Source organism: Nuphar pumila, chromosome 7, assembly GCF_984573655.1.
Source record: "Nuphar pumila chromosome 7, dmNupPumi1.hap1.1, whole genome shotgun sequence".
Classification (NCBI taxonomy): domain Eukaryota; kingdom Viridiplantae; phylum Streptophyta; class Magnoliopsida; order Nymphaeales; family Nymphaeaceae; genus Nuphar; species Nuphar pumila.
The window spans coordinates 21,812,986-21,957,164 of record NC_143255.1 but is presented as its reverse complement, the minus strand read 5'-3'; the positions used below and the strand labels follow the sequence as shown (position 1 = coordinate 21,957,164).

The 144,179-nt window shown below is 36.8% G+C and overlaps 1 protein-coding gene and 1 pseudogene across 1 annotated transcript; both read left to right on the top strand.

The window, feature by feature from the left end:
• The first annotated feature begins 7,085 nt into the window (after nt 1-7,085).
• LOC149831487 (F-box protein At5g46170 pseudogene) lies at nt 7,086-7,667 on the top strand (annotated as a pseudogene).
• Nucleotides 7,668-81,663: 73,996 nt separating this feature from the next.
• LOC149831486 (uncharacterized) lies at nt 81,664-140,156 on the top strand. The gene is made up of 10 exons (XM_090013916.1): nt 81,664-81,794; nt 81,939-82,389; nt 84,932-85,166; nt 85,452-85,621; nt 104,953-105,095; nt 105,244-105,421; nt 106,081-106,660; nt 126,363-126,475; nt 139,002-139,245; nt 139,767-140,156. Exons 2-10 carry the CDS (start codon nt 82,205-82,207, stop codon nt 139,992-139,994), a joined length of 2,076 nt encoding a protein of 691 aa, XP_089870042.1. The 5' UTR covers nt 81,664-81,794; nt 81,939-82,204; the 3' UTR covers nt 139,995-140,156.
• The last annotated feature ends 4,023 nt before the right edge of the window (nt 140,157-144,179 follow it).

The window sequence follows — 144,179 nt, the reverse complement described above, 5'->3', positions numbered from 1 at the left end:
ATCAATAAATCGCCCATAGTATTCTTCACCTCTATCGGATCTAACAATTTTGATTATTCTCCCTATTTTTTTTTCTACCTCTTTCTTAAAGTCTTTAAAAACTTGATAGACCTCAGATTTCTTAAATAGGAGATACAAATACATAAACCGAGAATAATCGTCAATAAAGGTGACAAAATACTTTTAGCCCATAAAACAAGAGGCAAATGGTCTACATACATCGGTATGAATGATTTTCAATAATTTATCACTTCTTTTGGCATTTTTCTTATATGTATTTGTCTGCTTAGCCTTGATGCAGTCCAAACACTGTTCATTATTTATTAAATCTAAGGATCCAAAGATCTCTTCTTTCACAAGCCGTTGGACTCTCTCTTTTGAGATGTGTCCTAAACGACGGTGCCAGAGAATATAGGATTGATCATCTATCAGGTTACGTTTATTGCCAATTACTTGATTGGTATTAAGGGTTTCTTGATATGGATTTGGGTTTCCAGACGATATAATCCATCACACAATAATGCAGAACCAATCAGGACATTGTCTTTATTGATATATAATTTGGACTGTTCAAACTTCATACAATATTCAAATTTATCAAGCCTTGATACAAAAATAAGGTTCCTGCTATATGATGAATCATAAAAGGTATCTACCAAATCCAAAATGAAATCACTATCTAATACTATTCTGCAGGTCCCAACAGCCTTCACATGAGACTGCATCTTATTTCCGGAGAAGATGTTGCTTTCATGACTTGTTGGTTCCCTCTGGTTCAGAAATGCCTATAGAGAATTGGCATTATGCACAATGGCACCTGAGTCAATCCAGCAACTATTAATTGAAACATCTATCAAATTACATTCATGAGAAATAAATGACAAGTTACCTTTCTTGCTCAACCAGAGTTGATACTTTACGCACTTTGCCTTTTTATGTCCATTCTTTTTGCAAAAGAAACACTTTATTGCATGAACATCAGACTTAGCAGATGCTTGGTTGGGCTGAGAGGCTGATCTTTTCTTGGGCTTCTTCTTAAAACATTTCTTTTTCGATTCACTCTTCGGCTGAACTTTATGAGAAGCCATATGTGCACTATGCACCTTCTAACCCTTTAACCTCTCCTCTTCTTCAACACACTTGGATAAGAGATTATTAAAAGTTCATTCGTCATTATGTGTGTTGTAGGAGATTTTAAAGGGACCGTACTCAGCTGGCAATGATGCCATAATGAGGTGGACAAGGAAGGAGTCTGAGATAATCTGCTTCATGTCATTAAGTTGCGTTGTTATGTTTCTCATCTCTAGTATGTGTTGTTGGATGTTTTCCCCATTCATGTATCTCATAGATGTTAACTTAGACATAAGGGTACTAGCCCTAGCCTTGTTGGAACTCACGAACTGTGTCTCTATAGCAGCCAGAAAATCCTTTACATTCTTACATGTGAGAATGGCATTCCTTATGTTCTTATCTACACTAGATTGCAACAAAAGTAGACTAAGGCGGTTAGAACGCTCCCACTTCTCAAAGTCAGATTTCTGTTTCGGAGTGGTAGTAGGTGTTAGTTCAGCAGGTTCCTCTTTTCTAAGAGCTAGGTCTAAATCCATATACCCTAAAGTAAATAAAATTATTCTTTTCCATTCTGAGAAGTTAGAACCATCGAAGAAAGAGATACTAGATGAGCCAAAAACTGTATTAGGCACTACATAGACAAAAGATAATATTATTGCATATAATGAGACATGTAAAAGGAAAGATAAATATATGAATAAGGCCCCTAATTATTTACTCTTTCCTAAGCAAGTGTTGGGGGTCATTATGATCCCACTTTGGTGGGTACTCATAATACGCAAATGCACTTCACCTCTCACTATTTGATAAAACTGAAGGAACATGTACCCAGAGACAATCGATACGGTACCTTTGGGTACTACACATCTCATGTGCTGAGAGACACTTCCTTCATTTTATCCTACTAGCCTCTAAACATAATAATACCATCTTTGCATGGCATATTATTTCTATAAGGCCAATACAATTTCAATGTTAAAAATTTTTAACTAGACATTTGCAAAAATATACATCAATTCACTTTGGTGAAAACAGATACATACAAATACAAATTTCATGTTAATCCCTATATCAACATTGATGTGAACGCTTAAACAATCATGCATACTAAAAATGATACTACACATATCTTTATGCATTCAAAATGTGTATACATATGCATGAAACAAGCATAATATCCATAGAAGCATATATATAAGCATTAAAACCGACTCCAAAATATAATGAATCAGTAATATAACTAAATATGCTTTAAAATACCTCATAAATATAATATGCATGCTCTAAAACATGTATGTCAGCCCTATAACCCAAGAACCAATCCAAAAACATGATGAACAGTCTCAGAAATAAATGTATCAGTTCAAAATTTGATAAATCATAAAAGAAACACCCTCAGAACAGTCTAAAAAAAAGTAGTTATGCCAAGTGAAAGAACCAACTTTAAAACCCCAGTAACTGGTTTAAATTCACTTAAAACTAGTCCTGGAATGCTCTGTATTGGTCTCCGAAGCCATATCGATCGATATGATTCGTTCTGGGTCTTTCTGTCTGTTCCAGAATAGACTGTTTTGTTCAGACATAAACGTATATGTTCTAGGACAGTTGTTCAAAATGTTCTGTCTGTTCCAAAACACTATGTTCTGGGACAGTTGCACAGGGTGTCTGGGACAGAAGTTCCTGATGTCTGTAACGTTCTATCTGTTCCAAAAAAACATATTTGGGATAGATATACCCGGTATGTATGGACTTCAGATCTATGGATCCTGAAACAAGTCGACCCGGGTCCAGACCCAAACCTGTTACTGTAGCACCGCCTTATGTTTCGGATTCGGGCTGAAACGAGTATTTTGGATCGGGTCCAGACCTGATCCGATTATCATTTTCAGATCCAGGGAAAATCAGATATTTTGGATCGGGTCCAGACCCGATACGGTTCTTGAATATAAAACATCGTTATGATGTTTTTTAGAAAGAAAAACCCTAGCCGCCTCAAGCTTCTTCTCTCTCATCATTCTGAAGCATCCGATGAGGCGGCCGGTGGCTCTGTCAAAAACGATGGCGACGCCCGGTGGGATAGATGGCGGCGGAGCCTGCCGACCTCTACCATGCCCTCAAAACCTGATCCCCCAGCCCAGATCCCTCTCTGCCATCCGACGCGGTGCGAAGTGTAGGTCCGACCAGAACCGACCTCCTTCCCTGCTTCGGTCACCACACGATAACAGAGGCAAAAGTCGGTAGATAAAAAGAACGACAAAAAACACCCTCTGTAAGTAAAATTTTCTTTAATTTATAGAGGGGTTTTTCCGGCAACACAATCGGCAAAACCGATGCCGTCTCTGTTATCCGGAAGGATTTGGGTTTCACCCAAAATGAGTCCCACATCATTTCCGGCAAAACCCCTTTTGAACAGAGGTTTCGCCAGCGACCGGTGGGAAAGATCTGATCCTGGCAAAAATGTCAAAAAGGAAACAGTGACCTGACATGTGTCATGTCAGTCACAAAGGACTCGCCCAGACCCGACACGAGGCGTGTCGGTCACAAGAACTCGACACGAGTCATGTCAGTCACAGGGACTCGCTCAGACCCAACATGGGTCAGAATCCAAGATTTGGGCTGTAACAGTCCACAATCTTGACCCGATTCAGTTTCCAACTGGATCTGAAACGAGTCAAGTCTGATATAGTTTCCATAACCGAAATGAACTGTATCAGACTAGTTCAGATTATTAGAATAGAAAAAAATGATTCTGTTTCAAAACAGAATTAATTTTTTGGGTTTTCACGTTGCTTTTGTTTATCAAAGCAACAGAAACAACGAGATATACGCAGTGACCAAGTTTCAAAAAAACTAAGACTCATCTCTGCTCCCATCTCTATTTTGCCTTATACAAAGATGGGTGAACAAACCCAGAGGACCAACGTAGAACCTAACGGCTCTGATACCAATTGATGGACATCAGGAGTTCTGATAAAAGCAATATCTTGGATAATCTATCACAGGTGAAAAAATAAACCTCGGCTAACAAAAACAAGGATACATGCATTCTGTACAAAAACTGGAAATATAGAGAAATAGAAACATGTACCTTGTGTCCCTGCCATTGATTGATGATGGAGCTTGGGCATCTGGAGTAGAGCAGAAGAGCCTTCTCCTCTAGCTTTTCTCTACCTTAGGTGAGTCACAACACTTGAATGAGAAAATTAGAGTAGGGACCCAACCGCGTAAGTTGAAACCTTTAGGAAGATGTATATCGCACACCCCTGCCCTCAACCACGCAGGGATACTTGTATTCTCTTTTGTAACTGACTAACAGTTATAGATAAGCTCACGACTAAGTGGGACTTATCTCCACTTCAAATCAATGCACATTTGACGTCTATAACGGTTAGTTATGGAAAATGGATTTGGATCAAAACTAAAATTGGATGGATCCAATCCGAATCCAAATAACTAACAGAGTAGAGACAACATGGAACGTATTGATTCTGGCAAGGTGGCGATTGGGGAAAGCTTTGGTGGTATTGGTTTCCCAAAATGGTGGAGATGAGGACGAGCAGTGAGTGGTAATCAGGAAGAAGCAGATGCAGTGATGTTTCAAGGAAAAAAAATTAAGGCGCAGATAAGTGAGAGAAGGGAGTGGAGTGTGGTGAAGATGAAGAGGAATCATATCTGGAAGTCAGAATTGAGCTAAAGGCGGTGGGAGCATGGTGGGTGAAAAGGAGGAATCATGTACAACCAAAGTGACAATCAGGAAATGAAATCAAGCAGCACGCCCTCTTATGGTGGTGCATGTGAAGCATAGAAGGTCCCCCATTTTATTGGGGCCTTATCCACGCTCACTGAACACAGTGACACTCTCTCTCTTGAAGGAGGGGTCAGGATGGTATTGGAATTCGTGGGTAACAAGTAGGGGTGGCAAAATCTGACACAACCCGCCAACCCGCTTCTTAGCCGGGTTTGGCTTAAACGGGTTCATGTTGTAAACGGGTCGACCCGCCCAACTCGTTTATTAAATGGGTTGGGTTCGTGTTAGGGGTTTGCCAACCCGCCAACCCGGCTGACTTGTTTAATAGACGGGTTAGGTGGGCGGGTCAACCCGTTTACCCAAACCCGCCCGCCAACCCGTTTACTCGACTCCGACCCGCCCGCCAACCCATTTACCCGACCCTGACCCGCCTGCCAACCCGTTTACCCATTTACTCGTACCCAACCTGCCCGCCAACCCGTTTACTCGACCCAACCCATTTATTAAATGGGTTAACTGTGTCGTGTCGAGTTACTCATTTAATAAATGGGTCGGGTTCGTGTTTGCCACAACCGACCCGTTTAATAAATGTGTTGGGTTCATGTTGAGGTATGCTGACGCGCCGACCCGACCTGCCAACCTGACCCGATTGCCACCCCTAGTAATGAGCATGTCACAATTGCGTATATATATATATATATATTAACAGGGGGAAGTGATTATAGAGTGTGACGAGCGGAACCCTTTATGTTTTAAGGACGAAACAGTGTTCTTGGCGGTTTTGCTTTTACTTGCACTTGAAAACCATTTGTCGAAACAGTTTAATGACTATTTAATCTAATTACTGTCATTTTCCTTTCAGTTTCTTACAGACGTTTTCTCTGATTAGATAGGAGAGTAAGGGATGAGAATGATTATATATCACGTTAGTAGATGCTAAATGAGTATGCTAAATAGGTGTTTCAGCTTTTTTTTATCCTTTTTATAAATTTTGACAGTACAAATGTGATCTATGTACTTGATTTTATAGGTATCACCTCTTGAAGTATTTGATTCTTATACATGAGTGGGTTTTTATATGGTTCAAAAAATCAAAAAGACATTATCAAGATGTAGATTCTTAGTAAATTGACCATGCCTAATACATTTAAAGTGTCAACACCGTGTAAAAAGTACCCGAGAAGCTGAAAAATCTATTTAGCACATGCATTTTGCGCCTAATGTGTGAACAATTATCAATTTTCTCTCTTTTTCTCTTTATATATATGCACCTATAATTAATAAAATAGGATCCCTTTACATGCAAAAAGTGTCGCTAAAGCCACTTTAGGTAGAACATGCATGCCATTTATCATGCACACAAACAATGGTAGTTGTGAGTCCGATTTTGTTTGAGCAAGAAGGGTGTGAGATTGAGTCAATACAACTTGCACTTAATGATTTTTATTTCATTAGTCGAGCTAAGGTAAAATAGTAGCTACTAACGAAGGTACAAAACTAATGAGCAAAAATCACTTTTTCTTTAAAAAAATACAGACTTTTTTGTAGATCAAATGTTATGAATATGTTCTACATGGTTTGTTTAGTAAAAAACTTATTTTGAATCATGTGATTATGATAAGTAATTAGTTTTTTAAAGGGTTCAAAAATCAATGGCCCACAATGTGTTAAAATTTATAACTCAAAAGATCACATTTTTATATTACAAAAACACAATCCAAAGCTTGATCCTTAGCAAACAAACCATGTTGAACACATTTGTGTGGTTAGATTGAGTTGAGTCGATACAACTTACACCTATGATTTCTATCTCATTAGTTTCGTAAATTCATTAGTAGCCAATATTTGCCATATATATAAGAATTAATATTTACTATGCTTGTAGCTCTACAAGAAAAATGTGGATTAGCGACAGAAATTTGTGACGGAAATAATTCATCCTAAATTTGTGATGGATTAGCTAGAGAAAACTAGTCATCCCTAAAATTGGAATTAGCGATAGACTTGCGCCGTCTCAAAAATGCATCGCTAATTAAAGACGGATTAGCGACGGAAATATTTTGTCTCAAACTCCATCACAACTTCGCGATGGATGAGTGACAGAATAATTTCGTCCCTAATTTGCGATAAATTTTATGATAGATTTTACGATGGAATATTTTTGTCGCTAATCCATCGCTAATTTTTAATTTAAACCGGCCAATCTAGGGCATGAAATTCTCCCTCCCTCTCTCTCTCTCTCTCTCTCGTTACCAAGTGACTTGGGATGTCGATGGTGGTGGTGGACCACTTCGATCGACTTCCTAACTTTGTGGTGCTCCTCATTCTGAATAAGCTAGGTGATGTCAAGGCCCTCGGTCGTTGCTCTGTTGTCTCTGGGCGCTTTGCCTCCCTCCTCCCCCAGGTCAACTCCGTCATTGTTCGCATCGACTGCATCATCTCCAATGACAACGACAACATTGACGACCCCTGTGTAGGCGGCGACACCAAGGCGGGCGGTGTCCTCGCCCACCTCACCAAGCTACTCCTCGAAAGCATCCTCCGGCCGATCCAGGCCATCCAACAGATGATCGGCCCCAAGCGCGTCATCCTTGTGAAGGTCTCCCACCACTCCCCTTGCAAGGTCCTCCGCTCTCTCAAGGAGCTCTGCATCGAGCTCCTTGGCGACAAGCTCGACGTTGATGGCGGTGCCCTCCTCAAGTGGAAGGCCGAGTTTGAGAGCTCACTCGAGAATTGTGCCATCCTCGGTGCCACCTCCTTCTATCGGTGGCCTGCTGCTGGCGACGATCTCCCCGTCGATCCCGCCATTGAAGCTAAGAGGGACCCCAATTGCGGCCCTGAGGACTAGGGAGGCATCCCAGAGTCATTTTACATGAACGGTGGGCTGAAGCTACGCGTCATATGGATGATCACCTCGTTGATCGTCACCTTCGCCCGACATTACCTCCTCCAGCAAATTATGACAGAGCATTCGACGCTCGATAACCTGGATCTCACTGATGTCGACGGGCAAGGGATGCTCTGCATGGGGAAGGAGCAGCTCGCGGAATTCCGGTGCTCAATATGGAAAAGTGGTGTCTTGCTGCTTGTAGAAATTGTTCCTTCGCTTGGGATTGATCTAGTGGTCAATGTGGAAAAGTGTTCCTTCGCTTGGGGAAGAAATTGTTTCTTTCTTTCTTCTTTTATTCTTTTTAATTGTTCCTTCGCTTGGGATTGATTCAGTGCTCAATGTGGAAAAGTGGTGTCTTGTTGCTTGTAAAAATTGCATCATAGCAGTATGCCATTGTAAAGCTGGAGTAGATCAGAGTATCTGTTAAAAACTCTCTTACTGTTACATTTGATGTCTAATATATTACTTGTTTCTATAGAGTTTATATGTTTCCATATACATCTTATTGAAGATTATTGTGGTATCTGTTTTCCTTAGTTGTCAGTAATTCTCCTTTTTATGTGCATCAGGTCTACCATTTCTTTTTAAGTTGCTTTGTTTTGGGTGTCTTCCATGTTTGTGGCATGAGAGATTTGGATCGAAAGCGTGTAAAGGTATGGCCAGACATCTACCTGCAATACTATCATCAATTCTTTTTCAATTATGTGGATGCATTTTAGGACTTGCTCTATGGTTTGGTTTCTTCAACAGTTTTGAAGGTCAGTGAAATAGCTATGAATTGTGGTATTGTATTTGTTTTAATTTTAAGGTATACTTAATGATTGTTTCGGTATTAATTGGATGTATACAAATATCTCCTATGAAATAGGTCCTTCTGGAGCAAATCTTTTTATTTATCAGATTCCTCAAGAATTTGGTGATCAAGATCTTGCAAATGCTTTTCAGTCTTTTGGTCAAGTATTGAGTGCTAAAGTCTTTGTTGATAAAGCAACTGGTGTTAGCAAATGCTTTGGTAAACAAACTCTTCATCTTATTTTATTTATGATATAGATGCAGTAGTTATTTCTCATGATAAATCAGCTTCCATTAAATTTTGTTTATCAATATTAATACTTTGTATATGTATTTTTATGTATACTTTGTCTTTTATACAAAGCTTATATAAATTGTATAACAAAAAAAAAATCTTGATATTTATATTTCAAACAATTTTTTTTAATTAAATAAAATTTTCTGATGGATTAGCAACAAATATTATCTGTTGCTAATATTTGGTTTTGCGACAGAATGTAATCCGTCGCTAAAATAGTGACAGATTAGTGACAGATATGTATTTGTCGCAAAACCAAATTCATGCTTATTTAGCGATGAACTCGTGACGGATCATGTTCATCTCTAATCCATCGCAAATTAGTGACGGAATCAATGACATATCAGTTTTGTCGCTATTTAGCGATCGGGAAATTGCGATTGACACAATCCATTGCTAATTCATCGTCAATCCATCACTAAATGTATTAGCGACGGATTTGCGATGGATTAGCGATGGATAACATCCATCGCTAATCCGCATTTTTTTTGTTGTGTAGGTAAGGAACTAAAAAACCATAACATTTTTAATATTTTTCATGTTTTTTTCTGATCTATAAGTTTAGGTTAGTAAAAATCGATTCTTGGACCATGTTATTCTAATGTTTGTGGAAGATTCTGTAGGGGTTGAAAAATCAATGGCCTATAACATAAAGAATTTTCAACACTCAAAAAAAATATATTTTTAAGTCAAAAAAGTATGACCCAAGATTTGATTCCTTCTATTTTCACTATGTTGAATAAACCATGGGGTTAGAATTGTTCAAAACAACTTCTCACTGTGAGTTCCAGCTAGGTACCAAATACTTTCCTCTCTCTCTCTCTCTCTCTCTCTCTCTCTCTATATATATATATATATATATATATATATATATATATATATATATATACATATATATATATATACATATATATATATAAATATATAAATATATATATATATATATTATTTATTTTGGCTACACTATAGTAACATGTTCCAGCTAAAACTCTCAAGTGCAAGTTTTATTAATTTGATTAACTAACTCTACGGATGGGTTGAGGTTGTTTCTTTGACCATAGAATGAATTTTGATTGAGTTGAAGTCAATAGGAAAATCTAAAGCATGTTTTTAACTACACAAACCATATATATCATATCTGTGGAGCTAATTGGTCCAAAAATATGTAAAAGAATGGGTTAGTTAACATTATATATAAGCGCAACACTTGGTTATGGCGACATGAGGTACAAATGACTTACTTTTTTTATATTTTTTTATTGTTTTTATGAAACTAACTTTATGCGTTCTACATGTTTTTCCGCATCATGGAGTTACATTTGTTTAAAACAACCTTGCACTATGAGCTCCAACCAAAGGTCAAGCTGCATACTGGCTTGGGTGGGCTTACCTAGAAATCTCCCATAAAGAAGTTTGGGTTAGGGTGAGTAGTGCATACCTTGACCCGAATGACGCACTTCGGCTAGGATCGTTCACTATCGAGCTATATCTGGTCGATGCACACAGCTACAAGGCTCGTAAAGCACATGCAGGTGCAAACTCGCTCAGCACGCATAGGTGCAACGTGAACAAACAAACGCAGGCGTGATGAGTGTAGCACTCGCAGGCGCAATGTGTGCAGCGCACGCAAGCGCGGGAAGATGTCACATTCTCAAATGCACAGAATTGATGCGGCACTTATAGGCGCACGGTATTCCACTACGTACGTAGACGCAAGAAGCAGTTTGCATGCAAAGGCGCAAGGCATGCTGAGCAGTGTTGTGAGAGGCGTACTCCTCAATACCTGAAGCGTACGCCTCATAGGCGAAGCGCACGCTCAAGGTATTGAGGCGTCGCATTGAGGCGTTTCAAGCTTGAAACGCACGCTTCACTCATGTGAAGCGCACGCCTCAAGTCGAAATGTGCTTCGCTTCTAAAGCGTACGCATCTGTGTAGTCCCTACAAACCGCCCCTTTCCTGCCAAAATCCGCCGCCGGGGACAGTGGCGAGCAGGTTGGCACCATTGTCAATGGGCTCGGACCACTTGCGGGAGAGTCGAGGTCAAGTTCGTAGAAGGTGAGATGCTTCTGAGCGTCGATGGCAGCATGGCCGGAGGGGTCCTGGTTGGCTTCGGAGTAGTCGAGCTTGATGGTGGCAAAGATGGAGTTGTTGCAGTCGACGACAACGATGGATTAGACGAGGGTGTGGGACTTGTGAGCCTCGAGAGGGGTGGAGATGGGGAGGTGGGCAGCAGTGTCGCAGTTGAGGGCGTAGACGAGCTTCTGCTTCTCGCAGGCGCCGATCATGACGGCGCGGCCCTTGAGGTCGACGGCGAGGAACATACCCGGGACGATTCGGCGGCAACCGAACTTGCCGAACGTCTCCTGGTGGACCTTGTCGAAGGCGTTGCACTCCTTGCTGTACTCGAGGATGCTGCTGCAGCCGGAGTCCTTCTGGGAGCCGATGAGGCAGAACTGGGCAAGGGAGCGGACGGTGCCGAAGACCTCGAGAGAGAGAGAGAGAGAGAGAGAGAGAGAGAGAGTTGTGTGCGGCCTAGAGTCTTCCTTCTCGGGATTGGTACTGTATCTCTGATTCTATGATTTTTTTTATGCCTGGGGTGGTGGCTTTGAAATAGATTTTGACAGGACCAGATCCCTCAGATTTGACATTGAGCTGACGCCTTGACCGTAAGGAAACTGTTAATCTAAAATGAGGTCACTAGACCGGCTACCAGCTTGTATCTTATTCTTTAAGTGATGACAATACATTAACAGAAATTAAAATAGTCTGAAGTAGGTTTTTTTAGCTACAATTAGGAGATATCATGCATAACAAGTAAATTTTGGTATCCTTTAATTACCTTGGTGATCTATGGTTCAGTGATGTTTCACATGGATTCATTAGGTAGATCAAGATCAAGGTTTTTCCTGGAGCACCTTTTCCAAACTTGAGGAAAGATGTCCATTTGATGAAAGTCCATTGGCATTTGTCTTTTTAGATAGTCCTGGCTTTGAGTCTTAAAGTAAAGCTCGACCTGTGATATAATATTCTATGTTTGATTACCAGCTAGGATTTGAGATCCATTTTTTCATATCTTCACATTTAGATTTTGTTAGCAATATAATATTGTCAAATATATATATGAACCCGGGGATCATGAAGCTTACGCTCCAACGCCTCGAGGCTTACGCCTCGCTTCATAACATGCTCAACGCCTCGCTTCACCTCAGCGCATTTAACAACCTTGATGTTGAGCACACTCAAGCGCTGTGATGCTTAGCACTCGACTGAGCTGCTCAAGTTCAATTCGACACGCACGATCAGTTGGCTTGGATGCTATCGATGATCTGATATGCTCAAACACGGTTTTGCAAGAAGTTCACTACAACTTCATAAGTTAAAATAGAAGAAGGTAAGTATTGCACTCAGCTGCGGTTCACATGGATGCGCAAGAGCAGTGTGATCTCTCAGCGTCAAAGCTTGATGCACAGAAAAAGTTCTACGTTGCGGTGAGCTGCGGCAAGAACTGTTCGATCATCCTCCATGAGATCGGTTAGCGCATGTGAAGATGATCGTCGATCAAGATTTCTTCAACTCTATCGATTGAATGCTTAAGCGAGAGAAAGGAAGAGATTAGGAAGTGGAAGGTAAGATGATGATCTAACTAGACTAAACAAATTAGTCTAATTAGCCTAGATCCTCAAGAGAGGTCGATCTCCAACTTAAGAGCCAAAAGAAAACAAATTTTATTTCTCAATTCTCAAAGATTACATAATGCTTATTTACAAAAGATCGCTCTATTTATAGAGTTGACCTTGACTGGGTGCCAAGCCCTTTGGGCGGCCTGCATTTCAAGACTGGCTGGCATCAACCTTTTTCGCTCATCTGAAACAACACGATCGTGGCCCTCTAGCGCTGTCCACCATGTACCGCACCAACCTAACCTTATTGGCTGCCCTATTGCACATGAACCTTACCTAATGCTATGCTAGCCTGTTGTTCCAGTTGTCGTTCAACCGAACCCTGTTGTTTTCCCTTGGTACGTTGTTCCTCTGTATGGTCATGACTTGGTACCTTACGTTGTGCTATGACTGAATTCTTGTCTATCCTTGTCTCGAATTTAGTAGGGTCCATAACAATCCCTCCCTCTTGAAATGTTCCTAGTCCTCTAGAAGCAAATCCATGGTGTGTGTAATTGGCCAACCAGACATGACTTCAATCTTGTCTTAATCGGCACTTACCACTTTGCTTCTCACTATGTATCCAAGATAAGACACACTTTCTTGTCAAAAGCTATATCTGCTTCGCTTGGCAAAGAGAGTATGTTCTCTTAACACATCCAAAACATTTTTTACATGTTTGAGGTGATCCCCCCAATTTAAATTATGGAGCGATATGTCATCAAAGAATACCAACACAAATCTTCTCAACGTTGGTCTAAATATATCATTCATTGTTCTTTTGAAGGTGGTTGGTGCATTAGTCAATCCAAATGGCATAACCAAGATGTTGTCGATGATCTGATATGTTCAGACACGGTTGTGCAAGAAGTTCACTATAACTTCAGAGGTTAAAATAAAAGAAGTTAAGGTAAGTATTGCACTCAGTTGCGGTTCACACAGATGCACAAGAGCAATGTGATCTCTTAGCGTCAAAGCTTGATGCACAGGCAAAGTTTTGTGCTACAGTGAGCTACATCAAGAAGTGTTCAATCATCCTCCGTGAGATCGGTTAGCGCATGTGAAGATGATCATCGATAAAGACTTCTTCAACTCTATTGATTGAATGCTTAAGCAAGAGAAAGGAAGAGATTAGAAAGTGGAAGGTAAGATAATGATCTAACTAGACTAAACGAATTAGTCTAATTACCCTAGATCCTCAAGAGAGGTCAATCTCCAACTTAGGAGCCAAAAGAAAACAAATTCTATTTCTCAATTCTCAAAGATTACATAATGCTTATTTACAAAAGATCACTCTATTTATAGAGTTGACCTTGACTTGGCACCAAGCCTTTTGGGTGGCATGGATTTCAAGACTGGCTGGTGTCAACCTTTTGCGCTCATCTGAAACCACACGGTCGTGGCCCTCTAGCATTGTCCACCCTGTACTGCACCAACCTAACCCTGTTGACTGCCTTGTTGTGCATGAACCTTACCCGGCGCTATGCTGGCCTACTGTTTCTGTTGCCGCTCAACCGAACCCTGTTGTTTCCCCTTGGTACGTTGTTCCTCTATCTGGCCATGGCTTGGTCCCTTACGCTATGTTGTGACTGAATCCTTGTCTATCCTTAGCTCAAATTCAGTAGGGTCTGCAACACGAATGTTGTGCTCTCTCTCTCTCTCTCTCTCTCTCTCTCTCTCTCTCTATATATATATATATATATATATATATATATATATATATATATATAGTGGCAGAGCCACATTGAGATCAAGTTAGGCATGTGCCCACACCTTGATCCAAAAACTCTCTAATGGGAAAGAAGGATCATGATGGCAATGCCCAGTGCCCACCCTAATCTTTCATGTGTCCTCCTCTCTCTCTCTCTCAACCCAACAATCCCCTAATGAAGGGGTTTGCTAGGATTGATAAACAAGCGAAGCTTGGACTATTCGAGCTTGGATCATTAAGTTTACACGCCCCTGCTCTTTGTGAGCCAATCATGAGTTGGCTCGTCTTTTAAAAAAATTATGTTTTAAAGCTTGATAATATATAATATATATAATACATAAATATATGTTTAATCTATCAACAAAACATATATAATATGTATTTTCTATATATAATATAAAAGTATATAAAAGTTTATATAAATATATAATATGTATAATGGACAATCTAGCTTGCCATGTCCATGCTCGGCTCATTGACCTAAATGAGCTAGATGATAGCTTGGCTCTCATATTTCAATTTTTGAGTCTAGCCTAGCCAAATGGCAAGTTGTTCATCTTGTTTCCTAGCACTAGAGTTAATTTGTGCCCACCATAGTTCAGATTCTCGGCTCCGTCCCTATATATATATATATATATATATATATATATGTGTCCACCCTAACTTGGATTTCTGGCTCCACCCTTGGTTCCAACTAGGAGATTCCTTACCCAATAAGATACCAACTACTCTCTCTCTCTCTCTCTCTCTCTCTCTCTCTCTCTCTCTCTATATATATATATATATATATATATATATATATATATAAAGTAGTTGTCGACATTGATTTGTGTCTATGGCTGCCCACAGGGCTTTTGGAGGGTTTTTTTATATTTTTTTCAAATCTAACCATGCAAATGTGTTCTACCCCTTTGATTTTATAGGAATGAACTATTTCATCATTTGATTACGACACACAGGCAGGTTTTTATAAGGTTTGTTACTCAACTGCGTAAATTTTATATAATTAGCAGGCTTGAAAAATATTTTCTTATCAAAAAACATGATCTAAGTATCATTTCCTAGCAAATCAACCATGTTGAATGCATATGGGTGGTCAGATTTGGGAAAAACAACTTGGCCCCTTCACTTGCAGTAGGCTGCCTAAGGTCATAATCAACTACTCCCTATATATATAGGCTACATTATAATAACATGCTCTAACTAAAACTCATAAGTGCAAGTTTTATTTGATTAACTAACTATGAATGCATTCAGCTTGTTCCTTTGACTAAGTGAATTCTGATCGAGTAGTTTTGATGTAAAAATATGAATTTTCAATCATAAAATTTTTACATGTTATGAACCTTTGAATTGAAGTCATTGGGAAAATCTATTTACCCAATCCAATCCTACAATCTAAAACATGTTTTGACTAAACAAACAATATATATCATATCTGTGGAGCTTGGTAAAAAAAAAACTTATTAAAAGAATGGGTCGTATAATACACTCTAGTGTAGTTAACATTATATACATGGGTAACGTTTGGTTATGGTCACCATGAGGTACAAATGCCTTTTTTTATAGCATTTTGGCCGTTTTTACGAAGCTAGAGGTGATCTACGTGTTTTTCTTAAGACTGAATCAGCTCTTAGATCCTGGATTATAACACGTAGGTGGGTTTGATAAGGCTTCAAATTTTAATAACATGCAATTATGATACTTTTCTGTCATAAAATCATGTTTTTCATCAAAAAAACATGTTTCAAACGCTGGTTTCCTCTATTTTGATTATGATGAATCCATCCATGAGGTTGAATTGGATTAAAACAACCTGTGCCAACTTGTACATAGTGGCCACATTGCCAAATGTTACTATATCTATATTATATATAACAACACAGGCAGATGCGTGCACCTTTTTGGGTATTTATTACAAGGGTTAAGGTTTGCTACAATGTGATCTACATGTTTTGTTTAGTGAAAACAGGCTTTTGGGTCACAGGAGTTCAACCTATATATAGGTTTTTCTAGTGATCCAAAAAATCAATGGCTACGAAGGCATAGATTTTTCTTAGCCTATAAAAACATATTTTTTCATTAAAAAATATAATCCAAGAGTTGATTCCTACTAAATGGTGAATACATCTAGGAGGTTAGATTGTGTTAGAAGAACTAGCAACATGAGATTCAGGTAGAATCTATTGTAGCAAATATAAACCCTCATTAGGAAATGTTTATGTACAATCTGTGGGCAGTACCAAAGGTCCAAAGCACAAAGCTAATGATGACAATTAACTCTATGATATACTTGGCATATACTGCAGACTCCGTCCTTGTTGCATTATTTTATTTGTACTATAAATAGTTAAATACCCCTGTTCTTCATTGATATTTAATAAGGTTTCTTTCAGCACTAAAAAATATTAGTGTGCATGGGCATCATCATAAACGCACTTGCATAGAAAACTTTAAAAAACAATTAGATGAGCCAAATGGGGTTATAGGCATGGCGTGCCCTCTGGCCCATGCTCTTTGGCTAGGCCTGCCTAAGCTTGATTATGCTGCGACTCGGCAACGTTGTGTTGACCAACTTGGATGGGACTGGGCAGTTGTTTCTTAATTTAATGTGATGATGTTCTTTATGCTTAGAAAGAAGGCCATGTGGTGTTTTATTCAATAAAGCATGCGTTTTGGGATGTGAGTAGGAGCCATTGGAAGCATGCATTTAAATTAAAACTACCTGTCATGGGACCCAATTCTTGACAGCCTATTATTCCGCATGGGCCATGAACCTAGGGCATTGCTGCTTGGGTACTTGGCCCACAATTCTAATTAATTTGAATCTATGAAGAAAGTTTTTTTTTTTTTTCTATGCAAAAAATGTGCCAGAGGCTCTGTACAGCTAGGGGTGTCAACAGGTCGGGTTTATCCAGACTGGGCCCGCGCCAAACCTTATAAGGTCCAGGTATGGTGATAAATAAGAAGACCCGAGTCTCGACCTGAAGGTCCGATTAATACATGAAGCCAGGTATAGTTTATGAAATTTTATAGCGCAGACTCGGGCCCAACCCGAGTTTTAATTAAGACCTGCAATTTTTCAATGTAAAAATGATAAAAATATTATTTTATAATGTATGGCCCGGGTCTGGTTCCTATAGTTGTTATTGGGTCCGAGTATGATTTTTCTTATGATGGGTCTGATTAGATCCTGAGGCCGAGGCCGAACCCGATACCATACCCGAAAATTGGGGTCAGGTCTAGTTTCACCTTGGTCCGAATCAAACCCGACCCGTTGACACTCATACTCTGCACGCCTTTTTGTGTGAGTCATCAGTTCCAAGGCTAAAACGTTGAGAGTTCATTCTTGAGGAGTGTGTGCCTTGCCGCAAAGGTGAAACTGGTAGTAGAGGAGGAATACTCGTAAAGCTTCACACTATGAACACCTAAGTCACTGGGACACGCCATTTTGGCTCTGTGTCCTCGGTGACAAGCTCGGACACTGATATATACGTCATTTTTTAATATTTTATTATATTTTAATTTTATTTCAATGAAAAGGTTATTTTTTAATGTTAAAATATTCACAAAATAGTTTCTTACTAATTAAAAAATTCAGTGTCCTCGTGCCCTAGTTTTGAAAAAAAAAATCAAATTTTCGAGTCAAATCAGAATTCTACGTCCTGGAGACCCCGAATCATTGTGACGTATATGAACACTAAAACAGGGCAACAGTAACTTGGCACAAAGAAATGGTTTCTCTCCATTATCGCAAAAAAAAAAGAGTGTCATATAACTTTAAATATATAACTTGGTGTGCTTGAAGGGGCCTGTTAAAATTAGTTAAACTAGTATGAGTCATAATATTCTAACCAAAGGTTCTTAATTCCAAATTCCCACTAGAGCCAAAGCCTACTTGACTATTAAAAAAGAAATTTTTTTGAATTATTACATGCTCTTTCATTCTATATGTAAACTCAAAATGATCATCATAACCTCCGGCCAATCAACCTTAGGGTAAAATAAGTTGGGCTTAGGAACAACATTAAATCAGTCATAATATATCAAGTGAAGAAAACCATTCGAGTGTTTATCCTTCCAATACCGATCCAAATTCATGACCCCTAATTGGACTAAACGTTGAGGAACAATATTGCATCTATTAGAGATCCAAGAGCATTAAAACCTAAAAACTGACATATCATGCTCTTAACATAATCTTTGAATAAGTCTCTCCTGCCTAAGGGGTCGCGCTAGCGGCTAGGAGATGAGGCGATAGAAGTATTGATGATCTCCATAAGATTCTAGATTCATGTGGAGGTGGATTCTACCAAAACCTAGTGCAATTGGGACTATCACGGAGTTTTTTAGACGAAGATAAAAATAAGAATCCTCTAAAAGAATGGAATTCTCCATAAGGCCATTTTTTTTAATAATTCTATGAAAAAACTCTCCCATCACCGGCTGCATTTTGGTTGGGCTATAGTTGGTAAAACCCTTAAGGTCCCCCTTGCCCGTCAGGGAGTGCACCCAGCTTTGATCTTTGTGGCAAGAGACGCCAACCATGGGTTTTGAACATGTGATATCCTGTTAACTTGGTGACATTCACAAGTCACCCTTACCAGAGTTCTATCTCATCTCAACTAGGATAGAGGGAGTTGGAGAGGCTTATAAATAAAGGTTCAGAAGAACTATTTAGATCATCAGCCAGAGAGAGAGAGAGAGAGAGGTTGTAGGCTTGGGTGCTCTGAAGAGTTAAAGTACTTTCCATCGGCGGCAATCCTTCATAGAGATCGACATCAAGAAGTATTACAATAGTGGATCATGGCCTTTGTCCAGTTGTTCCATGTTCATTATGAGTTGTTCCTGATCCAACAACTACTCTAAAGTCTCATATAAAGAATTCCAATGAGATGAGGACTCCAAGTAAATCAAAAGACTCTCATAGAGATTCCTGATAACAAGATGTCTCTCTTAGGTGGGCCGCCCAGCAGGACTCCTCTCTATTATAGAAACCAACACATTAAGGACTCCAATAAGATCAATAGTTATAGAATCCTTCCTGCATTTGATTGCACGCATAAGAAGTTTAATTTCATAAGGAACATCTCTCTTGTTTTTATAAACAAAAAGTACCTCCTCTCTTTGCACCAAGTAGAAAGAAAGAGAAAGAGGGTTTTTCATGGATGTACGTCACAATATAAACCAAACCACGTAAAAATATATTTTTCTGTGTATGTACATTCTTAAAAATTATGTGTTTGATTCTTTATATGGCATCAGAGCCCAGTTGAGTCAAGCAGTTGCTGGCAGAGCTAAACATGACATCGAAAGAAGCCCCTAATCTATGGTGCGATAATATGGGTCTATGTATCTTGCTGCTAATCTAGTGCTCTATTTTTTAACCAAGCATATTGAAATTCACTATCACTACATCCATGAGAATGCTCTAGTGGTAACATTATTGTGAAGTTCATTTTCTCTCAAGATCAAGTGGTAGATATTTTCACTAAATTGAGGCTAGGACCTAAGTTCAAAGACAAGCTCAATCTCAAAGAGATTAGCTTAAGGGGGTGTATTTAAGTAGTGGATCTTGACCTGCATCTAGCTATAACAGGTTCATCAGAAGCTGGTCCAACAACTAATTCAGAGTCTTATGTGAAGAATCAATTGAGATGAGCATTTTAAGTAAATCAAGGACTCTTATAGAGACTCCTGATTAGAAGATGACTCTCTCAGGTGAGATGCCTAATATGACTCCTATCTATTATGGAAACTAATACATTAGGAACTCCAAGAAGATTAGTATATGTAGAGTCCTTGTATTTGATTGTATTCATGAGATGTTCAATCCCATAAGGAACCTCTCTCTTATTTCTATAAATAACGAGCACCTCCTCCTTCTCTGCGTCAAGTAGAGAGAGCGGGTTACCCATGGATAAGGTCACAATATAAACCGAACCACGTAAAAATGTGTCTTCCTATGTGTGTGTGTGTGTGTGTGTGTATTATTAGAAATCATGTGTTTGATCATTTACATGGTATGAGAGCTTAGTTGGTTCAAGCAATTGCTGGTAGAGCTAAATGTGACATCGCAAGAAGCCCCTAATCTATGGTGTGATAATTTGGGTGCCACGTACCATGCTGCTAATCTAATGTTTCATGCTCATGTAGACACCTAATTTTGGACCAAGATACTTTTCATAACAAAAACCGAATATTTTAAGCATATTTCAAAGTTTTGTTAACTTTACTTAAAAATGTGCCCTCCAAAATGCATTCTCAAGATTTTGTCTAAAATATCAATTAAACTAGAGGATCTTATCTTTTCAACAAGCCAAAAATCATTTCAATACGACTTCAGAGTAGAAAGTTATGACAAAAATAAGGTGACTTGTTTAATAAAAAACTATTTTCAAGTATGACTCACTTTGAACCCATTTTTTTATCCAAATGGTCGAATTTGGTTTTGCACACAAATGATGAATTATAGTTGATGATGTTATCTTTTCAATGCATCAAAAATCACCTCAAATCCACATCTGGATAGAAAGTTATGGTTGAAACAAGTTGACTTATCAGGCTTATTTTATCTAGTTTTCTAACCATAAATAATTTATTATTATTTTTTGAATTATCGTTATTGCTCTTACAATTACAATTAAATGTGTTGTTATATCTTTGTTGTTGTTATTTCAAGTGTCATCATATATCATCCCCACCATGTATCATTGTATCCATTTGTCGTTAGTAGAGATATAACGACCCCAATTGTCGTTATAAGAATGATTTGATGTCCTTGATCCTGTTGATCCCTGCTCAATAAAGGATTCAAGGTGCGAGATCTTGAAGAATGATTTTCACTTTCTTTTAATATTCGAATATAGATCTTGGGTTTATTTTCTAAAAAAAAATTTGGTAGAAAACTTGTGTTTTTTATTAAAAAACATTCATGATCCACAACTCGAACCAAGCATATTAAGATTGACTATCACTTCATCAGTGAGAAGTTCTCCAATAGTGACATTATTGTGAAGTTCATTTCCTCTCAAGATCAAGTGGTTGATATTCTCACCAAACTGCTGCAAGGACCTAAGTTTAACTAGTTTAAAAACAAGTTGAATCTCAAAGTGATTAGCTTGTGGAGGCATATTAAAGTAGTGGATCCCGGTCTATATCTAGCTATTATAGGTTCATCACTAGTTGGTTCGGATCCAACAATTACTCTGACATCCAATGTGAAGAATTTTAGTGAGATGATGATTCCATGAAAATGAATATCATGAAGACTCCTTATCAAAAGACTCTTCTTCACTGTAAAAATTAACACATTAAGGACAAGAAAAATATCAGTAGTTGTATATAAATCTCTCTTTTATTTTTATAAATGAAAAGTGCATCATCCCTCTCTATGTCAAGTAGAGAGAAAGATAGAGGGTTTTTCAAGGATGTAGGTCATAATATAGACTGAACAAAGTAAAAATATATTTCACTATATATGTGCATTCTTAAAAATCATGTGTTTGATTCTTTACATGGTATCAGAGCTCAGTTGGCTTAAGCAGTTGCTGACAAAGTTAAACATGACATCGAAAAAAACACATAATTTATGGTGTGATAATCTGAGTGCCACTTACCTTGTTGTTAATCTTATGTTCTATGCTCGAACCAAGCGCATTGAGATTGATTCACTTCATCCATGATAAGGTTTCTAGCTATGACACTATTATAAAGTTTATTTCCTCTCAAGATCAAGTGGTTAATATTCTCACCAAATCTCTGTGAGGACTTAAGTTCAATCAGTTTATTGACAAGTTCAATCTCAAAGATATTAGTTTGAGAAGGCATATTAAAGTATTGAATTCTAGCTTATCTTTAGCTATTTTAGGTTCATCATCAACATATTTAGATCCAACAAGTACTCTAGAGACCCATATAAAGAATCTCAATGAGATGATGACTTCAATTAAATCAATGACTCATAGAGACTCCTGATCAAAAGATGCCTCTCCCAGGTGAGACACCTAGGATGACTCCTCTCAATTATGAAAATCAACATTAAGGACTCTAAGAAGATCAATAGTTGTATAGTCCCGTAGAGTCCTTTCTATATTTGATTGTACTCATGAGAGATTCAATCATATAAGAAGATCTCTCCCTTGTTTCAATAAATAAATAACACTTCTTCTCTCTTGTCATGTAGAGAGAGAGGGATTTTTTTGTAGACGTAGGTCATAACATAAATCGAATCACATAAAAATATTTTTCTTTGTGTGTGCAATGTCAAAAATCATGTGTTTGATTCTTTACATGGTATCAGAGTTTAGTTGTCAAAAGAAGTTGCTGGAAATGCTAAACATGACATCAAAAGAAGCCCTTAATCTATGGTGTGATAATCTGGGCATTATCTTGCCACTAATTTAGTGTTTCATACTCGAACTAAGCATACTAAGATTGACTATCACTTCGTCTATGAGAAGATCTTTATCAGTGACATTATTGTAAAGTTCATTTTCTCTCAAGATCAATTGGCTAATATTCTCACCAAACTATTGTTAGGACATAAGTTCAACCAGTTCAGAGACAAGCTCAATCTCAAAGAGTTTAGCTTTAAGGGAGAGTGGTGGATCCTGGCCTTCGTTCAGTTGTTCCAAGTTCATCACCAACGGGTCCAGATCCAACTATTTTGGAGTCCCATGTAAAAAATTTTAGTGAGATGATGACTCCAAATGAATTATGGACTCTCATAGAGACTTATGATTAGAAGATGTCTCTCCTAGGTGAAACCCTCAGCAAGACTCCTCTTTATTATGGAAACCAATACATTAAAACTGAGAAGATCAGTAGTTGTAGAGTCCTTGTATTTGATTGTACTCCTAAGAAGTTCAATCTCATAAAGAAAGTCTCCATTGTTTCTATAAATAAAGAGTGCATCCTCACTCTCTGCGTCAAGTATAAAGAGGGTTTTCTGTGGACATAGGTCACAATATAGATCGAACCACATAAAAATGTGTTGCCCTATATATGTATGTGTGCATTCTAAAAAATTGTATGTTTTATTCTTTATATGGTATCAAAGCTTAGTTGGCTCATGTAGTTGCTAGTAGAATTAAACATGACATCGAAAGATGCCCTTAATCTATAGTGCAATAATCTAAGGGCTACACACCCTGTTGCTAATTCAGTGTTACATGCTCAAACCAAGCATATTGATATTGACTATCACTTCGTCTGTTAGAAAATTTTTAGTGGTGAAATTATTGTGAAGTTCATTTTCTCTCAACATTAAGTGTCTATTATTCTTACTAAACTGTTGCGAGGACCTAAGTTCAACTAATTCGAAGACTAACTCAATCTTAAAGATATTGGCTTGCAAGGGGGTGTTAAAATAGTGGATCATGTCTTGTGTCCAGTTGTTTCAGGTTCATCACCAGCTGGTCTAGATCCAACAACTACTCTAAAGTCTAAGAATTCCAGTGAGATGAAGACTCCAAGTAAATCAAGGACTCTCATAGAGACTCTTGATAAGAAATGTCTCTCCTCGGTGGGTCATCCAACAAAACTCATCTTCATTATGAAAACCAACACATTAAGGACTCCAATAAGATCAGCAGTTATAGTGTCCTTCCTACATTTGATTATACTCATGAGAGGTTCGATCTAAGGAATCTCTCTTGTTTTGTATAAATAAAAAACACCTCTCATAAAGAGAAAGTGAGAGAGGGTCATGCGATTTTAAATCATTTGATTTGGAATCTCATGAGAAAGTGATTCTTATGTTTGGTTTGCTTGAGGAAAAGAACCTTATACAAATGCTTCATTTTCTTTTGTTTAGTTATTGTGACATGTATCTAGCGATTAAAGAGTTCTAAGATACTAGATCCTTCTTAGGCATCTTATCAGACAACTGGCATGCCTCACCTATGTTCTTACCAACAACATACATATGGATCAAAGCGTTTTGCACAAAGACATCCAAGGAAAGCCCAAGTTTCACTGCATGCCTATGCATTTTAAGCCCTTCTACAATATGTGCTAAATGGGCACAAGCCTTGAAGGCAAACAAAAACGTGTATTATCGAGCATCGAGCTGGATGCTCATTTGTTTTATTTGATTTTAGAGGCCAATGGCATCTTCAAGTTTGTTGCTCTCAGCCCAAGTTCTGATCACGGTATTCCAAATGAATGTGAGTGGGTGGTGGATCTGCTTAAATATCAGGTACACATATTTCAAGTTGCAAGCTAAGAGAGCACAAGAGCTGAGCAACTTCAACATAGAACATGTGTCTCTCTCTCTAGCCCTAACATTATAAGGCGAGCATGAAGCTTTCAGAGAGATGTCATCATGCAAGGTGAAGGAGAAACCAGGAAACGAAGAATTTGATGCCCATCTATCATATCATGTTTTCCTCATAAGATTTTGAACTGGTAATTTGGTCGGCACTTCACAACTCCATCGTTCGACGAGCTCTTCACTCTCCACCCCTTCCTCCTGCTATCATAGTCACTTAAAAAAATGTTACATGTTTTCTCCGGTGATCATGAATGAGACCTCTGATGGCTTCCTTCCTCCAGCAACATGCAATGGATTGGTGGCTCCTTCCTCTACTAGCCTTCATATAGGAGAGAGGAGAAAACATCATCTTCCTCTGAAAAGACGTTGTGAAACTCCTCTACTAGCCGTTGTAGATCCGTTGTAGACTCATGAAACATTCATGGGTGTGATTTTGAATTAGAATGATTTGAAATCACAAGGCAACCCATGAGAATCAAAATCTCATGTTCGGCTAGTTCTGGATTTCAGTGATTTTAGAATCACTTTCTCAGGGAACTTGAGAAAGTGATTCTAAAAGGATTGGACTGAACGTGCCCTTAATGGACTTTTAGTGGCACTATCATGTGGTTTTTCCCTTCGATTAGAAGGGTTTTTCATGTAATAATGTTGTTTTGTGGGTCTTATTTTTGTGGTTTGTTTTCCTCTATCCATTCTTAGACAAATACAAAGATATTGCTTCCTAGGAAGAAGCATACCATGCATCCTCAACTTAAACCATGGTGTACATGGCCCTCCTACAAAGTAAAGGATGAACGCTCCCCCAAGTTGAAAAGAAAAGGGATAAGGAGGGCCCCTTAGGGTCTTATATGTTGGTGCAAGTTACCATAAACATGAAAGGTCTATACAACACAACTATGTCACCTAACCTGGACCCTGTTTCTTCAAAGAATAAATGGAACAAAGGTTCCTATGTCCTTGACCATTGAGAACCGGGTTAACAATTGTCACTATATCAAGATGTGGGGCCTATTCTGAACTTTCAACAAGATCTCATGCCACTAATGATGCTGTCCTTTTTCAATAGATTTGTCCATATTGTAATGTTATGCAACTCTTTATTCTGATTATTCAATAAACTTGTAGCAGTCCGCCTGACCCTAGCTTGATTATTAGAAAGAAAAAAGGGATCAGCTAATGCAATAGCTAAACTAGTTTGAGTCAAGAGATCCTACCCGAGGGGTCTCATGTTCAAAATCTCATTGACGGGTACACCCACGTTTGCTCATTGGTGCAAATTTATTCTTGGTTGTCTGTAGTCTTTGCTTTGTTGGTGTGTTCCTTTTCTCTCTCTACTTTTCTTTTTGCTTCTTGACATCAAATGATCCTGTAAAAAATTAGACAAGAGAGAAACATACCACCACTCAAACAGTTTTACGTGGTTCGGCTTTGATGAGCCTACATCCACGACAACCTCAACCCTTTAGCTCTTATTCAGATTTTTGCAAAGAGTGTTGTATGCACTCGTATGTATTACAACATCAAAAAAGGAATCATTTAAGAATAGGAAGACAAAGGTTTTTTTTTAAGAGGCAGGTCACGTAGGTTGAGGAATACAGCAGAGAAAGATTTTTAATAAGTCAAGTCTATATAAGTTTAGTTTGGACTTATGGAAAGATGAAATAGATAGTTGCTAAAAATAAAATTCGAAACGTTGGGTCTGGCCGTTGTAGAGGTTGCTGGAGCTGGACCACTTCTTTCAACACTCCCCTTCAAGTGGGTGATGTATATCGTGACATCCCCACTTGCTTAAGATATAATAAAGTTGTTCCTTTGAAAGCCCTTTGGTCAAAGCGTCTGCCAGTTGATCTAAGATGTGTATATATGGAGTGTAAATCTCTCCTTCTTGAACCTTTTCTCTAACATAGTGACAATCAACTTCGATGTGTTTGGTTCGTTCATGAAATACTGGATTTGCTGCGATATGTATAGTGGCTTGATTATCACAATACATTTTCATGGGCTCTTTGCTTTCAAGACCCAAGTCTTTCAAGAGATTTTTTGTCCAAGTGAGTTCACATGATGTGGATGCCATAGCACAATATTCAGCTTCGGTGCTTGATCTAGCTATCACATTTTGCTTTTTGCTTTTCCAAGATATCAAATTTCCTCCAACGAAGACACAATATCCTATGGTTGATTTTCTATCAGTAGTGTCTCTTGCCCAATCTGCACCTGAATATCCCTCAATTTCAGTGTGACCATATTTTTTCATAAGAATTCCCTATCCTGGAGACTTCTTTAAATATCGAAGGATTCTGTCAACTGCTGACTTGTGTTCTTGTGTTGGTGCATGCATGAATTGACTCACTTTACTTACCACAAAGGTGATATCTGGTCGTGTAATGGTGAGATAAATAAGTCTTCTGACCAAACCCTGATATGATTGGATGTCCACAAGATCTTGAGATTTAGCAAATTTAAGATGAGGCTCTATGGGGGTGTTGACTGGCTTACACCCTAATTTTCCAGTTTCTTTTAAAATATCCAAAGCATATTTTCTTTGTGATAGTACTAGTCCTTTTGTTGAAGAGGTGATTTCTATGCCGAGAAGATAACAGAGTCTTCTAAGGTCTTTGATGTCGAAAACCTTGTTAAGATAGCTCTTGATGTCATCAATCATTTTGATGTTATTTTCTGTGATGACTATATCATCGACATATATGAGAATGATAGTGATATCATTCTCATTTCATTTCACGAATAGAGAGTTGTTGGTTGAACTGATTTTGAATCCTTTTTGTGTCAAAGCCATGCTAAGTTTGGAGTATCATGCCCATGGAGATTGTTTGAGGCCATATATGGCCTTCTTCAGCCTACAAACTTTGTTGTGATGTCCTTCATTAGGGTGCCCAGGTGGAATATACATGTATACTTCTTCTTTTAGGTCTCCCTGCAAAAAAGAAATTTTAACATCTAATTGATACATTTTCCAATCATAATTGCAGGCAACAAAAATTAAGATGTGAAATCTATTCATTTTTGCTACAGGAGCGAAGGTTTCAAAGTAATCTACTCCCTATGTTTGAGTGAACCCCTTTGCCACTAATCAGGCTTTGTATCTTTCGATGCTCCCATCACTTTTGTACTTAATCCGATATACCCATCTGCAACCAACAACTTTCCTGCCTTGTGGAAGTTGAGTAATTTCCCAAGTGTTGTTTTTGTTTAGAGCATTGAGTTCTTCTTCCATGGCCTTGACCCATTTCAGATCGTTGATGGCTTCTTGGTAAATCGTTGGTTCTTTATGAGATGAAATATTGCTCAAGAAGGCTATGTACCTTTTGAAAGGTGGTCATAGGAAACTTGTTTTTCAATAGGATATTGAATGGCCTTATATGTGACATAATCTTTTAGATGAGTCGGCTGACGAGAAATTCTTTTCGATCTCCTTACTTCTGATGGTTCACTTGGTTCTTCTCTAACTGAGTCATTGCCAATGGTTTCATTGAGAGTTTCATTGACCTGTTGATTTTCATGAGATACAGAAATGGTAAAGAAACGTTCATAATCATCGGACTTACTTAATTGTGTCTCCCCCTGAAGAATATCCTTGTAAATATTGCAAGAAAAATAAGGTCTATTTTCTTCAAACTTAACATCACGAGAAATATATAATTTTCTATTTTCTACATTGTAACATTTATAACCCTTTTTTGGCAAGGAGTATCTTAAAAATAAGCACCTAATGGCTTTAGGACTAAGTTTGCCCTATGTCGAGAAAAGTTATAAGTGTATACAACACACCCAAAGGTTCTGATATGTTTTAAAGAAGCCGTTTTTTCTTTGAGAACTTCTATTGGCGATTTTCCATGCAAAAATTTACTAGGAGTTCTATTTATGAGATAGCAAGTTGTGGACATTGCATCACTCTAATATGATTTAGGAACATTCATTTGAAACATGATAGAACGAGTAACTTCAAATAAATGCCTATTTTTCCTTTCTGCTACTGTGTTTTGTTGTGGAGTATCAACACGTGCTTTGATGATCAATCCCAATGGATTTATTAAAAATTTCAAAAACATGGTTTTTGTATTCAGACCCATTATCGGTTCAAATAGATTTAATCAAACAATTAAACTGATTTTTAACCATGTTAAAGAAATTCTTAAAAATTGAAAAAGCTTCATCTTTGCTTTTTATGAGATACAACCAAGTATATTTTGAAAAATCATCTATAAATGTAATGTAATAACGATATCTAGAATATGAGGTTTCAGGAGCCGGTCCCCAAACATCGGAATGAATCAATTCAAATGATTTACAAGTAACACTTTCAGATAATGGAAAAGGAACTCTAGAAAATTTAACCAATCTGCAAGCATCACACATAAGAGATTCAAAAGATAAAAAAGGCATAAGTTTTTTTTAAGACACGATCGGATGGATGACCCATCCGTTTATGCCAAAGATACGAGTCATCATCTTTGGAGGCCACCAAAGCCTTATTCGGTTGTTCAAATAAATATAATCCATTCACAAGTCTCCCTTCACTAATCGTCGCTCCCGTCATCCGATCCTGAAAAATCACATTTGAAGAAGAGAAAACTACATTGCAATCATAAGTCTTGGTGATTTTTGCAACCGACATAAGATTAGAAGTTAAGGTGGGTATATAAAAAAATATTGTTATCATGTTTTAAATCAAAAACTTGGTTTTGTTTGTCCTTTTGACAGCCATGGGAGACCCATTTGCACTTGTAACAGGTCTCCCTTTAAAATTTTTGAAGTCATATTGCATTGTAAGATCATTGGTCATGTGGTCGGTAGCTCCTGATTCTACCACCCAAAACTGTTTTGAATAAGGCACGAGATTACCTCATGAAGATTTCAAATCTGATGTAGAGGTCATTGCTACACCTGCTCGTCCCACGTTCTGAAGTAGTTTTTGAATTTTTTTCAAGAATCGCAGCTCGAGTATTAAGGCTAGTTTGAGTTTCAGCTGTTGTCTTTGATGCACACATGTTCGCCTTCGCCTGTTTAGATTTCTCATAGTCTTGAGTCTTACCATGTTTGGTCCAATCCTTCTTGAACCGATCTGGTTTGCCGTGAATGAACCAGCATGTATCACGTTCATGACTAGACTTTTTACAATGCGAACACTTCAATAATCTGCCTTTTTTTTTGAAATTTTGATTCTTGCTCATTCTTGAGTCATTTTTATCAGCAATATAGGTTGATTGTTCAACGCCTGACTCAATAGAGGGCTCCTTGATTTGATTCATTATTCATCTACGAGACTCTTCCCTCATAACAATAGCACACACATTGTCAAGATTTGGCAACTCAGAATTCATCAAAATCTGGCTATGTAATTGCTCATAGCCTTCACCCAAGCCGGATAGAAATTAAAAGATTTTGTTTTGCTCTTTCATTTTTGCGATGCCTTGAGGATCAACTATAGGTGTGGTGTATGAATCTAACTCGTCCCATTTGGATTTCAAATTTCCAAGATACTCGCTTACTGATGATTCACCTTTCTTAAGTTCGTAAATATCTTGAGTAAGTTGATACATACGAGCAGTGTTATAGTGCTCACTATACAGTTGTTTTGTTGCCTTCCATATAGCCTCAGCAGAGTCTAAGAACAAGAACCCTTCGGCTATTTTTGCTTCCATGGAATTGAGTAACCAAGACATCACAAGATGGTTGCTTGATTCCCATTCTTCAAAAGATGGATCATCGCTACTTGGTTTTGGTTTTCGACCATTTATAAAACCAAGTTTGGATTTTCCACTTAAATAAAGTGTGGCGGTTTTAGACCAAGCCAAATAAGTTGATCGGTTGAGCAAAAAATTGGTGATTCTAAGATTTGGACTGACCTATTCTTGAATCATTATTTTTTGCATCATATTGGAAGTGGAATTTGTGGATGTACTGTCATTGTTGGTGCCTTGTCCGTCCGCCATTCAAAAGCTTTTCTTTTGTCTCAGGATATTTATTCCCGCTCTGATACCATGTAAAAAATCAGACAAGAGAGAAACATACCACCACTCAAACAGTTTTACATGGTTCGGCTTTAATGAGCCTACATCCACGGCAACCTCAACCCTTAAGCTCTTATTCAGATTTTTGCAGAGTGTTGTATGCACTCGTATGTATTACAACATCAAAAAATGGAGTCATTTAAGAATAGGAAGACAAAGGTTTTTTTTAAGAGGCAGATTACGTAGGTTGAGGAATACAGCAGAGGAAGATTTTTAATAAGTCAAGTCTATATAAGTTTAGTTTGGACTTATGGAAAGATGAAATAGATAGTTGCTAAAAATAAAATTCTGAACGTTGGGTCTGGCCGTTGTAGAGGTTGCTGGAGCTGGACTACTTCTTTCAGCAGATCCCTCGTCACTTGGTTCCTGATATTCTTGAGCTAATTCTTCCAATCTTCTAATAAATTCACCACCAACCTCTCTCTTGAGCTGAGTCGACCCATACTCCAAAAAGGGAGGTTCAACCTTAGCCTCTAAGAGAGGGAGACTTACCTCGACTAGAAAGTCTTTTTCAAAGCAAACTACCTTAACCCCTCGAGTAAGTTCGAGTGCATGTTCTTCTAGGTTGTAAAAACTAATTCAGAATGAGGGGTACTGCTATCGCTATCGAAGCCAATAAAGGGCCTGGTAGCCAGACAGATCATCCTGCCTTTTCTTATAGAGATAGAAAGGTTGTTCCATTAACATATGCCTTTCCATCCAGCAAAGTTCTTGTCACTGGTCTTCTTTCTTCAACCCAACCACTCGTTAGGTCATTACTTTTTTCTTTTCTTTTTTTTGAATTCTGACTAAGTGTTTCTTCATTCTAGAGATAAATGTAGGTTTGGAGTAAGTAGTAGCTTTCTACCACATTTTTGGCCTACTGCCAGCTTATTGGGAGCAAACAGGTGTTTTCAAGTTATTTTTCCCAAATCTGACCCTTCCGACATGGTCAATTTGCTAGGAAATGTCACTTAAAACATGTTTTTTCAATAAAAAAACATAATTTTTTAAGCCTTAAATATTCATGAAAATTTTATACCATGGATAATATTTAAACCTTATAAAAACCTACCTGTGTCAGAATTTGATGAAGAGTCTTTTTTTTTTTTCAAAAAAAAAAGAATTGGACTAAGAGTCAATTCTTATAAAATCAAGCATGTAAAACACATCTTTATGATCAAATTTAAATAAAACATGAAAAAAAAAAAACGATAAGCTGGCGGTAGGCAGCTACCACTTTTTCGTGTATTTGGCTTTACTAAATCATGTTTTCGTCCATTGTTTCTCCCCCCTTTAATAAAGCAACTTCATTATAATTGCTTTATGCAAACAGAAAGAGACAGCACGGTGATTTAACAGACGTGGATTGGTACTTTTAAGCCTAACTGCTGGCCTAGAGTTGCATGACTGGAACCAGCACATCATGAGCTCCGACAGCCATTCTGACCGCATCTGAGTCGGCGTCGAGGAATTGGTGCAAGAAAAGCTCTGGTGGGTGAGCATCACATGGAACTATAAATTTTTAGTCTTTGCAGAATGAAGAATGGTCAGAGAGGAAAGGCAAGAGGCATTTATGTTGGCTATTCATTCTCAGTTATTTTTTAATGGGGATAGGCAAGAGGCATTTATGTTTATGTTTTGGACAGGTTAAGAGGTGGTTGATTGTGTCTAGCATGTACAATATGCTCCCAATTTTACAATCCAATTAGTTGGTTTTTGCTTTTCCAATGTTCTCTTCAAACAAGGTTGTTCTCCATTAAGGCTGACATGAATCAACACACCCTACCCCAATGCCTAACTGTCAGCCTTGTAGATCAAGCAAAACGAGGTGCTAACGGTTTGCTGCTGTTGTTCCATCATATTGTCAGAAAACATGAGTGGCCAACAGTCAGAAGTGGCATAAATATTACTCCAGTTGAAAGAATGACTCTGCTGCTCGCTCCAGACTTGCATCTGAATTGGACAGCTCATTGTGATGCAGTTACATACGTGGGAGCAGACTCTTTGTTTTATTTACACCTTAATATATATATATATATATATATATATATATATAGAGAGAGAGAGAGAGAGAGAGAATTTATGGTGGTTTTGAATGATGATACTGTACGTGATACTAGGGATGCCAATGGGTTGGGCTTGACCCAGACCTGACCCGTACCAAACCCTACAGGATCAGGGTTTGGTGATAAAAAATAAGGTTCAATTAGAACCCAGGTCGAACCCAAAGGGTCCAATTAGTATGTGGAGCCAGGTACGATTTTTAAAATTTCATACCAGACCCGGGTCTGACCTGAGTTCCGATTAACCGTGATTTTTCAGTATAAAAGATAAAAAAATTGTTATTTTTAACGGGACTGGTTCATATAATCCTTATAAGTTCTGGGTATGGTTTTTCTTATATCTGACCCGATAGGATCTGGATCCGAACCTGGTACCTGCACCTCAAACCAAATTTGGGTTCAGAGTCACTTAGGTCCAAACTAGATCCTACCCGTTGACACCACTAGGTGATACACACGCTTGTTTGCATGGTTCTAGCCACCAAATGTGATATCTAATCGCATAGCTGTTTTAACATTTTTTATGGAGCAGGTTTTATCATCTCTAATACAAGATTCGATTTTTTAGACTGAAAAATTGGTTTACAATTCATGAAGATAAGGATGAGTTAACCATGATGTAAGATATCATGTGGGAATAATTTTTAACATAAGAAATTGATAAATAAAACATGCCCAACATGACCCGATGGTCATTTTTTCCTTTTGGAGATTATATCTTTGTAAATCAAGCGTGTAACACCATAAGTTATGGTGGTTCCATGCCACGAGAGAAGCACCTATGCATATATATATGAGATTGATGCAAGGTCCAAAGTGGGGATCATAAAGATCTACACTATAATCTACAAACTGCAGTATGCTAATTTCTTATATAGAAGGAAAACATGAAGAAACCCTAATTTTAATATGGATCCAAGATAGATCCAATATGTAGCAGAAATCCGAAAATGAAAAACAAAAAGAAAAAGATATCAAAATGGATTCAAGTGGATCTTTTAATTAAGCCCGATCATGTCTCACTTCCAATCTACGTCAGCGGCATCCACATTATCATGAGAACAAAATAATAGAGGTAAGGTAGCCAGCTTTTCTCGCCGAAGTTCTCTGTACTAGGCATGTTTTATCCCATCAACCTTTGAGCTAGATTCCACTTTATCCAAAAGGAAGAAAACAAAAGAGAGAAGAGGGAGTAGCTATCTTAATGCCATCTACCCGAAACGGAGTGCGTCTCTAATATATATGGCCGGTATGTTATGAGGAGCAGCTCCAATGAACAGATCGAGAACTTAAAGAAATATTTAGCACAAAAATTGCTTCTCATGTCACTCGGTGATTTTCTGTGTTTTTTGGGTTTCCCTGCGTCAGTGTAAGTCTTTTCTTTGACGCAACCCCTTTCGACGCCAGTAAAACACGTTTTACACTGACGCTATCGCCAATGTGTGTAATTAAAACGCAGATTTCTTGTAGTGCAAGTATTTTGTTACCTTGTTTGGCAAGAGCTGTTAGTGCAAATCACATCGTGTTGGATCGTTGCAAGTTCAAAACCAAATGGTACGCTGTATAACTGGTGAGGAGGCCTGCCTAACCCCCAGCTTGCCTATGGCAAACCAAAGTAAAATCTATTTTGTTCTATACACATGGAGACATCACCCCCAGGAACAAAGACCTAGCAGCACTGGCTCTGTCTGCAGTTCTTAGCATCACTATCTTGACAGAGTAAAACTCAGTGAGCTTACCCCTTTAAGGGAGTGTCCCGTGATTTAATTTTCTCTTGCTATATATCCAACTTTGCAAATGAGCATATATATATATATATATATATATATATATATATATAGTTGATCTTTGACATGAATGGGGGTAAACTGATTCCGTAGTTCACTTACGTGTTCTATAAGTCCATTCAGATTAAGTGCAACTTCGTGACGGCATGACAATTTGGTTTCATGTCAATCTCTTTTACTTCATTGCTTTTCACTTTCTTCCCTTTCATTCGTACCAAGCTTTTTAAGACTGGCAGGAGCCTATGTCACAACTATTGATGATATTTTGGATTTATTGCAATTATTTCATAAAACGACAAAATTATGATAATTTCAATTATTTTCAGTTTTATGATGTCATAATTTATGACAATTTTATCTCGATTTTTATCACTGCTTAATATATGAACCATCTAGTTTTTGTTTTTGTTTTTGTTTTTGTTTTGAAGAAAAAATCGCTAGGGTGTTACCTCGAATTTCTATTAATAAAGTGCCTCAATTACATAAGGTCACCCAACAAGGCTAGCCAATCCGGTGGCTTATCCTTCCAAATTAAATCATTACAATTATGATAATTTCAAATATTTTCAGTTTTATAATGTCATGATTTATGACAATCTTATCTCGATTTAATCACAGCTTAATTAATATATGAACCTTCTAGTTTTTTATTTTTATTTTTTTGAAGAAAAGATGCTAGGGATTGCCCCCAATTTGTATTAATAAAATGTCTCAATTACATACGATCACCCAATGACAACAATGGTCCTTTACAAATAACTTGCTCAAACTGAAAAACATGAACCAAAAGAAGCACTGCAACATTAGAATGGCATCCCTCTCTGGACACTGAAATTGAACGACACCACCTCATCGAATTGGAGATCAGATCCACTTTGAGCTCTCTCTGAAAATCAGTAGAAAAGTGACAGCAAACAGCTTACTTCATATTTTCTAATGTTTGCAGTTTTTTTCAAAAATTCAATATGCCAACATTCTAAGGTCCACCAAATCAATTTTCTCAAAAAAAAAATAATTTTCACAAAAAAAGGGTCCACACCAAATCAAGGAGCAACTAACTAAAGATTTGCATAACATTATTTTATCATGGTTGCTACTGTTGATATCACAAGTCATAGGATTATGACAATCACAACCAACGGCTCAAATTCATGAAAAAAGTGTTGGCTACCGTTTTTGAGAAAGCATGCGGCATCTTTCAGGATCACCTTTATTCAATATGCATCTATTTGGGATAGTATACGAAAGAAGGATCTAGGGCCAATCTTTGAGGATAAGCCAAACCAACTATCAGAAGCGTAACACAAGATTTGAATAACTGAGCAAAATACGGCCTTGCTATCAGGTTCACTGGCATAAACCCCAAGTCACTAAGGAGTACGTCCAGCTTCAGCCTTACTACAAAGGTTGGAGTGTTGAACTCGAGGCATGAATGGAGCCCTAACGGGCTGCAACTCCAGAGTACCACAAGGAATGATTCATTCTTTGGTTTATGGTGAAAACATTTAATAGTGGGGCCATTACGTACGTATAAGCACCTCCGAAAATTATAGGTGCAGGTTGGTAATTTGAACCAATCGGACTTTGTAGATGTGTTCAGCATGTTCCAAATTAATAGTACGAACTGGTTTTTGAATCACGTTTTTTCTACCAAAAAAACATGACTTATGACCCAAGAAAATATCACACATGATGATAGTTAATTGATTTTGGAAGCCTTATAAAAACATGCCTACATGGCGTAATCGAATGAGTCAAGAGCCTATTTCCACTAAAACATGTAAATCACATCTGTAAGGTTAGTTACAGGTAGAATGACCAAAAAAATAAAAAATGAAAACTAAACATTCCCCGTTGCCAAATGTAATCCTTTTATATATATATATATATATATATATATATATATATATATATATATATATATATATATATAGAGAGAGAGAGAGAGAGAGAGAGATAGGTTAATCTAACATTAAACTAGTTGTATTTAACATTAGATGAAAAAAGGATTGCATGAATTTCTACTGTTTTTTATTCAGAAGTCTCTTTCTTGTTATGATAAGGTCAGGCCAATGTTTTAGAAAAGATAGATTGGTAAAGCTTCTCTGGACTTTGAAAGGATCTCAGCAATTGAAACCGAGAAGTAAAATGGGCTTTGTTCAGATTATATATTTGATATGTAGCAAACTTGAAGAAAGCGCCAAGCTAACCTTTCTCACAAAATGTATATCAATTTTTCCAATAGGTATTGCATCCAAGCTATTAAGCAGCAGCCTTGATGTGGAGTGAAATTTGGCTTCAGTGCTTGAGTGACTATGTATTGCTTTCTTGAGCAGATTGATACAAATCAAATTACCTCAGCTGTACTTTTTTCTTGTGATCAACATCACATTATATACAGCATTGGATATCTAAAGGGTTGCCAGTTAAAGAGAGAATTTTACTTTGATGGCTATGAGTGAAAATAGATTTTGGATCAACCAATAATCTGCAAGTTAGACAGCCCAGAACATATTTTGTTGGGTTTAAATCAGTCCATCAGATGAACCGATTGTTTCCCTTTGTAGAAGAAATATTCAATGATTCATGATCCTTGTCAAGAAATTAATGCCCGCCTAAGTATAATAATTGAGATATTTTAGTGGAAAAGCTATTGGATCACCAAGATGTCTCCACCCATATATAAATGACATTGTCAATAGTTTTTCCGGGAAAAGTTAAGGGAAATCTTCAAAAACGCAAGTAAAGCTTGGGGATTAAAAAAAATGCACCCAACTTTTGGAAAAGTTTAGAAAAGTACCTAAATTTTTCACCGTTAATCAAAAACAAACTTTCATCCATTTAACTTAGATTATCATTAACCCAAGATGAGTTATGAGAGTTAATTTACTGGTTACCATTCAAAGACTCCTTTCCAATTTTTTTAGGTGCTTTTTTTAAAATATGATGTTGAGGGCGTTCTTAATTTTTTTCCAAAACTGAGATGCCTTTTTTATTAATGCCAAAAATTTAGGTAGCTTTTTGAAAGTTTTGGAAAATTAATTCACCCGTTGCGGGTCTTGTGTATTCAATGAATCAAGGGAAAACTAAGTTGATAAAACCAATTATCTGGGCTTGTTTGAGCCCATAGACTATATCTTTTGTTTCAATTTGCAATTACATTATCAAAATATTTGACTGAGAAAGCTGCAAATAATTTCTTGTTTTTTTCTTACAGGAAAACAGAATTCCATTAAAGAAAATAAGCTTAAAATATAGAAACAGAAAAAAAAAAGCAGATTTAGTGATTGGCAAGCAGCAGTCACCAAACCATAACAGCAGACAAATTTTAAAAAATAGAAACATAAACAGGGCATAACAGAGATATTCAAACCCATATCAGAACTCACTCATTTAATTCCAACTACGTTAGATGGTACTGTTTGGATCATGGTGGGTTCACTATTAATTGAACAATTTTAGATAATGTCTTCCTATTGGCTGTAGCCTTTAGACATATGATATGTCATATCATGATAAGGTCATCTTAGTTTTTTTTTTTACCTTGAATATCCATTTTGTAATCAACATGTTGGAAAGATGGAGGAGGAACTGCAGCCCACAACCTTTTATACATGAGAACAATGAAATTATCATACATTACTACATGCCAAGATTGGACAGTTATTAGTTATAGTTCATGAAGTCAGGTACAAAGAAAATGTCACTGAACAGGAATCAAATATTTGGTGGACAAAGAGTATAGAATGCAACGCTCAATCATCAGTACAAGTGAGGGGGGGTCTTAATCTCTCAAATTGATTGTCCCAAAACAAATTGTCCCGATCTTGACATGGAGCACCACTAAGTGTACAAGTAGGGGTGTCGACCAAACCCTATAGGGTCCCGGTATGGTCACAAATAAGAAGAGCCGATTAAGACCCAGGCCGATTAATACATGGATCCGGGTATAGTTTGTGAAATTTTATACCAGACCCGGGCCCGACCTGAGTTCCCATTAAGTCCCGCAATTTTTCAATGTAAAAATGATAAAAAATATTATTTTACCATGTATGGTCTGTGTCTGGGTATGGTTCAAGTAGTTCTTGTCGGGTCCAGGTATGGTTTCTTTTATGATAGACCCGATTAGACCCAGGTCCAGAACCAATACCATACTCAAAAATCTGGTCCAAGTCTAGTTCCATCTGGGTCCAAACCAAACCCGACCCGTTGACACCCCTATGTACAAGGAGACGTGAACTAGATTTCATGAAGATGCAATACCTGAAGGTGTTGGTTCAGATGGGTGAGGCAGAACGGTGATAAGTGTCTGGTCAATTTCTATATTGAGACCGGATGAGCAATGTTGTCAAAATCGGTCTGAATCGGCCGATTAAGATCATTAAGATCGAATCGGCACTTAGCCAATTTGAAACAGGGGTCAATTTGATACCCCTTCAAAATCGACAGATTTTTGCTTGAATCGTCTAAATCCACTAAAATCGGTTGATTTGAAGTAGAATCGACTCAGAATCAGCCAAATTATGCTTTTTTCCTTATTTTTCTGTTTTTTTTTCCTGTTTTTTTTAATAAAAAATCATATGATTTGAAAATGATTCTATTCAATTATTTGGTTTTTTAAAGAAACTGATTCACCCAGTGAACCGATTTTAACAACATTGGTGGTACATTGGTGGTGAGGAAGAGAATTATGTCACAGATTAAAAATGAAAAAGAATATTTTGTCAAAATCAAGTTTGAAGGTATTATTGAGAAGGGTTTGTTGTCATGAGATAAAGATAAGCATGCATAAATATTTTTAGAAATAAGTGGTGAACTCATGTTAGCAATTGATATCAACAAAGTATTAGTGGGATTTGTTAAATTCATTCCTGAAGGATATAAATATTGATTCAGCTTTTGTGTTCTCAATAACATGCAGTAATATAAGGCATACCTTATTTTGTAACCTGGGCAACATTTCCATGGGAGGATAGTTTTGTAGAAATGAGAAAGTACTTTCTTTGTAGTTATTTAAATGCTGTACACAAAGGCTGAATGTTAGGCATAATCGGTCGCCCCATTTTCACGAATCTCTTTTTGGTTGATTCAATATATTCAGTGATAGATTAGGTTTAAAAGGAAATTAAGTATTAATATCGGCTTATTTCAATAGATTTCTCACAAAATTTTAGATAAAAAATACAAGTTTGACCTAGATTTCATGCTTGGCCTAATATATATATATATATATATATATATATATATATATATATATATATATATATATATATATATATATATATATATATATATATATATATATATATATATAGAGAGAGAGAGAGAGAGAGAGAGAGAGAGAGAGATGGGTATGTGCGAAATTGATGCATGCTAAATGGATTTTTACCCTTCCCGTGTTTTTTTGCAGTTCCTACCCCATAAATATGTTGGGCATTGTCGATTTACAAGGAATCCACACCTGGATCATGTGTTTTCGATGCAAAAAATGATATTTGGAGCCTCAAAATTTTATAAAGACGTTGGACCGTTGATTTTTCGAACATTATAAAAACCCACCCAAGTCTTGGAATCGAACACCTCAAGAGTTGATCCCTATAAAATAAAGTGCATAAATCAGATCTGTACGGTCACGATTTAAAAATAAAACAACAAAAAACCGGAAAAACTCATTTAGCATATTTCATTTAGCTGCACCCATTACTCTCTCTCTCTCTCTCTCTCTCTCTCTCTCTCTCTCTCTCTCTCTCTCTCTCTCTCTCTCTATATATATATATATATATATATATATATATATGTTTGTGTGTGTGTGTGCGCGCACGTGCGAAGGGTGATCATACAACCAAAGGAAGCTGCAACATCTATAACCAATGATCATTGGATGGCTCTCCCTTTTCGATGAGTGTTTCATCTATCAGACCTTATATATTTGTTTCTTATAATGTATTTAATAAAAAATATTCTTTATATGAGGATTTTACAACAACAAGGCATGTTTTTCAAAACATGAAAAATGGATGACTCACACTTTTACAATACAAAGTGTTGTGAGCCGTTGATTTTTAGTGCTTTAAAAAATGCATCTCAATATCGAAAATTCATAATCTAAAATATATTGCTTATTAAATAAATGATAAAAATATAATATGTAGAGCCTGATTAATAAAAAGCTTGATCGTTAGAGAAAGAATATGACCAACATCATTGGTTATAGATGTTGCACCTTCACACACACACACACACACACACACACACACACACACACATATATATATATATATATATATATATATATATATATATATGCTAGGACAAGAAAAAATGCCTCCATCACAAACCACACATTTGCAAACCTACGGTTAGTAAAACCTTCAGGTTTCTCTGTCCATTGAGTACACCTAGCTTCGACCTTAGGGAAAGAAACACCTTCCATGGGTTTCAAACTGTGTGGTTATTCTATGTCAGGTGACAAACCATGGATGCTCTGTAACACCTCGATCTGGGACCTCGAGAGTATAAGGCTGGTTGGTATTACTTTCCTAAGAGAAAACATACAGAGTTCACACAGATAAAACATGGCATTTTTTTTTATAATAATTCAATTTCTTTCACAAAGTTCATCATTCATAATATGTGAAAATAATGATTACATAAGTATTCAATGACAATAAGTAAACTAACAAGTACTCTGCTGCAAAGTCGGAGTAGTTGATCATGTTCTGTCTGCACTAGTGTACCTGAAACCTACAATTGTAATTATAAAAGGGGTGAGTCTACAACTTAGTAAAGAATATTTATAAGCAAATAATGACTTTAACTTACAATTATAGTGGGCTCTAAGCCCATAGTCTGAGTTTAGTTTTTGACACACCACACAAAGTTTATGTTTTAATTTTCTCTCTCAACTCTTTCAATCAAACACATACTCACACCAAACTATAACACTTGGTTGACTATATCGATCATAGTCGTTTATGGACATAGCAACCCACGTAGAACACCTCAATTCTGTATTATTGGCCAGACTATGAACCATACACTCTCAATGATCTATAGATCACCAGGCACTGCAGTGAAACAACAAGAGGGACTCCTCCGGTAGCTAACCAAGAGGTCATGATCAAACTCAAACTCGGCATAGTTCATGCTACATCCTAACTATTATGACTTTCAACCATCTATGGTTGTCTAGAGTCTCAGATACTGTGTGAATATAACCCTAATTCATATTTTAAATTCATTACATTGAACCTTACTCTCAAACTCGTATTTCAGTCATTCTCTCATAAGTGCTATCGTGAAATAATTACGATGAATCTCACTCTCACTCTCAAAATGGCATTAGAGTTAACACTTTGTATCATACTAAGCATATAATGAGGTAAAGTCTATACGTCATTAAATCACCAGTGGCTCACTCTCCATAGTGGTTGCAATCTAGCTGCGAACCAAGCAGCCTTTTTTATAGATCATCACTTTCAGAATTTAAGGGGTTATACATGCTAATCTTAATGTGAAATTTATATTACATGACTAGATTGAAGGGACTCAAGGCTAATCACAATTTCATCACATTGCATGTTGTTTGCAGATTATAACATAGATATATTATAATAAAAATAATTTCTTTCTAATATACATGACATATTATGACTAACGTGTACATATAATCATCTCATTGCAATAATATCATGTTCACACTCAAGCGCTACATTTCTAAACATGCTAATATGCAACATCAATAATAACATGCACCTTAATATGGTTTGTTCACAACTAAGATTACTTATAATATCCCTTACCTCAAATATGAATATTATACTATGGTCGCAATCGAGTCTCAAGCGGCTCTAACAATACGATCTGATCATCACACAAACATGTTCAAATTAATACACATAACTTATTTATATTTTGACAAAGTTATTAAAATACCCCTCTTGAGTTGGCTCAACAGACCTTGATTTTTGTGCTCCTGTTTTGACGAAAACCAGAGTACAAGAAAAATCTCCTCTATAATACGAGTCCAACGCACCAAACCTCACTCAATTTTGAGTTTAAAATGCAAAAGTTATGTCAATTTTACTTAATTGGATATTAGGTATACTTAGGGGTAATTTGGTTATTTCAACTCTAATAATTTGACCTGACTCAACCTAGGTCAAAACAGGTTTGATCTGAGTTTAGAGTACTCGATTTACTGAACCTAATCTCGACCTATCTGGGTTTAATTTAAAAACTCAATTAGATTCTCAAAATTCTTGATTAATCACAAACTGAATCCAGGTCCAGATCTAATCTACATCCAAAACTGTCAGACTGGATCAAACACTAGTTCTGATCTGGATCTAGAACTAATCCATCTAGCTATGAGTTGCATATATATATAATCTAGATCCAGAACTGTTAGACTGAATCCAGACTCAGCTCTGATTTGAATCCAAAACTATCATACTTGATCTAGATCCAGTAATATGAATCTAGAACTAATCCATCCAGTTGGATCCAGATCCATATCAATATAAATCCAACACTGACCTGAACTAGATTCAATTCTTATCCAAATCCAAATTTGTTATACAAGATCCAGAATCAAATTTTTTTGGATCCAATTCAATTTGGATCGGTTCAGACTGACTGGATCGAACTAGACCTAAATTCAATCAGGTCCAAATCATACAAAATCCAAACAAGGAATTAAGACCTTGTCAGACCTGACTCTATCCGATCCGGCTAGAACTGATTCAATCAACTGAGTCTAGTTTAAAATAATTGACCAGATTCAGTGTGGACTGAATTGGATCGAGTCGGTCTTGGTCAAACCCGACTCAACCTGGTTCACACCTAGACTGGTTCGGTCTGATCGAGTTGGTATGATTGAGCCAGACCAATACAACTCTTTTTTTACTTGGTTGGGTTTGGGTGAGACCCAGGCCGCCTGGTTCGGTTTGGGTCACACCCAAACCGACCCAAGTCAGCCTGCTGGGTAAAAAGGCAGAAGGGGCACAACCCCTTCCTAACTTTTCCCTCTCTGAAGCAGAGGGGCCAGTGACTAGAGTTAGTCCTCTCTCTCACGCGCACGCACCAACAAGGCCAGCAGCCATGGCTGCTAGCTTGGTTGCCTCTATTATGCTTTTTTTTCTTCAGCATTTTGTCGACAGCCATGGTTGCCAATCCTTTGAACGAATAGAAAAAGAAAAAGGGAAGAAAGGATGCATACCTACGATGGTCGTCGACCACGAGCTCGGGTAAGCCTCTCCCCCTCTCTTTGCAACTCTTTCTCATTTTTTTTCTCGCTCGCTTTCATTCTTTGTATATCGAGGGATGAGCAGAAGGCCCACCATAGAGCCCTCGTAGTGGGTGAGGATAAACTTCACCCCCCAACCGTCCATCGTGGGGGGCGAGGTTTATCTTCACCTCTCCTGCGAAGATAATGGGGAAGGCGGTTTCGCAAATGGTGGAACCATCTTCCCCTTATCTCTTTTTATTTTTTTACCTCCCCCACGTGGTTTTATAATTCTACCCCCCTTAAAAAAATATTTGTCTTGAATCTTACTTAGAAATAATTATGAAAATTGTGCATGTATGTCAGATTCATTCTCTCATGTGACCTCATTTTTTTGTGATGACCCCATCTGACTAATACTAGTGATATATCTTTATTTCGCAGCTTCTGCACTTTCGCATCTAAGATTTTTATGGGTTTGTCACTCATGCTCAAGTTATTCTAGATTTTTAATACTTACTCGACTGCATCTAATATATGGAGGGATCAGGCACATACTTTCACAATATAGAGACATGAAATACGTTATAAATTCTGGATAAGGAAGGTGGCAAAGCAAATCTGTACATTGTCTGACCAACTCTCATGAGTATCTCAAAGGGTTCAATATGTCTTGGACTCAATTTTTTCCTCCGACCAAAGCGCATTACTCCCTTAAAGGGAGATATCTTTAAAATCACATGATCAGCTTGCTCAAATTCTAACTCACGATCGCTTTGGGCCGCATAACTTTTCTATCGATTTTGCGCTGCTAGAAGACATTCTTAAATGAATCAGACTTGGTTTGTCATACATTGCACCAATTTTGGCCCTAACAATCTTTTTTATTTGACCTCATCTCAACAGAATGGTGTTTGGCACCATCGATCGTACATTGCCTCAAAGAGAGCCATGTATATGTTTGCCTGAAAGCTATTATTATAGGCAAACTCTATCAGAAGTAGGATGTCATTCTACAAGTCAATATACTCTAACATATATGCTCACAATATATCTTTCAGGGTCTGAATGGTTCGCTTTGACTGTACATATGCCTGAGGGTTGAATATCGCATTTATTTTTAATTATGTATCCATTGCCTCCTAAAAAATTTGTCAGAATCGCAAAGTTAACTTGAAGTTTCTATCTGAAACAATCAAATCGGGTACTCCATAAAATTTGACTACCTCTCTGATAAAAAATTAGGCCAACTAGTCACAAGTATAAGTCATCTTATAAGCTAAAAAGTGAGTTGGCTTAGTTAGCCTATCTACAATCACCCATATTGAATCTGTATCATTTATGCAAGGTTGTTAAATGCGATGAGGCGAAGCGTGGCGTTGAGCCTGTTATGAAGTGAGGCGTAAGCCTCGAGGCATTGAAGCGTAAGCTTCATGATCAAAATAATAAAATATGCAATATTAATAAAATAATAGAAATTTTATATGGGTAGCTTCCATTTCATGTGTACCCATATCTCTCAAGTCATTAGATGAATTTGGTTTCCTCTATGTTCATATGAGACAGGCTTATCTTGATCAATGCTAGAAAAAGGTAAAGGAAAAAAATTTCAAAAGCTTCTCTTCTCATGGTTTTTATTTTATATTTTATTTAATATGTTTATTTATCAATACATATTTTAAACAAAGTATGTGATCTAAGATAATAGGAATTGAAATAGTAAAAAAGTTCTGTAAAAAAAAGAGAGAGATAAGAAGTTGCATTAATTCTATTACGTTGGTAATTATATCATTTCCTGTCATGCCAGCAAGGAAGAAAATACGAACTGGACAGTCTACATTGCAATAGAAATCTCCCTCTCTCTCTCTCTACTGATTTACACTTATCTTCCTCTCTTTTTAAAAAAAATAACGAAAAGAAAAAACTAGAAAACAAAAACTATAGAAAAGAAAAAAGAGGTACGGCATCACTGCTAATAAATATCGAGAATGAATAAGAAATCTCAAATCAACTCAGAAAAGAGGTATGGCTTTTGTTGGTGGTATTGGTATCATCGATAGGCAGTTTATTATTCGCTAGAGTGGTGGTTTGCTTTGTCTATTTCCAAGGTTTGTGTGGTTCCTGAAATCGCGCGGGAGAAGATCCAGATAAAGAAGATCGACAACATCACAGCGAGGCAAGTGACCTTCTCAAAGAGGAGAAGAGGGTTGTTTAAGAAAGCCCAAGAACTCTCCATTCTTTGCGATGTTGAAGTTGGTGTCATCATCTTTTCTGCTATCGGCAAACTCTTCTCTAGGTACCTTCCTCTCCCCTCTCATGCCAAGATTCCAAAAGCTGCAGGGGGCAAGCCCATGCCTGCCGAAAATAGAAAGGGAGAGAGAGGTGGAAGGTGCGGCAGGGGGCCATTGACCTCCTGCCGCTCCCCCGACGTATGCAGAGAGAGGGGAGGCGCAGCAGGGGGCCGCCAACCCCCTGTTGGCCTCCCGGCGAACATAAAAGAAAGGGGGGAGAAGGAGAAGAAAAGGACAGAGGTAGAGAGGGTGTGTACCTTCGAGGTCATCGGCGGTGTTGATCGGAAGGAGGCGGCGTCGGCTCCCCTGGGAGCCATCAGACGCGAGGTCATCGGTGCTGGGAGTGAGAGACGAGGAAGAGGGAGGTGCAGACTGAGTTTCTGAGAAAGCTATCCCTCCCCTCTGCGATTTTTAAAGAGGTTTGGAGGAGGCACGAAAAGGGAAAGGGGGGGGTGAAGGTTTAAAAGAAACCCTCCCCCCCCTGTGTTTTTTATTTTTGTGGGTTGTACATGAAGCGCATGCCTTAGAAGCGAAGCGCGCCTCGATGTGAGGTGTGCACTTCACTCATGTGAAGCGTGCGCTTCAAGCCTGCAAAGGCCTTATACAGTGCCTCAGTACTTTGAGCTTGCGCTTCACATCTGAGGCGTACGCTTCAGGTACTGAGGCGTAAGCCTCTCACAACACTGCATTTATTGTCTTTGGAAGTTTTAAGACAAAGTCTGTAGTAACATCCGCTCGTTTCTACTCAGATATGGGAAGTGGTTGTAATAGTCTTTTGGGTCGTTGGTGCTCTATCTTCACTTGCTGGCAGACTAGACACTTACTTACAAACTCAACAATGTCTCTCTTCATCCTGCTTCATCAAAATGTATCTTTTAGATCTTTATATATATGGATATTTCCAGGGTGGATGGCATATCTAGAGTTGTGTGTCTTATCCAACAACTGATTCTTGAACTGATCATTCTTAGGAATGCACACTCTATGATAAAATCTGAGAAGACCGTGATCATCAACCTTGAAGTCCCGGTCCTCACCTTCAAAAATTCTCTTTCTAACTTTGGCCAACTCTAGGTCTAAGGGTTGCTTTTCCTTAATATGCTCCCACAACTTTGACTTCAATCTGGTTTGCACAAACAATAATAGAACTGGTAAGCATCGAACTTCTACTTTTTTGATGCATGACTGAAGAAAACAAATTTTAATCTGCAAGTCAGGCCAATGCTCTTCACTTTCTAATAAGAGCGTCAATGACTACATTCTCCTTTCTCGGGTGATATTTCAGTTTGAAGTCATAATCTTTTAAAAATTTAAGCTATCTTTTTTATCTCAAGTTTAAGTCTCTCTGCAAAAAAGGTACTTGAAGCTTTGATGGACAGTAAAAAGTTTCAAATTATTTATCGTATAGGTAGTGTCTTCATATCTTAAGGGTGAATACAACCGTTTCTAGTTCCAAGTCATGCATTGGATAGTTGACTTCATGCATTTTTAGTTGGCGAGAAGCATAAGTTATCACCTTACCATATTGCATCAGAACGCAACCCAATCCCTTATGATAAGCATCACTATAAGTAGTGAAGCCCCCAGATCCAGAAGGTAAGACCAAAACTAGAGCAGTGGTCAAACACTTCTTTATTTCCTGAAAACTCTGCTCACACTTGTCATTCTACTTGAACTTTATATTTTTCTTAGTAAGTTTGGTCATTGGAGCTGCCAGCATAGAAAATCTTTCTACGAATCGCTAGTAGTACCTAGCCAATCCTAATAAACTATGAATATATGTATGATTCTTGAGCCTGTCTCAATTGGTGACTGCTTCAATCTTCGCAGGGTCTACCATAATTCTCTCTTTAGATATAATATGACCAAGGAAGGATACCTCTTCAACCAAAATGTACATTTTGAAAATTTAGCATAGAGTCGATGTTCGTTGAGTGTCTACAGAACTATCCTCATGTATTTCTCATGTTGCTCCCTTGTAGTTGAATAAATAAGAATGTCATCAACAAATACTACCACAAACTTATATAAATATGGTCAAAAAACTCTATTCATCATATCCATAAAAGTTGTTGGTATATTAGTCAGACCAAAAGGCATAATAAAAAACTCATAATGGTCATATCTTGATCGAAAAGTCATTTTCTTCTTTAATCTTTGGCTAATGGTAACCTGATCGCATATCCAACTTCGAAAAGCATGCAACTCCTTGAAGTTGATCGGACAAGTCATCAATCTACGGTAATGGATATTTATTTTTTATGGACATTGAGTTTAATTATCGATAGTCTATACATATTTGCAGTGATCCATCTTTCTTTTTTATGAACAAAATTGGAGCATCCCAAAGAGATATCAGTGGTCATATAAAATATTTCTCTAATAATTATTGCAATTGCTCCTTAAGTTCCTTAAGTTTTGCAGGTCTCATCCGATAAGGTGCCTTTCAAATTGGTGATGTTCTCAGGACAAGATCGATCTGGAACTCAATTTCACGTTCAGGAGGGGGACCTAGTAGTTTCTCCGAAAAAACATCTTCATATTCTTGAACTATGTTCATATCTAATATGGTGAAGTCCTCTCTCTCGTCAGTATTCATGTAGGCTAAAAATCTAATGCATCCTTCTTGAATATGTTTATTGGCCTTCAAGCATGATATAATTACCCTGATATGTGAAAGTTGGAGTCTGGGGTTTTTTAAAACTAATGCATTTTTTTTTGTAATCAATAGTGGAATGGTGGTTTGACTAGTCCATACCTAGGACAACATCTATATCCTTGAAATCGAGTTTCACCAAATTCATAGGCAACTCAAGGTTTTCTATTATCACTAAAAGTTGTTGTATATAGTGTCTACTAAAGCAGACTCTCCTATGGGTGTTTCTATCAAGTAAGAAATAATCAACTGTGAAAGTGTAACTGGTAACTGTTTTTCAAAGGTTGAGGTGGTGAAATTATATGTATCTCCAGAGTCAAATAACACATGCTAATATACCAGAAATAGGAAGTATACCAGCTTCAACCACCTCAAGGTTGGCAAGAGCTTCTTGAAGAGCGACCACATATGCGAGACTTGGTATTGTTGTCTTCTACTTTAGGGTTGCATTGTTTCTCTGGTGAGGCTATGGGCAATCATTGGCATAGTGACCCATCTGCTTACAGTTGAATCACTTGGTATTTCTTATGTTGCACCTGCCTTCGTGCCTCTGAATACCGCAAGTATTGCATGAATTGTTCTAGTGGGTTGGCTTATGAGTCTTCTACCTCTTTGCTTGATGGCCTCCTGAATTATTGACTTGTTTACCCTGGGTCTGACTTTTGTAGTGTCTCTTGTGATCTCGCTGGAACTTCTCTTTATACTAAAACTTCCTTCAAGAGGACTCAGCCCCGTCGTTGTCATTGTGTTTGGCCTTTTGTTCAGTCCTATGCTTTTCTTTTTCTTGGGGCTTCTCCTTCGTGCTCAACTCTCAAAATTCATACCTTGAAGCATAGTCCATGAGTCAACTATATTTCTTTATTTACAGTGGTCTTACCAACCTCAAAATTTTGAATCTCAAGCCCCTCTCAAAGCGTATGCACTTCTCTTTCTCATTCGCCACTAAGGACTTGGCAAAACAAGAAAGAAAGTTAAATCGGGTTGTATACTGGGCTACAGTCATGTCTCCTTGCTTCAGCTTTCTGAACTCTTCCTCCTTCTCCACCCTCTGACACTTTGAAAAGAATTGCCTATAGAATCTTCTCAAGAAAGTAGACCAAGGCAAAAAAGTGTCCTGCTCTAGAGTGTCTCAAATGGTTTTCCACCATTATTCTGCATTGCTTGTCAAGTTTAACAATGCTATCCATACCCTTTGATTCTCCAAACACTGAATGGCATCTAAGGTTTTTTTCACTTGCATGAGCCAATTCTCTATTGTGATAACATTAGGAGTGTCATCAAAAAGTGAAGGTTACATATTCTTGAATCTTTCAGCCTAAGAGGTGATGCTTGAAATGATTGCTTAGGGTTATGCTTGTTGAGCTCGGGTGGTTTGCAAGAGCTCGTACAGGATGTGGTTTATAGTATACTTAGGAGGTATCCTCGTGTTTTTTCCTTCTAAGCTTCTCACCGTTGATCCTTGTGGGATCTCTATATTCTCTTATACACCATAGCGTGGAGCATGCCTCTTAGGGGTACAAAAAGATAAAGGCGCTTTATGAACTGGTGCACCTCCTGAAGTACAAAATGATGAAGGTGCCCTTCGAGATGGTCTGTCAATGTGTTCTTCATCACCAGTCATTGTATCAAGCTGCCCCATCTCTCATCTGGTGGCTACAGTATCCTTAGACAGATAGAACGTTCCCCTAAGAGTAGCCATATATGTTGCATTAATATCATCACATAATGAATTTATCATTATTTGAGTTAGTTAGGTTATATTTGCATAAAATTTTATCACATGCATGTATTTATGATACTCATTCAATCTAAAATATTTTATTTCATTAATCATTCCAGACCACATAAAGAAAATAAAACTAGACAAAATAAAAATAAAAACAAAGCAAAATAATAGATAACTGAACTAGACTAAACATTCTTAGATGCAACATCATTTCACTCCTTAGTCCATTTGAAACTTGCTTCTCTCCCTAAATCCCTTTGCGTCTGCTGAGGGTAAGGCATAAGAAGAGCACTCATGTTGTATGGGGGCGAAACAGGAGTATAAGTAGGTGAAGCGGGGGTATTAATGGAATCTTTCAGCACAAAAAGGCACCTATATTGTATGGGGGTGAAGCAGGGGTGTAGGTAGGTGAGGCAGGCATAAGAGTCTGATCTTCATCCTTGCCTTCTTTCCATAAACTTTTTTATGTTGCTTGTCTTTGTGCTAGTCTAGGGTCGCTTCCATTCACTTGTACAGCGTGTCATGTTGCCTCTGCGACCTGAATTGTCACCCTCCTGATTTCTTCAGCAAGAAACTCCATGACCAGATTTAAAACTTCTTGATTGGTTGTGCTCATGGTAGCCGCATACTCAGTAGGACATATATTGTCCCCGTGCACTAGCCATCCTAGACCCTCCTCAAGATATAGAGTTCATGATAGGGGATGATCTCCTTATGACTCTTCCTCGAGCCACCATCTAGTCTCTCATTATTCGCCCACGCACTGAGCGAGCTCTCTGACAATGAGACTGATAATTCCCTCGCCCGTGGAGCTGTGGTTGTCGCCCGTAGAACTGTGGCCATTGTCCCTAAGTAGTGTTTGGGTCATTCTTTCGGTACACATCTCTTTCACTAGCTATGATATAGATTGGCGGGAGTCATGGTGTTAACTCTCTCACTATTTGTGTCCTCATTGTCATGACCTCAGTAGCCTTCGCTATTCCAACGATGAATTCTTCTCTACCTACAATTGACCGCTAAGAAGGTCCTTACGCCCTAGGGTCTATGTGATTATCACACTCTCTAGTCATTCCTAATTAGAAAACAACTTAGCCACTATCGTGTTTTTAGCGAGCAAAAACTTATACTAGATTTTATGTCATTGACCTTGTTCTAAATGATGAACATTTTTTTTAACCTGACTCTAATATTATTTTATAACACCCTAATCTAGGACCTCGAGAGTCGAAGTTCAGTTGGTACTACCTCCCAGAGGGAAAGCACACAGAGTTCACGCAGATAAAATATGACAATTTTTTTTTCTTTTTCTAATAACTCAATTTCTTTCACAAAGATCATCATTCATAACATGCATAACTAATTATTACATAAGTATTCAATGACAAAAAATAAATTAACAAGTACTATATTGTAAAGTTAGAGCAGTCAATCACGTCTTGCCTGCCCTAGAGTGCTTGGAACTTACAGCTGTAATTATACAGAGGGTAAGTCTACAACTCAGTAAAGACTATTTATAAGCAAATAATGACTTTAACTTACAACTGTAGTGAGCTATAAGCCCCTAGTCTGAGTTTAGTTTTTGACACACCATACAAAGTTTATATATTTTAATTTTTTCCTTAACTCTCTCAATCAAATACTCACTCACACAAAACAACACTAGGTAGGTTATATCAGTTAAAGTTGTCTATGGGCGTAGCAACCAGCGTAGAACACTTCAAGTCTATATTGTTGGGCAAATTATAAACTATACACTCTCAGTGATCCCTAGATCAGCAGGCATTGTAGTGAAACAAGAGGTACCCCTTCAGTAGCTAGCCAAAAGGTCAGGCTCAAACTCAAACTCAGTATGGTTCATGCTACATCCTAACCATAATAACTTTCAACCATCCATGGTTATCTAGAATCTCAGATATTGTGTAAATATAATTAAGTTATTTTTTAAGTTCATTATATTGAACCTTACTCTCAAGCTTGTGTTTCACTCGTTCTTTCAAGAGTGCTATCGTGAAATAATCATGATGGATCTCACTCTCATAATGGCATTAGGGTTCACACTTTGTATTATATTAAGCATACACCGAGGTAGAGTCTATACTTTTTTAAATCATTGGTAGCCCACTCTCAATGGTGGTTGCACTGTAGTCGCAAACTAGGTAGCCATTTTTACAGGTCGCCACTTTCAGAATTTAAGGGTTTATGCATACCAATCTCAATGTAAAATTTACATGACATGACTAGATTCAAGGGACTTAAGGCTAAACAGAATCTCATCACAATGCATGTTATTTGCAGATTATAACATAGATATATTAGCATAAAAATAATTTCTTTCTAACATGCATAATGTATTATAACTAACGTGTGCATATAATCATCGCATTACAATAATCTCATGTATGGTTATTTTATGCATATCATGTTCACACTCAAGAGTTGCATTTCTAAACATGCTAATATGCAACATCAAAAATAACTTGCAATGCAATATGGTTTGTTTACAACAAAGATTACTTATAATACCTCTTACCTTGAATATGAACCTTGTAGTCTGGTCGCAATCGAGTCACAAGTGGCTCTAACAATAAGATTTGTTCATCACACAAGCATGTTTATATTAATATACATAATTTCTTTATATTTTGACAAAATTACTAAAATATCTCTTTCAAGTTGAATGGTCAGACCTCAATTTATGTGCCTCTAATTTGACTAGAACCAGAAGACAAGAAGATTTTCCTTTATGATATGAGTCCAACACACCAAACCACACTCAATTCTGAGTTTGAAGTGTAAAGTTATGCCCATTTTACTATATTTACTAAACTTAATCTCAACCTATCTGGGTTTGATTTAAAAACTCAATTGAATTCTCAAAATTCATGACTAATCATAAACTGGATCCAAAACTGTCAGACTGGATCCAAAACTAATCAATCTAGCTATGAGTTGGATCCAAATCTGATCTAGATTCAAAATTGTCAGACTGAATCCAAACTCAGTTCTGATTTAAATCTAGAACTGTCAGACTGGATCTAGACCCAGTTCTGATATGGATCCAAAACTAATCCATCCAGTTTGATTCAGATTCAGCTCTTATTTGGATCCAATAGTAATTTAAATCAAATCCAGTTTTGATTTGAATCTAGACTTATTCGACAGGATCCAAACCCAATTTTTTTCTAGATCTAGTATAATTTGGATCGGTTCAGACTGACTAGAACAAACTTGATTCAAATTTAGTCTGATCCAGATTAGACCATATCCAAACAAAGAACTGAGATTCTGTTAGACCCGACTTAGTCTGTTTCAGTCAGAACCAGTTTGGTCAACTAGGTCGAGCTTGAAACAACTTACCAGACTCAGTCTGGACTTAATCGAGCCAAGTCTATAGCACCTGCGATTTTGTTTTAGTTTAATTTTTAAATGCAGGTTAAAAGTAGTTTTAAATTCAGGCAAAATTCGAGAGTCTAAGTTGACTAGGTTGTGTTTTGTACTTGAACCACTGGGGTCACGCCCAACCCAGTGGGGTGCCAGGTATGGTTATGGTGGCCCACTTGGAGTTCAACGGTGACTCACGGTTATATGGATCTTTGATGGGTTAGGTTTGGATCCAAACCTGAGTTTGAATCTAATGTTGATTTGAATCTGATGTTTGGATATGGATCTTTAAATTGATTTTAGATTTGGATTTGTTTGTTTAGTTCCTAGATCCAACCCAAATGGAGATTGGATCTAGATCAAACTTTTGGATCTGGATCAGGTTTTTTGCTCTAGATCATTTTGGATTTAGACCCAAGTGGGATCCACTCCAGGTTCTAGAGACCTTATTAAGAGGGTCTTTAAAACCCTAGAGGACTCTAGAGAGGGTGGGATGCCCCTCCTAGTGGATCCCATATCTAATTAGGTTAATTAGTTAGTTAATTAAATTAATTACTTGTTTAATTAAGTAATTAATTAAAATATTTTTCAATAGGACTCTTCGAGATCAACATAGGTTAGAGTTTATAATGGATTACGACTCTAAGGAGAGGACGCCCCCTTTTGGAGGATTTTTTATTATAAAAAAAGAAAGAAAGAAGTCTCTATTATCTTCTTTTGTCCTATTCCTATTCTTTTTCTTCTTCTTTCTTTTTTTCTTCTTGGATCTTTTTCAGCAGCCATTAAAGGTCCTTTAAGGTTTGAAGATGGGAGATAAAGTCTGATCTACGTTTGAGAACTCGATTAAGGTTGGTACATCAATCATGTAGGCATAGATTTTTTTAAATGCATAAAATATGCATGAGATGATTTTCAACCATGAAATAAAAAAAACTATTTTTTAAACTGGATGATCTTCGGGCTTCTAATGTGAAAAATGATTTCGAAAAAACTTGTTTTGTATTATTTGCCAACATATTTAAGATGTCAATATTGGGTTATATTGATAAAAATATAAGTTCTATAAGTTCTGGAAATTTGATATATGCTTGAATTCATTTTCTTGAATATAAAAAAATGTTTTGAAGAAGGTTTTGACAAAAATGTTTTTAGGGTTTTGATATTTTTGATAAAGAATGTTGATCTAAGCATATGTGGTAGATTATTTCATGTTTAGCATGATTAAACAGCATGTTATTGCATAATAAAATCATGTTTTCATGATTGTTCAAGTTTTTTATGATTCTTGCATAGATAAAATCATATTTGAGATATTTCATGAAAGTTTTGTGATTCTTGGATGATATATGTTATTGTTTTTGCAAGATTAGCATAAATCCAATCAAATGTGTGATATGATAATGTAAATATGTTTAGAGCATAAAAAATTATGATTGTATGAATTTTTACCTTAAATATTGTTCTTGTATAATGGATCTTGCATGAGTTTGAATTTTGGCTTTTCTATCCTCATTTTTTATCCCCATGTATTTTAGAAAAAATTAATATCGCTATAAAACCAAAGTCAATAAATAAAAGTAAAAATACTGGAGTGTTCTACACATCTAGGACTTAAATTTACAATCTTGTTTCATTGTGTTTGGATCCGTTTTGAGGCCAAAACTTCCATTGTAACAGAGCATAGGTTTTTAGCCCTATTAGTAGAAATGTTCTGACCAATGATTTTGATAATTCTAAAAATCCAATCTAAATTGATCAAAATAAATTGAGAAATTTTTGATGAATGATCATGTACAAAGGTTTTTGTCAAAAGATTTTTCTGTAAGTCTGGATAAATTCCTCAAATCAGGATGAATTTTTTTAGTTGACAGGATCTATCTTGTATTTTTCTTTACCAGAATTTAGTCCCAATTTTTTTTTTATTACAACAAATATTTTTGTTTCTTGGACTATGTTTCTGAGATATGGGGGCAATCCTAGTAAAATTAGGAGAGTATAATTTGGTTTCTGGGATTTTTGGTGAGTTTTCAAAAATTGGGTTAAAAGGGATCTGAATTTACACAGTATGACATGTGTAGATGCCTAATTGTATTTTATATTATATAACATGGTTATGGTTGTGTATCTTGAAATTTGATTTGACATGTATGCAAACTTAATATATTTCATGTTATTCTTGATTTATAATTATTCATATAACATGTATGTTAATGAACCATTGTACATCATAAGGCATGAACAATGTAAAGTAAAATGATACACATATTGTTTGCTTGTTTAAGCATGATCATGATTGCATATGGTTGTATACTTTGTGTATGCATGTGGATATATGACATGGTGATAATAATGTGTAATATGAGCATGTGTGTGGCTAAGGTGTGAGCCTAGGTTTGGTGGAACCTATGGATGCATATAGTGTACCAGGGACAGAAAAGATATTCATGCGCATAATCACATAATTGTCTCATGAAGGTCGGGCTTACACTGTAAATTGTAGGTGTTTGAATGGGTCAAAACAGCTTGCTTATGGGATCTTCAGCAGGGAGATTAGGCTTGTGAGCCTAGGTGTGTGTATTGTAAGTACATGTAATTTAACTGATGAGCCTAATAATTAAATAACACTCATGACCCATTCATACCAAATCCATTGAACCAATGATCATTTTGAGGAGAGTGGAGGTACACACAACCGGTTGACCATGGTTTAGTTTTTAGAGGGCAATGGTGTCTCTCTGGTCTCCAATCTTTGATCGTAGGGGGGGCGAACTACTAGGTGTCTTAGGTGGTATGTCCAAAATCTCTACATTGTAGGAATCAATTTTGTGCTAGATCACTAAGAGTTTCTCTCGGTTACGAACCGCCCTAGTGGAATCTCGGGGTGAGATTGTAGATTATTCAAATTCAATAAGGTTAATAAAATACAATACATAACAAACCCCTTATTAAATTGGTTGAATCGAAGTTAGGAACCCAAGAGTGTACCTTCAGGAGAAAAAAAAGTGGAACATAAGAAATCAGAATAAAATCATTGAAATATTTTAATTTGTGCATAAATTTTTATTTTATTGGCATGATGCATTGTAGCATATTTTTCTGAAAATATGAATGCAAGCATGATTAATTATGTAGATATAAATTATGCTTAATTCTGATATTGTGATGTTGCATGATTTAGATGTTATCTGAAAAAGTTTCAATGTTTATTTCTGTGATTGAAATATTTGTGTTTGCGTGTTTTGATGCTTACCTACTGAGGTTTTTAACGTGTGCCTCTACTTATAATATTTCAGGTAATGAGAAGGTTGGAGGGTGATAACATGAGGCCCGGGGTGGCACCAAGAGGGTTGTAATTCTTTAAGGCTTTTGAGAGGACTTGATATTTTTATTATTTGGTTATTTGTTTAAATCCTATAAACTCTGATAATGGTTAAGATTAGTAGTTAATTCATTTTAATGCAAATTATGGTTCAATTTAGCTATTCTAGTCTTACATATGCGTATTGTATCTATAACCCGCCCAAGGCTTGAACCGTATTTAAAAATAATTTTTGTTGTGTTTCTTGAAAATCATATAAAGAAGTTTTAAAAAAAATCTCTAAAATTTCAATTTAAAAAATTGGGGCGTTACAGAGTCGGTCTTGGTCAAAGTCGGCCCAGCCTGGTTCACACTCAGACCGGTTTGGTCTGACTAAGTCAGTCCAATTCGGTACGATCGAGTCAGACCAGTTCAGTTTGAACCGGTTTGGTCTGGACCAGTACGGATCCTTTTTTTCTTTTTACTTGGTTTGGTATGGGTTACACTGAGGCTGACCCAAGTCAGCTTGCTGGGTAAAAAGGCGAAAGAGGCACGACCTCTCTCTCTCTCTCTCTCTCTTCTATTTTTTTCTTCAGCATCTTGCCAGCAGCCATGGCTACCGACCATCTGAACAAACGGAAAAAGAAAAAGGGAAGAAAGGATGCATACTTGCGGTGGTCACTGGCAACGAGCTCCGGTAAGCCCCTCCCCCTCTCTCTACAACTCTCTCTCTCTCTCTTTTTTGTTTTTTTTTCTCTCGCTCTCTGTGTCAAGGGATGGGCAGTTGGCGCACCGTGCGGTGGGTGAGGATAAACCTCACCCCACCCATCGATCGTGGGGGCGAGGTTTATTATCCTCAACACACACACACACACACACACACACACACACACACACACACACACACACACACACACACACACACACACCTTGCAAAGATAATGGGGAAGGTGGTTCCGCAAATTGGGGGAACCATCTTCCCCTTATCTCTTTTTTTTTTTGTTTACCTCTCCTGCCCGACGATCTCGTCGGGTGGTTTTACTTGCACCTAGCCAAGAAAGCTGGCAAATGCTTCTTAACATTTCCAGATGAAATTCATCCCTCCAATGAGGAGCTAAAAGACTGTAATAAGAATGGATCAGATAATAGCACACTTTCAGGTTCTTTGAAGCATATTCACCAGAAGAGAAGTTTTCCATTCCTATAATAGGAATGGATCAGATAATTGCCAACTGTGTTTTGGTTTCTGATCGAATGAACTCTTGTGCGAAACTCGCCTCATTATGCATACTCAAAATCCTTGGATTTTGGTGAAAGCTTTTTCTTGGAAATTTGCTTTCTCCACTAAAATTATAGAACATGCTCCGAGAGGAGGCAAAAGGGATGATTTACATCCAATCCAAGAGGAAAGAAATCCACTTACACTGTTTGTTAGTTATGTGATTGAAACAAATAGTGTGTTTGATAACATGACGATAAAGGTGAATATAATGTCGAAATTTGTGTCCTGAGCTCATGACATACAATCCCCAGTCTCCAGATCAACAAGAAGAGTCCTTTGAACGGAAGCATAGTGCGTCCGACAAGACCCACACAAGATTGTAAGTTTATCCTCATGAAAAACAACAAAAAAGAATTGATGCACTAGTGCATGGGGATGATCTTGCCATCGCATCAATTAGTGCTAATGTATTCGATGACAATGGAACCAACAGAATATTTCAAGCCTTTGGCAACAAGGCAACTGTATATATAAGTTCATGTTCAAAGCATCACTTTTGACATAGTAAACATGCCAATATGGTTTTGATCATGGTTTGAAAACCCAGTGACTCGAGAATAGGCTTGTCCAATAGTGACTCCTGACTTGGGCGGGTCAAGTCAGTGATCACTCGTTCGAGCTTTGTTAACTTTTGATTTTATATAAAAATAATGTATACTAATGAAATAAATACGAAAAAAGCTACAAAAGGCCATGATTACTTCTAAAATCACTAAATAAATAAATAAACATCATGCTCAGTTACAACTAGTCATTTATTAACAGGAAACTGAATTGAACTTCAAAATCTTCAATAATTTTGTTCTAGACGAGCCAACCGAATTGACAGAGTCAACATAGTTTTGAACTATTCTTGACGAGTTTTTGCTCTAAACGAGTCTGCCCACTGGGTTGACCCTCAAGGAGATAGTAAACCAGTGAGTTCTACATGCATGCCCTGCAGAGCACTGGTTTATGGCCATCATGCTGGGGCATTTGAACGGCACCCCCACAAATAAGGATCAGGTATAATGTGATTGCACAGATATGCGAGCCTATCTCAAGTAATGGCACCTGTTCAATTAGACTGTGGGCCCCACAAAGTTCGACAGCTTCTTGGGCTAACCTGGATATAGGTGTCATTTCATGAGATGGGCATCATCAAGGCTTTTACCAACCAGTCTGTATAGTCGGTGATGCAAGGGTTTAACCTTGCCCTAGCCAAAAAAAAAAAAGTGATGATTATGTGATCTATGTTCTATACGTTTTGGTCCATGTGAGCATTGATTTGAGCAAGTTCAAATGAAAGAAATTAGAGGGGGCATCAATGCTTTACTTGACGAACTTTGTCCACCATCCCGTTTTTTTTTTTGCTTTGAGAGATGTATAACTCATATATCATGGCCAATTATACTTTTGCTTTAGGTCTATTTCTATGCAAGATCGTCTCAACTCAGACGTGAGGTTTTTCTCAGCTCCACCATGCTAGAAACTTGAGCTTGGCTCTTGGAGTTCAGTTCAAACTGGAGCCCAACATTGGTCAAACTGAACTGAACTGGACTCAGACAGCCTGAATTCGGTCTCACATTGGTTCATTAGCACCCTTTATAAGGCCGATATCCCCAACAGTTTTATATATGTTGCCACATTGGGAGCTCTAGCATCTTCCATCTGCTAAGGAACAGTGGCGATAGTCCTCACAACTTCACTCCATAAAAATGCAATTGAAATTTAGATATGTGCTTGGCTCCGAGTGGTTGGTAGGAGCTGTCAGTGCACGTCTCCCTGTGCTGGGACGTTGCAGGTTCAAAACCCCAGTGGTACGCTTATTGATAATTTTGTTCATGAAGTCCGGGCTTGGGGAATTACATTGGTTGAGATTTGATCTCCAGACCTGTGTCAAAGAAAACTCTAATGAATCCAGAATGGATGTGGTGGAATGAGATTTTAATAGGTGTGGAGCTGAAGAACATCATTGTTGAGATTGCTCAAAAGGATGTGGTTCATCAGGCCGTGAAGATGCTGGAGGGACGTCTTAGCAATGTCAATATTGATCATAGCTTGGTGTTGTTCTGCCTTGAGTTTGAGAGGTTTAAATGCAATTGGTCTCCAAGAGAGTGTTTATACATATGATGCACTTAGAAAAACTAGGAGTGTTGGGTAATGATCAGTGTTGGAAGGATAAACCATGGGACTGGTTTCCTTCAGTATGTAATGTGTGATCTGTGTTTCTCATGTAACTAGCAGGGTTCTGCCTAACCCCAACTCGTCAATCCAAAAAAAACATCAAAAAATAACCGTACTACCCATTAAAATATAGGTATTTCACATCATATCCAAAAAAATAGTTTTTTTGAAAGAATGATAATTCATTCATTCAACGATGAAAAACTCAGCAAAGTAGCGGTTGCTAAGTAGAAACAGAGTACATTGAAAGAGTGATACAACCCACAGAAACCGAGTCTTGAGAGAATTTATCACTGCACCAGAAACCCAGAAGTGAATAAAAACAGAAAAAACGTCTGGTGCAACACATTCCAACTGTGGCTCAGATAAACTCGCGTCTGCTGCCAATCCAGGCCATCGACTCGGCAGGCCATTTCGTGTGTGCCCTGTTCGTGACCTCACCTCGCAGCGTGTCAAAGCAAGCAGTAAAGTCTGACTGCAGAAGATGCGGTTGTTCCTCTCGTACCAGAGCAGCTTCCATGCAGAGGATTCACACCCTCCAAATGTATTTCTAGCGCTTGCCCAGCGCATTAAGGTGTGTTGTGCAATAAGCACTCCTGGGAAAGACAATACCATCCAAATCATGTAGGTCTCCCCAAGCAAGGTGCAGCAGGTTGCTCATATAGGGACAGACTTTCGTTACAGCAGCACAGAGAGCAGCTGCTGGCCAGGTGTAACCCTCTGCTTGAGCCTTGATTCCGTGTTCACCCTGTCGAGCACGACCTGCCACCCCATTAGAGATCATATGCCCAGTAGGCCTCCACCCCATAGCGCCTTGTTCAGTAGCCACTGTGGGCCATGGTCGGCCAAAGAACGATAGAACGAGGATGCTTTGAAGTCCCCATCCCCAGTCAGTACACACAAGAGCGTCACTGGCATGGCAAAACGTCCTACAAATGAAGGCGAGGGATATATCTGCAGCATAAACTCCCATACACCCTCACTATCTTACTAGACCTACTGCAACTTGAGAAATTTCCCTATAGCTGCCTCGTCTAGGTTGGGGAAAGGATTATGAAGTCGACCATCACCTAGCCAATGATCTTGCCAAAACAGGATATCTCCACAGTCGCCCACTTGCACTCTAACATCTTGGCAAAAATTGTCAAGCACAGTGATCCAACCCTTCAAAACACCTGAACCTCTTTTTCATCTACTATTTACCGACCAATTAGTCAACCATCTAATAAATATTTTTAAGAGAAGATAGAAGCAATCTTACCCTCTTTAATTTGGTGCTAATAATCCATAACCACTTTGCAATAATAGCCTTATTAAAAAGGTCCAACCCCCTTAGTGTCCGAGTCACCAGGGACCAAGCAACCAATGACCGGCTCTTACCTTCCGCCTTACCCGACCAAATAAAGCATTGTAGAGTAACCACCAAATGCTTTTACACCTTTTTCAATAACCTAAAAGTTTGTAAAAAATCAAGAACCACAAGTATGATGTTGTATTTTACCTCAACTTAGAGAGCATACAAGCTGCTCAAGCTTGTACCTTCTTGTAATGCCCCAAAAGTTTAACCCTAAAAACATGATTTTTTTTTAAATAATCATAACAAAAATCATTTATTCAAAATAGTTAAACAAATTGGGTGAATTATAGATCGATCAATCCTCACAACTGAATTAAAATGTAAATAACATTCATTAAAAATTTAGTTCAGTCTCATCAATTTAAAAATTATCAGTCTCTCAATGTTCATTATAAACAAAATATCATATGTCTAATAAATATTTTTTAAAAAAAGACTAGCTCTCAACACCACCACAGAATTTCGTCATCGCAAGGCTCCTCAATCAGTACTTGCATGTTATAATTGGGGTTAGATGTATAGAGTCTCGATAGGTAATACTAAAATAAAAATACATATAAACAAAATCAGTACACATGATACATGCTTGCATTCACTTATGAGCAATCACTTAAGTAGACATTCACTCAAAACTTGCTTTCAAGTACAAGTGCATATCACTAATTGATTCAGAAACAAATAGCAGAATTATGCATGAGTTGTAACAACCTAAAATATTTAACTCAAAAAGAATGCATACATTTTTTCAAACATAGTGAAATTTTTTTATTAAGAGTTTAGTTAAATATCTTGAGCGAGTTACAGGTGATTAATAGAAACTTTTATACCATAAAGAAAAATGTCTTAAATATCGTTTTGATCAATTACATGCCAAGTAAAATCTTAAGCAATGAATAAAATTATTAAAAATATAGTTTCGTTGGACATAAGCAAAAATTGTATGGTCTCATGGTACCACCCGCAGTGATGCTCGCATCCACTCCATATTTGATCATTCTTTATCTGAATATTGTTAAATATTAGAGTCAAACTACATTCAGTCTGAGTAAGTAGCATGCAAGCAATATGTATGTTCATCATGTCAAGGGTACACAACACACATTATCTTTCTAGTATGCAATAAATATTTTCATTCATGGATACATGTAATTCATACACGAGACATGCAATTCATATACAAGACAAGCAATAAGAACCATTAATTCACTTAGCAAAAAAAAATGAATTTATAAATGATACGTTGCAGAAATAAAGTACATTATCCAAACACGCATCTAATTTCATAAAAGAAATTGCTTAGTTTTCTCTGATTAACCCTTCTTATGGGTATGCATAAGATGGGACATCATAGCAGACCAAGACCACGTAGGGGTTCATTATGTGATATTATTTTTCGTTTTTATACAACTCGTGTGACTAGTTGTATGGATATCGTGAAGGGACGGTCCGTGTTCGAGAAAGTACTCACTAAAAGCATAAATTAGAATAGGATGCATCCTAAGACTTTTGCAGAAGACATAGATCTACCACTTATGACACATTAGTAGTCCTGGTCCCCCTAACTTCAAGGACTGAGGACCAAGTGAGATGCATAGCTCTCACATAACAAAAAAATGTACCACAAAGTTTGTATCATCTACCATCTCCAAGGTAGACCATGAGTTCAGTAACATATATTGACTTTCTGGTATACCTAGAATCCAAAAACTAATGTGTGCATGTATTAATTTATTTATTTTTTATTACAAGTTATAGCACTTCCTGGGATTATCATAACCCCAAGTTCAAACTCGGGGCAATCTATGTGCATACATACATTCCGATGTCTTATAACACAATTATATATCATGCAACACACAATCAAACCCAGTGCACATAAAGCACCACAACAGTTTCTCAGAATTGTAAGTTCATACCCAAGTCAAACACCTATGCATGTATAAATATAATAACAAGCATATCTCAACTAGTAATTTCATATGATATAGGTTACATGTTATAGTTGATATATATCATACTATACCTAATCAATGATTAGAGTGCCCAATTCATTTCATGAGAATCATCAAAATCTCACTTTCAATACATTTACTTATACATTATATGCAACTAAAATATCATGCTTGGTAATTTGCTTACATTACATATTTATTTGCCATAAAATGCATGCATGTTCAAATAGGCGAACATGATTTCGTTACAACCCACATCAAAATAGTTGTTTCCTCAATTTCAAACACTTTGGGTCAACTAAGGTTACTAATAGCACAAATTGAATGGGCAAGACAGAACGTGACCCCGCTATTAATCATTTTCATGGCCCAACAAAACTGAGCCCTAAGTTCATTGTGTATTTAACACGTCCATTTTCTTTTAAAGTAAATGGGCAGGTTGGGGTTCGGGCCGAACCCCCTGTTATGGTGTTTGAACTTGCAACGTCCCTCCATGAGCTGACATGTAGTAACAGTCCTGGCCATGATCAGGGTCCCCGTTACACAAAAATGTATTTTTTTTTTTGTTTTCGAAATAGGCAGGATAGAGATTAGACCGACCCCGTCTATTATCAGTTTTGAGCCCGCATCGTCCCAACACAAGGGGATGTGCACTAATTGCTCCTGCCATATAGGCGAAGCCTCCCCGTTGATACTCCTTTTCCCTTTTTCTTTTGGATTAGCTGGGGTTGGTCAGACCCAGTCTGAATTTATTCCTGGTCACTTATAGGTCATAAACCAGCACTGTCTCAACAACCGTGACATGCATCTGCAATTTTAAAAAAAAATAAGCTGAGATTGGCAGGACCCAATCTGATTTAAATTTCGTTTTTTTTTACGGAGGTTTTGAACATGCAGCATCTCAACACAAAGAGACAGGTACTAGCCAAAAGGCTGGGAATTTAGTAAACCCCAGCATGTTATTTTACAGTGTATCTAAAGATTTCAAACCTGCATAAAATATCATTAGACAATTCATGACATGATCTTGTACAGAATGAGAAACACGCAGTTGATCTATATGTAGGCCTTGTGACATGTTTTATTAACTATTAAAGAAAATTCAGCACATATTTTGTATTGAACATTAACTTTACATTCCTTACATCCATTAAACAAATAACACAACCTCAGGTGTGTGTGTGTTTGACCAGATTTGTGGTAACTACGGATGCCAAAATTCCATACCGTATGATGTCGAAATGGATGTTAAATCCACGACTCCTACCTGTTCTACTTGAGCCAAGGATTCAACAGTCTATGGGTATATGCTGATCTCAAGTTTCAGAACTATGGCTCACTAGAAAATAAACAATTAAATTCAAACTTCTCACATAAAACTAATAATCAGAAATATGGTTTCAAGAACATCAACCATGTTTTAACAACAGAACCCGTATTATATTATATGACACTGTACCATATATATATATATATATATATATATATGAGATGGCGCTTTGTGATACGATGTGCAGCTCGCTAAAAAATTCATGGTTTCCATTGCTGCCATGGTTTGCATTCATTGGAGAGCATGTGCATCGTCAGACGCATACTTGAACACAAACAATACTCATGTGCCACTAGGCACAATGTACACACAAAAGCCTTCGAGTACCTACCTCAACCAATGAACCGACTATCCGAACAAGACTGTAAGTAAGACTGGCTCAGCTGGCTGTCGCCCTCCTAGCTGCAGACTGTCTAGTTATGGCCGTTGTACCCAGCCTAGTACTGTACCGCCGTGTGGGAGAAAGAGGAGGTGAGGAAGATGGAGAGCAAGAGGAAAAGCAAAAGACAAAAAGGAAAATTAGACAAGAAAGAAGAGGGAAATGGGAAAGGAGAGAGTGAATAGGGTTGGCGTGTGGAGGGTCACCATTATAACCCCTCATCTCCCAACTTGCATGGATTAGGTAACTTCTCAAGGGAAATCTGGAAATTTTCCAGATTTCCAATGAGTGCTTCCAATTGTGATAACTTGGAAGAAAGGTAAGTATGTCACCCACAAAATTACTTCTTCCTTCATCTAGGCATTCTTTTACTTTCCACTACATTTTCTATATAAATAGACCCTCCTCTAACGTTGGTTAAGAGTGGGTGAAGATCTCAGCCCAACCTTCATATGGCAACCACCCTTAGGTTCTTTAGTTACCCCTTCCATTTTTAGGAAACCCTAGAAATCTTAGGATCTTTACCTATTTTATCTTTATGTAGAATATATTTTGAAATTTGTTAAGGACAAGGTAAGTAGGTGGGAACGTCCCACCCTACTTGGATCCTTTCGTATTTGAAAGTGGGTCCAAATCCACATGGAGATCCAATTATCACTGCCGGTCCACATAGGGGGCGCTCCACTCATTGGGTCTAATTTGTCCCAAATGGATACTCAAATCCAAATCCAGTTTTAGTTGGTTTCTAAAATATGTCTTGCTTGTTTCAATTTAACTTGACCTTGAAATTCAAACTTAAAGTTGTTTTACTACTTCATAGTTAAATTGATTTTCGCTTTCTTTTGTAAATTTAACTCAAAGTTTTAAATTAAACTAGTTTATTAACATTTTTTTGCAGTGCATCTAGATTACTCACAACTTAATACATTAAATGAATCATAAAAAATTGTATTTATTTTATTGAAATAAATGGAAAAAAATTACAGTTATTACATCCTTTCCTCCTTAAAAAGAATTTCATCCCAGAAATTCATTACACATGTTACTCAAACAATTGGGGGTATCTCTCTCACATTGCTGCCTCAGGTTCTCAAGTACATTCTTCAAGATTGTGATATTGCCATCGCACCTTAACCAACAGAATGATCTTGATTCTTAATACTTGTTCTTCATAATCTACAATCTCAATTTCCCTATCTTCTATTGTCGTCTTCCTGTATGTATACGTCCTGGAACTTAATGATGGGTCACATATATTTTCTCAACATCGATACATAAAAACATTAATTATGAATTTGTACAAACTGAGGAGGCAACTCTACTCAGTATATTATTTCACCAATCTGCTCAAAGATTATAAAAGGGCCAACATATCTGGGTCTTAGTTTACCTTTTTTACCGAATCTGAACACACTTTTAGTCGGGGATACCTTCACAAAACCATAATCTCTCACCTTGAAGATGAGTTCTTTGTGACATTGATCTGCATAACTTTTCTATCAACTCTGTACAATGCATATTCAATCGTGTATCATTTATACCTGTTGAATATAATGTTAGAGTACTATCGGTGATTCTATTATTCGCTCACCAACCTCATCCCAATATACAGGTAATTTGCAAGGTTGTTCGTACAAAGCTTTAAAAGGAGCCATCCCAATGCTCGTGTGGTAGTTGTTGTTGTACGCAAACTCAGTCAGTATCACGTGTGTATCTCAATCACCTTTTCAATTTAGCATGCATGCTTGCAACATTTCTATCATCTTTTCTGATTGGTTATCGGTTTAGAGATGGAAAGTCATGATAAACTTCATTTCTGTGCCCAAGGCCTTTTGCAATGATGCCAAAATTGAGAGGTAAAATGTGAGTCTCGATCAGATATGATCGAGGCAGAAACTTCGTGTAGTCATAGCATCTCTTTGATGTATAAATTCGCCAAACTTTTCAAGGGTTGTCCCTTTCGAATAGGTAAAAAGTGAGCCAATTTGGTAAGCCGGTCAACTGCAACCCAGACGGCATCGTGGTGTTTACGGGTTCAAGGTAAACCCACCACAAAGTCCATAGTGATGTCTCCCCACTTTCATTGTGGGATCTCCATTAATCGCATTGTTCCACCAAGTCTCTAGTGTTTGATCTTGATTTGTTGACAAGTCCATCATCTTGATACATATCTAGTAATATAAATCAAAATTTATACTATTATTTTGATTCAAGAAAAATAATAGATTTTTTTAATCACTAAATAATTAATCCAAAATTAGCTTACCTAGCGACATCCCATTTCTTGTCATTCTACCAATACCCACGTTGTAGGTCCTTAGATATCTTCGTATTGTCTGGGTGAATGGTGTGCTTACTCTTGTGTGCCTCATCTAACAATTCTCTCACTTCTCCACCTCGCGGTGAGATGCTCTAAAACTAGTTTTTCTTGAATTGTCCTCCCCATGATGAGCAAAAAAATTTACAAAACTTGACTGGTGGAGCACAATGGTCATGCATGGACCATGGTGGAGTCTCATGCTTGTATTTATGATCCTTGTGGAAAGCATATTACTTTATTGACACCAAGAACCTGACCAAGCAATGCTTGATGAAGTTAAGAGGAAGCTTTATATTGTGCCAAGTTGTTTTCATTATCTTTGGTGAGACTTGGGAGCATATGGATCATCGTCACACATACCTTTTGAACAATTGGTTCCATCGTGAAAAACATCTTTCATTGAGCATGGTAGCTCTGGATTGCTTGCACAGGGGTTTGGGCTCTTTTGTGTATCTCCTTAACAAGAGCTTTATTGACAATTTAGTCCTCTTAGATATTTGGTTCTACGAGCACCTCCCTGATCTTCGACCTTCTCAAGTCCTTTCAATGTGGAATTTATCAGAGAAATACATTGATTTCATGATATCTTCGAAACGTTGATCAGTGAAGATTTATCACAAGTTTCTCAATGACTCGGAGGGTGAGTCCATCACTTGGGACATCTTGCTCATAGCTACCTTCGGTCCACCCAAGTTCACGGTTCCAGTACCTTGAAAGGTTCTTTGGTTGGTGGTCCCCTACTTTAGGATATTATGTATCGTCTGGATTGGTGCTTGCACCAATTCTCGCAGATTCAAGGAACCATGAATAATAGAGCTTTTGAAGATAAACTGGAAGGCACAAATCTGGATTCCAATGAGTGGATTATGTACTTTGAGATAGTTATCTCTTCCTAGAGTATTGTTGTATTGACCTTGAATGCTTCTGAGGGTCTGGGTGCCACTGTTGGCTTTGATCATTGATGGGAGGATGTGCATCCTAACTTTGATTTTACTTACTCTCCTTGGGGTCCTCAGTGATAATGTTATACAAATGAATGCACTTTTCTTTTGCTTTGAATAAAAATGAATGGATGCAATATTTTTTATGGATTTATGATGAATGTACGCAAATATAAAGAATATGGATGAGAATGCATGAAATTTTATGTCCTAGTTTGCTTTAGAAATGGTCCAGAGCTCATCGGACTGAACAAGCTTTAATGACAAGTGACTTGTCATTAGAGGCCAGCACTGACGACAATTCATGCAAAAGGTTTATTATTAGCAGAAGCCGAATCTGGGTCCTTGGACCCTAGAATTGTCATTAGCGGACCAGATCTGGACCCAGGCCGGATGAACCAAATCCCTAATGATAAACTTGATCAGGGCACTTTTTCACCATTTTTCAAATTTTTTTGTCTTTTCATTAAATTTTTGGAAGATCTTTGCAATCCATGGTGTCTGTGAGCAAAAGGACATTTGATTTCACCGAACGAACCTCTCTACATCCAAAAATCGCTCGGGAATGGGGTAGGCCAAAAAAACCTCTTTTCAACATTTTGATTTTTAATTTTTAGGCTAAAATCACCCAATTAAATCGGTGCAAGGGGGTTCTAGGATAAAAGCAAAAACATAGAGGCCATTTCTACGAATGAAAACAACAAAAATTGGTGGAAACCAAAGGGTAACCCTTTGGGTTTTGGAAAAAGCCCCAAGTCCATTTTTTGGCAAAAATCCTTGCAAAAATCTAAGTTTTTAGGTCTAAAATGCTCAAAAACATGTTTAAAAACGTTTTAGGGACAATTAAAAATCCTAGACTTGAGATTTTGCAGAGAAAATCAGCTAGAAAGGGTTAGACTATCATCAAAACCCCTGGACACTGACGATAATTTGTTGTCAACGTCGTGGGCTTTGGTGACAACTTCAAAGAGCATCGACAACAGTTTCTATCTAGAAGAATTATCATCAGAGATTCTGGTCAAGGCTTTGATGACAACTAGACTTATCGTCAGAGAGCCTTCCTAGGCTGATGATCAAACTTGTCGCCAAAGGTCCCTTGAGGGCCTTCGATGATAACTTAACTTGTCTGCAGAGGTCCATTAACGACACTTTGAGTTGTCATTAAAGACTGTCCAATGACATAGAATTTTGGAGAGAATACTTACCTGGGCGATTCTTTTAAGGAGGTGTTTGAGGATTCGCAGGCATTAGCCCTTGAGACTTGGGAGGAAGAGTGGACAGCATCTCCTCTAAGGGCAGCGCCAGAGTGTATTAAGGACCCTTGAAAGCCCAAGATTCTTTCATGTAGGACTGTGCTGACAAAGTGTCATGGGAGGTACTTGTATCCAAGAGTCCTTGGCAGACGGGGACACTTTTTCAGCTGTGGAGATTTCTTTTGGCATTTTTCCTTGACTAGGAGCATCATATTTCTAGCTTAACTCTTGTGGGAGAGGTATATTTCTGCCCTTCTCTTGCTTCTTAAGCGCTTTCCAACCTTTCGATGACTTTGACCTTCATTTCTAATTGTAGAAGATCCCAAAGAAGAGGGTGTGATCGCACCTTAAGCTATTGCAGACCTGACGGCTATATAAAGACATCGATTTGATGACTTATATGAATGAGATCAACTTTGTTTTCTTGGCTCAGTACGGCATGTCCTTAGCCAATTGTAAGTTGATTCTAGCTTTGATCCAGAGGTGGAGGGGAGAAACCAATACCTTTCACTTTCCTTTGGGTGAGATGACCATTACCCCTAATGAGGTTCATCACTTGTTTGGCATTCTAATAGGTCCTTATCCAATGGTAACTTCTAGCAAGGACACGTCCCTGCTTTTTCAAGAAACTTTTGGGCACTAGTCACCATCAGATAGCAAGGTCCCGATGAGGTGGCTACTTACAGACAAACTTTGCGGCTTCGACACCGGACATCCACCATTCTCTTTTTATTTGTCATTCTACCTATCTCCTATACTTGATGGGTGCCATCCTCATCCCTTAAGGCGAAATGGACTCGTGTCTCTTAGGTTCCTGGGGTACATAGTAGAGCTGAGCCGATATGATTGGTGCAGTAGTACTCTAGCTCACTCCTACTACTACTACTGCAGTCAGTTTGTGCTAAGGATGACTATAGATGTTTTGATGGGTTGCACTCTTCTCCTCGAGGTACACACTCTTGTTTTCCCCTTTTAGGAATTTTGCTTTATTCGGTTCAAAATTGACTTTCACAAATCTGTTTTCGAACTTTGCAAACATATGTTGTGAATGTCTTTAACTTCACATATTTGATTAACCTTATGATTTGATGATGTTTGTAGGTCTGTGTGTGTGAATGTCCTCGTGTTCACACACTTTGATATGTGAACATCAACTAATACTAGAGAATGTGAATGTTCTCATGTTTGCACGCTCTGATGTGTGAATGTCATCTAATTGATAAGGTTAATACTAGATCATGTGAATTTCCTGATGTTATGACACTCTGATATGCAAATGTTGTATAATTGATAAGGTTAATATCAAAGTGTGTGTGTGAATGTCCTCATGTTTGTGCATTCTAATATTAATAATGTTATCATTTAAATACAATTTAAATACATGTTATTTATATGTTCTGAGTATAAAAAACCTATTACAAATTATATTTGCATTCACAAATTTTACATACATCCATACACAAAAAACCTATTAATACATCCATATACAGAAAACATAATATATGCATCCACACATTCACAGTATAAAAACTTATTATAAATTATATATACATCCATACATAGAAGCTTGTTACAGATTATATATCCATCTATATATAGAAACATGTCAATATATCCATACACAGAAAACACAGTATATACATCCACGTTTTAACAATATATATTTAAATATTGAAACAAAAGTATATACAAATAAATATGTAAGTTTATTCCAATTTAAACTTGTCATTCAATTATAATTAATTGTAACAAAAGTATATACAAATTATAAGAGTAGTATTTATATAATAGATAAATGTTTATGAATTCGATCAGAACTGTGAGAAATCTAGGGCTTGTGACTCTTATGGATGTGAATCCAATCAGACTGCTCTTTGGCATATGCTTCTAGGGCATATGAGTAAAAGAAGTATGATGTAATTTTATAAAAGAAACTTGTTGAATGGTGTTAAGTCATACAAATTAGATTTTTATAAATGATGTGTATTGAGAAATCAATGTAGGGTAACTTTCAAAACTACAAAGCATATGAGTTGTGACATTTTAGACTATGCGCATACAGATGTATGGCGGCTTGACTGGTTAAATCTAATGGTGGGATTGAATATTTTATTAACTTCAGAGATGACTACTCAAGAAAAGTTTAGTCTACTTCATAAAGAATAAAGAAGAAATATTTTTGAAATTCAAACTGTGGAAGATAGAGGTAGAGACATATATAAGAGAAAAAGATAAAATACTTGAGGTTAGATAATGGAGGAGAGTACAAGTCTAATGAGTTTATGGAGTTTTGTAGAAATGAAAGAATCACTCATCACTTTACCACACTAGAGACACCTCAACATATTGGTTTGACAGAAAGGATGAATAGGACTCTTATAGAAAGGGATCACAGTATGAGATTGAATACATGATTAGAGAAAAGCTTTTAGGCATAGGCAGTTAGCATGATTTGCTTCAAGATTTCAAAGGAGATATGGGCTGGTAAGCCAGTTGATTATTCTATTTTAAATGTGCTTAGATGTCTTGTTTATGTTCATGTTCATAGTGATCAATGTTTCAAGTTAGATGCTAAATATAAACCACTTATGTTTGTTGAGGAACATATAGTGAAAGCAATTAAGGATTACATGCAATAGAAAGATGGTTAAAAGATAGAGGTCTTAGAGGTGGAGGTGGATGGGACTGATCCACCAACAAAAGAATGTATGATTTCTTCTCAAGAAGCTCCTATCATGGTTCTTTAGCAAGAACAACCCTATAGCTTGACAAGAGACAAGAAAAGAAGGACCCACAAGACTCCAGTAAGGTGATTTTGAAGATGTGATTTTCTTTGCTCTAACTATTGGTGTAGGTGATTCATCATGCTATAAATATGCTATCAACTCAAATGATAGCAATAAGTGGATGATGACTATGATAGAAGAGATGGAGTTAATCCATAAGAATAAAACTTAGGACTTTGTGGAGTTATACAATAGCAAGAAAGTTATAGGGTGCAAGTGGGTGTTCAGAAAGAAAAAAGATTTATCAAAAAAAGATGGTGAAAAGTTCAAAGCTCGATTGATGGAAAATGGATTCTCGCAAAGAAAAAGAATCAATTATAATAAAGTTTTCTCATCGGTTATAAAATGCACATTGATTTGGGTGTTGTTGGTGATGGTTGTCATGCATGATCTTGAGTTAGGATAGCTTGATGTGAAGACCACATTCTTTTATGAAGACAGAGGAAAAATCCAAATGCAACAACCTAAGGGTTTCAAGGATGTAGGCAATGAGATTCTTGTTTGCAAGTTTAAAAAAAATCACTTTATGGGTTGAAGCAATCTCATTGGTAGTGGTATACGTGTTTTGACTCTTACATGATTAAGGTTGGGTATACCCTAAGTGATTATAATAGTTGTGTTTACGTTCAAGTTTTTTATGATGATTTATATATTATTCTGATGTTATATGTGGATGAAATGTTAATTGCTGCCAAAAGCATGATTAAAGTTTATAAGAAGGGCCTTAGTGTTGCAAATAAGATCCTTGGTATGAAAATTCATAGAAATAGAGAGGTTTACAAGTTATGAGTTTCACAGAAGAAGTATATTAAAAAGATTCTAGAAAGATTCAATGTAAAAAAATGAAACTTGTGAGTACTCCTTTTACTATACATTTCAAGTTATCTAAGCACTTGTGTCCTAGCATAAAGGAAGAAGAAGCATAAATGTCCAAAGGTACCATATGAGAATGCAATAGGTTATTTTATGTATACCATGGTGCGTAATAGACCTGATATTGCATATGTTGTGGGTGTAGTTAGTAAGTATATAAGAAATCTATGAAAGGATAATTGGAATGCAGTTAAATGAATTTTTCGATATTTACGGGGCACTACAGATATTGGTATCATGTTTATGCAAGGTAAGTCTTCATGCGATGTTATATTGAGGCTGACTTTGCAAGACACTTAGATAAAAGACGATCTACTGGTGGTTATATATTTACTCTAGCAAGTGGGTCATTGAGTTGGAAGTCTATACTTCAATTGGTGATTTCTATGTCCATGACTGAGGCAGAATATATAACAGCTTCAAAAGCAACAAAAGAAGACATATAACTTAAGGGTTTGGTTAATGAACTTGGCATTAAGCAAAGGAAGGTGCAGTTGTATTGTGATAGCTAGAGTGTGATTCACTTGGTCAAGAATCCAGTAAGTTTCCCTACGTCAAAGCATATGGATGTGCAATATCATAAGATTCAAATTTTGATATAAGATGTAGAGTTGGACTTGATAAAGGTTCACACGAAGGATAATGTAGTTGATATGTTGGCTAAGCTGCTTGCTGGTGATAAGTTTGGGCATTGTCTAAACTTAGTTAATGTTTCAAGTTAGAAACATGGACCCTAGAGAGAAGGGTCATTAAAGGTGATAATTTTTTTTGACATGGGTGATAGCAAGCCAAACCCAAGGTGGAGATTGTTGAGGTAATATGTGGCTTTGTCTTGCCACATAAGACCTAAGCCTCTCCTATGTTGCCAGGGAAAGCCCAATGTATTGGGGGTTTCTCTCTTTGTTTTAAAAACTAAGTGTTAGACCTATGTATAAGAGGTATAGAGGGTAGTTCCAAGGTGTGATTTTTCAAGAAAGTTTTTTTAGGGTTCTTGTTCACAAAGGTGAAGGACAACTTGTCCATATTGTAACAAGGGAGAAAAAAAAAGGTGGTGCATATTTCAATTTCAACTTGTCAAGTAGAGGTAATCTACATTAGTTGCATATTAGTGCATTTCTTCTTATTCTTGAGAGCCTTGTAATACCGTGTACTTGCCAGTTTCAATAAGGGTTTCTCTAGTACTCTCTCTGTGAACGTAGACAGTTTTGCCAAACCATCAGTATCTTGTTTGCTTGATTGATTTCTTGTTCTTTCATTGCATTATGTGTTTGCACATCTTTCGTGTTCACAAATGCAAGGCTCGTAAATATAACCTATGTTTATTTTTATAAGCAAATCATAATAATGTCTTTTGGAGTGGACCCTTTCTTGTAAAACTGGTGGAGATAGAGAAGGCAAGATTAGGTGCATTCAGATTGCACAAATGCAGTGTGCTGCTGCACCCGATAATTGTATCCATCTGCTATTGGGCCCCACTCTAACAAGTTGTACAATAGAAGATGGAGGGTGAATAGGTGTAGCGACACATTGGATTTATGCAATGTGATTGCATCTAATCCCAACACGAGCATCTCCATATGACTAGTCAAGGGAAACATCTCAACCATACCACACATATTCATCTCCAGATCACTCTAGTCAAGGGAAATTCATATTTCTCCTTTTGGTGACCCTTCATATGTCTGCATATGAATAGTGATAGGGGACCAGAAAGCAATGAATTACACCATGAAGAAATGTTGCCAATTGTATAAAAATGAACTTTCAAAACCAAGGGTGAGATAGTACTGAATTCAACCTAATCGGGTTTGGAATTGGATTCAAAATTGGTTAAGGAAAAGCTAATACTAAACCCAGATCCGATTAACTTAAATACCTAGCAATATACATGGCAGATGTCATTGGATTAGGATATCCATCAGGTTTGCATTTAAAAATTTTTGTTTCGATTTATTATATGGAGGAACATGGGCCCTGGTAGCAGGTAGAGCCCAACTTGACCCTCCACGGTGTAAAATTCCATGGCTAAGACCCTCTCCCTAAGGGCGTAGCGGCCACAGGAGTCGACCCTGACTGCCTGCCTGAATGTCGAGGCCCTCTTAAACTACTCTAACCCCTTTGGAGCTTATTTGCATTTAGGTTTGAATGCAAAACTCTATACTAAATCTAATCTTGTTTGCTTATACAATCTAGCTAAACAAATTCAAATTTATTTGAATATTTGACAAAAAATTTGAACCATTAACATCCCCAGGGATTCTAGATATGGAGAGAAATTTTTAACTTTTAAATGTGGCAGCAAAAGCGGTCAGGACTTGAATCCATCCGAGTGGCCTGAAAAAACTTTTTTGCTTGATGTATTTACTATATTAGAAAGTATTATCATGTCTAATACATCATAGTATTCAATTTATAAGACGGTGAAAATCAATGGCTAACAATTCATGAAAATAAGTGATTTTGAAATGATATATAATAGTATATTTCACTCAATTTTAACACATATAAATACTAATCAGAACATGTTAAACATGATCCAAATGTTAGATTTTGCATTTGGAGCTTAGATCTTTGTAAATTAAGTGTGCACCACCATAAGACTTATGGTGGTATGCTACTACCATATATATAGCATTAAACTAGTTTTGTTTATTTTTTTTACAGGGTGCTCATGGAAGTACCAATGAAAAAAGTCCTAATGAATGTATTCTTCGTATATATTTATTCTATTTCTTTAAGAAAATATTGGCAACACTGAGGAGTTTCCAACCCCTTAGCTGAAACTCATAAGGGTGGATCATGTTGATCAAATCTGACTGTAGATATTTTTGACATGGTCAAACTAGTAAGAATGAGACTTAGATTGCAATTTTTTACATAAAAGTATGATATGTTGAGAAGTGAAAAATTAGTACATAGGACATGTTTGCTTTAGTCACAGGTGAGAAAGTAGAAGTTGTGATTGTGAATCACAAGGACAACCTTGTGATCTACTTTCACAAGTAAACCACTCATATTTTTAACCCTAAAAAATTCCAATCTAAGCATCAAGAAAACATGATCTAAGGGCCGATTTGTATTGAAGCATACACGTTTGAAAGGTCATATATGAAAAAAATTTATGGTTTTGCTTGTTTGTTTCAAACTTATTAGCCAACATTTTCTGTAATGGTTTGCGAGATTTTAACAAAAAAATATAGGTAATTTTTGTTTTATAATATGCAACAATTTCACCAATGGACATGTTCCAACTATACCAAGCACTAGACGGCTTGCCTGAGTGCAAGCGTGAGTGTGTCTTAGTCTCCTAATACTAGATTCAGTACGAAACCATCATTAACAAACTGATTAAATATATTATATAAAAGAATCATTAATTCAAATGATTTATCATTGGCATTACCTTAACCGAATTAAGCTTTAGAAAGTCAGCATGCACAAGCATTGACGTTTAATAACTTCTTAGAACAAAGTTCAAGAAAAAGACATCCAATTAACAAAACCCATGATTTTTTTTCTTACATGTGTTGAAAGACAATGAAAAATATTAATTTGAAATCAATCAAATATTTAGGATTTTTAGTTAAACCTCTCGGACCCATTACACTTTGAAAGCACATACATTTGACCATTCATAAAAGAAATTAATTGAAATATTAAATAGATTATTTAATTATCAAACCAACAGTGTATTTGTCCAAAAGCCGACATTTAAAACATCAAATAATATTTAATTAAAGCTTGACAGATAGCTTTCAGGATCTCGAAATTATCAGTCTCACACAGCACCCCTACAACAACCTGCATCTACTCCATCAGATCACACATTACTTGAAAACATGAGACTTTAAAGAGTCTCAGTAGGATTCACACAAATAATGCAAATATACAATACACTGAGCTTGTATTAACATGTATCATTCATATTATAAAAAATTCAACATTAACTGTATAACTGAATTACTAAATAGTAAAGTTCAAGAATTCATATTTTCAGGATATTCATAATATCTCATTTTAGGCATACATAATAGCAATATATGTCAAATTCAAGACATTTTATCAGATGCATGCATTCACATAATCATATGAACATATATAAGATTGCAGAAAAGTAGAGTGTGTAGTTATTTTAAATTCACTTGTTTACCAAAAAGTCTATCAGGTATACGTAGGCCCACTACAAAATAGACTAGACTACTCGGGTATTTATTATACTATGTATTTTAATTTTTTGAGTAGCTAATTGAGTCATTTTCGCCGAGAGAACTGTTTGGGGTATGGCTTCAATTCATATCAGATCAATCATTTACTTTTGCAGAAGACCCAGGGACATGCCGACCTAGGACAAAATTTGGCAGTCCTAGGCCCCTAAATTCTCTAGACTAGGGACCACCGAGGCATTGCCTCTCAAAGCATGAAAAGAAGAGCCTAGAGAGTTTTATACCATCTACCTTCTTTAAGATAGACAAATGACTATTTCAGTTAAGTACACCTCGATAAAGGCATACTCAAAATTCTGCTCAAGGGTTATCTTATTAATTAGGCTATGAGTAAATGCAACTATCATTTAGGTTAATGTATTGTGATAATTATCACATGGTTCCCCTTTTGGGACCTTAATTCAACATTTTACTGCAGTCATATGCCCATTCAACCCTATGAGATTTCTATTACCTTGCATGCATTCCACAAATACTGCATTACATAACACAACATGCATTATCATAATACATGAATTATATAAACATGCTATTTAACAATTATTTATGAAGTATAATATAATTTTAATAAATAAAAATCAACATGCATTATCATCACAAATCAACACACACACACATATATATATATATCATTCTATAAATCATAGTTTATATCACTATTAAGTTGTTTAGGTGCCATGGCTAGAGTAGCTTGAAACCACAACAACCAAAACATGTTTTGCCAATCACATTACATTCAAACATGCCTAGATTCATATTCACATTCATTGCAGTTAAGAACATAATCATGCTTAATTTATCATGAAAATAAATTCAGTCAAGCTGTCATAAGTAGATTTAATCATTAATATCAATTATAATTTACATAGGAGCTTATTTCTCCAAAACAGGGCATCCATATACCAAAACCATAACTTACTAATCATGATTTAACTCGTCTTTATCTCAATCATAAATATTTATATTAGATTAAATATAATTTAAAACTGAATTTATGGAAATTTAAAAAAAAAATTATCAAAACATAATTAGAGTCACAAAACTCGACTTTCCCAATAAGAGCTCCCATAAACTCTTATCGAGCAAATCTATATGACCTCAATTAATGTATTGGTTTTAAGTACATCAAATTATATCATATCTAATTAAAATATTAATGATAACGATTGAATCAATGAGTTTATTATAACTAAACCATAATAAAAAACACAAACCAATTTTCAAGTCAAGGCTCCCATAAGCAAACATCGGGAGACTCATATGTTTTTAATTATGTTCAATTGTAGCCAAGATTACACAAGGTAAATCCACATAATTTAATTCAGTTCATGATGCAAATGACTACAAAACTCAAACCATAACATCATATAGATTATAAAAATAAAACTACAAGATAAGAGCCCAAAACCCTAAATCAATTTTTGAGAAATTAGGATTTTGATTCTCTCAATACAAACCATTCAATTTTTCATTCCATTAAGAATGATTTTTAGTTATTTAACAGGCTACACATGATGAGCATAATCCATACATATGAAAATACAATTATTTAGAATCAACCAAAATAATTAAATCACATAACAACCAAAATTTTATAATATTTTTCAAACATAATCTGTACAAATTCAAATTCAAATCTTTCCTAATGCTTGAGTTTATGTTCATGATTCACTAAGATGTCTTAATGCTAATAATATGTAGGACATGAAAGAAAAATAATGAAATAACAAAATCCAAATATGTTACTGCCTAAACACATGCACATGTCATTAGAGAAATTCAAATCCCTAATAATCCGATTTTGCAAAATCCACCAAATATTGTAGATCATATATGTAAGCTTCATATTTTTACTGGGGCTGCCCTTACCCATCAAGAACACAACTCAATAAACCAATTTTCAAAATTACGAGTATACAAATTATAAAAATTTCTTTACTAAACCATGTTTTGATATAGTTATAAACCAGATTTTGTAAACTACAAAAAAATTTTGAGATTGAAAGACTTCTTGAGATTTTTAGAAAATATTTTTGATAAAACCCTTTCTACACAGTCTTGTATTATATGTTAAACTTCACCCAAATTTTTTATAATTTATTTAGAATTATTTTGCTTAAGGTTTTATACCTTTTAAGAAGACAAGTTGAAATACTCCTGTAACCATAGCCTAAGACTAAAGGGCTATTAGGATAGACGTTTCTCCCTAAAAAATTATTCATATCAGACAAAATAAGATGTTAAAATTATGCCCTAAATGTGTAGATTATCTTTTTATTTTTATTTAAATTTTTTGGACTGATATTCTTAGAGATACAAAATTATTTTTAAAATTGGTCAAAAAATATACCAATAATCTCAACCAAGAGTTTCTCAAAAAATATTTTTTACTATAAACTATCACGAGCCCTGATTTCAACCAGATTATAAAAGAACTAACTTATAAACATCACCAAAAAGAAAAATGTTATGGTTAAATCTAACCTGATTCAACAATTAAACCTTATTTAGATGTGCTTTTCATTTTTTTTTATGAAAAACCCTTGATTCGTGTTTTGAAAATCCAAATAAGGAATATCTTTACAAAACAAAAAGTGTATGATTGATCTAATAATGGAAATACATATCTGAAATAATATATTATACATATATGTATACTTGGTATATGTACAAAGCATAAACTATGTAAATCTTTCCTACAAGAATTGATAGATTGATGAATAAAAAATAAATTGGATGATTTGATAGTTTCACTGCCACCACCTTGATGTAATATGTAGGGTTAATGGCTTTTCAAGCCGCACAATAGACCTCCTAGGGTATAAATAGTAGAAGAAGAAGATGGAAGAGAGATTTGAGAATGAGAGAGGCAAGTGTCTCATCTCTAATATAAGAGGTTAATATCTATTAATCATCTTTATTAATAAAATAAATAAATAAATTATGGGTTTTAGCTTATTAAATTTTAAAATGAATTAAGTTAGAGTAGAAAGGTAGATACTTTTTATCGTGACTTGTGCTCTAGTGATATGATAACCTTTTGAGAGGCCTACAAACACAAAGACTCAACAAAATTTGATGTTTAAATAGTCGATTCGATAGTCTTCGAAATATAAATTATTGTGATACTTTTAGATTTAATCGCAAGTCAATAAGAGAATTTAGTTGATGCTGAAAAACGTAGATTTTTGACATACAATTAGTCATGAACTTCAGTTGATAATAAAATGCTCAAATCAACCCCAATTTAGGCGTGTAGATAGTTGATTTTGATGCCCTCAAAATGAAGAACGTCAAGGTCAACTCCAATTTAATAGGTAAGCTACCGATCAACAAAAAATGTTACTAGAATAATAATAACGTTGTTCGAAGTGACTCACCCTATGAGTTCAATCTATTTCTTTATCCGATCTAAGTGAAAAAAACTCAAAATAGAGGTTGGTCTAATTTAAAAAATATGTTTTATACTTCAACCAAAATTCAAATTTGTTAAAACGGATCTCCTATCGGATTTACGGCTCATAACGAATCTAACTAAAGTCCTAGTTTAACTTAAACTCTTGAATTCTGCTTGAATTTAAATTGATTTTAACCTAAATTTAATTTAAATTTCACCTAAATTTAAAAGTTAAAGATAAACAAAATTAGTAATTTTTCTTCCATCCTAAATCCTTAAGCTCAAATTTACAAAAGATGAAAAGAAAATATGAAAAGCCATTAGTTTCTTATCAATAGTTCTTTAATTCAACATTAGTCAGTAATTACGCATATGACCTAGATGGGCAGGTGAGCCGCCCCGATTCCGAAAACTACCGATCACCAACAGGTCACCGCTTCATCACTTTGTAAAACTCACGACAGTAAAAATCTGTTTGTCACAGCGGCTTGCGCCCTCGAAGCCTTACTCCAACAGATAACGTAGTTTGCCCTGTTTTCCAAAACGCGTTGCAATGCACTGTGTCAGCAGCAAAACACTTCTTCCCTTCTGTCTTTGCCACTTGACGAGACCCTCTTACCGTTTAACTAAATCCCAAGAATTCCACCGCCTGTAAGAGAAGATAACCACCCACCTCTCTCCCTCTCTCTTTCTCTATTGTATATATTGGAGAAAAGAGAAAGTAGGTGGTCTTCTTTTATTCTTAGCTTTATTTCTTGAATTAACTTTTCTTCTTTTGCTTTTCTTTTTTTTTAGCATCATCCCCAATCTGAAGCATCTCATATTAGTGTGAAGAAAGGATATGGGAATCTGGGTTTTGCCTTTTGGCTTAGATGGTGTAAGAATTGATGGCTGTTTGGATGGGTTTTTAATGATAGGTTGGTGAATTTGGGTTCTTGGGGAGAAAGGGTATCTGCAAATTTGGTGATCCTTGGGTGGCGTTGGTGGTAGGAATAGAGGTGAGAATTGTGGGATTTTAGTTGGGGGAATTGGAATCTCGGTTGTTCTGTTGTTGTATCAAGATGATGGACAGGACCAGAAACGTGTTGGAGGGGATTGTGAGGGAAGGGTCTTTCAAATGGGTGCTGGGTGGTAAGAGTTCAGATGATCAGGTGGAGGAAGAAATGGGCAGGTCTCCTTCGGGACGCCGTAAATGGTTCTTGGAGCTGTCCCCCATTGCTAATTCCGTCGTGGGGCGCTGCTCGAAGTAAGTTGCTTTTCGTCTTAGATCTCAATTACAGTTGATTCTGCTTTGAATTCTGTTGTTTAGTTTGGAATTCAGGAAAGCTATTTTCTTCCCATTGAAATATACATTGAACGCATCGGTAATTCGCGATGGGAATAGATTTGTGCTTGTTTTGCTATGCTTTTCACTTGATTCTTGGCGAGGGCTGTTTTCATTTTAGTGTTTCCGAATGAATGTAGATTTTTCTTGTAGATTGCACGACCGACTTAATAATAAATGAGGAAATGATTCTTTGCCCGCTTCACAAGGATACGATAACATACATAAATAATTTTTAGCATGCTTTTGCATGAAATCTATCAGTCGCCAGATCTTCTAGAAAAGTAAATTCTAAGTGTGGAATTTTTACGACTGCATGCATCGAGCAGGAAATAGCATAAAATTTAACATTAGCAGTACAATGTTGCCATACCTTTCTACATATTTTCAAGAAATCAAACAAGCTGGTATGTCAAAAATTGCAGATTGTCTACAGGAAGATTGTTCAACTTCTAGATATTGAGGGGGCACTTAAGCAGAGAAGGAACTCATAGTGTAACATTAAGTTGATGAATTTGGCTAGAGTTAAACACAGAAAGCTAAACTCTTTATGACAGTGATTGTACATTGTGAGTGGAAAATAATTGAACATCTTTGGGTGATAAATTTGGGATGTTGTACCTTAGGAAATATATTTTGTAGTTTATGCATTATGATGTTGTTGTATCTCTTGGGTTGATCATTGTCATTGGGTAAAATTAGGATCTGATCAGTGGAGCATTATTTCGTTTCTGATTCTCTATAAATTTTTAGAGGAATTTATATTTAAAAGGTGTGTTGAAAAAACTAATATCTTGGAGAATTTATCACAAAAGCTAATGGTTGCTTCATTAGGACATTGGACAGAGCTTACAGAGGTCCAAAAGTAAGATTTATAGTGGAAACATTTCCAAGCCATTTGTCACTCACTATGTTTGCTGAAAAATCCTTCTTTTGGATATCCAATTGTCTCATGCAGGATTGAGTGTGCCACATAAAGTGTTCATCATGATACAAAGATTGAGCATGTCCTTTATATGTATATAGTAATCCATGCAAAGTTCAAATTTGTATCATCCTGTCCATGATATTTGGTAAAATAATCATCTTAATATGCTCTTTGGAGGACCCACAGGATCTGAGCTAGACTACTTAAGCTTTATCACGATCTGCCTTGTTCCATCAGTTGAAGTTGTTTGCCTAAGCTGTATTTCCCCATTCATTCCTATATAAAGCTAAAACTAGAACCCACAACCTAGGAAGGAGGTGATTTTGGTTGGCCTAAGAGGGAGCCACTTCTCATTATTGATGCCAAAATCTGTACAGATTTGTTGATGCATCACATATGCTTCCTACTATGAATCAACTTTTGCTACTAGAGAATCAAGAAAGAAGAGAAATGAAATAAAAAATAATTTAGACTCTAAATGTGCAGCCAGTGATGCAATAAGAAACGTGATTTTTTAAAAGAAGTTTGTGACATTGCAATTCGGAAATAATCTCCGAACTCTTTGCAACTTTTCTGGTAAAATAACAGTATTTACCATCAAAAGAGCTTGTTTTAGTTTACTCCTTGATGTCTGAAAAGAATCATGAAGGGCATCTCCTTCTGAAAGCATTCACTATAAATTTACTTGTGCAATGGGTGCAGTCTAATTTTTGAAGAAGATAGTCATTGCTCACATTATTAAAAATATTTTGTTTCTCCAATAAATTAAAATACAGTACTGATGCTCAGGAGAAGCCATCGTCAAATAAGTCCAATATAGACTCAAATATCTCCTTGCTTTAAGTGTCTCAAGAACTAAGACACTTTCATCTCAGAAAACAAAATAATCAGAAAAGGATCTTCTCTATTTCTGTCGAAGTCAGATTCTTGGGTGCTTATTTCCTGCAATGTTTAATGTTGTCAAATGAACAGAAAATGAAATATGATTGGTACTGAGTTTAAAAATTCCAATATGACTTGGATATGTAAATTTCTATTAGCCTTAGGTAATTGCAAGTCAAAACCCTGCCTATTTTTCAGATACTAGTGTGCATAAATTTATGTTTGCAGGAAGTTATATGATTTGCAGGCCCTGCAAAGGTTATTCAAGTGCCTCTGAAGATTAGTCAAGTTCTTTTTCTTAATTGATTCATACATAACATTTAAGTACTTTGGAATTTTAACTATAAATGGCTTAAGAATAAGAGGATCAAATCATGGTTAATTTGTTGCTGCAGAATATGTTAATGTCTTTTCTCTTGGTTTGAGATTTAAGGTGGATTTAAATGTTACCTTCATTTACTATCATTGAAAGTTCATATCTGATATATGTCAAGATAGTGATTATTAAGAAATTGGAAGTCATAATTCTTCATCCTGATTTATAACCTGTATCAAGGAGATACTTTGACAAGGATCAGTTGTTAAGATTAGGGTTTGTTTTGTCCTACATAAGTCCATGTGCTTAATTTGCTTTAAACTATTGATTCAATGCAGAATTCTTGACATACCCATGGATGAGCTCCGTAGAAACTTCGATTCTGAGGCTTCAGACTCTATTAAGCATCCATTACGATTTGGAAGGAACTTCTTGGAGTATTGCTGTTTCCAGATTTTTTCTCTAGTTACTCAAGAAAAAGGGCATCTCAGTGATAAAAACTTTCGACGACTAACTTATGATATGATGCTTTCATGGGAATTTCCACAAGAAACCAGCCAACCTTTGGTTAATGTAAGTTTTTCATATATTATCTATGGGAAAAAAGAAAAGTTATTGATCTGTTTTTTTTTTTGAATCACTACATTCCCTTTAAAGGAAGGAAGGAACTCCTAGGGCACTTATATATGTTATTGCAAAGTTGGAAAATGAATATTGACCGAAGCACTTTTCTATGATTTATATATTTGAATGCCTTATCTTGATCATGAATCATTTGCTGGATACTGATATTCCTGTTGATGGTTCTAAGTCCTTTTGTTGTTTTCCTAAGTTGTTTATACATATTTCTTGTGCCAGGTTGATACTGATAATAGTGTTGGGAAAGAGGCGTTTTGTCGAATTGCTCCAGCCATACCCAGTATTGCAGATGTAATTACATGTCATGATCTTTTTGATGTACTTACTAGCTCTGTTGGGGGTCGTCTGACTTTCTCCATCTACGAAAAGTACCTTGGGGGCCTGGACAGGTTAGCTCCATCTTTCTATGTGCTCATAAACAATGTAATGTGATAATGGTTTCCTTATTCTTTTTTCAATTGCTTCTAATATTTGACACCTCCAATTTCCTTACCATGTTTTGATGTAGTTTGAAAACCTAGTGATTTGTTACTAATATTGTTTTGTATTGTGTAATATTTTGATTTGGGACTTCGAGAGTTCAAGTCTAGTTGGTATTACTTCCCAGAAAGAAAGCATACAGAGTTCATACAGAGAAAACATGGCTAAATTTTTTTTCTAATAAACTCGATTTCTTTTACAAATTTATCATTCATAACATATGAAAATAATAATTACATGAGTATTCAATGACAACAAATGAAACTAACAAGTACTTTACTGCAAAGTTGGAGTAGCTGATCACGTCCTACCTGCACTAGTGTTCCTGACACCTACAATTGTAATTATACAGGGGTGAGTCTACAACTTATTAAAGAATAATTATAAGTAATAAATGATTTTAACTTACAACTGTAGTGAGCTCTAAGCCCCTAATCTGAGTTTAGTTTTCGACACACCATACAAAGTTTGTATGTTTTAAATTTCTCTCTTAACTCTTTCAATCATACTCACTCACACCAGCAATGTTATAAAAAATACGCCTTGAGGCGCGAAAGGCGCGACCCTCTGTGCCTCAAGGCGCAAAACTTTTTTTTACAAGACTTCTGAAATATAATCAAAAAGATTTTTGTAGGTTAATCTCATATATTTTCCAGTTATTTCAGTTATGTAATAAGTTTCTTAGTATATTACTATATTTTAACTTTTGTTGCTTAATCTCGTATATTTTTTCAGTTATTTCAGTCATGTAATTAGTTTCTTAATATATTTCAACCAGTGTTGTGAAAAGCGTTGAGGCGTAGCGAGGCGCTCCACCAAAATCTGAGGCGAGGCGTAAAGCGTAAGCCTCAATTTTTTTTTTAAACTTAAAAAAACTATAAAAATTATCTAAAATTATAAATAAATAAGAAAAAAAAACAATGGAATGCTGCCACATGCACAAATGAATATAACTAATGAAAATGTATTTAATTCTAATATCTTTCATGTAGAAAAGCGCCACTGACTGGCCTGAAGTAAGGTCATTCAAAATGTGGCCACTGAACCACCAACTCAATAAGGGTGTACCCACAAACGAAAGAGTTTGAGATGGGAGTTTATAAATTTTTTGAAACATAGCACGAGAACACCAATTTTTTTGACCTTTTAATCAATATACAAGAATAATTTTGTGATATTTTACTGCATCTTTTATACATTTCTATCGAAATAATTCAAAATATATATTAAATGCTACTTTTTTAATTCTTACGCAGAGAAATCATCCCCAGAATTGAGCTCCCCAACATTTTCTATGAAAAAAAAAGATTAGTGCAACTTTACCATCCAACTATCTCATTCACCCCACTATTAGGGATGGTAAGCGAACAAAGCAGCTCACTGCTCGGCTCAGTTGGCTTGCACAAAGCTCATTCAGACTTGAGCTCAGTGAGCTGAGCAAGAAGCAAGAAGCAGTTCGTGCAATATAAGTGAAACGAGCACGATTAGGTTTATCATATGCCAACAAACATAAGAGTAAATGAACTGGTTATGCAAATATGATAAAAACAATGAGGTCACTGGTTCATTTTTGTTGTGGCTTGTAAAAAAAAACCTAGTTCTGCTTAACGAGCCAACTCAGTTTTGGCTAGCTCGAGCTTGTGCAAGCTCATGTTCGGCTAGGCTGTAATCGAACCGAGCCTGAACAAGGCTTTTAGTTTGGTTCGTTTACCCAATGCTCTTCTCTATAAACATTGGTACAACCAACTTCCCAACCTTGGTCGCAAGGTCTACGAAGGGGGTCGGGCCTGCCGGAATAAATCGCACGGTAGGGGTCGTGCCCCTGCCTGCTACAAAGATTCAAGAGAGGGAGGCAGATACAAAGGAAAAAGAATGAAGGGGTCGGGTTACCTGGGGTATGGCTGCTTCCGGCGTCGCAACTGCTTCTGGCGAGAAGGAGGAGGCCGATAAGGGAGAGACACTAGAGAGGGACTGCGAGAGACTGTGAGAGAGAGGGAGAGGGGCTGCGAGAGACTATGAGAGAGAGGGCGAGGGGATGCGAGAGAGAGGGAGAGAGAAAGAGACTGTGAGAGAGAGGGAGAGATTATGAGAGACGAGAGATTAATTAGGGCCCCCGACTCTCGTTAAGGTCGGGGGCAAGATTTTAATTATGGTCAAATGAGGGCTTTGACCCTCATTTGACCATAATCACGAGGTGTGCATGCCTCACCGTGAGGCGCGCCTCGCCTCGAGGCGTACGCCTCAAGGCCTATGAGGCGTACGCCTCTATGCATTTGCGCTTCAAGCCTGCACCTCAAGGCACAAAGCCCCTCGCCTTGAGGCGATGCACGCTTTTTGTGCCTTGAGGCGCGTTTTTAATAACACTGATTTCAACTTTTGTTGGTTAATGTAATAACCTCAAATTTTTTTATTTATTTACTTGAAATTATTTTAAAATAATACATAATTTTCTGAATTGGGCCTGGGATCCCAGTTTTGGATCCAGGATCCATAACGGATCTACATATATATTCTCATATAGATATATAAGTATGAGAGAAAGAAATAGAAAAAAAATGATGAATGATAATAATATTATAAAAATTTAAATATAAACAATATATATATATATATATATATATATATATACATATATATATATATATACCGAGGGATCCACAGTTGGATCTATTTGGATCCAACCTGCGGATCCACATCGCAAAGGTGGCGCAGGTCCAAACCTGCGGTTGGATCCCGGGTCTCGGACCCGGGCCCGAGCCGCGCCTCGTGTAAAGAGTTAAGTGAAAAAAAAAACCCTACCCGATAAGTCGTGTGTTAGGGTTCATTTTGAACCCTAACATGTCGAGAGAAAAGGCTGGGGGGGTGCAGCCGCTGAGGGAAAGGGGGGGGGGGGGAAGGTAACTGATTCCCTTCCTTTCCGGGGGCCACCCTTCCTATATTACTCCCCTCTCCTCACCCTCTTCCTCTCATGCTCTCTCTCTTCCTTCCTCACTCTCCTTTTCTCTCTCTCTCCCCGTCACCCGACCTTTCCTCTCGCTCCCTGCGTTCGACCGCCGCCGCCACTGCCGTCGCCGACAACCTTCCAATGGAGCAAGAGTGGTCGGCTGCACCTCCAACGATGGCATCTCAGAGGAGAAGCACCGAACACGTAGGTTTTCTGTTTTTTTTCTTTAGGGTATTCTGTGGGTTGAGCGTGGTGTGTGGGTTGCCGTAAACCCCAAATCGACAGATTTGAGGATTTTGGCTGCTGTGAAAATCTAGATGCTATAGGGGTGTTCGAATAATAATGAGGGGTTTTTGGATTTCTGATAAGGGCATATACCCTGATTCGTGACAGCCGTGACTTCCCTGTTTTATTTCCCTGGGTGGATGTCGCCTATGCACGGCTGAACACTTTTCCCTACAAAATTTTTGCTCGGTCTGTGTGGTTTGATTCGATAAGTAGAAATCCATATCTATTATTTTTCTTACTTAGAAAAAAAAAGAATTGGGTAGCTATACCGTTAGCATGATAGGTCTGAATGTCCATTCTATTCTGTTAAATCGCTGAAACTATCCACTGTTAGTTACAGTGTTATGTTACTCCTACGAGAGGGATCACGTTATTTTAATTTTACGGTTGCGGTGCGGTTGAGGCAGGCAGACCCTTCCACTTGCGGCAGCAACCACCAAACGCCGGAAACAGGTAGGTTTACTGTGATTTTGCATATTTACTAAGTTTTCAAGCATGCTTTGGATTTGCTGTAACTCTCAACTCGAAAAATTGGGGTTTTGGGTTTGCCGTGAATCCTCAAATCGAAAAATTGTGGGATGTAGGGTTAATGTGCTTTTCTGGTGTATATGTGCCAAGGATGTGAAATAGGGCCCCATAACCCCTGTCATGGGGGTTAAATCGTGTGAAAGTGGAATCCCAGATCTGACAATGTGTTAAACCCGATTAATGGGTTTCTCGTGTACTGGGTTTGGGTAATACCAATACCCCTGCTAAGCCCTTGCTCAGATCAGACTTCACTGCCTTTAATCTCTGTAGGTAATAAGAGATGAAAACAGTGTAAACACAAAACCCCTGTCGGTGTGTATTACAATATACGGGTTGTTTGCTAAGCGTGTTTCCACGTGGAACTTTATATGAGAACTCTATGGCCTGCGTAAGTGTAAAGTTTTGTAGGTTAGCATAATGGATTCTTTTGTTATTATATATCTTTTATTGAGTAAAATCTGTGTGAGCATATCTGTCTGTTTTAAAATCATGTTAACCAGAGTCGTGATGGTATTTGATGAACTGCAAATTTATGGTTTAGAGCCAAATCCAGAGACTAATATGCATGCTTGTTTGAATTCCTTTATGAAATGTTTTTGTTGGTGCGATAAAGACAGATTGGTGGTACATGTCTAGATCCAGAACATAGCCCGTCAATTATATATTGTCAAGTTACAATCTGGCTGAATGCATTAGTCCTTGGACACAATCCTGAGTTGTGTCATATAATCACTTTTGATATGCCTAGATAAGCTGGCGTATATCAATATAAATATACTTGAGACTTGTTTTGGCATTTGGCATACATGTTAAAATCTACGGTGCTGCAGTACAGTTATTAGCAGAAGTGAATATAGATTAAGCTCAATTACAAACTGAGAATTTTTGTGTTAAAAACATTGAATGTATTCATTTTCTGTTGAGTACTCAAGAATACAAGGAGTTTATTTCGGTTAAGTACAAGACCAAACTCATTCTGTGACTGAGTTATGATTGTTTACGTAACTCAATAATTACTTGTATGCTAGTGAGTGTCTTCTGTTTTTTTTGTTGAATAGCTATTGTATTGTAAATAGTAGAAAGATGATGGTTCGGTTTTATCAGGACATATGGCCAATTATGTATCATCCTTTATATATATATATATATATATGTGTGTGTGTGTGTGTGTGTGTGTGGTTGAAAGTGTTAGTTTGGCTACATCATTAGGTGACATTATTAGGTGGATAGTGTTAGATGATTTTCGATTTTTCTTTTAGGTTATGAAAATCTTGCTTTACTCAATCATTAAACTGTTACTGTTTATTCCCTGCTGAAAATCATGATTCGTAGGTTTTTGAGAATGTGTTTTGGTTTGGAAATCAAAAGGCCTTGTAAAATCGTCAATTGATGTATGAACGATAACATATGCACTTAATCAAAACTGTGTGGCAGCATGGTCTGTCTGGCAGAGACAGAAAGAAAAAATTTGTGTTGTTTGAGAAACTGTCCAGCTGGTGTGTATTGGTAGGGCACCCAGGAAATTTTTGACGTATGAACACCCACATCATACGTGTACCCTGCTGTTTTGTTATGCAGTTTTTACAGTTATGAATACCAACAGCCTAGTCGTATTCTACAGATTTGATGGGTATTTGATCTGTCTACATGTGGATGTAGTATGAGTGTATTATGCATAGAGATTAGTATCATTATCTCTTCTGTTAAAATATCGTGGATCTTGACATATGAATGCTCAAGATATGCCATGTTCGGAGTATGGTTCCATGATCACACTACCACATCTTCTGATAGGTTAATACTCAGATCACAGTGTATGTTGAGAAACTTTGGGTTTTGACACAAGTCAGTGTCTAAGCATGTACAGGACATACATAAGTTAATTCAATAAATATAAGTTGATAGTTCTATTTGTTATGTATATATATATATATAGCTGAGTTTTGAATATTTAATGGCACATGCTTGTAGGCTCTGCATTTTCTACGTAAACTCTATATGCAATTGGTTCTGAAATATTGATTATGCCTGTTATGCTTTTACCTGTTAAGCTGCAAAATTTTGAAGCTTACATACCTATTAAGTTGCATATTCTCTTGTGCCTCTTAAGCTACAAATGCTCTAATGCTCAATGCTTATTTAGTTGTATATCAAGTTGCTATTCAATTTAATAGTTAGCTACATATTCAGTTGTGGTTCAAATGCATAGTTAGCTGCATGTAAGATGATGCTCAAATGCATATTTAGTGGCATAGTAAATTGATGATTCAAATGAATATTAAGGGATAACTTCTGATGTTCAAATGCATATTTACTGAAATGTCCAAAATGCCCATCAAGTTGTATATCATCTAAAACCTAATGGTAGGTTGTGGCCATTTGCTATTGGAAAAAAAATAATGATGAAGAATAATGATCTGGTAACCGAACCTACGGGTCAATTTGTTGTGGACACATGAGTGTCAAGCCAGGGTGTTGAGGGTCATGCATGGACCATCAAAATTATAAGGTGAATTCACATGAAAATTAAAAGATATAAATATTTTCGCCCGACTGGTTTAAAGGTACCGGGGCATCCGTGCTTGATGGTTTAAAGGTACCAGAGCACTCTGATTGGGTCTGCATAACTAAATGGATACCCGATGCAGGTATTTGGGGTGTTAAACTTGTGCGCAATATCAATGACATTGATGAGAAACTTAAATTTAGCTTTTGTGATGCCTAATTGTTTTAAAAGTACCGGGGTAACCGTGCTTGACGGTTTAAAGGTACCGGAGCACTCTGAGTGGGTCTATACAATTAAATGGATAAATTTTGGGTTATTGCACCATTCTAAAGTATAAATTTTGGGGACCTACTACTACAATAGTAGGAATCAAATTTTTGGGGAACTCCTGTCTTCAACGACTGTGTACAGTTCGGGAAAAACCCAGACACATCGGGAAATATAAATTACTAAGAGAGCAATCCACTCAGATTCGAGCTTACCTTGGAGAGGGTAGGTGGTACAAAACTCCGAGGACATGTGTTTCTGGCTTAGAGCGACAACGACTCGTTTGTCCTCAGTTCTCGGAGTTAGGGGACCCAGACTACCAAATTTGTCTTAGGCAGTAGTTCCACGTTCTTCTGCAGAAGTTAGGGATGCATTCTATTTTGGTTTTGGGCCTTTGGGAGGTTCTCTCGGTTATTTACCGCTCCCTTAAGGTTACAGTTTCAATTAGAACGTTCGTGTTAATAAAACACCAATGCATAATAAACTCCTGAATGTTCTCTTCTGAAATGGTTGCCTTGGCCCGCGTGCACCCACGGGATAATTAAAGAAAAACACTAACTAAAAATATCTTGTGTACATCAGTTTGAGCAGAGAGTTGGTAGGTTTGCATTTTAACATGTTAATAGTTACTTTTAACATGTGATTGTTTAAATTAGCATAAAATAAATTCAGTATATCTGTGAGTTTGATTTGAGCCTGCTATTGTTCACATATGTTAGTTAGATTCTTAAAATTTGTTGATGTAGTACTTCAGTTCATGTTATTTACTTTGCGTTTTCATCTGTCATTAGTTAACTTAGCATGAAATAAATTCTTTATTCCTATGATTGTTGATTTGTTTATGTTAGTGTTCATATATACTAGTTAGAAACTCAAATTGGCAAAGCATAATAGTTAGTCATGTTCTGATTCTCATGCTATGCTTAGTGTTATGCCTTATTGCCTGTAATTAAACAAATTCCTTGCATACTTGTTACTTAGTATATTTGCCAAATTCACAGTATTTTCCTAGTTCGATAGTTGTAATCTAATTCCTATAAATTTACCATTTTTCATGTGAAGAATAGAATGTCATGAGCTGTTGCAGGATGGGGCATTGATCGAGATATTGATTTATTGTGTTCTCGGGACATATTAGATTAAATTTCAATTTATTCTTATTCCTGTTATTTAGAAACTCTGATTTGGAATAAAATAAACGTTGTTGCTTGATCACTCCTGTAATGCGCCTGAATGCTTAACCCAATGAAATGGTTGTTTCCGTTGTTATAAAAAAAAAATCCTCTAAAAATTTGGGTTAAATTTCGGGGCGTTACAGTTAATCTCATATATATTTTCAGTTATGTAATCAGTTTTTTAGTTACTTTTATATGTTAATCTCATATTTTTAGAATAATCTTATATATTTTAACTTTTGTTGGTTAATTTCATATATTTTCCAGTTATGTAAATGGTTTCTTAGTATATTTTTTCTTTTATTGGTTAATCTCATATATTTTCCAGTTATATAATCATTTTTTTAGTTACTTTTATATGTTAATCTCATATTTTTTAGAATAATCTCATATATTTTAACTTTTGTAGGTTAATCTCATATATTTTTCAGTTATTTCAGTTATGTAATAAGTTTCTTAGTATATTTTAACTTTTTTTGGTTAATCTCATATATTTTCCAATTATATAATCAGTTTTTAGTTACTTTTATATGTTAATCTCATATTTTTTAGTTCTCATTTGAGACTTTCTATTTCTTATTGGTTGTTATTTCATCAATAAAGCATTTCTTTATTTATTTGTATTTTTAGATATTTTTTTTTATAAAATTTGTAAAGTTTTCAAAAAAAAAATTTAAAGCTTACGCTTTACACCTCGAGGCTTACGCCTCACCTCGGTTTTTGGTGGAGCGCTTCGCTATACCTCAACGCTTTTCATAATACTGCATACCATATTATAACACTAGGTCGGCTATACTGGTCGTAGCCGTCTATGGGCGTAGCAACTCGTGTAAAATACTCAAATTCTACATTGTTGGCCAGACTATAAACCATACACTCACAGTGATTCCCGAATCACTAGGCACTGTAGTGAAACAACAAGGAGGACCCCACCGGTAGCTAACCGGGAGGTCAGGCTCAAACTCAAATTTGGCATGGTTCATGCTATATCCTAACCATAATAACTTTCAACCATCCATGGTTGTCTAGAGTCCCAGATGCAGTGTGAATATAACCTTAAGTCATATTTTAAGTTCATTACGTTGAACCTTACTCTCAAACTCGTGTTTTACTCATTCTCTCACGAGTGCTATCATAAAATAATCATGACGGATCTCACTCTCAATCTCAAAATGGCATTAGGGTTCACACTTTGTATTATACTAAGCATGCAACGAGGTAGAGTCTCTACGTCGTTAAATCACATGCGGCCCACTCTCTATGGTGATTGCACTCTGGCCGTGAAGCAGATAGCCCTTTTCACAGGTCACCACTTTCAGGATTTAAAGGGCTAAGCATGCTAATTTCAATATAAAAACTCAAGTGATACGACCAGATTCAAGGGACTCAAGGCTAATCACAATCTCATCACAATGCATGTTATTCGAAGATTATAACATAGATATGTTATCATAAAACAATCTCTTTCTAATATGCATAACATATTATGACTAGTGTGCGCATATAGTCATCTCATTGCAATAAACTCATGCATTGTCATTTTATACATATTATGTTTACACCCAAGAGCTACATTTCTAAACATATTAATATACAACAACAATAATAACATGCAACACAATATGGTTTGTTCACCACTAAGATTACTTATAATATCCCTTACCTCGAATATGAATGTTGTACTCTGATCACAATCGAGTCTCAAGAGGCTCTAACAACAAAATTTGATCATCACACAAGCATGTTCATATTAATATACATACCTTTATATTTTTATAAAATTACCAAAATACTCCTCTCGAGTTGACTCGTTAGACCTCGATTTTTGTGTGCCTTCAATTTGATCAAAACTAGAGCACGAGAAGATTCTCCTCTACGATACGAGTCCAATGCATCAAACCTCACTCAATTATGAGTTCAAAGTGCAAAGTCATACACATTTTACTTAATCGAATATTAGGTACACTTAAGGGTAATTTGGTCATTTCAACTCTTATGATTTGACCTAACTCATCCTAGGTCAAAACATGTTCGGTATGAGTTTAGAGTACTAGATTTACTCAACCTAGTCTCGACCCATCTGAGTTTGGTTTAAAAACTTAATTGGATTATCAAAATTCATAATTAATCTCAAACTGGATTAAGATCCGGTTCTGATTTAGATCCAGAACTATCAGACTAGATCCAAACCCAATTTTGATTTGGATCCATAATTGATTCATCTCATGTCTGGATCCAACACTGATCTAAACTAGATCCAGTTTGATCTGGATCTAAATTTGTCAAACAAGATCCAAACACAAATTTTGTTTGGATCCAATTCAATTTGGATCGATCCAGACCAATTGGATCTAGATCAGGTCTGGTCTAGATGAGACTAGATCCAAACAGGAAACTCAGACCCTGTCAGACCCGACTCGGTCAGAACCGGTTCAGTCAACCGAGTCAAGTCCAAAATAGTTGATCAGACTTGGTTTGAACTTAATCGAACCGAGTCGGTCTTGGTCAGACCCGACCCAGTCTAGGTTCACACTCAAACCGGTTCGAACCTTTTTTTTTTACTTGGTTTGGTCTCAATGCGACCCAGACCGAGACCAATCCATGTCGGTAGCTGGGTATAAGGCGGAAGGGGCACAATCCCTTCCCGACCCTTCTCCCTCTCTGCTGCAGAGGGGCCGACAACCAGAGCCGGCCCTCTCTCTCTCTCTCTCTCTCTCTCTCAGCAACAAGGTTGGTAACCATGGTAGCCGACTTTGTTGTTTGAGTTTTTTTTTTATGCAACTTACCGACAACCATGGCTACCGACCTTCTAACCGAACGGGAAAGGAGAAGAAAAGGATGCATACCTGCAGTGGTCGCCAACGATGAGCTCTGGTAACTCTCTCCCCCTCTTTCTCATTTTTTTTCTTCTCATACTTTCTCTCACTCTTTGTGTCGAGGAGGGTGAGTAGGAGGCGCACCGTGAGAGCTCTTTATAGAGCTCTCAATGTGGGTGAGGATAACCCTCAGCCCCCGCACACCATTCATGGGGGGTGAGGTTTATCCTCCCCCCCTTTTCACGGTGATGGAGGGAGATGGTTGAGGAACCACCTTCCTCTTTCATCAGCCCCCCCATTTTCTTTTTTACCTTCCCCACCCGACGAATTCGTCAAGTGGTTTTACATATTGACTCAGCTGGGTCAACCCAGTGGCTCTTCTGAGAATTTGTTGATTTTGGTTTATTATATAAAAGTAGTAACATCATATTGTATATGCAAAGAAAAGTCGTGTGTACAGTACCAGAAATATTATGACAAAAAAGATAAAATTTAGCGATTTACTGGTAACTACCAAAAAACATATAGGATGTTGAGTCATTATATTTAGGGTTTATGTACTTCTAAGGGGTCGATGCACGTGTGTTGATGTGGTGCAACATGGGTGTGGATATGACAGGACTCCAGTCAAGCAGTATCAAATGTGGTCAACCCATATCTGACCATGTTGGTCAAATTTTTGACTCGCTCAATTCTGACTGAAACTAAAATTGTCCAGTTTTGGAAAAGCTTAAAAGGGGGTTTTGGGCACTGATTGACCGCTCATCTACACAGGCTTTGCAACTCCTCTTCACACCTCTTAGTAGCATGCCTTTGGCCAGCACACACATACTCTCTCTCTATCTCAGCCTCCTCTTGTTCCTCTCTCTCTCTCTCTCTTATGTAACACCTGGCACAGGCCAAGGTGTTATGAATCAGAATTGGGTTTTCTCCTGGTTTGATTAGTCAACTTGGCACAATTTAATCGACCCTAGAGTACAACCAAATGTAGGTCCAATTTTCTAATTGGTCCTTTAAGTTGTGTCACACCAGCACCAGCACCAGCACCAGCACCAGCACCAGCACCAGCACCAGCACCAGCACGGTACCTTAGTTGTCAAAGACGCTAGGTGGAGCTTAGGCGGTGAGCCCCTAAAAAGATTAGGCGAGGCCTAGGCAGTACCCCAAATATATATATATTTTAAAAAAACATACAAAATATGTAAACAAACTACTAAAATTAATAACAAACATATATACAATATAAAATCAATCAACAAAGAGACTACCTCAGATAGGCTGCTTAGGCGGCGCCTAGGCTCCGCCTTTCACAACTAAGCGAAGGGGTGAAAAGAGGAGGAAAAAGAAAAAAAATAAGTGGAGGAAGAAGAAAAAAAAAAGGTAAAAAAGAAAAACAAAAGAAGAAAATGAGAGAATAAAAAAAGAAAGCTTTTGGGGAGGGAGAATGAAGAAAAAGAAAAAAAGAGAAAAAAAAGTTTAATAAAACATGATAACTGTCTCTGCGACTTAGGCATGGACAACCTAGGCAGCCTAGGTAAAAAACAGGGCCCTACCGCCTAGACCCATAAGCCTAGGCGGTGGCCCTACGCCTAGCCAGCCTAGGCACATCTTTTGACAACTGAGCACGATACCTATGTGACATAGTTTAGGAGTGATAAATTTATGCTTTAGACATCACAATCAACTAATAAATGCTCATGAAACCAAAACTCAGTTGCAACTTGTATTATTAAAAAATAAGATTTAAACCCGTGAGTGACAATAATTGAAAAAAAGCCAGATCCAAATATCTCAATGAAAACTGGTAGAGGCGAGTGCAGTAAAAAAGATCCAAGTTCGGTCACCGAAATACCTTTCATGTGCTGGCCATATTACATTGGTTAAACATGTATTAGCTATTATTCCATCTTTCCTAATGACAATTTTTAAAATCCCTACCAAACTGATATACAAATTACTTAAATGATGTGCTCCTTTTGGAAGTGCCTCAAGTAGTAAGGCTGAAGGTGTGCTAACTTGAGAACTGGTCACTTCCCCATTGAACCTAGGAGGCCTGGGTGCTAAAAAATATTGGCCTGATAAATTGTGCACTGCTACCAGAATGAAAATGGGTTATGTAATCAAAAGAGAGGAAGTACAGTAGACAACCCAATAAGAGTAAACAATAAACAAAAGAGTGCACAAGCCAAAGTTGTAAGTATCAGATCGTTACCCGTATCGGTCAGGCCCAAAGTAACACCATTTCGTATCGTATTGTTACCAGTATCGGTCGGTCCCAAAGTAACACCATTTCGTATCGTAAATTTTTAATAAAAAAATTCTAAAAACTCCTAAAAAATCAAGAAAAATCAGAAAAAAATCTAAAAAAACATAGCACATGAAACAATGATGAATTGCACAAAATACAACTATAAAATCACATATGAAGCATTTATGTCTCCATGAGCTGCTATGAATGGCATGCATATCTCATAAGAAAAATGCAAATTGTGAAATAATAAACAACACTAAGCTAACTCATGTTTACATAAACAAAAGCAAAATCCCCAAGTGTTTTTCAATACTTAAAAATTTTACATAACCAAATATTTTTAAGTTCAAATAAAAATGAGGACTTCTTATTGCAAGAAATCAAGCCCTAAATCACTCTCAAGTTCTTTAGGAGTGAACACAAACTCACCTTAAGGCGTATTATTATATATTTCAAAAAAAACAAGCGAATTGAGTGCAACATAAAATGCACTAATTGTGTATCTGAGTGTATCGTAGGATACACCCAATACAAACAAGATACACACCCGTATCTTGATACGAGTGTGTATCGTGTCAATTAGGCCTAAAGTAATGATACATATTGTACCATACCGTATGATATGGTATAGTACAATACTTACAACACGGGCACAATTAGTCCACCAAGGGACAATACAATCAAGTGAAGAACACAACAAAAGCCATTGTGGACAAGCATAAGTGCATTTAAAAAATATGTTCTTTCACTTAGAAATGCTTTAGAAAGCATTAACAAAATACAAGCAGAGTGCATTTAAATAGGCACTTGAGGACCCAAAGGGGCTGGTCCAACGTGCCCAACAACTATAACAAAAAAAGAAAAATACAAAATGAAAAAATTATAGAAAAGAAAAGACAAGTCAGTCCCTGGAGGACTGACACCTATTACAAGGGGAAATGATTGAAATACCCCTTCAGTTTACATAAAACAAATATAAATAAATAATATATATATATATATAAGAAAAGTGTGTATATATATACAAGGATACATACTTATAATTTAACAGGTTATATGCGTGAAAGATAAACCATGGAATAGTATCGGTTGTGGAACAGCTATGGAAGTGGCTTGTGAACATGAAGTGGATAAAGGATCTAGGTATATGGAAATGTTGGATGATGGTGCTTGATGATTTGAAAAAGTTGAAAACAAAATTGGGCAAAGGATTGTCACTAAGGACATGTTTGATGGTTCGTCCTGCGCATCGCGCAAGACAAAAAAGATGAAAATATGCTTTTTCTAATAAACATTGGATGCGGCGGACGCGCAAAACACTGTCCGCCGCATAAAAAAATGAGCATCTGTTTCGTTCCATCCCCCCCCCCCCATTACGAAAATAACAGGATAGGGGGAACACATTTAAGAAAAAAAAAGCAGATGCCTCGACGGGGGCGCCTGACCCCCCCCTCTCTCTCTCATCTTTGGCAGCGCCGGTTGCCCAGCTACCTCCGGCGAGGTTGTTCGGTTCCCTCATCTTCGGCAGCGACTACCTCGTCCTCGCCCTTTTTGTACGGTCGACTGAATGAGCACTGGAGGAAAGAATGCTTCTCTCAACCTTCTCTGCTGCCCGATCTGACTCTATGGACGGTCGAGAATGTCGGGAATCAGAGCACCCTCCTATTATTCTCAAGAATCCTTTCGTTACCATTCACTTAAGATCAACACCAAGGTGAAATCTCTCACTCCCTCTTCTTCTTCTCCTCATTTTTCTCTTCCAAACGATTGTTCATTCATTGGGTTTCTTTTTTTTTTTTTAATTTCTCGTTTGTTGGGTTTTGAATTGCCTGAGTTATTGTCCTGTTTGGTTTGAATGTGCTGTATGCTCGTGATCTTTTCGTTGATCATGAAATGCTGGAGGTTTTAGACAGAATCTATACTTTTTTTTTGTTCTCATCTTCTTTGATTTTAATAGATTCTTTCTGGAATGTGTTTTGCTGGCAGAGATTTTATTTGTTTTTGTGGTGGATTATGATTATTGTTGTAATATTACTCATGTTCAAATTGGTTTTATTCGAATTTATTCTGTTTGGTTTCAATACTTTTGTTTAGATTGAAGGATTTTGAGTTTCAGTCTGATTTGGGTGGGGTTTATAAGACCTGGTGGTTTTGGATTGAAATTGTCGTCGGAGCGACCGAGAATCGATGGCTCAGAGGTGATTCAGTGGAAATTTCTTGAATTATTCGACCCATTAGCCATGATTGTTCAAGATGTCTGCACATCATCTTTAAACAACGGACATTTGAAACACAACATCCGAGTACAGTCCAAACAAACGTTGAACTTGGTATAATTGATACGGAATAAACATAACCAATGTTCTGTTTCGTCTTTTTTGTTCATTTTGTCCAATTCTGAACAAGCCATCAAACATACCCTAAAGTATTGGGCTGATAACTTATGAGCCATGACAGTTCTGTATCAAGATTTTCAACAGCCTTTTGTAGGGTTCCTCTTATGTCAACATCTTCTGCTTCACTCTCATGATCCATGCTTTCAGCGTGTTGATTGCATTATGGTTTTGAGTGATGATATTCCTTGAATGTAACTTCAAACTTAACCCTGGTGAGAGCCACTGACAGGTTTCCTAAAATATCTGCACAAGAGGAAGCTATGTAGTCTGTTGAGAGGAATACAGACTATAGTATTGACAAGTTGGCTGTAGAGGAATATGTGATGGGCCACTGGCCACTATGTAACGCTCCAAAATTTCAAACTTGTAAACTTTTAAAAATACTTTAGAAAACCTTTCATTTTTCAAAGTTTTTATCAGCAAAAACGATTTTTTTGAAAAGCAAAACAAGTTGACAACTTTTGGGCACGTTACCGTAAAATTCCATGGTCAAGCCATCATTATCAAAAACATTTTTACAAGAAAATCAGTGAGCCAAAATATTTATTATGAAAACTGTGCATTCTACAAAAGTTTGGGTTTCCCCTTGTACAAAACTCCAAACCAAAACATGTAACCAGGGCTCAAAACTGCGAGCAGGAGGGTGAAGTCTCAAGCCATCTCGCATCCCGCCATCGGCTGTCTGAAGAAAACCTACTCGTCACCTGTTCCCATAAAATGGGTCAGTTTCGCGAAAAACTGGTAGGTGCCAAAAAAATAAAACAATAAGGAACAAAGGCTAAAGCATGATAAGCAATTGAACTTAATAGCCATAGCAAGAATAATTAACTACGTATGCAAGTAATTTATGTACAATTGATTTCACATGCAGAGAATAGTTAACTAAAGCATATAACCAACCCAAGATATGAGCCAACATAGTAAGTAGTGCACAACATTCAGTAACGTAAACAAGATATCTTTAGTTTCGATATTAGCTGGACTGTGGGTACGCACAGACGCGAAACATATAAACAACCGAGACTGATTCAGGGGTTTATTGTGCCATTCATTTTTTATAACTCGGATAGTTGACTGAGTCCGCTCCTAAGGGAACAACCAGTGACCAAGAGAGAATTCTCCGAAGGCATTTGTGGCCACGGATGCATTCTACTTCTGCAGAAGTCCATGAGAGCTACCATCTAGGATAAATTTTGGTAGTTTCTTTCCCCTAACTCCGATGACTGGGGAAGCCGAGTCATTTGCTTGTGCGGTGGTTGTTAACAACCTATCCATCGAAGTTTTTTACCATCTATCCTCTCTCTTGATGAACCGTAAGAAGCGAATGGGCGTGAATGAGGTTACTTAACTGCCACCCCATTCTATATGCTCTGGTTCTGTAGACCCACTCGAGCATCTTGCCTGTGAAGGCGTAACATTACCATTTGGTGTGTTTCAACAAATTGCTCATTGCACGTTTCGAGGTTTCCTCGACCTCTCATGCTACTCATCGTAGTACAACATACCATCCCTGTCTAAAGGTACGACTACGATGGTAGGCATAGGTTTCTCAAAAGATAACCCAACACAGAGTTTGCATAATGTAAGTCTACGCTTAGTCTTCACCATAGAAGTATCGTGCAAGGCTTAGGATCACCGCAGATCCAAACATTCCTCCCAAGTAAAACTTGGGTCGAAGATAGCTGCATCTAGCAATGTATGGGGAAACACTAGCTTTGCTATGCATGGTTACACACTCGAGAAGTCTGTAATCCACACAGAGACACCCCTTTGTCAAGACTAGAGCATTGGTACGCAATTTTGCATCTCTTCGAAAAGAGCAAAAATTGGTACACGCACCCACACGCCCTGCGAGGCTTGCATTAGAGGAACACACGAAGCAAGACCTCGCACCAGGTGTGACAACTCAGAACAAAAGCAACGAACAACAAAAAATGCGATAGCAAAGCGTGGGCACATAAAGCCCGACGACAACAGAAAAGTAACAACAGAAAAATAAAAACATAAGTAAATGCAAAAAATCAGCCTGTGCACATCAAGCGCGGCGACAACAGAAAATAAAAGTAGAAACGTAAAGACAAAAGGTAAGTGTAGAAAACGTAAATACAGAAAGTAAGCCTAGGCACATAAAGCGTGGCGGCAACAATAAAGTAAATGCAAAAAAGTAAATACAGAAAGTAAGCCTGGGCACATAAAGCGCGACCACAACAGAAAGTAAATGCAAAAAAAATAAATAGGACAAGGATCACGAAACTGCATCCTTGAGGTAAAAACGTATGTATATACTTATACATATACATATATATTTGTCCTTTGTTTTTATCTTTTTTTAATTATCATTCATTTGTTTTAGCATTTTGTTCGTTCATAGTCCTTTTACGCAACTTGCTCCTACCTTTGAGGGTTGTTGTTCTGCGTACGCCTGCGAGCGTAAGTGAGGGCAAGCTTGGGCCATGAGGTGCAAGCGTGCTTCGTTACGTAATCTGAGAAGGTACAATCATGTTAGTATGTTAAAAATAAATGAAAAAAGCAAGAAGGGGCAGCGACAGGGGATAAGCCGCTGTCGGACAGGGGAACAAAGAGGGGCAGGGAGCGAAGCTCCCTCCCTTGCCGAAAATCTAGAGGCAGCAGGGGCCTCGCCCCTGCTTGCTGAAAATCAGAGCGGGCAGGGGCAAAGCCCCAGCCTAACAGAATGTAAAACAGGAGGCAAGCGCTTTGCCCCTGCCTGACAATAGCGAAGAGGGAGGCAGGAGGGCTTCGCCCCTGCCTGCCAGGAAGGTACAGAGGGAGCAAGCCCCTCCCCTGCAAGCAAAAGACACAGGGAGGGGCCCAACCCCTTGCCTACATATCAAGGAACCAGGGAGGGGCTCGACACCTCCTCTGCAGACAGAAGATGCAGGGAGGGGGCCCGACCCCTCCCTGGTGCACAGAGGAAATGGAAAGGGAGGCAGGGGCCTTTCCCTTGCCTGACAGAAAAAGAAAGGGTAGGGGCAAAGCCCCTGCCAGTCGATCGTGCACAGGCGGCAGGGTCGTCGCCCTTGCCGCGAAGAGTAGAATAAGACAAAGGGGACAAGGAAGACGAAGACGAAGAAGAAGAGGAAGAAAACAACAACAAGAAAGGGGTGAGGGTTTACTTGCGAGGGGAGTTCTCTGCGTCAGGTGGCCTCTGGGGAGGCGAGGTGGATACCGGCAGGGTGTCGCCGGTGTCGAGAAGAGAGAGGCGTAAAAGAGAGGTCGGGAGTGACAAAGAGGGGAACGACGAGGGAGCAGGGACCAGGGAGGTAACAGAGAGAGGGAGCGTCGGGGAGGGCCCCTCCGGTGAGGGTCGTCGGTGGCAGCGGTCGGAAAACGGGAGCGGGAGAGAGACAACTGGGAGGCGAGAGTGAGAGGGTTGTGGCACAGGGGGGAGGGTTTCGAATGAGGCCCTCGCCCCTCCCCCTGCATTGCCTTATAAAGGCAAGGGGGTGGGGACCCCAAAACCCTAATGGGTTTTGGATTCGGGTCAGATCCGGATCCGACCCGGGTCCAAAAATTTTTTACGTGAGTTTTACACACTAGGCCGGATGTAGGAGACTGATGGTTCTTCCTTGATCGTGCAGATGCAGGAGGAAGTGTTATCAGCCAGATTATTTCACATGAGCTGCAGTATATGATAGTGTTGTTAATGACTGCGTATCTGAGTGCAAGTGTGGATGATAAGTGTGAGCAATCTCAGATAAATTAGAAATGCAAAGCTGATTTCAAATTTCCCAGTGCTAAGATAACGGACATAAATTACTCCAGGAGGTTTTGGATTCCTTTCTTAATGGATCCTTGTTAAATCAATATGCAGAAATATGCACCTAAATGCATGGCAGATGACAAGAATGCAGTTATATGTAGTTCTTTCGAGTACATCTTTATATTAAGATGTACAGGAGATGAATCTGTTCTGAGTTTAATGTGTGTTAATACGTGTTTGGTGGCTACTTTGTTGTGTTTTTTTTATTTGTTCAAAATATTTTAATCAATTCTTTTAGTTGATGTTTAGAATTGGTTTCAAATGTGGAAACTCATCTCACCTTTACAGGGCAATTAAAGCAATGACAAACCAGTCTGAATCATCTCTCATTTCTACTCCACGGTCATCTAAGACAGAAAGGATCCTCGAAATTGATGGCACAGTTACCACACAACCAGTACTCCAACATGTTGGTGCTTCTACTTGGCCAGGCAAAGTCCAAGTTTAACTGAGTTCCTATTTCTAGTTAATATGTCTATAATAATCACTTTTGTGTTTCTTAATAGAATATTTCAGTTTTCTCTTTTACTCTGTTTCTAAATTACTTGCCATGATATCCATTAGTTTTTTAAAATGCAGGCAGGTTAATTTTAACAGATTATGCACTTTATTTTGAATCGCTCCGGGTTGTCTCCTATGACAAGGCAAAGAAATATGACTTATCGGAGGAATTAAAGCAGGTTGTGAAGCCTGAGTTGACTGGGCCTTGGGGGTCACGACTATTTGACAAGGCAGTTCTGTATAGTTCAATGTCTTTGTAAGTTGCAACATGTTACAATTGGGCATGTTTCATTTTGTTGGTTCTTTTGGTCTTTTATATATGTTTGTTTCCAAAAGCCCACCAAACTTTTTATCGTAATTGATATACATACCTTAGTTTTCAGAAATTTCAAGTGACTCCCAAATTTTGCTACCTTTAAGCAAATACGCCCTTTCTCTACTATCCTTGGTTAATCTTGGGTTAATGTTGATTATGGAGTTAAAATTACACGTCACCCTATAAAATTATCTGTACCATTCTTCCCTTATTCTGAATTTATTTTTAACATACCAAATGTTCATTGTTGCCAACTGCCAAAGATCACTAAAGTAAGACAAAGCTTTTATATCAGCTCTATTGTTTGAGACAAAGAAGTCAGCATAAGGTTGAGTGAAGTTAGCACTAAAATAAGAATTAGTTAATTTTGTAAGGATAAATTAGTTATTTTGCCATAAAAGTTTAATGGAAGTTTAACTCATGGATTTATTTTCTTATTCTAGGTTAAAAGTTTGGGGGTATTTGAAAATTGAGAAAGCTTTGGTTGATATTTAATTAGAACAAAAGTTTGGTGGTCATCTGAAAATTGCTGTGTATTATGGTCATGCTATAATTGTCCTTTTGCGGGCTTAGACTTTGTGCTGAAAATTGTTTTGTAGATCAGAACCAGTGATCATGGAGTTTCCAGAACTGACAGGTCATTTGCGTCGGGACTATTGGTTGTCTATTATTCGAGAAATCTTGCTCGTTCACAAATTTATCCGAAAGTTCCAAATTGAGGGAGTTGGGCGTGCTGAGATTCTTTCCAAGGCTGTTTTGGGTATATTGCGCATAAGGGCAATAGAAGACATCAACCGCGCTCTGCCTTCTCACTGTGAAAATCTTCTGATATTCAATCTTTCTGATCAGCTTCCAGGAGGTGACATGATTCTAGAAGAACTTGCCAATTCTTTGGTGGCACGGGACTTTGATGGGACAAGTAATAAATCAAATGGAAGAAGTATGTATTCAGTCTCTGCTCTTTCCACACTTCCTCACTTAGGAGCCCTATTTGGTCGGGAGTCAACTGGTGTAAGTGAAGCTGGGCTTCCAGTTGGTGAAATTGTTGTTGGAGATATGACTCCCTTGGAAAGAGCTGTTGCTCAATCTAGAAGTAGCTATAAAAAGGTGGAACATGCACAAGCAACTGTTGATGGAGCAAAGGTCGAGGGGATCGATGCTAAATTGGCTGTAATGAAGGTTAGTTTGTTGGGCTATCATTACCCTATGTAGTAAAAAAATGCTAGTCGGCGCCTAGGCGGCAGACGTCTAAAAGGCCTAGTCGGGGTCTAGGCAGGACTAGTCGGAACCCTAAAAAAATTATTAAGAAAATGCAAAATTTATAATAATATATATTTGTAATGTATACATGCACACACACATATATGTAAGGAAATATGCGCAAGCATGAGAACACTAACCACTTGAAGGCTTTACACATACAAGTGCACATGCACAAGTCCACTATGGGACAACACAAAGATCAATAAAATATAAAAGATAAGAAGTAAAAAATGTAGACAATCATATTGATAAAATGCTTCAAAGAAGCTTAGAATACAAGGGTGAACAATCCCTATATTTATACACAAAAAAGGGGGAAGTGTGAGAAATCAGATGTGGGAGTCACCTTACTATCGTAGCAAGAGATAGAGAGAGAGGTAAGAGGGAAGAGAGAAAAAAAATGTTGGGCGGCAATTATCTCTTCTCCCCTTTCCATTGATATTTATATGTTGTACGAGTGGTACAATACAGTACAATAGTACAATACAGTACAGTATGCTGTACAATACAGTACAATACAGTACAATAGTACAATACAGTACAGTATGCTGTACAATACAGTACAGTAGTACAATACAGTACAGTAGTACAATACAGTACAGTATGCTGTACAAGTGGTACAATACAGTACAGAAATATATTCATTTACATATACATATTTAACAGCCTCCCTCAAGTTGAGGATGATCTTCAATCATGCTCAACTTGCCCTCAAGTAACCAAAATTGATGACTAACCAATCCTTTGGTGAAGATGTCTGCTACTTGGTCTTCTGATCTGACATACGAAGCCTCAATTTCTTCTGTTTCAATCTTTTGTCTAACAAAATGCTGATCAATCTCAATGTGCTTCGTGCGACAATGATGAATAGGGTTAAAAGAAATATTAATGGCACTTTGATTATCACATAAAAGCAGAAAGGAAGAGATAGGTTCATTCAACTCTTGAAGAAGATGCCGTACCCAAGTGACATCAGCTGTCCCTGCTGCCATTGCCCTGTACTCTGCCTCAGTGCTGGATTTAGCAATGGCCTTTTGTTTCTTACTATTCCAAGTGATAATATTTGGGCCAATAAAAACACAATATCCTGAAACCGACCTACGCTCATCAGGGTCCCCACCCCAATCTGCATCACAATATGTAAGTAAACGGTGTCCTGTAGTGAAGCTTTCATCTTTGTGATAGAGCAATCCATCTCCAATAGTCCCTTTCAGATATCTGAGAATACGCTTAATACATTCCATATGACAATCAGTGGGAGCATGCATAAACTGAGATGCTTGATTTACAGCATAAGCAATGTCAGGTCTTGTAAATGTAAGATATTGCAACATACCAACAATGCGGCGATATAAAGTGGAATCATGATATAATTGTCCTTCTTTTGCACTAAACTTATGATTTAAGACAGATGGGGTGCTGAGAGGTTTACAATTAATCATACCAGTGGTGTGAAGAATGTCAAGAGTATACTTGTGTTGACTTAGAGTGAGTCGATCATCTTGTCTATCGACTTCAACTCCCAAGAAGTATCGCAATGGGCCTAAGTCCTTCATCTTGAATTTGGCCATGAGTAAAGACTTGACCAAGGCAATATATGCATCATCACTCCCAGTGATAATGATGTCATCAACATATATAAGAACCCAAGTAGTAACATGATCATTCTTATACATAAATAAAGAATGATCAAGTATACTCTTAGAAAAGCCATGCTGCTGAATTTCCATGGAGAAACTCTCAAACCAAGACCGAGATGCCTGTTTTAAACCATAAAGAGACCTTCTCAATTTACAAACCCATGTAGCCGCATCATGTTCACTATATCCAGGAGGTTGCTCCATATACACCTCTTCCTTCAAGTCCCCATGTAGGAACGCATTCTTGACATCCAACTGGCTAAGAGACCAACCATGCTGAAGTGCCAAAGTGAGGATCACACGAATGGTGCCAATTTTGACAACAGGGCTAAAAGTTTCCTCATAATCTTGCCCATATTGTTGTGTGAATCCGCGTGCAACAAGGCGAGCTTTATATCTTTCAATGCTACCATATGGTTTACGCTTGATCTTGTAAACCCATTTGGAACCAACAACATTTCTATCAACAGGTCGAGGAACAATATCCCATGTATGACATTCATGAAGTGCTGCCATTTCTTCGTTCATAGCTTCAACCCAAGCTCGAGAATGGGCTGCCTGATGGAAAGTAGACGGCTCTTTCTCTTTGGCCACATTGGTTAGAAACAACTGAAAGTCAAGAGAAAAATTGTTGTAACTAACCCAACGATGGATAGGATGCCTTTCACGTGTGGATCGTCGAAGAGGGGGAGCCTCGTGAGATGGAGTTGAAGGGGCTCCTCGACGGGCATAAACCAAACCTGAAAACCGTGAAGGTGCATCCTGGATGATGGAGTTGTCTGCTTCAAACTGAATTGGTTCATCAACAACATGATCTCTGATAGAGTCATATAGCAAAGTATCACAAAGCCATGGATCATAAGTAGTTTGCTCATATACCTGAGAAGTATCACAAGTGCTGAAATGGTCATCATAAAAAACAACATTTCTAGACACCTTAATCTTACCCAAAATAGGATCATAACATCTATATCCTTTATACCCATCGGCATATCTCAGAAATCTGCACTGAACTGCTCTGTCCTAAAACTTGTTACGTAAAGAATGATCCACATGGACATAACAAATGCATCCGAAAGCATGCAAATCATCATAAGAAGGGTGAGAATCGTGAAGCAAATAATAAGGAGACTGATCTCCTAATAATTCCATAGGCAACCTGTTAATGATATGCACTGCAGTGTGAAAGGCCTCAGTCCAAAGAGAGAAAGAAATATCAATATTGTGCATCATACTTAACGCGGTTTCAACAATATGCCGATGCTTACGTTCTGCTACTTCATTCTGTTGTGGAGTGTAAGGACAAGAGGAGTTACGTGTGATGCCATGGTCCTTTAAATATTCACTAAAATCATGAGATATGTATTCTCCACCACCATCACACTGGAAATAAGTGATATTTAAATTGAAAAGGTTCTGAACAAGAGCATGGAATTGTTTGAAAAGTTTGAACACTTCAGATTTAGATTTCATAAAGTAAATCCAAGTGTAACGAGTGAAAGAGTCAAGAAATAACACATAATAACGAGAGCCAGATAGAGATGAAACAGGAGCTGGGCCCCAAACATCAGAGTGAATAATTTCAAATGGCTTGGAAGCTCTTTTATTGATACTTTGAAAGGGAAGTACATGACTCTTGCAGACATTACAACTAGGACACTTATGATCTAATTTGACTTTGGGAATAAAACCCTGAGAAGACAATTTGTCAAGGAACCCTTGACTACAATGACCTAACCGACGATGCCAAGAAACTGACTTATTACATTGCATAACAGAAGAAGACTGACTCAAATAAGCAGGAAAAGATGGAGACACGGTAGATGACGTCTTCAAAGTCCCGGGGGCTGCTTCGAAGACGTACATGTTTCCGCGTCGTTCACCCTTAGCGAGCATCTTCTTGGTTCGAAGGTCCTTAAGACAAACAGAAGACGAAGTAAATTCCATGGATGAATTTGTTTCATCAACCAATTTAGAAACAGATAAAATGTTTTTCTCAATGGCAGGAGTGAGTAAGACATTTTGCAATGGTAGTGTAGATTGTGACAAAGAGAGAGATGCATTTCCAGTATGAGAAATAGGGTGGTGGGAACCATCTCCCGTGACAATAGTGCCAGTGCCAATATAAGGAACCATGTTGGAAAGTTTACCTGCATCAGAAGTAACATGTGCGGCTGCTCCAGAATCAATATACCAAACTCCATCATTATTCTGACGCAAATTCATGTTGTTAAATGCAGTCATCAGAATTTGTTGCACATCATGTGGCAACCCTGCACTCTGTCCCTGATCAGTACCCTGATGTGCTCGAAAATTTCCCTGCGGCTGCCCCTGAAACTGTCTAACATTCATCTGTCCAGCTCTTGGTCCTGGCCTCCCTGCCTTGTTGCGATTCTGTGGGTTGTGCCAACAATCTGCTTTCACATGGCCACGCTTGTTGCAATGGAAGCAAGTAGGGACACGGGTACCTCTAGTGGCAGGTGGAGCAGTAGGAGTAGGAAGGAGTCCTCCACGGCCCATATGAGCAGGAGGTGGACGAAATGAGGTAGACCCAGATGTAAACATGACAGGATGAGGATCATCAATAAGATGATCTTGAGTCAAACTAACTTCATACTGTAGGAGTTTGGCCTGTAAATCCTCAAAGCATGGAAGTGTAGAGGCAACCTGTAATGCAGTGCAAAACATACGATATTGGGGCCCAAGGCTTCCCAATACCTGCTGAACAACATCTCTGTCAGAAACAGGATATCCAATAGCGGCCAACTGATCAATGATAATTTTGATATCCCCTAGAAATTCAGTAATGGTCTTAGTTCCCTTTCGCATAGATTGGCACTGCCATTTCAGTTGAAGTGCACGTGATTCAGAAACCTGTGAATAAGAGTGAGCAAGATGTCTCCATAGTTCTGCAACAGTAAAATGGTCAGAGATAGTTTGTAATATACGATCAGATAACGTGGCAGTCAAATAGGCAACCACAGATTGGTCCTTCTGAAACCAAACATCATACGCAGGATTTGGAATAGCAATGCAACTCACCTTCCCATCATTACCAGTTACCTCTTGCGTAATAGTCATAGGTGGGGCGGGTGATCCCCCATCCAGATGCCCGGAAAGACCATGACTTCGGATAAACGGCAGAATTTGGCGTTTCCAAAGTAAGTAGTTATCATGAGTTAATTTGTGAGAAACAAGTTGAGAAAGAAATTCGGGGCTGATTTTAGAATCCATAAGGAAGAAGATCAAAGATGAATCAAAAACACGACAGAAATTCGTAGGTTGTACGGACAGAACCGTACGGACAAAAATTTTTGAGTTTTGGAAATCACGATTTTTTTAGTTAATCGTGCAGAATGTACGATTTATCAACTATATTGCAAGAAATAGATAAGAAATCACAAGAAGTTTGAGAAAAGAGGCACTTTTGAGAAATGAGGGTTCCCAAATTTGGGGAAAACAGAAATTAGGGTTGATAAAATTGGGGATAACAGAATATGTAAGAAGGAAAAGATGCACGATATGAGGAAATGAAGAAACGACGTCGAAATATAGTGATTCAACGGAGAAACAACAGAGAAAAGATGAAAAAAAAAAACACTTTCCTTGAGAACGCCCAAAAACGCACGTCAAGGTCCTTCGGGGCCTTCCAGATGATCGTGATTACCACGCCCTTGGCTCTGATACCATGTGAGAAATCAGATGTGGGAGTCACCTTACTATCGTAGCAAGAGATAGAGAGAGAGGTAAGGGGGAAGAGAGAAAAAAAATGTTGGGCGGCAATTATCTCTTCTTCCCTTTCCATTGATATTTATATGTTGTACGAGTGGTACAATACAGTACAATAATACAATACAGTACAGTATGTTGTACAATACAGTACAATACAGTACAATAGTACAATACAGTACAGTATGCTGTACAATACAGTACAATACAGTACAGTAGTACAATACAGTACAGTATGCTGTACAAGTGGTACAATACAGTACAGAAATATATTCATTTACATATACATATTTAACAGGAAGTAGGGGACCAATGTTATTAAAAACGTGCCTCAAGGCGCAAAAAGCGCGCCTCGCCTCAAGGCGAGGGGCTTTATGCCTTGAGGTGCATGTACAAAGCACAAAAGCCTCGAGGCTTGCAACTCATATGTCTTGAGGCACATGCCTCGAATTTTGGAATTTTGTTTAATCTTTGCTTTCTAGGGTCACTTTGAAGCCAATCAGATATTTTACCTATCTGTTCCACAAGAGGCACTTCTGGATGTTGCATCATCATTGGCTGAGAATGCTCAAACTAGAAGAGGTTGGAACAGAGTAATAATTGAGAAGCCTTTTGACTTTGATTTGTAGTCTTCCTTTGTGTTGACAGAGTCCCTTCTTTCAAATTTTGAAGAGAAGCAAATATACAGGTCTATATCCTGTTGGCTTGTTATTATTTCAAGTGTACCTATTCATCTTCTCTCTAGTAGATTATTGCTTGAATTAACTAGAGCCTTATTCAACAAAAGCTAAAATATATGTAGTATGTTTTCATGACTTTCCCAACTTATTTCAGAATCGACCATCTACTGGGAAAAAACATCATTGCAAATCTTACCGTTATGAGATTTTCCAATCTTATTTTTTAGCCATTGTGGAGTCGAACTTACATACGCAATGTTCAGGTAAAAATTCCTATGCACTAAAATCACACAATGGATGATATTATAGAATGTGTTCGTCATTATCTCTAAGATCGGGTCTGAGCCAAGAAACCGGGACCCGTGCCGGGGGGGGGGGGGGGGGGAAGAGTCCCCAGACCCCCCTTTCTGCAAGGGCAGAATCAGGCTCCACAACTCATCACATACCTGGTAAAATAATATTTTTAATTATTTTACATTGAAAATTTGAGAATCTTAACCGAAACTCCGGTCAGACCTAGTTTGGTATAAAATTTTATAAACCATACCCAACCCATATAATAATTGTACCTCATGGATCCAACCTGAATAATTAATCAGAATCCCTTCTTTGCAACCAAACCCTGGCCCTATAAGATCCAATATGGGTTAGGATTTGGTCATACCCAATCCATTGACACCCTTAGTAGCAGGTTCACCAATTTACAGTCTAATAGACACTCAAAGCAACCACATTAATGAAGTCATTGAGATTAGTGACTTCATTTCATAGAAAATTAATATCATCGTGTCAACTTGTTCAATGTATTCAATTTCGTAGGAGCAATAATCTCTTCTAGAATGTGACGTTGAACCCTTTTAGTGGCAAAATCAAGTCATGCAATTACATGCAGTCACAACCCTATATATATATTAACATTTGGTTGTTAATGCTAAAATGTATTTTTTAATTATGACATGATATTGTTAATGCTAATATGCATTTCGTTGTTAATGTTAATTTTTTATTTAATGAATGATCATGTTTTATTTTTTAGATACTTACATAGATCAAGTTGTTGCGTTAATGTTATTTTTACATGTTAATCTCATATTTTTTCAGTATTTATTTGAGATTTTTTATTTCTTGTTGGTTGTTGCTTCATCAATAAGGAATGATTTATTTATTTATAATTTTAGATATTTTTTATAGTTTTTTTTAAGTTTAAAAAAAAAAACTTTGAGGCTTACGCTTTATGCCTCGAGGCTTACGCCTCGCCTCAGATTTTGGTGGAGCGCCTCACTACGCCTCAACGCTTTTCACAACACTGTAGGGGACCCTTGGGAGCTCCCAAAGGAGTCGTTGGGAGCTCCCAAATGACTCTATGGTCATTTTGACCTAGTGACCCCTAGGGGTCCCTCAATATTACAAAAGAAAAAATTTTAAATAAAAAAAGGAAATAAAAAAATAACTATTTTAATAAAACAATTTAGTACATGAGTGAAATGACTAAAATGCCCCTATAGGGCATATACCTATATAACTAGAAATAAACATATATATATATAATATGTGTGTGTATATAATCTTAACACCCCCCCTCAAACTTACGGTGTAAACACCGAAAGTTTGTTGAGAAGAAAAAGGAAACATGGGACAACAAGAGGCTTAGTGAAGAAGTCCGCAAGTTGAAATTATGAAGTGACATAAGGCAACTCAATAGTTCCTCTCAAGAATTCATCATGAACATAACGGTAGTCCATCTCGATGTGCTTGGTGCGCTCATGAAAGGTGTGGTTGTTGGCATTGTAAATTGCCCTTTTATTATTGCTACACATCTTCGAAGGATTGGAGATGTCAACACTCATATCCCTGAGAAGATTTCTTAACCATACAAGTTTTATAGTTGTAGTTGTCATAGCTCTGTATTCTGCTTTAGTGGATGATAACGAGACCTTTTGCTGCTTCTTGCATTTCTATACGATCAGAAAATCTCCTAAAAAGACACAGAAACCAGTAGTTGAGATTCTATAATTGATATTTTCTCCCCAATCAGCATCAATATAAGCAAGTAAATTTAAAGATGAGGATGAAGATAGAAAGATCCCTTTAGTTATGGTATTCTTGATATATTTGACGATTCTTAATACAACATTCATGTGTACAATTGTAGGAGCATGTTGAAACTGACTAGCAGAGTGAACGACATGAGCGATATCTGATCTGGTAATAGACACATAAGTGAGATACCTAATTAGCTATTTGTAGGGTGTGAGATCTTCAAGAAGAGTCCCATCTTCAAGTCTTAATTTAACATTCACCACTTTAGAAGTTTTCACCCTCTTATCATTTGAAATGCCAGATTTAGCACATATGTCTGCAACAAGTTTCATTTGAGAAAGTATATACCCTCTGGGAGAGTATGCAATTTTAATTCCTAAAAAATATCTTAAGAATCCTAAATCAGACATATCAAAATTATATTTTAACACATTTTTAATATTACTAACTTCCTTTTTGTCATTCCTTATTATAATCATATCATCTACGCAGAGTAGAAGGATAACAATGCTAGCACTTGTATTTTTCACAAAGAGAGCAGTGTCAGTATAGAATGAACGAAAACCCAAATTAGTCATAACATTACTGAATCTATTATACCAGGCCTTGGAAGCCTGTTTAAGACCAGACAAGGTTTTTAAAAGTTTAAGAGATTTTTTTTTAATGTCAAATCCTGACGAAGGATCCATATAGACATTTTCATTTAGTTTTCTGTTAAGGAAAGCATTTTTATCATCTAATTTGTATATAGGTCATTCTTTAGTTGGCACAATGACTATTAGAGTCGTAACACTAGTCATTTTAGCTACGAGTACAAAGGTCTCCTTATAGTCAATTTCATATTTTTGTGAATATCTTTTAGCTACTAACCACGTTTTATATCTCTCTAAAGTTCCATCACTCTTGGTTTTGACTTTAAAAACACATTCGGCATCCAATAGGTTTCTTGTTTAGAGGTAGCTTAACTACTTCCCAAGTTCTTGCTTTTCTAAGAGCATCTAGTTCTATGTTCATGGCTTCAATCCAATGAGGAACATTTTTAGCTTCATTATAGTGTGAAGGCTCATGATGTGAATGTAAAGTTATTAAGCAAGTCCTATAATTAGGAGATAATGTCTCGTAAGAAACATACCTATTTGGTGGAATAGACTCTCTATTAGATCTTCTAAGAGGAGTTTCTTCTATAGATTCATTATATTGAGAGAATTTTTCTAAGGCACTAATAGGATTATTTTGCTCACGCTGGGTATAAACTTGAATGTCTTTAGAAGAACTATCAATGATGTTATCACTACTTGGTGACGTTCCAATATTAGAATATTCATGATTTATATCATCTATAACTTCATAATGATTCAAAGAATCATCATTATAATGTATATCTTTCCTTGGGGAGAGATCATACAAAAATATATAGTGGATTTCCTCTTTATCATATTCTTCAAAACCATTTTCATCTTCTAAGAATGTTACATCTTTGAAAACATAAAGTTTCTTATTTTTAAAATCAAAGCATCTATATTCTTTTTTATTTTCACCATATCCAACAAAAACACATTCAATTGCTTTTGGAGATAACGTATATCTTTTATGTAAAAGAACAAAGCATTTATAACAAAAAATTCACAAGTGATTGAAGGGGTGTTATTTTGAGAAGTTTTTCATAAGGAGAGATATTTTTCAAGGTGGATGATGGCATTCGATTTATTAAATAAGTAGAGGTTAAAACGGCTTCGACCCAAAATTTTTTTGAAATATTTTTAGAAATAAATAATGTTCTAACGGTTTCTACTATAGGCCTATATTTTCTTTCCGCTAACCCATTTTGTTGTGGTGTCCTAAGGCAAGACCTTTGATGACAAATTCCATTTAGCTTTAGATAATTTTGAAAATCATTAGATACATATTCTCCATCCGAATCCGATCTAAGAATAAATATATTGCTTTGAAATTAATTTTTAACTTTCATGTAAAATTCTTTAAAGAAAGAGAAAACTTCCAACTTAAGATTAAGAAAGTAGATCCATACTTACCTAATAAAATCATCAATAAAAGTCACATAATATGAGTAACCACCTTAGACATAACTGGAGATGGACCCCATACATTCGAGTGCACCAATCCAAAAGGTCTTGTTGAGACAAAGGTTCTATTTGAAAATAAAATAGATTTTATTTTCCCAATAATACAATCTTTGCAAGTCATATCTTTTTCATTACAATTTTTTTTCCAAAGGAACAAGATATATTTTAGAGTAGCTTGGACATCCAAGTATTTTATGCCAAGTTTCAATACCCTTATCTTAAACATAAATACAAAAAGAATTTAAAGGAAGAGACAAATAATCCATAAAGTAAAGGTCTGCCTTCCTATGGCCTTGCCCAATCCACTTCTCGGATTGGAGATCCTGCACAAAACAACTATTAGATGAAAGATATTTCACATCCATGGTCAGTAATTTGGGAAATGAAAAAAAGGTTTAAATTTAGTTTGGGAACGACTTTAACTTTTGAAAAAAAAAATGAGAATTGTTAGAATCCAATGTTCCTATACTCTTAATTTTTAAAAAAGTTTCATCAGCCGTAGAAATACAAGATACATTTGAATTGGTGCATACATCGGTTAAGGCATTTTCATGAGGAGTCATATAGAAAGATGCTTCCGAATCTAAAATCCAAGAATATATACCGGGTGAAGATGCGGAGGCAATGGCGACACCCGATATAGAAGAAGTTGCCTTGAGAATTTATTGAAGTGCCATGGAAATTTGTCCAAGTGTGTCTTTAACATTTTCACTCTTGCTCTCTTCTTCCTTGGGAGGTAATTCTTCAACGAAAGCAACCTTATGCTTGAAAGTTTCATTTAACTTTGGGCAAGCGGGTTTAATATAACCCGACTAATTACAATGATGACAAATAATCATTTTCCTTCCTCTACTATAGTTATTATTATTACTATAGTTACTTTGCCTCCCAAAGTGTGAAGGCTTATATGTTTTGGCATAGTTGTTGGGTTTAGATACGGCTACGACTTCGTCAAAACTTTTACTTATACCAAGACGAGTTTCTTATTAGATAATTTCGGCAATAGCATCTTCCAAAGGAAAATGAGTAGATCTATGTAAGAGAGAAGACCTAACTTGCTCGAATTCGGGATGAAGCCCAAATAGAAATTGAAAAAATCTTTCTTGTTTCATTTGTTTTTGCCTAAGTTTCACGTCTTCAATGACAACCCATTTAGGCTCTAGGAGTGCTAATTCATCCCATAAGAGATTTAAAGTACTATAGTAATATTGGATACTCATTTCTCCTTGTTTGGTGGTCCTCACATTTTCTTTTAAGAAATATGCTCTTGAAAGATCTTTTTGGGTGTACATACCTTTCATTAAAAACCAAGCCTCATTGGCTTTGCGAAATTTTGTAATGTTAGCACATACTTTGAGTTCCACGTTGTTCATGAAACATGTAAGAATTTTTGCATGGTTACTCTCCCAATCTTCCACTTGTTTATGATGATCTTCGATAGCCTTGGTACAAACATCTCCCTCTAGGGCTTTCTCTTGACCTCCTTCTATCTTTGTGAGCTTGAGTTGGGGTTCGGGAATAGTACCCATCACATAACCCCAAAGCTTTTTTCCTTTAAGATTGTTTTCCATTACGGATGCCCACATCATGTAATTTTTGCCATTGAGCTTGAAGGAGAGATCAACCTCTTTTGTCTAAGAACACCATAGCTCCTTACCATGTAAGGAAATATGCGGAAGCACGAGAACACTAACCACTTGAAGGCACGTGCACAAGTCCACTATGGGACAATACAAAGATCAATAGGATATAAAAGATAAGAAGTAAAAAATGTAAACAATCTTTTGATAAAATGCTTCAAAGAAGCTTAGAATACAAGGGGGAACAACCCCTATATTTATACACAAAAAAAGGGGAAGTAGGGGACCCTTGGGAGCTCCCAAAGGAGTCGTTGGGAGCCCCCAATGACTCTATGGTCATTTTGACCATAGATTCCCTAGGGGTCCTTCAATATTACAAAAAAGGAAAAAATTTAAATAAAAAAAGGAAATAAAAAATAACTGTTTTAATAAAACAGTTTATTACATGAGTGAAATGACTAAAATGCCCCTGTAGGGCATATACCTATATATATAATATGTGTATATATAATCTTAACAATATATACATACATATATTTGAAAATAACAGAGCATATATATTTATATATCCGAAGAAGAGTAGATATACATCTACAAAAATACAGTTTGTATATATATATATATATATATATATATGAAAAAACATATAATATTATATATAAATGATAAAAAAAAGACAAGTTTGAGCCTACTAGGCAGGGACTAGTCGAACTAATTGGGATCTTTTTAAGTTCAGAGTGCCTAAGTGCCCTGGACTAGGCGCTGACCCCATGCCTAGGCTCACTAGGTTTCTAGTCGATGCCTAGTCGCCGATTTTGACTACAACCCACTACTCTTTTAGATACTTGATTTCTTATGGAGCCTTCTTGTTCAACATCCTGATATCATTATAGATTCTAGCAATGGCCATCCCATGGCCGTGCTCGATTTTTTGTTGTGTTCTATAGGTGCAACTTTACCATTGTCTATCCATTTTTAAGTTGAATGGAGATGGTGGATGTTTCATAAATTGGCTGTCTTGTATTCCTTGGACATGAACTTCAATTCATAAGATAATTCTTTTAGCTTTCGATTTTCTGTCAGATTACATTTATGTATTGGTCACATTTGTATTCTCATGGCAATTTCATCCTTTGATCTATTATTCTGTTTTCGTTGTTACTTGTAGAAGTGACAAAACTTGTAAGCGACAATATTGTTAAACTATAACTAAATATAATGTACTTTGTATTAATCCCAATTATGGTTTTCATACAAAAAAACGTTATGTGCTACCCCTCATATTGAGATCATTAGGGGCTAAGGATATATCTCAAACAAGCCATTCTCCTCTTCCTTAATAACTTCAAGATGCTCTGCCAATGATGAATCTGAGTTAAAATGCTTCTCAAAAGTACCAAACGGACCCCTCGTTAAAGTATTAGAGCATAAGGATGATGAAGGATTCAAGGGAGTGACAATAGAGAGTGAAGAAGGCAAAGCACTAGAATGAAACCTTCATTAGCCTGAAAAGAAAGAAGCATTACAACATACAAGGGTTGACCCCCTTGGATACACTAAGAAAAAAATGATTCTCTCTAACTTCTTGAAAAAGTACAAAAGTTCCCTCATAAATAATTCTATATACACTTTAGAAGGGTAGCACCAAAACTAGAAATACATATGATACAATTAAACATATTACACTATTTAACACTTGCCCTCAAACTTGAGATGATGCTAACAAAATCATTCGAAGTTTGAAAAGAAATAACTAAAAGTGTAATGGAGCCAAAATTTTAATAAAAACATTTGCAATTTGCTCCTTTGAGATTACATGCTCCAAAGATATGATCCCATCTTTATAAGCTCTTTTTATAAAGTGACAATCAATCTCAATATGATTTGTTCTTTCATGAAATTTTGGATTTTTTGCAACGTAAATAGCACTTATATTGTCACAATACAAAGATATTCCTCTTAAAATTGCAACTTTGAGCTCTTCAATAAGTCATCTTATCATATGATGTCTGCAATTACTTGTGTCATGGCTCTATATTCTTACTCTCCAACAGACCAAGTAACTCGTTGCTTTTTTGCTCTTCCAAGAGATTAAAGAGTTCCCAGGAAACACATAAAACCCGGTAGTTGAAAGGCAATCCCTAGCATTCTCAAAATCATACTCATAATCACAATCATCAACATTTTTTTTGAATTAAGATCGAACAAAAAATAATACTTAGTTACTTTCTTAGGTTGATCTTTATCAAAAAATATTTTCTTTTTCAAAAAGGTTACATTTCTTGAAATATATAATTTTTCATTTTTAGAATCATAGTACTTATATCCCTTTTGGTTATCGACATAGCCGAAGAAGGCATAAGGGATAACTCTAGGCAAAAATTTGTCAATCTTATTGGTCAAGATAAAACATTTGCAACCAAATACACATCCAGAATAATCAGGAGTGAGTCAAAAGTTTTTCAATAGGTGAGGTATTTTGTAAAGAAGAGGATGGCATTCTGTTTATAAGATAAACAACATTCATGACAACTTCGGCCCAAAAAACTTTAGGTACATGGCTAACAATAAGCAAAGTTCTTGAAGTTTCAACAATGTGCCTATGTTCTTTCAACTAAGTCATTTTGTTGTGGTGTGTATGGACAAGATCTTTGGTGTGTGATGTCATATAAGTTGAGATATTTTTTAAATTCTTTTGATAAAAATTCTCTCCCTGAATCAGTATGAAATATAGTGATTTCATTTTCAAACCTATTTTTAGCAAATTTATAAAAGTTTTGAAAGCGAGAAAAAACTTTAGATTTATGCTTAAGTAAATTCAAGTATATCTAGTAAAGTCATCCACAAATATAACGTAATATGCATAACCACCTTTAGGCAAAATTTGTGTTGGACCCCAAACATCCAAATGAACTAACTCAAGAGGTCTAAGATGAAATAAAAATTGAATGGTAATCTCTTCATTTTTTCAAGAACACAGTCTTCACAGGTAAAATCATTAATATTACAAAAAAAATTCAAATTTGAAAAATATTGGATTTTAGATACATGTGGATGTTCTAATCTTCTATGCTATAAATTTAAATACAATTTTTGGACATTACAACAAAAAGTATCTTTGTGTATCTCCAAAAAATCCATATAATAGAAACCTCCTTTTCTATGACCTTGCTCAATCAGCTTTCCTGACTGGCGATCCTGTACCAAACATTCATTTGAAAAGAATGAGATATTACAACCATAATCGGATATTTGAGCGACAAAAAAAAAGATTTAAATTTAATTTAGTATTGTATCTAATTTTTGGGATGAAGAACCCTTTTTAGTTTGAAAGATCCTTTTCAAAATCTCCTATTCCTTCGATTTCAACACTTGAGTTGTTATGACATACAAATAAAATATCATGATTTGGAGTCATGTGAAAAGATGCAAAAGAATCAAGAAGCCAAGGAAATTTACCAGGGTTAGAGTAAGATGAGACCACAACTTCAGTTGAAGAAGACAATCCTCTAAGAAGGGGTTGAAGATCTTCAACTAATTGAGAAAATGATATAAATATAATTTGACACTTTCTTGGTGGTATTGTGGTGGTTCTGAACTGCTTGAAATTAGTTTTTGCTCAGTCCTTGTTATCGACTACACTACATAAGAATTTTGAGTAGCATCTTTATTCGCATTTGATAGTCTTCTGTTGGTGTACCTATTTGGCATATTTGGGTACTTTCATTGTTGTGTTTGTGTGGCTTGTGGAGGCTAATTTTGTAGTTTGGGTGTTTGGAGATTATGGAGAAGGGAGAATTGATACAGTCTGACCCCATTGAAGTTTGATGGGAACCATTCATTTGTTTGTCAGATTGGTAGATTTTGTGATAAGCGGATTACTGAGTCAGGAGCATCTAGAGGTGACATGAGATGCCACTATTATAAAGAAATTGGACATATGAAGTGATCCTGCCCTGTATTGAAAAAGACGACTGGAGGTTCTATAACTCAAAGAGAGTCCTAGAGACAAGAATGCACAAATTGATGATAGTGGAAAGACACAACTTGTTGACTTGCCTGTGAAAGGTTATTTTGAGCATTCTGGTGGGAGTCAGTTATGGATTTTAGAGTTTATGCAACAACAGATTCTCCAGTTGTAGCTCTTAACTCAGTCATTTAATGTTGTCCTCTCTTCTAACCACCCTTTTGTTTCTACTTCCTCTTATGACGTTGCTTGTAAAGGTATTTCTAGTAGTCATCTTGGGTGGCTGATAGATTCAGGAGCATCATGCCATATGACTACTCATGATTCCATTCTAACCAATTGGCAATCTTGTATTGGCAATTTTACCATTGTAGATGCTTCCTCCGTGATTGTATCCAAAGTTGGGTCCATTACTCCCAATTCTTGTGGTGGGAGTAAAATGAATATTTCACAAGTTTATCATGTCTCTTTTCTTGCAATGAATCTTATATATGTTGGCCGAATTACAAAGCTTAACTGTAATGTTACCTTCTCTTGTTGATTGTGTTGTGCAAGATTAGTTGTCTTAGTATAGGAGCTGCAATTATGGATGAGTCGGTTTTGTGACACCAAAGGCTAGGTCATATTTCTAGTTCTAGGTTGCAACATTTGGTATATGCTAGGAGTTTAGGTGGGTTGAAGTTAGTTGTGTCAAGACATGTACAAGAATGACAGAGTTGTAGGCTTCGTTCATGCTTTGCCATTTGGGTTTAGAGATAGGGATGTTGAGTGTCTATTTGATCTTGTTCAATCAGATGTGTAGGTCCCCTCACTAGTCTTGTCTAAAGGAGGTTCATCGTATTTTGTCACTTTTATTGATGATTGTACCTTATATACTTCGGTATATTTCATGAAAGGTATAGTCAACTCTGAGATTTTGAAAAAGTTTTGTACCATGACTGAAACTCAATTTTTAGCTTAGAGTTCTTTGTACCGATTCTGGTAGAGAATATATTAGTAGTGTGTTTGAAAGTTTTCTATAGGGAAGAGGAATTGAGCATCAAAAGATATGTCCATATACTCTTGAACATAATGGGGTGGCTAAAAGGAATAATAGGTATATTTTGGAGACAACGAGATGTCTTTTATTTGGTGGATGTGTGCCAAAAATATATTGGCCTGATGTTGTGTATGTGTCTATCTATCGGATAAATCGTATGTCATCAGGTGTTCTCAATGATATATCTCCTTTCTAAAAAATGTATGGAATTGTTCCAAACTATAAAATGATGAAAGTGTTTGGATGTACATATTTTGTGCTTTGACTTGATAAATATAGAGATAAATTGTCTCGCAAAACTATTAAGTATTGCTTCTTGGGCTTTTCGAATAGCCAAAAAGGCTACAAGTGCTATGATCCGATTGGAAAAAAAGTTTGGATATCTAGAAATGTTGTCTTCCATGAAAATATGTCTTATTTCAGTCAAATTAAGGATAAGGTGAGAGAAGAGACTAATCTGTCCTTCTTAGTGCCATTTCTTAAGAAAGAGGGAGTTAATCGGCATATGTTGGTTTAAGGGGAGCAAGTTCTCTTGGGAGGCATTAGGTTTAGACAAATTTATTCTAGACGGCATGAAGATATTGTTGAGATACCTTTCTTGGATCAAGTGGAAGCTGAGGTAAGTATAGAGGCCAGTTCTAATCCAAATCCTTCTTTAACTGATCTTGAGCATCAATCAAAGTCTGTAGTCATCTCCATCTTTTTCACCCTCTCCTCAGGTACGTCGAAGCTCTAGAGTATCTATTATTTCTCGCTTTGTGTTATATGAGTCTTTCTCTTTTAGATATTGTGCATTCTTAGCCTTTAGTCACTCTTATGTTGGGCCTGTGTCTTATGCAGAAGCAACTAGTAAAGAGGAGTCACTACAAACAATGGCTAAGGAGATGAATGCTTTAGAGAGAATGCATGCATGGTAAAGCCTTCACTAGGCAAGAATATAGTGGGGAGAAAATAGGGTTTATAAGATCAAGACTAAAGTAGATAATAAGGCAAGATTAGTGGCAAACGGCTACAACCAGCAGTTTGGAATTGATTTTGCAAAAACTTTTGCATTTGTGGCTCATATGACTACTATTCACACCTTGCTTGTAGTAGCGGCAGTGAAACAATGAAATCTGTGACAATTATATGTGAAGAATGTCTTCTTGAATAGTGATTTGGATGAAGAGGTAGATATGCAGTTGCCACAAGGATATTCGGATCTAGAGGGCAGAGCTTGCAGGTTGAAGAGGGCTCTATATGTGCTCAAACAGGTTCCTCGAGCGTGGTTCAAAAAATTTAGTACTACTGTCAGATATCTTGGGTTTGAGCAAAGTTACCATGATCTAGCCTTGTTTGTAGCATCTTCCTCTCAAGGAAAGTGCGTATTACTCCTGTGTGTTGATGATATGATCATTATAGGAGATGATTTGGAAAGGGTAGATGATACCAAGAAGAAGTTAGGCAATATATTTTAGATGAAGGATATGGGAAATTTGAAATATTTTCTTGGCTTAGAAATTGTATACTCAAAGAGAGGACTTTACTTGTCCCAACATATGTATGCAATTGAATCGGTGGTGAAGGCGAGATTAGCTGATGACTCAAAAAGAGTTAGTTCTCCTATGGTAGCTAATGTCAATCTGAGAGCTTTATATAGGGTGAAGTTAGATGATCTAGTGGTGTATGGGCAATTAGTTGGGAGCTTAATATAATTGACTATATCCAGACCGGATGTCACTTAAGTTGTTCATGTGGTCAATCAGTTTATGAGCTCTTCCTGAACGGTTCATCTTGCTGCAGTATTTTAGATTATCAGACATGTAAGGGACACTATGCACTATGAGATCTTCTTTTCATCATCCTCTTTCACAAATATGAGAGCCTTTTGTGATGCTGATTTTGGAGGCTCAATTCAGGATTGTTTCTCTACTATTGATTTTTGCATTTTTTCTTAGAAGCTCCTTAATCTTATGGAAAAGTAAGAAGCAACAAAGAGTTGCATTATCTATAACTGAAGCTGAATAGAGAGCAATGACACAGGTTACAATTGAGATTATTTGGATAAGGTGGCTATTGGGAGAGTTGGGAGTTCCTATTTGATGGTCAGACCTCTAATATGAGTGTCATTCATATTGCAAAGAATCCAAAATTTCATGAAAGGACCAAACATATCGAGATAGATTGTCACTTTACAAGGAGGGCTTATGAAGATGGAATCATTTCTCTTGAGCATGTTGGCTCTAAAGATCAGATTGCAGACTTGTTCATCAAAAGTCTTGCTTTGTTGCACTTTAACACATTCCTTTCCAAAGTTGGGATGATTCCTCTTGCATCATCTCAAGTTTAAGGGAGAGTGTTGAGTGACTCATGTACAGTATGTGTATTATATTTTGTGTGCTACCCTCTCTATGTATTTATGTGTACATTATATTCTTTACAGGGGTATTATTTATTTTCATTTGGTAGTGTAGAGTCAGCTGTTTTTGTCTTCTAGTGGGATAGGAGGGATGTCCTCCATATAAGATTGTATTCTCTCATTTCTCTTTAGTGAATCTTTTGGCTTTCATTTCTCCTTGTGCTTTCTCATGCTAAGCAAATCTGAACACAGTGAAGGTGAAATTAGCCCCCAATCCCAGTGGAAAGTTATCTCCTTGCACTTTCTTTTAGTTTATAAGTTTACAAAACAACCAAAGGACTTCTAAATTTTGTTTCATATAAATTATAGTTCCTTACTGCTGATTTTTGGTGCTTTCCATGTTTATGTATGACAGTTAAATAGTTGTCTTAAAATGTGATAAATGTAGAAATGGCTTGTATGATCTCCTTAATTATATTAGATTCTGTAAGAACTGATTTTCTTAATGTTTAATATTGCAGGAATTACTTTTTCCTTTCACAGAGCTGGGGAATCATCTTCTTTTTGTTGCTTCTTGGAATGATCCCTTAAAGTCTGGTTTATTCTGCACTATAGTTGCATATGTTATTTGCAGGTCTGTGTTTCCACAATTGCAATGTTTCCTCCTATTTTTCCTTGCTTAACATGCATGCTTTTAAGAGTGCAGCAATATATTTGAATGACCCTTCTGAGCTTTTCTTCTGGCTATATACTCCAACATTCATAAATGTATGTTGCAATGGTCATCAATACCTATATGGCAATCTGGCTGGAGTATCTCATTTCTTATTTTTCTTGCAGAAATGTGTATGGTAAAAACTTCTATATTCTTCCAATTCATTCTAATATCCCAGTTGTTTACATGTTGTCAGAGATTCAAGATAGAAATCATCAAGTAAAACACAAAGAGGAGAACTACAAAAGCTTCATTCAATAAGAAATGAGAAGATACAACAATAAAAAGGGTGAAACCTCAAATCCTACAGATACAAAGACTAAAAGGCCCTTATAACATTAGTATAATACAAAAAAAGAAAAATTACAGATTTACCCTCATAAAGAATCATATGTACAATAAAGATGGTTTTCATATTTTAACACTTCCCCTCAAACTTGAGATGATGCAAATGGAAGCATCCCAAGCTTGGATAGAAATGTCTGAAAATGCAAAGGAGCCAAACTCTTGGTAAAAGTATATGCTATATGTTCTTTTGAGCTCACATGCTTAAAGGATACAACTCCATCCTCATACGCCCTCCTAGTAAAATGCCAGCCACTCTTCTTAATATCAACTATTTTTTGCATATAATCTCTTGTGATCTATGTCACAGGGATTCGGCTAGGAGGGTGCCGCACCCGCGTCGACGCGGGTGCGGGTGCCGCACCGGGTGCGGTCAACTCGATCCTGGGTGTGTTGACCGCACCCAGGATCATTAATGTCCATTTTTAAAAAAAAAAAAAATTGCCCAAATGGGCTTCGAAATTTTTTTAAAAAAACTTTATGCTAGTCTGTCAGCTGCTAACAGACTAGCATAAAGTAAGTTTTTCACGCACAGCTGCTGTCAGCACAACAGCTGTCTGTCAGCTGTTGACAGTTGCAGCAGCTATCTGTCAGCTGCTGACAGCAGCTGACAGCTGCAAAGTTTAAAAAAAAAAACCCGCCTATTCCCCAACCCCCTTTTTTATATTTATATATATATATATATATATTACTTATTACATTTTTGCCCCTGCTGCACCCCCGCACTCGGGTTTTTTGGAAGTGCCGAATCCCCGCACCCGCACCCGCACCCGCGCCCGCACCCATGTGACATAGCTTGTGATGATCAGATCATCGACATACAAAAGCAAGATGCACTTCTCATGAGAAGAAGATGATACAAACAAAGCAAGATCATGATAACTTTTCTTAAAACCAAGTGATTTTACAATTGAGCTGAATTTTTCAAACCAAGATCTGAGAGCTTGCTTGAGCCCATTCAAGGCTCTACTTAACTCTACCCTAAGCATCTGCATATCCCTGTGACAACTCCATATACACCTTATCTAAGTCTCTATTTAGGAATGCATTTTTCACATCCAACTGCCAGCGATTCCACTGCCTTATCGCAGTAGCAACAAGCTGTAATGAAATGGTGGTCTTCCACGAAAGTACTTGAATCTACCAAAAAGAATGTCTAAAAGACACTTCAAGCAAAACCCATAAAAGGGTATAAAAGGAAGAACACAACAATAAGTAAAAAATCTTTATTAATAACCAAAATGCTTAAAAAGCATTAAATACATGTAATGGAGGGGTTCACCCCTATTTATACAAGAAGAATGAAGAGGCCCAAAAAGAGTAGTTGGACTTTAGTCCAACGACTCTTATTGTAGCCGTTGGACTAGAATCCAACGGCTATAACGTAGTCAAGTTGTAACAAGAACTTGACTAGATTATATATCTAGTTCAAATGGAACTAGATATATATAAAAAGCAAAAAACAAAATAAAGAAAAAATATATGTATATAATAATAATATAATATAATATAATATTATTATTATATATATGTGTTACACTTTATATTTTACATTTTAACACTCCCCCTCAACCTTACGGTACAATGAAGAAATCTGCTAATTGATACTCTGATGTAACATATGGCAGATCAATAGTTTCATGCAAAAATTCTTCTCTGACATAGTGACAATGCATCTCAATATGTTTGGTACGCTCATGAAATGTCTGGTTGCTTGCAATATAGATCACACTCTTGTTGTCACAGTACATTCCTGAAGCTTATGTTGCTTCAGCTCCCATATCAGCTAGCAGTCGCCTGAGCCGAACAACTTCCATTATAGTGGTCGTCATGGCTCTATATTCAGCTTCAGTGGAGGAAAGAGAGACTTTTTGCTGCTTTTTGCACCTCCACGAAATTAAGGACTCATTTAAGAAAACGCAAAAACCAATGGTTGAGTGCCTATTATTAGGATCACCTCTCCGGTCAACATCAGTATAGGCAATTAAATCTAATGATGATAATGAAGATAAGAAGAGGCCTTATGAGAGAGAGGTCTTTAAGTATCTAATAATATGCAAAACTGCTCTAATGTGTACAGAAGTGGGAGCATGTTGAAACTGACTAGTTGTGTGTACAACGTGTGCTATATTTGGCCTAGTAATGGAAAGATAGGAAAGTGCTTCGATAAGTTGTCTGTAAGGAGTGGGATCATCATGAAGTTCTCCATCATCAATTCTCATTTTAACATTGACAACTTCTGGAGTGTCCACTTTCTTATCATCCGTAATGACAAACCTGAAAACAATATCAAAGGCAAATTTAGATTGAGATATCAAATACCCACAAGGAGAATAAGCAACTTCAATTCCTAAAAAATATCTTAGTAAACCTAAGTCAGTCATTTCAAAGTGAGTTTTAAGAAGAGTTTTGATATTTGCAACTCTCTGTTTATCGCCGTCGGTGATGATCATGTCATCCACATAGAGAAGAAGAACTATAATCTCTGCATCCGAATTCTTAATAAACAAAGCAGTGTTAGTCAAACAGGGTTGAAAACCAATATCAAGCATTACATGACTAAACCTATCATACCAAGCTTCTAGTGCTTGTTTAAGGCCATAAAAGAGCTTTTTCTAAACGAAGAGCCTTACCCTTGGGAATACTAATATCAGGTGGGGTTTCCATGTACACTTCTTCAACTAGGTTTCCATTTAGAAATGCATTTTTGATATCTATCTGATATATGGGTCATTTTTTAATGGAAGCCAAGGCAATTAAGGTTCTAACCGTGGTCATACGAGCAACTGGGGCAAAGGTTTATTCATAATCAATGTTATATTCTTGTGCATAACCTTTCGTCACTAATCGGGTTTTGTATCTCTCAAGAGTTCCATCACTGTAACCTATAGGTTTCTTACCTAAAGGAAGATCTTGAATAATCCAAGTAGAAGCCTTTTGAAGTGCATCTAACCCAGTTTTCATGGCTTTTACCCATTATACATGATTTTTGGCTTGTGAGTACGATGATGGTTCCTCGTATGAGTATATTAATGCAATAATTGCCCTATATGTAGGTGAAAATGATTCGTATGACAAACTTTTCAGGTCTTGAGACTCGGGATGATCTTCTGGTTGGTACTTTAGAATATTTTTCAAGTGCACATTGGAAGGCTTGACTCTCTTCGTCTTGAATATCATAACATCCCTATGGATTTGTTCTTCATTGTCATCATCATGATCAATATCAATAGTACTTTGATCATTGTCAAAGTCATATTCAGGATCATATTCATTAGGTTTTTTATGTTAGATCTATCAGAAAGGAGTATTCAGTAACTTAGGTTTTTCAAAATCAAAGAAGTTTTTTTTTCTAGGAAAGAGACATTTCTTGATACATACAAATTTTCATTTTGGGGATGAAAATGTTAGAAAATAACATATATATGTATATACTTGAATATATATATATATATATATATTTTATATATATACATACTTTTCGTAATACAAGAGTATGTATATGTATATATATATAACTATATATTTAAAGTATATACTTATATTCTTGTAATACTTTTTTATTTATTTATTTTTGTAATTTTATTTCTTTCTTATTTTTTTGTCTTTTTGTCAAACAGTCATAATTGACTAGAGCTGTTGGGCTGTCAAAACAGCCAACAACCTTTTTGTCAGGTTCTGTCAAACAATCAAAATGTTGACTGTTTGAATAGAGCTGTTGGGCTACTCCCAACGGCTCTAATTAGAGTTGTTGGGAGTAGCCCAACAGCTATTTTAATAGCTCCTCTCATGTAACCTCTCTATAAATAAGGGCATGCTGTCCATTGTAATTTTAATACAAAGATTGAGGGTTTTACCTCTTACATATTCAGATTCAAGTGCATTTATGCACTATTCTTATGTTTGTGCTGTGGAGCATTTTGTATGCTATTTTGGTTTACCATATTGGGTGAATGTATGTTTTGTCAAGTTATTTGTAGACTTGATTGTGTGTAAGACTCTTTACAGAAAACACCTATAGCCTTTTTTATTATCGACATATCCTAAAAAGGCATAAGGAATCACACAAGAGAGTTTGTCATTTTTGTCAGTGAAAACAAAACACTTGCATTCAAATACTCTCAATCTAGAGTAGTCTGGAGAAAGATTCACAAGTTTTTCAATTGGGGTAATATTTTTTAAAGAAGAAGATGGCATTCGATTAATCAGATAGGTAGCAGTTAGGGCAGCTTCTGCCCAAAACTTGTTTGGAATTTGGTTTGCTATTAATAATTCCCTAGTTGTTTCCATAATGTGTCGATGTTTACGTTCAATCAATCCATTTTGTTGTGGTGTATATGCACAAGACCTTTGGTGTGTAATGCCATGTAAATTGAGATAATCTTTGAATTCTTTAGACATAAATTCTCCTCCTGAATCCGTGCGAAAAATGGAAATATCATTTCGAAACTTATTTTTAACCATGTTATGAAATATTTGAAAATATGAAAAAACTTCAGATTTATGTTTAAGAAAATAAATCCAAGTATGTCTAGAAAAATCGTCGACAAAGATGACATAATATGCAAGGCCACCTTTTGAAATAATTGGTGTAGGACCCCAAACATCCGAATGTACTAATTCAAGTGGTTTGGAAGAAACAAATGTTTGATCATTAAATGGTAATTTTTTTAGTTTGCCAAGAATACAATCTTTACAAGTAAAATTCTCAGAATTATAAAATTTTCCCAAACTTGGAAAATGTTGGATTTTGGCCATTTGAGGGTGACAAAGTCTTTTGTGTCACAAATCCAACTCTATTTTCTGAATATTATAACAGAAAGCATTCTCAGGCAATTCCAAAAATCCATGTAATAGAGTCCTCCTTTTCTATAGCCTTCCCCAATCAGCTTTCCTGACTGACGATCATGTACCCAACAATCATGAGAAGAAAATGAGATATTGCATCCATGATCAGATATTTGAGAGACAGACAAAAGATTTAAATTTAGTTTAGGAATATATCTGACTTCTGGAATAAAAAATTGCTTAGTTTTATGATTTTTTTCAAAATTTCTTATTCTTTTTATTTTAATAGAGGTTCTATCTGCTGTAAAAACTTTTGACACACTTGACTTGTTTTTGAAACATTCGGATAAACTATTGTTATTTGGGGTCATATGAAACGAAGCACCAGAGACAAGAAGCTACGAAAAGTTACCTGGATCGGAGAATGATGAAACAACTGCTCCAATTGAGGCTTTAGACAAGAAGAAAGTTCCTTTGATAAGAGGTTGAAGAATCTCCATTATTTGGGTCATGAAAACTAGTGCATCTTGATCTTTGGGTTCTGATCCAACATTCGCAACTCTCTTTTCTCTTAGCTCTCTAAGTTTAGGACACTGAGGCCTATATTGTCCTGGTTCATGACAATGGTGGCAAATAACTTTTTTTCTGTCAAAGTCACCATTTTGTCTATTGAAATGAGGTGGTCTGTAAGAGCGTACATGATTACCCGGTCTAGATACAACTAGAACAAAATCTTCTGGTTTTAGAGTATTCTTTCTAATTCAGTTTTCTTCCATAGTTAGTTCCTCTATAGTATCGATGATAGATGAAACTTTTTCTCGATGAAGAAGAATCGATTTAGTCGACTCGAACTTCGGTCTCAAACCGTTTACAAATTGATAAAAATGCTCTATATCAAGTTGTTTTTTACGGAGCACAATGTCTTCGTAATAATATTTTGGTTCTAAAAGAGCCAATTCTTCCCAAAGTTCAGACAACTCATTGTAATATTCTCTAGTGGTTTTCTCCTTTTGGGTCATTGTCCGAACTTTGTTTGTAAATTGCACACGTGCAATATTTTTAAGAGAATACATATTTTTGAGGTATTTTCATGCCTTATCGGCATGTTTGAACTTAGCAAGACTAGAGCATTTTTTAATGTCTACGCTATTAATTAGCCATGACATAATCTTTGCATGCCCTATTTTTCACTCTTTCCATTTCTTTTCATAAGTGGCTAATGCCTTGCTCTTCTCCTCTTCCATTAGAGAAACTTCTTTATCACCCTCTATTTTGGTGAGAGATAGTTTAGGTTTCAAATCCAAACCATCCACTATACCCCATAGCCCTTTTTTCCAAATGTGGTGCTTTATAATCGAAGCCCACATTACATAATTAGTATAATTTAACTTTATGGGTATGATGGTGATCTATCATTATCATCCACCTTTTACAAGGGTGAGAGAGAAAGAGATGAGAGAAGAGAGATAAAGGTATGGAAGAGGATAGATAATACAAATTTTTGTAGCAAAAATTTCTTCAATAGCCTCCTTCAAACGAATCTTCTTGAGCCAAGAACAAGGTGATAAACACCCTTTGCAAGTGAGGCACGAAAAACGAAGCAGAAGCTTTTCATGATCTAAGATCTCCACGACTTTGATACCATGTAATGAAATGGTGGTCTTCCACGAAAGCACTTGAATCCACCAAAAAATAGTGTCTAAAAGACACTTTAAGCAAAACCCATAAAAGGGTATAAAAGGAAGAACACAACAATAAGTAAAAAATCTTTATTAATAACCAAAATGCTTAAAAAGCATTGAATACATGTAATGGAGGGGTTCACCCCTATTTATACAAGAAGAATGAAGAGGGAAGAGCTCATTTTGAGCTCTCCCAAAAAGAGTCGTTGGACTAGAGTCCAACGGCTATAACCTAGTCAAGTTCTAACAAAAACTTGACTAAATTATATATCTAGTTCAAATGGAACTAGATATATATAAAAAGCAAAAAATAAAATAAAAAATTACATTTTAACACAAGCAAGGTCCTACTGGTAGTGATATGAGCAACATGAGCAAAAGTCTTTGTGAAGTCAATTTTGAAATGTTGGATATACCCTTTTGCAACCAATTTGACCTTGTATCTTTCGATTGACTCATATGGCTTAGTCTTTATCTTGTACACCCACTTGCACCCAACTACATTTTTGCTTGATAGGAGATGCACAAGATCCCAAGCATGCATTCTTTCAAGGGCCTCTAGCTCAGCCATTGCTCGCTGCCACTTCTTTAGAAGCAACTTTTTTGCATAAGAACTAGGCTAAACAATATAAATTTGAGTTAAAAAGGCATGATGCTGAGAAGTAAAGGACTCATAGGATACAAAGCGAGTAGGAGGGACTGTGACTTTAGTACTACGACGTACCTAAGGAGGAGAGGAAGATGTGGAAGGAGACTCCAAGCTCACATGCTTGAGATCAGCTATAAGGGGATCAAAATTGACCTCTATATTTCCTACTTCCTCAACTTCAACCTAGCCTGAAAACGGTATCTCCACCACATTTTCTTGCCTCCTAGAATAAGTTTGACAAAATCTACCATCTCCTCCTTGAGTTTCCTCCCCCCGAGCCTCTATATATCTCTCATCTTCCTTTTTTATAGGGAAAGGAATAAAGGAGAAATCAATTGAGTTATTTTCTTTGGTCTCATCTTGGCTAAAGTAAGGTCTGTCTTCATGAAAAACGTGTCTAGATATCCAAACTTTATTCTCTATTGGGTCGTAACATTTATACTCATTTTGGCCATTAAGAAAGCCAAAGAAACGACATTTTGCTGAGCAGAGAGAAAGCTTATCCCTGTATCGACTAGGTAACAATACAAAGTGCACCCAAACTTTCGTCAAGCTATAATTAGGAACAGTTCCATACAACTTTTGGAATGAGGATATACCTTTAAGGGTTGCTGATGGCATGCAATTGATCTGATAAATTGCCATGCAAACTGCATTTGCCCATTACTTTCTAGGTACATTTTCACCAAAAAGCAAGACCCTACCCTAGTATTCTCCAAGATATGTATGTTCTTTATTTCAGCTACACCATTCTGCTCAAGAGTGTGGGGACATGTCTTCTAATGATCAATCCCCTTATCTTGCAAAAGACTCTCAGTCGCGCCACTAATATATTCTCCCCCAGAGTTGGTAGGAAGAGTTTTGATTTTAGTAAAAAACTGATTTTCAACCATTACACAAAATTTCTTGAATATCTCAAGAAAGTTCACTTCTATTTCTCATGAAATAAATCCATGTAAACATTATGCAATCATCTATGAATATGACAAAGTAGGATGAACCCCTTTTAGGCAAAATAGGGGATGGACCCCATACATTTGAATTCATAAGTTCAAATGGACTCTCAGTTTCTCTCTCATTAACCCTAAAAGGCAAGGCATGACCCTTGGCCAACTTACAAATCTCACAATCCTACACATGACTTGAAACTACAAGTTTTCACCCTTCTAGACTACCAGAAGTGACTAAGTATTGTAACCTAGAGTTGGATATATGTCTCAGTCTCTAGTGCCACAAAAAGGACTCATCCAAAATAGTTGCTCACGCGAACTTCACATCTCCTCTACTTGCTCATGTCGAACCATTTCAAATAATAAATATCCCCTTTTCTATGGCCAAATCCAATCCTCCTCCCTAATAGTTGATCCTGCACAACATAGTCAACAAGAAAAAAGGTGACATTACAATTGAGCTTAGTTATTTGACCGACAAAAATGAGATTCATGGCCAAAAAAGGAACATGATAAACTTATGAGATATTAAGCTTACTCGCATGAAAAGAAGTAGAAAACACAATATCAACTTTAGAAATTGACATCGAAAATCCATCTGCAGTGTAAAAAACACCACTGCGGGGATGAAAAGTGATTAGGATAGACTCATGGGTTGTCATATGACAAGATGCTCCTGAGTCTATCAACCAATCATAGGGACTACCAAGAATACCTACGTAAGCAATACTAGAGGAAGAAGGACCAGAAGTAGAGGAGGCAGTGGCAGACTGACCAAGGAGCTAATCTGTTGCTGCATCTATTGCATTTGCTTCAACAACTGATGGTGGGTGTTGCTCGCAATCTCAACTGAGCTCGACATAGAAGGTGTACTAGCCTGAGAACCATTACTGCTCACATCAGATATACCAAGCTTTGCCTTGGAACCATCTTCCTGTGTAGAAACAACTACAACTCCACCCCTCTTCCTCTTAAGCATTGGACACAAATTTTTCATGTCCATAACCCTTACAGTAATGACACTGTAGCTCATATCATTATGGCCTCCACTGGACCGACCTGCTCTACCTCCACCTCTACTCCCAAACTAACAGGTCACTGCAAGTACACTCTCTGTTGGAGGCTGGCTATCAAGAGGCTTGAGCTTTGTCTCTTTTGAAAGAAGCTCACCCAATAATACTGCTATGTCCTATCTGCACCACTGATGGAACTTGTTTTTTCATCTTTTAATGTTCACAAAATAGCTTTTGTTGTATCTAAGGTTCTAAAATTATTGCATTCATGAGGAGATGGGTGACAAGAAACTCCCTATGTCTGGTTCTGTAGTAGTGACATGGCAGTACTTGCAGAATTGATCAATTGTATCAAGATATATTAGTTCTTTGTTCTTTGTGATTTTGAGTACTTTCTTCCTAGATATGTGTCTGATATTATGAATACCCCTCATTTCTCTTGAAATATTCTTCATGATGCATGATCTAAGACTCATTGATTTTTCTTGCCTTGATTTTCTTCTCTAGTTTAGTGTTACTGTTGCTACACTGTCTCATGAGCACTTCACTTAGCGTAAATGTCCTATTTTGTCATGAAGCAACATCAGGCACCGACAGTTGACATGCCATGGCACTTCATGACAAGATCGAACTTCTATTGAAAATGGCCAATTCGGTATCCCTAACTTCTTATGGTTTTCAATCTTGATCTATTTATGTTTTGCTTCTATCAAAATTTATCATCTATTGCGTCCATGTCAAATTTCAACTTGGAGTTATTGCTGAATGTTTATTAATCTCAATGGTCTATCCTCTCAAAAAATTAATCACAATGGTCTAGATCATTATCCATGAATTTACTTGCATGATATTCATGCTTTATGGTTTTAGATTAAGTATTTCACAGAGTGTGTCAATGTCGTGTGTCTGACATAAGTGCCATCATCTTGTTGTCTATGGCTACATGTATGAATTTGGCATTACCTTTAATTTAAGACTACTTTTGATTGGTAATGATATTTTTGTCCATGGTTATCTTTTCTGTCCATCATTAATTTTTCTTGTTTATAGAAACTGACTAGCATTTTCTAAGAGAAATTAGCAAAATTGTCTCAATTTGTAGGAGAATCAGGTGGGATTTATCTTCGTGAAAGGACTGACTTGGATTTCTTTTGGTTCTTAAAGTCAAATATCTGTGGTTAAGAACCAGATATGGATTTTGGGAGGCTATTTTGAATAGCATGAGGGGCATAATCTTGAGTTCGTGTTTTATTAGAAATGGCAGTTGGTCCTTTTTGTTAAACATGACTGTTTATTCACTGAATTGAATTTTATAACCTGATTTCGGAGTCAACTCCTAGCTTGTCCATCAGTAAGAGTGGCAAATTAAGGCCAATATGAGGGCATCCTCAAGTTCTAGGGGTGGAGGTCGTTTAATTAGCATGCCTCTTATCAAGCTAGCTCTAAAAAGCATAGCTGAAGACCTCATTGGAGGGTTGTTGATACGCAGATGTTGATTACGGAAAGAGAGGTCAGCTACTGCATCACTAGCCCTACCTCCATCCAGCTGGAGCTTGTGAAGCCATGTGACCCTCCTAGCCATAAACTTCTAATCTACAAGAATATATTTTCTCATGTACAAGGACAAGCCTCCAAGCTTTTAGGAGTCTGACTGCAGGGACTAATCTTTAGTCCCCATCCCTTTCCTGTTTCTTGCTTTTGTTGTTTGTACTTCAAGTAAATCTTTTGTTACTCATAAACCTGTTGGGGTTCTGACAAACCCGGCATTGGCTATTAGAAGGAAAAAAATATATATTTAGGTGCATCATTTCTCTCTTATATCATCATTTTCAGAGTGCTTTTCTGTGTAGTGCTGTGCAAGCAATCTCAAACTTATAGTTCACTCTCCATGAGGATCAACCGAATTTTTGCAACTTGAAGAACCTAGCTTAGCAGCAAAGCCCTTTTGTCACATCAATGTGTAACTCAAAATGATGAATTCACAACTGGAGTTTAAATCACTAAAAGTATAGGTTGTAATTCTAGAGGATGTCCGTGTGTGTCGTATCTACTGAAAATAGGGCACACACCCAATAATGATAATTTCAGGAAGTATATTGTGCACCTAATGCATATGACCTCCGGCTCACAATTTTCCTTTATTAAGTTGAGTAAGAGCAAGATAGAATATATGGAATGTCGGTTTAGTAAGCAACAAAGTAGTGATGAGAGTGTAGTGAAGCTTGGTGAGCAAGAAATATCGGTGGATGATTGTTTCAAATATTTGGGATCTATCATTCAAAAGTATGGATAAATTGATGGAAATGTAAATCATAGGATAAAGGTTAGGTGGATGAAATGAAAAAGTGCAACTGGAGTGTTGTGTGATCGTAGAATGCCATTGCGGTTGAAGAGAAAGTTTTATAGGACGACAATTAGGCCCGCTTTACTATATGGTACGGAATGTTGGGCTGCCAAGAGACATCATATTCAAAAAATGAGTGTAGCTGAGATGCGTATGCTTAGATGGATGTGTGGAAATACAATAAAAGATAAGATTCGTAATGAGGAGATACGTAAGAAGGTAGGCGTTGCATCCATTGAAAATAAGATGAGAGAGAATCGTTTACGGTGATTTGGACATATTTGGCGAAGGCCTAATGATGCTCCAGTTAGAAGGATGGAGAAATGAAAAAATATATTAGTTAAAAGAGGTCGGGATAGGCCTAAGAAGACTTGGATGGAGATGATAGGAAAGGATATGAATGCTATGAACCTCACTGAGGACATGGCATTGGCTAGAAATGATTGGAGGAGAAGGATTCATGTGGAAGACCCAGAATGATTTTCTTTTTTGGTTCATATCGCCGACCCCAATTTGTTTTGGGATGAAGGCGTAGTTGTTGTTGTTTTGTCTCGTGCATACAAATTTATTAGTGAACGCTTCCTGTGTTGTTACTGGTCTTTTATTTTTCTTTTGTACATTTCTCCTTTTCTTAGTGGATCAGGAAGTTTACGTTGATGAATGATCTTTTGCAGGGGGTGGATTTTGCGCAGCTTCATTCTTTTGCTGCTCTTCATTGCAATCTTCATGCTTCTTACAAGGATTTCCTCCAATGGGAAGCCAGTCATTGAGATCAAAGTGACTGCCCCACCATCAAAGAACACCATGGAGCAACTTCTTGCTGTGCAGAATGCGATCTCTCAATTTGAGGAGCTAATTCAGGATGGAAATGTTATCCTCCTGAAGTCGCGAGCATTGCTTTTTTCTGCTCTTCCTCAGGTCTCTCTCTCTCTCTCTCTCTCTATATATATATATATATATATATATATATAGTCAACTGTGTAAACTAGAGATATGTGAACTTTTCGTGTTAACCAAGAATTTTACGGGCCTTTTCTTTCCCTTGAATCTGACCATATGGATGTGACCTGCATGCTTGGTTTCATAAGAATCAGCTCTTGGATCATCTGATTACATTTAAGCAGGATCTTTTTGGACTTGAAAATCAATGTATCAGAATTTTCATAAATATGTAAGCATTTAAAAGTCATGTTTTTTCATCAAAGAAACATGATTCAACAGTGATTCGATTCCTAGCAAATGGTCCATGCAGAACACATCTGTTGGGAGGATTTGCGAAAAGGGTGTTAGAAATCCCAGTTCACATGAAGTTCACACTGTTGGTGGTTCACATATTTCAGTGATCATGTGTGTGTGAGTGCATGCAAAAACAACTGCTTTATTTGGTTGGGGTATGTTTCTAAAAGTGGGCATTTTTCTTCTACGCATGCAATGTGCAGGCAACAAACCGGGTGGTCTTGGCATTGATTGTTGTTGCACTCTTTCTGGCTGTTGTTCCGGTAAAGTTCATAGTCTTATTGTTGTTTCTGGAGATCTTTACAAGAAATTCTCCTCCGAGAAGAGCTAGTACCGAGAGGTGGATGAGGAGAATCAGAGAGTGGTGGTTCAGTATTCCAGCAGCGCCTGTTGTTCTTGAGAAAGCCATTGAAGAAAAGAAGAAGAAATAAAACCCCTGTACTAAGGTATTGTGTTTTGTTTTCTCATGTATAATCCCTGTCCTTGGCTATAAAAATGTACTATAAAAAATATCGTCGAGGTATGATATCAATCATTATGATAGAATTTAGTGGCGGTTATATTTACCTAATTGAAAATTTGAACTCTCTCTCTCTCAAAAGTCACGTGAAAAAAGTTCTACCTTGCTGGTCACATGAAGAAGAGAAAAAGTAAAGTAAGCCACCACAAGCTAAGGCTCAAGCATAGTGACAAATATCGCCAGATTTATGAAAATCTCGCGATAATATAGTGAGAAATTGCCTGAAAGTTTAAAACCCCAATTTCTTGCAAGATTTTCAAAATATCACAAGATTTATGAAAAAACATAAATACCTCGATATTTATGTTTTAAACAGCTATTTTTCATGAAAAAATCATGTAATTTTATTTTTAAATAATTTTTATTAATATTTTCTTATAAAAAATATTTTTATATTTTTGAATTTATTTTTTTATTGCTGAGATTTTGCCAAAAAAAATGCAAGATTTATGAAAAATTTTCAATTTCTCGCGAGTTTTTGAAAAACAAAATTTTGCTGAAAAAAACGTTTGTCACTATGGGCTCAAGTTGGCAGGTTTGCTTGGCCAACTGAGTTGCTTTCTAAAAAGAGAAATCAACACCTGGTTTATAGAACTCTTACAGACCTACTTTTTGTCAGATTTGTAAAACACGTGCTGCTCCACCCTACCGTATTATGCCATTCAGTAGACGTGGTTTTATCAGAGGGAGGGGAAGATCATGTATATCATCCACTTTCATTAGTCATTTGGGGAGATCATGTATATCATCCACTTTCATTAGTCATTTTAGTAACCAATCAGCGTATGACATTTTAAGTCAGTCAGTAGTTAAAAATCAATCAAAAAGTACGGTTCCGTGCTCCACGTATGGTACCGTCATAGCCATTTTCTGGTCAGTGGGTCGCGGGGAAAAAATTGCAAATTTATTGTAATTTTTGATAATTTTTTCAGCCATGTTTTAGCTACTATTTAGAAAATAACTGAAATGGTGCCTTTTTATGTGGACTATTTTTTTTTTTTAGTTGTAGGACGACCAAAATTTTTTTGAAAAACATCCCAAGAATCAATTGTCATCCAGTCACACAAAAAATCAGTTTTTTTGTTTTAAACTTGGTTTACCAAAAGCTTTAATCGAAACCTGGGTTTATAAAAGCCTTGGATTGGCCATTTATCATCCAAACGATCACTTATGATCGATATTTCATAAACTAAGTTTTCAATCTGGTTGAACCAACTCGATAATTAAGATTAATGCATTGGATCGAATATTATACCCTCTTATAATACTAAAGATGCAAAGAATCTTGACATGGAAAGCGACTAAATATATTGAACAATCGGATATTCAGGTGAATGACAGTAGACATAGTTGCTAGTTAACCATAGCACCCTCACCATTATGGTCAAAGATAAACCATATGTTTGTTGAATCTATTCTATTCCATTGGGTGGTACTAGCTCCATAGATAGATCTACACAGCCTAAATGAAGGGCCTCCTGATATTGAAACGGGGACTCTCATGGTCACATGCCCCATATGATCAAAACAGAGGCATGCCTTTGTTTACCTTTTCACAGGTCATGGAAGGTCCAAAATTCATGTAAGGCACCACAACATTGACATCCCAAGCAAAATTTTCACATGAGCAGCTCGTTTTCCTTGTTAAAAAATGTGGTTCAATATCCACCTCACAAAGTAGTGAGCTCCTTCTGGGATGTCGACACGTTGCGGTAATGTATTGATGATTGTTTGGCTGCATGGGGGAGCAATTGAAAATTTAAACTTCCTTGATTTTCAAGTTTCATACACTAGCAGAAGCCTTAATCTAGACTGTCGGTGTACCAAAAAAAATAAAAATTAAGTCTATTTAGTAAAAAAGTTGGAAACACCAAAAAGTCTACAATTTTCTGGTTGGATCCAACCATTGCATTAAAATAATAGAACGCTACGTAAAACTTGTTCTTTTCTCCACCAAACAATATTCCTTACTACCATGAAAATTTAGTCATTATATACTTTGTGAAATGCAAACCATTAACATCCAATAGTAATATCAATTTTTTCGGCTGGACCACAACTCCCAGGCGTTGGGCTTGGCTGATTTGTTTAATCATGTAAGATTCTCAATGAAGGTTTTGTTCTATGCAAATATTGGTTTATGCAAGAAAGGACATCTCGACTTCAAAACCCAGGGGCTTGTTTGATGGCTTTTTCAGGATTGAACGAAATGAACAAAAAAGATGGGACAGAACACTGATTTTGTTCATTCCATAATAACTATACCAAGTCCAGCGTTTGTTTGGACTGTACTTGGATGTTGTGTTCTAAATGTCCGTTGTTTGATGATGATAGCAGACAACTTGGACAGTCATGGATAATGGGTCTAATTACTTCATTTTGGATAGTATGACCCGATATGTCCACCATTTTACATATTTTAACAAGTTTATTAGGGAATTTTGTTCCACATATGAATCTAATTGCGAAAGTACGTCTAAAATCATGAAATTTTGCCCTAAATATGAATATCAATTTGGATCCAAATACTAAAACATAAAAAATGTATGTAAAACAATTATGCAACAACTTTTCGATATCCTGATGTGGTATTAGATATGGATCCAAATACGAACATATGTATAAAATCATGAATTTTTTCTCCGAATATGGATATGGAATTGGATCAAAATACCAAAATATACAAAAATATATGTAAAACAACTACGCAACAACTTTTTCGATATCTCAATGTTATAATTGGTATCCAAATACAAACATATATCTAAAATCATGATTTTTTCTCTAAATATGGATTTCAAATTGAATCCAAATACCAAAGCATACAAAAACGTATGTAAAACAACTACGCAACAAATCTTTTGATATCCCAACATTATAATTGGTATCCGATATGGATCCAAATACAAACATATGTCTAAAACCATAGATTTAAGTAATCAAATATGGATCTTGAATAAGATTTAATTCATTCAAAAATCAAACTATCATTCCATTTATTAAAAAATCAACATGTTCATACATACATTCATTAAAAAATTATTTCATCCAGTCTAACAATCAATCTGCTCATAAATACATTCATTGAAAAATAAATATATTCATTCTATTAATTCAAAAATCAACCTATGTTCTCATATATATTCATTCAAACATCAACCTGCTCATAAATATATTCATTTGATTCATTCAAAAATTAACATGTTCATGCATACATTCATTAAAAAATCATTCTATTTATTCTAGCAATCAATCTTCCCACAAATACATTCATTTTATTGATTAAAAAATCAACCTACTCATAAATATATTCATTCAATTAATTCAAAAATCAACTTGTGTTTTCATACATACATTCATTTCATTTATTCAAACATGAACCTGCTCATAAATATATTCATTAGATTCATTAAAAAATCAACATGTTCATACATACATTTATTTCATTAATTCAAAATCAGCCTGTGTTCCCATATATACATTTATTCAATTCAATAAAAAATCAACATGTGTTCACAAATTATTCATTCCATTCGTTCAAGAATCATAAATTTGATCTCAAACACATTCATTCAAAAATCAACTTGTGTTCTCATACCTACATTCATTTCATTTATTCGAGAATCACCAATTGGGTCTCAAATGCATTCATTATATTCATTCAAAAATCAACATGAGCTCTCATACATACATTCATTATTTACCAAATGAATGTAAGCAGTAACCAGACAATTACATGGGCTCAATTCATTGATGTATTCTTCAATGCCTGTTTCCCAAAATATGAGAAGGCTAAGAAGATGCAAGAGTTTTTGGAGCTCCAGCAGGGAGCTATGTCATTGCTCAATTATATTGCCAAGTTCAGAGAGCTACAACACTTTTGCCTGAATGTTTATGTCATTGACAAGGAAAGAGGGATGAAATTCACCAAGGGTTTGAATCCTGCACTTCGAAGCAAAGTTTTTGAAAACCTGAGACCCTCACAAAGGCCATTAAGGTGGCCATAGTTCTGGAGAAAGTTTGGATTTCTAATGTGAAGGCTTAAGGAAAATCCTTTAGTCAACATTCTGGAAGAGGCAGCAAAAGAGAGTTTCAT

Bases quoted from the DNA above. Each gene is read 5' to 3' on its own strand.
- LOC149831486 (XM_090013916.1), top strand. From the start codon at position 82,205: ATGATGGACAGGACCAGAAACGTGTTGGAGGGGATTGTGAGGGAAGGG. The intron at 105,422-106,080 runs GTAAGTTGCAAC...ATTGTTTTGTAG, and splicing joins CTGTATAGTTCAATGTCTTT to ATCAGAACCAGTGATCATGG. The intron at 126,476-139,001 runs GTCTGTGTTTCC...GATCTTTTGCAG, and splicing joins GTTGCATATGTTATTTGCAG to GGGGTGGATTTTGCGCAGCT.